We start from the raw sequence: 117,993 nt of genomic DNA on the forward strand, positions 1-117,993 counted from the left end.
GCCTGTAGTCCCAGCTACTCGGAGAGCCTGAGGCAGGAGAATGGCGTGAACCTGGGAGGCGGAGCTTGCAGTGAGCCGAGATTGCGCCACTGCTTTCCAGCCTGGGCGACAGAGCAAGACTCCGTCTCAAAAAATAAAAAAATAATAATAATAAATAAATAAATAAAAATACAAAAAATTAGCTGGGCATGGTGGCGGGCACCTATAATCCCAGCTACTGGTAAGGCTAGACAGGAGAATTGCTTGAACCTGGGAGGCGGAGGTTGCAGTGAGCCAAGATCATACCATCGCACTCCAGCCTGGGCGACAGAGCCAGAGTCAGTCTCAAAAAAAAGAGAGCTGGCCACACCTATAATCCAAACATTTTGTGAGGCCAAGGCAGGAGAATTGCTTCAGGCCAAGAGTTGAACACCTAGTCAACATAGCCAGACCTCTCTCTAGATAGATAGCTAGATAGATATAGATAGATAGATAGATGATAGATGATAGATAGATAGATAGATAGATAGATAGATAATTGATAGATGATAGATAGATAATTGATAGATGATAGGTAGATAGATAGATAGATGATAGATAGATAGATAGATGATAGATAGATAGATGATTAGATAGATAGATAGATAGATAGATAGATAGATAGATAGATAGATAGGTGATAGATAATCTGGCCGGGCGCGGTGGCTCACGCCTGTAATCCCAGCACTTTGGGAGGCTGAGGCGGGCAGATCACGAGGACAAGAGATTGAGACCATCCTGGCTAACAAGGTGAAACCCTGTCTCAACTAAAAATACAAAAAATTAGGCGGCTGTGGTGGCACGCGCCTGTAGTCCCAGCTATTCAGGAGGCTGAGACAGAATTGCTTGAACCCGAGAGGCGGAGGTTGCAGCAAGCCGAGATCACGCCACTGCACTCCAGCCTGGGTGACAGAGCGAGACTCCGTCTCAAATAAATAATCAAGAACAGTATAAGGCGCTGTATGGTGGCTCATGCCTGTGATCCCAGCACTTTGGGAGGCCAAGGTGGGAGGATCCCTTTTTTTTTTTTTTTTTTTTGAGACGGAGTCTTGCTCTGTCGCCCAGGCTGGAGTGCAGTGGCGCAATCTCGGCTCACTGCAAGCTCCGCCTCCCGGGTTCACGCCATTCTCCTGCCTCAGCCTCTCCGAGTAGCTGGGACTACAGGCGCCCGCCACCACGCCCGGCTAATTTTTTGTATTTTTTTTAGTAGAGACAGGGTTTCACCATGGTCTCGATCTCCTGACCTCGTGATCCGCCCGCCTCGGCCTCCCAAAGTGCTGGGATTACAAGCGTGAGCCACCGCGCCCGGCCCAGGGGAGGATCCCTTGAGATCAGCCTAGGCAACAGAGCAAGACCCTGTCTCTATTTAAAAAAATTAAAAACTGGCCGGGCACAGTGGCTCACGCCTGTAATCCCAGCACTTTGGGAGGCCAAGGCAGGCAGATCAGGAGGTCAGGAGTTCGAGACCAGCCTGGGCAACGTGGTGAAACCCCGTCTCTACTGAAAATACAAAAAGTAGCTAGGTGTGGTGGCAGGCACCTGTAATCCCACCTACTTGGGAGGCTGAGGCAGGAGAATTGCTTGAACCCAGGAGGCGGAGGTTGCAATGAGCAAAGATCGCGCCATTGCACTCAGCCTGGGCGACAGGGCAAGACTCCATCTCAAAATAAATAAATAAATAAATAAATAAATAAATAAATTAAATTAAAAACTGTATGGGGATATAGACTTACTCTGGTTTTATTTTTTCTTTTCTTTTTTTTTTTTTTTTTTTTGAGACGGAGTCTCGCTCTGTTGCCCAGGCTGGAGTACAGTGGCCTGGTTTCTGTTCACTGCAACCTCCGCCTCCCGGGTTCAAGCGATTCTCTTGCCTCAGCCTCTTGAATACCTGGAATTACAGGTGCCTGCCACTACCCCCGGCTAATTTTTTGTACTTTTAGTAGAGACAGGGTTTCACCATTTTGGCCAGGCTGGTCTCGAACTCCTGACCTCGTGATCCACCAGCCTCTGCCTCCCAAAGCACTGAGACTACAGGAGTGAGCCACTGTGCCCAGCCTACTCTGGTTTTAGTGCATTCAAGAGGAACAAAAAAGGAAAAAAATCACTGATAAATATATCTCTTTCTGGTTAGAGTGGATGTTTGGAAATTATATATATATATCTAAAATATAATATATTATATATATACACACACACATACATACATGCACACACATATATGCCTTTTTGATTATAGGGTAGTATACCAAAACTCAGAAATATTATGGAATTAACAGAATTTAGTAAGGTAGATAAGTAGTAGGTAGAAATATATTAATTTTATCTTCCAGCAGAAGCACTGTGAAAAATTAGAGAACAAGAGAGCATTCCATTCAAAATAATGACAATAAGGCCGGGCATGGTGGCTCACACCTGTAATCCCAGCACTTTGGGAGGCCGAGGCAGGAGGATCACCTGAGGTCAGGTTTGAGATCAGCCTCGCCAACATGGTGACACCCCATCTCTACTGAAAATACAAAAATTAGCCAGGTGTGGTAGTGTAAGCCTGTAATTCCAGCTACTCGGGAGATTGAAGCAGGAGAATTACTTGAATCCAGGAGGCAGAGATTGCAGTGAGCCAAGATCCTGCCACTGCTTTCCAGCCTGGGCAACAGAGTGCGGCTCCATCTCAAAAAAAAAAAAAAAAGACAATAGCAATAAACATTAAGAAATAAGTGTAATAGGAATGGCACACACAAAGAAGGAATGGCACAGAGCCTGTATGCAGAAGACCACAAACCCTTATTTGATGACGTAAGCCAAGATCCAAAGAAAATGATAGATTCTCAGATGGGAAAGCTAAAAAAACAAGAAAAATCAATTATCTCGAGATAAATATAACGCAATTTCAATTAGAGTCCCAAGTTTTCATTGTGTGTGTGTGTGAATTGGGTAAATTTATCATAAATGTATAGGAACGAGTAAGTGTCACTAGTTGTTTAAATAAATACTGGATTTGGGCCAGGCATGGTGGCTCACACCTCTAATCCTAGCACTTTGGGAGGACGAGGCAGGCAGATCACGTCACAAGGTCAGGAGATCGAGACCACCTGGCCAACATAGTGAAAACTCGTCTCTACTAAAAATACAAAAAATTAGCTGGGCATGGTGGCACACGCCTGTAGTTCCAGCTACTCTGGAGGCTGAGGCAGGAGAGTTGCTTGAACCCGGGAGGTGGAGGTTGCAGTGAACCGAGATCCTGTCACTGCACTCCAGCCTGGCGACAAAGTGAGACTCCGTCTCTCTCTCTCTCTCTCTCTCTCAGCCAAGGCCGGTGGATCACCTGAGGTCAGGAGTTCAAGACAGCCTGGCCAACATGGCGAAATCCCATCTCTACTAGAAATACAAAAATTAGCGGCCGGGCGAGGTGGCTCACGCTTGTAATCCCAGCACTTTGGGAGGCCGAGGCGGGCGGATCACGAGGTCAGGAGATCGAGACCATGGTGAAACCCCGTCTCCACTAAAAATACAAAAAAAATTAGCCAGGCGTGGTGGTGGGCGCCTGTAGTCCCAGCTACTCGGAGAGGCTGAGGCAGGAGAATGGCGTGAACCTGGGAGGCGGAGAGCTTGCAGTGAGCCGAGATCGCGCCACTGCACTCCAGCCTGGGTGAAAGAGCGAGACTCCGTCTCAAAAAAAAAAAAAAAAAAAAAAATTAGCCTGGCAGTGGTGGCCCATGCCTGTAATCCCAGCTACTAAGGGGGCTGAGGCAGGAGGATCTCTTAACCAGGGAGAAGGAGGTTGCAGTGAGCAGAGATTGTGCCACTGCACTCCAGCCTGGGCAACAGAGCAAGACTCTGTCTCAAAAAAAATAAAAAAATACTAGAAGCCAGGCACGGTGGCTCATGCCTGTAATCCCGGCACTTTGGGAGGCCAAGGTGGGTGAATCACTTTCAGCTCAGGAGTTCCAGACCAGTCTGGGCAACATGGCAAAACCCCGTCTATACTAAAAATACAAAAATTAGCCAGGCGTGGTGGTGCATGCCTGTAATCCCAGCTACTCAAGAGGCTGAGGCAGGAGAATCCCTTGAACCCGGGAGGCAGAGGCTGCAGTGAGCTGAGATCATGCCACTACACTCCAGCCTGGACGACACAGCGAGAGACTGTCTCAATAAATAAAATAAATAATATAAAATAACATAAATAATAAAATTTTAAATAATAAGTAAATAATAAGCAACAGAATGGAGAGGGGGTCCTATTTGCCTTGCCAGATTTTAGAGAACTTAGTATAGGCCAGGCAGGTGCAGTGGCTTACGCCTGTAATCCCAGCACTTTGGGAGGCCAAGGCAGTGGATCACATGAGGTCAGGAGTTCAAGACCAGTCTGACCAATATGGTGAAACCCCATCTCTACTAAAAATACAAAATTAGCCAGGCGTGGTGGCACATGCCTGTAATCCCAGCTACTTGGGAGGCTGAGGCAGGAGAATCACTTGAACTCGAGAGGTGAAGGTTGCAGTGAGCTGAGATCGCGCTACTGTACTCCAGCCTGGGCAACAAGAGTGAGAATCCATCAAAAAAAAAAGAAGAGAAAAGAAACGAGGAAAAAAAAAAGAAAACTTACCATATAACTACTGGAATGAGGTCGATGTGACATATGGAGTGGTAGACAAACCAAGGAAGGCAAGTAACAAATACAGGAGATGTTCTCATACAGGAGAATTATTATATGGCCAAAATTAGCATTTCAATTTAATTGGAACACATTAGATATATTTGTTCTTTTGTTCTTTTTGTTATCTTTTTTTTTTTTTTTTTTTTGAGACAGAGTTTCGCTCTCACTGCCCAGGCTGGAGTGCAATGATGCGATCTTGGCTCACCGCAACCTCCGCCTCCTGGGTTGAAGCAATTCTCCTGCCTCAGCCTCCCGAGTAGCTGGGATTACAGGCATATGCCAGCCACACCCGGCTAATTTTTTTTTTTTGCATTTTTAGTAGAGACACGGTTTCTCCATGTTGGTCAGGCTGGTTTCAAACCCCTGACCTTAGGTGATCCACCCACCTCGGCCTCCCAAAGTGCTGGGATTACAGGCGTGAGCCACCACGCCCGGCCCCTATCTCTTTTTTTTTTTTTTTTTTTTTTTTTTTTCTTTTTTGAGATGGATTCTGGCTCTCTCGCCCAGGCTGGAGTGCAATGGTGTGATCTTGGCTCACTGCAACATCCACCTCCCGGGTTCAAGCGATTCTCCTGCCTCAGCCTTCCAAGTAGCTGGGATTACAGGCGCCTGCCACCACGTCTGGCTAATTTTTTGTATTTTTAGTAGAGACAGGGTTTCACTGTGTTCCCCAGGCTGGTCTCGAACTCCTGAGCTCAGGCAATCCACCCGCCTCGGCCTCCCAAAGTGCTAGGATTACAGGCATGAGCCACCGCACCCAGCCCCTATCTCTTTTAAAAATATATTTTTTGCCCAACACACATTTCCAAGTTGCCCTGGGGGAAAAAAATAAATGAAGCTGGCACAACTGAAAAAAATAAAACTGGGACCTTGGCCAGGCACAATGGCTCAGGCCTATAATCCCAGCACTTTGGGAAGCTGAGGTGGGAGGATCATTTGAGCCCAGGAGTTTGAGACCAGCCTGAGCAGCATAGTAGGACCCTATCTCTATCAAAAATTTAGACTGGGCGTGGTGGCTCACGCCTGTAATCTCAGCACTTTGGGAGGCCGAGGTGGGCGGATCATTTGAGGTCAGGAGTTCGACACCAGTCTGGCTAACAGGGTGAAAACCCTTCTCTACTAAAAATACAAAAGTTAGCCAGGCGTAGTGGCGTGCACCTGTAATCCCAGCTACTCGGGTAGCTGAGGCATGAGAATCACATGAACCTGGAAAGTAGAGGTTGCAGTGAGCCGAGATTGCACCACTGCACTCCAGCCTGGGTAAGGAAATGAGACTCTGTCTCCAAAAAAAAAAAAAGATACTACAAAGTCAAGAGACAAACAATAGATAGGAACAATGATGCAGAAAGCTCATATCAAAATTATCAAGGAGGCCCGGTGAGGTGGCTCACGCCTGTAATCCCAACACTTTGGGAAGCCAAGGCAGGTGGATTACCTGAGGTCAGGTGTTTGAGACCAGCCTGGCCAACATGGCACAACCCTGTCTCTACCAAAAATACAAAAATTAACCGGGTGTGCTGGCAGGCGCCTGTAATCTCTGCTACTCGAGAGGCTGAGGTGGCAGAATTGCTTGAACCCGGGTGGTGGAGGTTGCAGTGAGCCGAGATTAAACCACTGCGCTCCAGCCTGGGCGGCAGAGCAAGAGTCCATCTCAAAAATAAAGAAGTGCATAAATAAATAATTAAGTTCATAAAGAAATAAAATTTAAAATGAATTAGCGCTCTGCCAGGGGAAGTACTCACATATGATATTTACTGAGTGGGAAAAGTAAGACGCATGAAAGTGTGTATGGTATGGCCCAATTTTGGTATAACAATGACCAAAACCCAGTGATCCTTTTCTATATGATGAGGGGTGTGTGTGTGTGTGTGTGTGTGTGTGTGCATGCATGTGTGTATATTATGCATTCATGATAAAATTGTGTATAGATGGATGCATGTGTAATAAAGCTATTTTTTAAAACAAATACTAAGACCAATTCATTGCAAAAAGAGAAAAGGCCCCGATAAGAAAATAAAAATTAGCTATAAGCCCCTCCCCTCCCCCATATACCACAAGAAACATCATATATTTTTTTCTATCCTTATGTGTGTGTGTTTACTTATTTATTTATTTATTTATTTGAGACGGAGTTTCGCTCTTGTTGCCTAGGCTGGAGTGCAATGGCACAACCTCAGCTCACTGCACCCTCTGCCTCCTGGGTTCAAACGATTCTCCTGCCTCAGCCTCCCAAGTAGCTGGGACTACAGGCATCTGCCACCAGGCCCGGCTAATTTTTTGTGTTTTTAGTAGAGACGGGGTTTCACCACGTTTGCCAGGCTAGTCTCGAACTCCTGACCTCAGGTAATCCTCCCACCTCAGCCTCCCAAAGCGCTGGGATTACAGGCATGAGCCACCACGCCCTGCCTGTGTGTTTACTTTGCACAAAATTAGGATCTTATAGTTCATATTGCTTTTTTTTTTTTTTTTTTTTTTTGAGACAGAGTTTTGCTCTTGTTGCCCAGGATGGAGTGCAATGGCACACTCTCGGCTCACTGCAACCTCCACCTCCCGGGTTCAAGCGATTTTCCTACCTCAGCCTCCTGAGTAGCTGGGATTACAGGCAGGCACCACCACGCCCGGCTAATTTTGTATTTTTTTTTTAGTAGAGACGGGGTTTCACCATGTTGGCCAGGCTGGTCTTGAACTCCCGACTTCAGGTGATCTGCCCGCCTCAGCTTCCCAAAGTGCTGGGATTACAGGCGTGAGCCACCGCGCCCAGCTCATATTGCTTTGACATTCATGTTTCTTCTAGTCAACTTTTCTCATCTGTCTCTGAGCATTTGCTGATGCTCTTTTCTCTCCAAATCACCCCTCTTTTAAGCTCCCGTTAAAATGCTACCTCCTCTGAGAAAGCTTCCCTTTAACGTGCCTGACAGACAGCAGTTGACGGCTCTGAATTTTATCATCACAGGCTCTCTCCCTTTCCTCGAAGCATGTTTAGGTCTACCTTGTATGAGAGTTTCTCGTGTGCTCCTCATCTCTCCTGTTAAACTGGGGAGCTCCTTGGGGGCAAGATCTCTGCCTCTTTCATAACTGTGTCCTCACGGTGCCTAGAATGCACACAGTAGGCACTTCGTAAGCATCACTGTACAAAAGGGATGTAGGCTTCCTGCCTCTCTTGTATGGAGTCATCTCAAGATAGTGCGCACTAAATTAGTCAAGGCGAAGTGGGTAGATGCTCGGACACTGGAAGGAAGAGATCAAAGCTGGGGAGCGGCATCCAAGGCCTGGGGGATCCCCTTGGGACCACCCAGATCCACCCTCCACTCCTTCCCTGGGCTCTTCCAACTGCTCAGAAAGGAACAACCCACACACAGGGCTCTGTGTATGATATATATTTATATATATAATTGCTCTCATTTTATTTTACTTAATCCTCTTTTTACAGTAGATCTGACACAGGCATTAAATAACTGCAGAGAGAGACCATGGTAGGGCGGGTGCAGGAAAACATGGGGGCCCGAAGGGAAGAAACACAGATCCAGCTAGAGAAAAAGGGAAGGGTCCACCTGTGGGTGGAGTGTGGAGGCTGCAGCAGTAAAAAAAGAAAAAGGAGGTTAGAGAGGATGAGGAAGTGAAGGGATGCTGGAGGACAAAGGGTTAAAATGCCTCTACAGCTACAGAATATTCAGAGCAGGAGGCAGGAGGCCCCTCATTTGACATTCTATGGGCATTATGGGTTTTTTTGTTTTTGATTTTGTTTTTTTTAAAGGCAAAGGGGTCTGAAGAGATGGAGCCAAGACATTCAGAGGCTAGATTTGGAATTTTCAGGCCGGCATGCGGAGGAAAGGGAAGGAGTTAGTGATTAGTTGATAACTTGCTAAGAGAAGCCAGAGAGAGGATGGTGGGGGCAGATCTGGGCTCAGGGTAAGGAGATGGAATAGTCCCAAAGCCAGCCGATGTTTCCAAGGTGGCCACTGGGGACGGAGCCAGAATGGCCACCCCTCCCCCAGAGCTCCCTGGGAAGTGGAACTTGAAGGATATTCTGGGAAGGCGAATGGGGGAAGGGAGCCATCCATAAAAACAAAGTGGATATTCAGCCTAGGTCAACCCCGCCCCTCTGGGTAGCAGCTATTTGGGTGATAGAAGGGCCTAGGAGGAAACTGAAGGCCAGGCACAGTGGCTCACGCCTGTAATCCCAACACTTTGGGAGACTGAGGCAGGTGGATCACCTGAGGTCGGGAGTTCGAGACCAGCATGACCAACAAGGAGAAACCCCCATCTCTACTAAAAAATGCAAAAAAAAAAAAAAAAAGAAAGAAAGAAAGAAAGAAAGAAATTAGCCGGGCGTGGTGGCGCATGCCTGTAATCCCAGCTACTCGGGAGCCTGAGGGGGGAGAATCGCTTGAACCTGGGACGCGGAGGTTGCGGTGAGCTGAGATTGCGCCATTGCACTCCAGCCTGGGCAACAAGAGCGAAACTCCATCTCAAAAAAAAAAAAAAAAAGAAAGAAAGAAAAACTGCTGAAGTCGGGGGCTGCTAGACGATTTTCAGGAAGGGTCAACACAGGCCTCGCTTCCAGTCCCTCATTTCCCAGCTCACAGAGTCACCAGAGGGTGAGAAGCAGAATGTGCCAGCAAAGAGGCAAAAGGCCACAGAACCACCTTGTCCTCAATTACAAAGGGGTGCATTTCAGAGGAGGGAATAGGGATGGAGAGGAGGAGAAGACCTGCCCAGGAGCCAGATAAGTTCAAAGTCACCAAAATGGGGATTGTGTAGACAGGGAGAAAGTGTGAGAGATCAAGAGACAGTGGCTAGAGCTTAGGAATGGAAGGAGGGAGTGCCACATTCATCTCTGGAAGCAAAGGGGTGAAATGAGATGCATGTGCACGTTTGTGTGTGTGGGGGGCGGTGTAGGTGGGTGGGTGGGTCAGTGGGCACTTCCTATAACTCTCAGGGGATATGCAGGCAGGAGAGTGGATAGCTCTCACAGCTAAACCAGAACTAGAAAGGCTCCTAACTCCTCTGTGGCCATCTTAGCCCAGCTCCCTCTCTGACTGATCTGAGGTTGGGAGAAGTTGGTGGGAAAGGTGAGTAACAGGGAACCGCAATGGACTTCAGGCTGGGTTGAGAAGTCAAGGAAAAGGGTGTGAGGCTCAGACAAGTCATAGCTCTGTTATCAAAAATACCTTTGGGGTGGGTGAGGGAGGGATCAGGCAGGGTCAGGGACATTCCAGGAGCATCCACAGGAGAGAGATGGGGTGGGAGGAAGGGGCCTCAGGTTTTGTTGATGCGGAGTTTGAAGGCCACGCGGCCAGCGAACTTGTCTCGCTCATCATCTGTGGCGATGTTGGCGGCGTTGATGCGACATTCTACATTCACCTCCACATTGGGGGTCACATTCAGGAACTTCACGGCCACCAGGGGCTGTGTGTAGTTCACCTGGGCCGGAGGAGCAGTGCAGGGTCTAGGCCTGGGGCAATGCGGCCTCCTTCCCTAGCTCACCACCCGCACCCGCCATCAGCCTGGGCCTCCCTTGGGACTTACGTGGAACTTTTTGCCATAGTAGGGGAAGTACATGAGGTCGATGTTGCCGTTGGCAGGGAACATGACGAAGTTTCCAAGATTCTCAGCATCTTCATCTCGCTGTGGGGGTGCAGGAAGATAGGGGGCGAGCCAGTTAGGGATGGCAGGCACCCAGGAGCTCACCAGACTTCCATTTGTTCTTTTGTTCTTCCTTCGCCCTCAATTATTCCTGTCTCAAGTCTGCCTCCCTGGAGCTGTGAGTCTGTGTGTGTGTCTGCATGTGCGTGTGTAGATGAGGGGATGGTCTGTCTCTGTCATCATTCTAGGAACTCCTGAAGGCTGCTAATGGCGCGAAAGCCTCCTACTCCACTCCTACCCCAAGTTCTTACCCCATCCTCAGGAATCAGTTTCTGGAGCAGAGCCAAGAAAGAACAGATACATGATTAAGGGTTGAATAGGAAGCAAGGAAGGGGATGTGGAGGGAGCAGCAAGTTTCTAGAAAGGACAGACCGGGTGGGAAGGGGGGAACAGGGTCCCAAGGACAACGAAGTGGTGGCAGATGGTGCTAACAGATCAGCAGCTACCAGACACCTAGAAGGAACTGACGGGTGGGGGCCATATGGGAGACAGAGCAAAAGATACGGACAATCTGGGAATGAAGGAGAAGGTGGAAGCGTTAGGGAGAGAAGCCAGAGGCCAGGGCGTTGGTGGAGGAGGGCGTGTGTCTGGCCCCTAGGAGAGCAGGCCTCTGCATCCTAGAGAGAAGCAAGAGGAGTGTGAGGCCCTCGGAGTTCAAGCTACAGTGGAGCCCAAAAGCCCACTCTTACCCCCTTGTTTGTATGGTGATGGGGCCTCTAGGAGCAAAGAAGATAGGGAGAGACAGGTGAATTACACGGAAACCATGAAGGACACTCAGGTGAGCTGGCGGACAAGGCCCAATGAACTCACCTTCCCAGCACAGGTAACATTCATGCTCTGGTTTGCTCCTGCATAGAAGTTGATGACCTGGAGTGAGGGTGGAAGGTGAAGAGAGTCAGAGGAAGTTGTCAAAGATGGGCATCCAGACCAAGCTAAGCCGGGGACTGTAGTCCTAACTACTAGGGAGGTTGAGGCGGGAGGATAGCTTAATTCCAGGAGTTCAAGGCCAGCCTGGGCAACATAGCGAGACCCTGTCTATCCTGTCTAAAAAAAAAAAAAAAAAAGGCATCCAGCCTTCTAGCTGCAGAGCTTAGCCTCCAAGGGCCCCACCTCTCTTTTCCTCTCAGCTACACAAACATCCAAGTCTCTCTCATGCCCATTAGCCCCAGTGAAAGGATGCAACTGTCTGCAGGTGGTGTCCCCAGATCCTTCCTCCGTTCACCGTGGGGACCAAGGTCATAGGTACCCGGTTCATCTTGATGAAGACACAGGGCTGCCCAGTGCTGTAACCATAGTGGGTGGGGTCCCCGATGCCGGAGCAGTTGCCTAGCTGGGTCCGGTTGAATTGGCAGGCACGTTTGGGGTAGTTGAGGACTCCATTATCTGGCTGTTCGTAATAGCGCCCAGGGCGGCAGACATCATTCTTTTGGGCTTGGATAGAGTCGTTGTAAGCTAAAGAGGTGGGAGGGAGAGAGTCAGGGGCCAGATGTTCCACTTCCAAGGTCCCCAGTCCCCTGCCCGAAGTCTTGAACTGACACATAACCAGGCCCACACTCACGCTCCAAGAACTTGTTGAGCTTCTGAACATGCTGGTCCCAGCTTTCAGTGTCACTGACATTGACAATGACATCAAGGTTCTCAGTCTTGGGGCGAATCATCAAGCCTACAGCCGACAAAGGCAGAAGTTGGGAGTATCTATAAGATGAGGGGCTGCACACAGAGGGAAGAAAATGGACACAGGGAACACCAGGGTGGGGACAGCAGTGAATATCTGAGATCGTCTTCATGGGAGGGTGATCTGTGGTTGTCTGCCACATGACCAAATCACACAGCTCCCAACTGCAGGAAATGGGAAGGTGGACAGATTTCAAGAAGAACTTCCCAGCACGTGGGGATTGGGTCATCAGAATCAAACTCCTGGAAGGAACTATGAGTTCCTTCTGGAGGTTTGGGGGCACAAGAGCAGTTAGAGTAGCGGGCAGGGGGAGCCTCCACACTCACCCGGTGTGGCCAGTCGGTCCTGGTACTTGGGGGTATGGTCGGAGACAGTCTGCAGCATCACCCACATGGTGAGGGTGAACATGGCGGTGAGGAACCCATAAAAAACGAGGTAGAAGAGGAGGATAAAGGCTAGGGAGGAGGAAACAGGGTCAGCAGGGCCCAAGGTTCCCACCATAACCTCACCTATCCCCACGCACCCCTCTACCCACTCTGAAGTTCTGCACTGGGACTGATCACAGAGCCACAGGGATGTCTTAGAGCCTTCCTCTGGGAGCAAAATGAGACAAGCTGGAAACAGGCGGTTGTGTCTGGCTTCTAGCCATGACTCCCAGCCCCCTCCTTGTCCTAGGGCACAGTGAAGCCCGACCTTGTGGAGGTCTGTTATTTTGCCTCCAATTCCATTTCCAACTTCTCAACCATGCATAGTCCTGACAAGGCACACATCTGTTACCTCTGCATTTGTACTCATGCTCAAAGCTGTGCTAGCACGGTGACTTTTTAAGCGGGTACTGGCCACCATTCACAAGCAAACCCTCATACCACCCCGCAGAGCCTGGACCCTCAGATTTGAATAGGAAAATCTCTCTCCTGGTGCCCTTCAGAAGCCAAACTTTGAACACAGTTCCTGAAATGAAAGACCTAACACTCTAGCCTAGCTACAAATCTCTCAGAGACAGCTTGTTAGAAACTTCAACAGCCACCCCACCCTCAGTTCACACCCAGCACCCTGGGCAGAGGCAGGGAGGAAAGGCAGAATCTCCCACAGCCTTCCCTTAGTGGGATCTCTCCATGGCTCCCCCGCCTGACGTGAGGGCCCAAGGGCCAGCTGTTCCCACCACCCTGGACTCCCAATCCTTCCATCTCAGAGGACACTTCTTCCATGAAGTCCTCTGGCTCTCCCAAGCATTGCTGGATTCTTCCCATCCCAGGGGCTGGAGTTGGAGTTCCCTGAGGGAATGGATTGCATGGGACCCACCTCGTGTAGGCTGCTGAATGGGTGCCCAGTGTGGAAAGATTGTAAATCGTGTCACACAGTGTCCTCTGTCCCCTGTGTCTCAACGTCCCAGGTTGACTATCCCTCCTGGAAAAATTCCACCCCTCACCTGCACCGGTCACCAGACCCCCCCACCACCGCCACCCCCGGCCACTACAACTCCCTGAGTCCTGCCATGGTCAGTCTGGGGAGGCTCCCTAGTCATCCGACTGTCACAGACACCTGGCTGGCTGATGCACGCAAATCACCACAGTGACCACTCCTCCCTCCACCACCGACATGGGAGCAAAACCAGCAGCCTCGGAAAAACTCATACTATCAGCAGCCCCCCAACCCACAAAGCAGTCCCAGAAGGCTCCCAAGGCCAGGCGGTGGGATACAGACAACTTCCGCCGTGAAGAACCCCCCTAACACACCCCCCCAAGACCCGCCCCCTCATGAACGTTCCCAGGGTCCAGGGGGTGGGCACAAGCTAAAAATAGACGGGGCTGCGGAGCTAGTGAGAGCGGGAGGGAGGGAAGGGGCGCTCTTTGGAGGTGGGGGGCGCCCGTGTGGAGCGGACAGGCCCCGAGAGGGAGTGTGAACGCCGCAGCGCGGACACGCAGGCAGAGCTGGCGACCCCCCGCCCGAGGGGGCTCCGCGGGGGGCGGGAAGGCGGCTGTGACCTACTTTCTCCGCCTCCGCACGGCCAGCCGGGGAGATTAGACTGGCGATTCGGCCCCCTCCCAGCCCAGAGCCCGGCAGGGAGGCTGGACGCCGGGGACCCGGGAGGGGAGCTGGGGCCGCTTCGGCGGGACCCTGCGCCCCCGAGGCGTCGCCCAGCGGCTTCCCCCCGCCCCTTGCGTGCCGGCCCTGCGTACCCCAGCTGGTCCCGGTGCGGCCCATAAACTGATGCGTCCTCGGGTTCCACACGAACTCCTTCCACTCCTCAACCACCTGCCCGCAGCTCTTCTTCTCTTTCTGGATGACCATCTTGGCGGCGCGGGGCGAGTCCGGGGGCCGGGCGGGGGGTTGCGGAGAAGCGGGGGCGCCGCGCGCTGAAGCCCTCTACACACCCAAAAGCGCGGGGAGCGAAGGCGGCGGGGGCAAAGGAGACCCCCCTCAGATATGCAGCTGCTGGAGATTCCGGGGTGCACGGCCACGCGCTGCGGGGTGCAGGCAGCGTGGCGGAAGATGCACCGATCCTAGGCCCCCAACTGCGATGAAAAGGGGTGCTGTCAGAGCAGGGGAGAATAACAAGAGGAAGGGGTATGAATGCAGCTTCACTCCCCCCCCAATCGTCTAGAAACAAAACGAAAAGGGGTGCAAAAACAGACGGCTACAAAAACCGAGCAGAACGCAGGAAAAAAGCGGGGTACAAAAAGGCAGAGAAAGGTGGGGGAGGCGGCCGCCCCGAAATCCAAGATGCAAAGAAGCTGTGGAACGAAGCTCAAGGCTCCCTCCGCCAAGCGGAGACCACTGCACCAGTGGTGGCTCAGCCGCGGGGGTGGGGCGGGGACGCGCAGTTGGGGGACAGCCAGGGATGGGGGGCCCCCCAGGCGGAGGCTCCGCTCCTCAGCAGTGCGGGGCCCGCGGTCGCCGAGCGCGGTCTTTATACTCTGCGGCTCTGGGGGTGCCCGCCCCCTTCCCACCCCCAGAAGCTCCGCCTCCTCGCCACTGGCCCAGGCGACCTCATACATATGTAAATATGGAGAGGTTGGGCCCGCCCCCCTGACTCCTCTTAGGGACCTGGTTGTCTCTCCATTACCCCCACCCCAGGTACTAGACTGGGACAGGGTGGGAGGAAGAGATAGAGGGCGTGTCCGGGCGGAGTACAGGGAAAGATAACCCCAGAGAAACGCAACGACAGAGAGAGAGGCTGATACATGCTCAAAGGTGGGGGCCCCAGGCAGGGAGTTAGAAAGAGACTAAGATACAGATGCAGCGGAAGAGTCCGGGAGCAGACGGGGCAGAATGTCAGAGGAATAAAGAGCTAGAGATCAAGAAAGAGAGCGAAGAGACCAGCCGGGAGGCTGGCCGAGCCAGGAGGGAAGCTAGGACAGGCCACGCAGAGATGGAGAAAGGCCACCCCCAGAGGGACGTTCCCCTGTTGGGAGCCGCTACCAGTTCCCCAGACGCCTCCTTCTCCAATCTCACAGCCCCTGTCCACACCACCTGGCTCTGTCCACGTGCAGAGGCTTCCCCATCTTCCCATCACGTCTCCCTGAAGCCCTCTCAACACCACATTCCCAGTCCCCAGCCCTGCCCTGAGACCCCAGCCCTGCAGCCAGGTCTACTTCGGTTCTCTGCCTCCCGGCACCCGCACCCCCACGTCTGAACTCACCTCCTTATGTGTCTACTTGGGTCAACAAACATTTATCGAGCACCTCTATAGACTGTGTGCTGTAGCCCTGGGGAGGCCAGAGAGGTGACACTGAAGGCACAGCTCTCATGGGGGCTCACAGTCTAGGGCGGGAGTATACTTGCTCTAAATACCACATGTTAAGAATCATTCTCTCAAGCCGGGCACGGTGGCTTATGCCTGTAATCCCAGCACTTTGGGAGGCCGAGGCGGGCAGATAACGAGGTCAGGAGTTCGAGACTAGCCTTGCCCACATGGTGAAACCCCGTCTCTACTTAAAAATGCAAAATTAGGCCGGGCGCGGTGGCTCACGCCAGTAATCCCAGCACTTTGGGAGGCCGAGGCGGGTGGATCACGAGGTCAGGAGATCGAGACCATCCTGGCTAATACGGTGAAACCCCGTCCCTACTAAAAATACAATACACCAGCTGGGCGTGGTGGCGGGCGCCTGTAGTCCCAGCTACTTGGGAGGCTGAGGCAGGAGAATGGCGTGAACCCGGGAGGCGGAGCTTGCAGTGAGCTGAGATCGCGTCACTGCACTCCAGCCTGGGCAACTGAGCTTCCGTCTCAATTTAAAAAAAAAAAAAATTAGCTGGGCGTGGTGGTGGGTGCCTGTAGTCCCAGCTACTCAGTAGGCTGAGGCAGGAGAATTGCTTGAACCCGGGAGGCAGAGCTTGCAGTGAGCTGAGATCGCGCCATTGCACTCCAGCCTGGGCAATAGAGTGAGACTTCGTCTCAAAAAAAAAAAAAAAAAAGAAAAATCATTATCTCAACCAGGCCCGGTGGCTCATGCCTGTAATCCCAGGTCTATGGGAGGCCGAGGCCGGTGGATCACCTGAGCAAAGGAGTTACAGACCAGATGTCAGGAGTTCAAGACCAGCCTGGCCAACATGGTGAAACTGCATCTCTACTAAAACTACAAAAATTAGCCGGGTGCGGTGGTGGGAGCCTGTAATTCCAGCTACTCAGGAGGCTGAGGCAGGAGAATTGCTTGAACCTGGGAGGTGGAGGTTGCACTGAGCTGAGATTGTGTCATTGCACTCCAGCCTGGACAAGAGCAAAACTCCATCTCAAAAAAATGGTATGTATTGAATGAATGAATGGGAGTTGGGGCTGGCCTCTGAAGGGTAGGTAGTCTTCCAGGACAAAGGAATGAAATGCACAGAGGTGTGAAGTCAGGAGTAAGCACAGTCTACCCCAGGAGTGGATGGCTTGGCTCCAGGAGAGGACTAGTCAGAGACTAGTGGGAAAGGAGGTTGGGGACACAGCATGGGTGTAGATTGCGGAATATCCTGCAGGTTAGACTGAAGAATCAGGACTCTATCATGAAGGCTAATAAGAAGCCACTGAAGAACTTTCAGCTGAGGAGTGGCCTAATTAAAGCTGTATTTTGAGAAAATTAGTCCCGAGTCTGCTGCAGAATAGACGGAAGCGGGGCCAGCTGCATAATTGTCAGGATCCAGTGCAAAATGGAAATGCAGGGACCCTTGTTCAAAACCTAGGGAAAAAAGTGCCTTTAGAGGCACTAAAATATAAACTTTTTTTTTTTTTTTTTTTGGAGACAGAGTCTCACTGTGTCACCCAGGCTAAAGTGCAGTGGCATGATCTCTGCTCACTGCAGCCTCTGCCTCCAGGATTCAAGCGATTCCTCCCTCAGTCTCCCGGGTAGCTGGGACTACCACCACACCTGGCTAATTTTTGTATTTTTTTGTAGAGATGGGATTTCACCATGTTGGCCAGGCTAGTTTTGACCTCCTGACCTCAAATGATCCACCTACCTTGGCCTCCCAAAGTGCTGGGATTACAGGTGTGAACAACCGCACCCGGCCTAAACTATTTTCCTTTCATCCATAGTTCTTTCAGCTTCTCGTGGTTTTTTGTTTTAGAGACAGGGTCTTGCCATGTCACCCAGACTGGAGTGCAGTGACGTGATCTTGGCTCACCGCAACCTCCACTTCCCAGGTTCAAGCAATTCTTCTGTCTCAGCCTCCTGAGTAGCTGGGATTACAGGCACGGGCCACCACGCCCGGCTAATTTATATATATATATATATATATATATATATATATATATTTTTTTTTTTTTTTTTTTTTTTTTTTTTTTTTGAGACGGAGTCTCGCTCTGTCACCCAGGCTGGAGTGCAGTGGAGCAATCTCGGCTCACTGCAAGCTCCGCCTCCCGGGTTCAAGCCATTCTCCTGCCTCAGCCTCTCCGAGTAGCTGGGACTACAGGCGCCCACCACCACGCCCGGCTAATTTTTTGTATTTTTAGTAGAGACGGGGTTTCACGGTGGTCTCGATCTCCTGACCTCGTGATCCGCCCGCCTCGGCCTCCCAAAGTGCTGGGATTACAAGCGTGAGCCACCGCGCCCGGCCTAATTTTTATATTTTTACTAGAGACAGGGTTTTGCCATGTTGGCCAGGCTGGTGTGGAACTCCTGGACTCCTGGACTCAAGGGATCCACCCACATCAGCCTCCCAAAGTGCTGAAATTACAAGTGTGAGCCACCGTACCCAGCATATCCATGAACAACCTTCCAGTCTCAGCCTCCAGGTAGCTGGGGCTGCAGGCACACTTCACCACGCCTGGCTTTCTCATGGTGTTTTTTTCTTTGATATTTAATGTTTAAATTTTTTTTTTCTTTTTTTGAGACGGAGTCTCACTCTGTCGCCCAGGCTGGAGTGCAATGGCGTGATCTTGGCTCGCTGCAACCTCCACCTCCCGGGTTCAAGTAATTCTCCTGCCTCAGCCTCCTGAGTAGCTGGGATTACAGGCATGCACAACCACGCCTGGCTAATTTTTGTATTTTTAGTAGAGATGGGAGTTCACCATGTTGGTCAGTCTGGTCTCGAACTCCTGACCTCCATGATCCACCCACCTCGGCCTCCCAAAATGCTGGGATTACAGGCATGAGCCACCGCACCCAGTCTTTCTTTTTTAGAGATGGGGGCGTCTCTTAAAAGAAAAGATGGGGGTCTCTATGTTGACGAGGCTGGTCTCAAACTCCTGGCCTCAAGCAATCCTGCCATCTTGGCCTTCCAAAGTGCTAGGATTACAGGTGTGAGCCCCACCTAACATTTTTCTATCTTCAGCTTCCTGATAAGGAAGGAAGGACTGAAAGGAAAAGGAACTATGGGTTGCCTCAGCCTTCCCTTTCCTTCTATGTCACTGTTGCCAGCATAAGTGGCCAAAACAGGGACATGACTAAAAAAAGATCTGATAAGATATGGTGATCATCCATGCCTCCTACAATGCCATTGCTTCCTTTCCGTGTTCATAGCCAACTTCTGCTTCCAGTGAAGAGTGTGGTCTCTTAGCTGTCAGCACTCCCACTTGTTCATATTCATTTTTTTTTTTTTTTGAGATAGTCTCTTGCTCTGTCACCTAGGCTGGAGTGCAGTGGCGTGATCATAGCGATCCAATCCTCCCAGCTTAGGCTCCTAAGTAGCTGGGAGTAGAGGTGGCTACTAGTCTCACCTGGCTAAATGCCTGTCTACTAGTCCGCCTGGCTAATTTTTAAAGAAGTTTTTCGTAGAGATGGAGTCTCGCCATATTGCCAAGGCTTGTCTTGAACTCCTGGGCTCAAGGGATCCTCCCGCCTGGGTCTCTCAAAGTGCTGGGATTACAGGCAGGAGCCATTGTTGTTGAGGTTCCTTGCAGAGGGAGCCTTTCCATGTTCACGTCCAATTCAGCAGCTGGCCGTGCTCAGCCTCACGTATTCAGTTGTAGACATAACATGCTTACCTTATACTCATCTGGAGTCTGGCTGAACTCCCACACATTGTAGGTTCCCCAGAATTCTGTGCCCATGGTGCATCTGGAACGCTGTGTGATTGGGACGTAGCTCCTCTGCTCACACGCATGCGCCAATGCTCCACTGGACGTTACTTACAAAGCACAAATTCAAAGATAGAACTATGAAGAATTTCAAGACAGCGATGGCATTCAGCTCCATGAATGTTTGGGGGGGAAAAAAAAGCAACAGCAGAGTTTTAAACCAAACAACTATGAGCATGGGCCTCGTGCCACTGTGCAGGTCGCACGTCAGGAGTCTGGCCTTGGGCTGGATGGAATGGGTTTGAGGACGTGGATGGCAGTTTGGATGTGAGGTGTTGAGAACTTGGGCTAAGGATTTAAGGTGAGTTGAAAGGAGAAGAAAAACCTCTCCAAGGAAAACCGGCAAGATTTGAAGAAAGATTAAAAGAGGTGGAGATAATGATTCTTTTTTTTTTTTCTTGAGACAGAATCTCGCTCTGTTGCCCAGGCTGGAGCACAATGACATGATCTTGGCTTACTGCAACCTCCACCTCCTGGGTTCAAGCAATTCTCCTGCCTCAGCCTCCTGAGTAGCTGGGATTACAGGCTCCCACCACTGCACACGGCTAATTTTTGTAGTTTTAGTAGAGACGCAGTTTCACCATGTTGGCCAGGCTGATTTTAACTCTTGACCTCAGGTGATCCACCCACCTTGGCCTCCCCAAGTGCTGGAAATGTAGACATGAGCCACCATGCCTGGCCCACTCAGTGCATATCTAATAAGCATTTGCTTAGAGCCAGGTGCTATTACTATTCTGGTCCCTGTGTTCCTGGGGCTGCCACTCCAGTAGACAATTAACAAAAGCAAACAAATATAATGTTTATATTATTATTTTTATTATTTTGAGATAGAGTCTTGTTCTATCGCCCAGGCTGGAGGGCATTGGTACAATCTTGGCTCACTGCAACCTCATCTCCCAGGTTCAAGCAATTTTCCTGCCTCAGCCCCTTGAGTAACTGGGATTACAGGCATGCACCACCACACCTAGCTAATTTTTGTATTTTAGTAGAGACCAGTTTCACCATGTTGACCAGGCTGGTCTCCAACTCATGACCTCAAGTGATCTGCCTGCCTCGGCCTCCCAAAGTGCTGGGATCACAGGCATGAGCCACCGCACCAAACTTAATAATGTTAATATTATGCAGGAAAAAGAACAGGCTAAGGTACCAGAGAGTGCCTGGATGGTCAGGAATGGCCTTACTGAGAAGGCAACTTTTTATTTATTTATTTTTTTTTTTTTTTTTTTTTTGAGACGGAGTCTTGCTGTGTCACCCAGGCTGGAGTGCAGTGGCGCGATCTCGGCTCACTGCAAGCTCCGCCTCCCGGGTTCAGGCCATTCTCCTGCCTCAGCCTCCCGAGGAGCTGGGACTACAGGCGCCCGCCAACACGCCCGGCTAATTTTTTGTATTTTTAGTAGAGACAGGGTTTCACCGTGTTAGCCAGGATGGTCTCGATCTCCTGACCTCGTGATCCGCCCGCCTCGGCCTCCCACAGTGCTGGGATTACAGGCTTGAGCCACCGCGCCCGGCCCTATTTATTTTTTCAGACAGAGTCTCTGTCGTCCAGGCTGGAGTGCAATGGCGTGATCTCGGCTCACTCTAACCTTCGCCTCCTGGGTTCAAGTGCTTCTCCAGCCTCAGCCTCCCAAGTGGCTGGGATCACAGGCGTGCACCACCACGCCCAGCTAATTTTTGTATTTTAGTAGAGACGGCTTTTCACCATGTTGGTCAGGCTGGTCTCGAACTCCTGACCTCAGGTGATCCACCCGCCTCGGCCTCCCATAGTGCTGGGATTACAGGCATAAGCCACCGCACCCAGCCACAACTTTTTTTTTTTGAGACAGTCTCTGTCTGTTGCCCAGGCTGGAGTACGGTGGTGCAACTGTGGCTTACTGCAGCCTTGAACTCCTGTGAGGGAAATGACTGTTCATGTAAGACTCACACACCCGAAAGGAGGTCTGAGGAGAGGTAAGGGAAGAGATTTCCGGGAAGAAGGAAGTGAAAGTGCAAAGGCTGGGCTTTAGTGAGCAAAGACAAGATGAATACAGCAAGAGATTCAAGAGCTAGGCAGGGGCCAGACCATAAAGGGTCCTTGTAGACCCTAGAGAATGGTTGGATATTTTTGACCTCATATCCTATCTAGTGGATGTGGTTTGGATTTTAATCCAACCACCATGAAAACAATTCTGTGGTTTCAGGAAGGAGAGTGACATAATCACATTTAATGAAAATTGGCCAGGCCCGGGGACTCATGCCTATAATACTAGCACTTTGGGAGGGCCAGGCCAGCAGATCGTCTGAGGTCAGGAGTTCAAGACTAGACTGGCCAACATGGCGAAACCCCATCTCTACTAAAAATAGAAAAATTATCACTGCTGTAATCCCAGCACTTTGGGAGGCCTAGTCAGGCAGATCACTTGAGGTTAGGAGTTCCAGACCAGCCTGGCCAACATGTGAAACCCTGTTTCTACTAAAAATACAAAACTAGCTGGGCAGCCGGGTACGGTTGCTCACATCTATGATCCCAGCACTTTGGAAGGCCGAGGGGGAGGATCATGTGGTCAGGAGTTCAAGACCAGCCTGACCAACACAGTGAAACCCCATCTCTACTAAAAATACAAAACATTAGCCAGGCATGGGTGGGCACTTGTAATCCCACCTACTTGGGAGGCTAAGACAGGAGAATCACTTGAACCCAGGAGGCAGAGGTTGCAGTGAGCTGAGATTGCACCCTTATACTCCAGCCTTGGCAACACTGCGAGACTGTCTCAAAAAGAAAAAAGACCAGGCGCGGTGGCTCATGCCTGTAATCCCAGCACTTTGGGAAGCCGAGGAGGGTGGATCACCTGAGGTCAGGAGTTCGAGACCAGCCTGACCAACATGGAGAAACCCTGTCTCTACTAAAAGTACAAAACTAGCCGGGCGTAGTGGCATGTGCCTGTAATCCCAGCTACTAGGGAGGCTGAGACAGGAGAATCACTTGAACCCGGGAGGCGGAGGTTGCAGTGAGCCAAGATTGTGCCATTGCACTCCAGCCTGGGCAACAAGAGTGAAACTCTGTCTGAAAGAAAAAAAAGGGCTAGGCGCAGTGGCTCACACCTGTAATCCCAGCACTTTGGGAGGCTGAGGCGGGCAGATCACGAGGTCAGGAGATCGAGACCACAGTGAAACCCCATCACTACTAAAAATACAAAAAATTAGCCGGGCGCAGTGGTGAGCGCCTGTAGTCCCAGCTACTCCGGAGGCTGAGGCAGGAAACCCGGGAGGCAGAGCTTGCAGTGAGCCAAGATCGTGCCACTGCACTCTAGCCTGGGCGACAGAACGAGACCTCGTCTCAAAAAAAAAAAAAAAAAAAAAAAAATTAGGCCGGGCGCAGTGGCTCACACCTGTAATCCCAGCACACTGGGAGGCTGAGGCAGGTGGATCACCTGAGGTCGGGAGTTCAAGACCAGCCTGACCAACGTGGAGAAACCTCGTCTCTACTAAAAATACAAAATTAGCCAGGGTGGTGGCGCATGCCTGTAATTCTAGCTACTCGGGAGGCTGAGGCAGGAGAATCACTTGAACCCGGGAGGCGGAGGTTGCAGTGAGCCGAGATCGCACCATTGCACTCCAGCCTGGGTGACAGAGCAAGACTCCGTCTCAAAAAAAAGAAAAGAAAACTCTTGTGTGTGTTTTATGTCTTCAACTAGACTGTAAGCACTCTAAGCTCTTTGAGAACAGGCCTTTGTCTTAGACTATTTATACTTTCTTCAAACTCAAGAAACCCATAGAGCTACCAAAGATAGCGCCTGGTTGAATTGGGCATGAACATGGAAAGGCTCCTTCTGCAAGGAACCTCAGAAGCGACTTGCTCTTTCCTTCCTCAGGCAAGCAGCACTGACGTGGTCCAGCCTCTATTTGGAAAGATGAGACCTCGTCCAATCCTCAAGACGTGAAGCTTAGCAAACATAGCCAGGGGTGGCCTCCGGATTCCTGGCTCAGCCTCTGCCCTTGTACCCCACGTTCACTTGGAAAGAAATAAATGTCTTCTGCGCACTGCAGGGGGTTTATGGAGTAAGAATGAGATACCTGTTACTCCCTTTTCTTGCTGTCTTCTGCAAGTTTGGAGGACGGAACTGAGGCGGGGGGAGGGGCTCCAGCATTAAGCGCAACATTGGTGTTTTGAGAGAAACAAGCCGAGAAAGGTAAGATCTGAAAAATCTCGGGGAAAAGAGCTGTTACAAACCTCTAGTCTTTTCCTGGAGCCCACCTTTCCCACCAGCATCTTCCGAAAGGAACCAGGGCCTGAGAGCCTTTACACCCCCTCTCTCATATCTAGACCTTGTCCTGATGTGTCTGGAATAGGTGGGTTTTTGGTCTCACTAACTTCAAGAATGAAGCTTAAAAGGCGGTGTGTTCGGAGTTTGTTCCTTCTGATGTTCGGATGTGTTCGGAGTTTCTTCCTTCTGGTGGGTGCGTGGTCTCGCTGGCTCAGGAGCGAGGCTGCAGATCTTCACGGTGAGTGTTACAGCTCTTAAGGCGGCGCGTCTGGTGAGAATTACAACTCATAAAGAAAGTGTGAACCCAAAGAGTCAGCAGCAGCAAGATTTATTGCAAAGAGCAAAAGCACAAAGCTTCCACAGTTTGGAACGGGACCTGAACAAGTTGCCACTGCGGGCTGGAGCAGCCTTTTTTTATTCTTATCTGGCCCCACCCACATCCTGCTGATTGGTCCATTTTACAGAGAGTCGATTGGTCCATTTTACAGAGAGCTGATTGGTCTGTTTTGACAGGGTGCTGATTGGTGCGTTTACAATCCCTGAGCTAAACGCAAAAGTTCTCCACGTCCCCACTAGGTTAGCTGGATACAGGGTGTCAACACTAAGGTTCTCCAAGTCTCCACCAGAGTAGCTAGATACAGAGTGTCGATTGGTGCATTCACAAACCCTGAGCTAGACACAGGGTGCTGATTGGTGTGTTTACAAACCTTGAGCTAGATACAGAGTGCCGACTGGTGTATTTACAATCCCTTAGCTAGACATGAAGGTTCTCCAAGTCCCCACCAGAGTAGCTAGATACAGAGTGTCAATTGGTGCATTCACAAACCCTGAGCTAGACACAGGGTGCTGATTGGTGTGTTTACAAACTTTGAGCTAGACACAGTGCCGATTGGTGTATTTACCATCCCTTAGCTAGACATAAAGGTTCTCCAAGTCCCCACCAGACTCAGGAGCCTATCTGGCTTCACCCAGTGGATCCCACACCGGGGCTGCAGGTGGAGCTGCCTGCCAGTCCTGCGCCGTGTGCCCGCACTCCTCAGCCCTTGGGACTGGGCGCCGTGGAGCAGGGGGCGGCGCTCGTTGGGGAGGCTCGGGCCGCACAGGAGCCCACGGAGTCGGGGGAGGCTCAGGCATGGTGGCCTGCAGGTCCCGAGCCCTGCCCCGCGGGAAGGCAGCTAAGGCCCAGCGAGAAATTGAGCACAGTAGCTGCTGGCCCTGGTGCTAAGCCCCTCACTGCCCAGGGCCTGCGGGGCCGGCCGGCCGCTCCGAGTGCCACGCCCACCCGGAATCGCGCTGGCCCGCAAGCACCGCGCGCAGCCCCGGTTCCCGCCCGCGCCTCTCCCTCCACACCTCCTCGCAAGCTGAGGGAGCCGGCTCCGGCCTTGGCCAGCCCAGAAAGGTTCCCACAGTGCAGCAGCGGGCTGAAGGCTCCTCAAGCGCGGCCAGAGTGGGCGCCAAGGCCGAGGAGGCACCGAGAGCGAGCGAGGGCTGTGAGGCCTGCCAGCACGCTGTCACCTCTCACTGAGGTCTGTACCCGTCGATCTCCTTCCCCTCAGTCCATGCAATTCCAGGGATTTAGCTGTCTGGGTTCCCAACAAAATGGGTGTTTGCAAAGACAAGAACAAGAAAAGAGAAGACTTCTGTAACACGGATATGTGGGGAGAGGAGAATGGAACAGTGCTGTTAATGCGGACAGAGTCTCAGTTTTACAATGATGAAAAGAGTTCTGGAAATGGATGGTGGTGATGGTTGCACAACATCGTGAGTGGAGTTAATGCCACTGAAATGTACACTTAAAAATGGTTAAGATGACAGGAGGCTGAGACGGGAGAATTGCTTGAACCTGGGACACAGAGGTTGCAGTGAGCCAAGATCGTGCCACTGCAATCCAGCCTGGGCAACAGAGCAAGACTCCATCTCGAAAAAAAAAAAAAAAGGGTTAAGATGGTCCAGGCGCGGTAGCTCACACCTGTAATCCCAGCACTTTGGGAGGCCAAGGTGGGAGAATCATTCAAGCCCAGGAGTTCCAGACCAGTGGGACCCCCGTCTATACAAAAAATTTAAAAATTAGGCTGGGTGTGGTGGCTCACACCTGTAATCCCAGCACTTTGGGAGGCCTAGGTGGGTGGATCACTTGAGGTCTGGAGTTCGAGACCAGCCTGGCCAACATGGTGAAACTCCATCTCTACTAAAAATACAAAAATTAGCTGGGCACAGTGGCTCACGCCTGTAATCACAGCACTTTGGGAGGCCGAGGTGGGCAGATCACCTGAGGTCAGGAGTTGGAGACCAGCCTGGCCAACATGGTGAAATCCCATCTCCACGAAAAATACAAAAATTATCAGGCCTGTAATCCCAGCTACTTGGGAGGCTGAGACAGGAGAATTGCTTGAACCCAGGAGGCAGAGATTGCGGTGAGCAGTGATCGCACCACTGCACTCTAGCCTGGGCAACAGAGCAAGACTCAGTCTCAAAAAAAAAAAAAAAAAAAAAATTAGCCAGGCATAGTGGTGCATGCCTGTAGTCCCAGCTACTGGGGAGGCTGAGGTGAGAGGGTTACTTGAGCCCAGGAACTCAAGGCTACAGTGAGCCATAGTTGCACCAATGTACTCCAGCCTGGGCAACAGAATGAGATCCTGTCTCAAAAACAAAAAAAGGGTTCAGATGGTAAATTTTATGTTGTGAATATTTTACCACAATCGAAAGAAGGAAGGAAGGGAAGGAAAGAAAGAAAAAGAAAATAAGAGAAGAGGCCAGGAATGGTGGCTCGTGCCTGTAATCCCAGCACTTTGGGAGGCTGAGTGGGGAGGATTCCAAGAGTGGGGCCAAGAGTTTGAGAACAGCCTGAGGAACATAGCAAGACCGAATCTCTACAAAAAATTTAAAAATAAGCTGGGTGCAGTGGCTTGCTCCTGTGGTCCCAGCCATGATTGCACCGCTGTACTACAGTTGGTAACACAGCAAGGCTCTGTCTCTAAAAAAAAAAAAATAGAAGAAAAGGAAGAAAGCAAGCCAGATGTGGTGGCTCACGCCTGTAATCCCAGCACTTTGGGAGGCCAAGGTGGGTGGATCACTTGAGGCCAGAAGTTTGAGACCAGCCTGGCCAACATGGTAAAACCCCATCTCTACTAAAAATACAAAAAATTAGTCAGGTGTGGTGGTGCATGTCTGTAATCCCAGCTACTCGGGAAGCTGAGGCAGGAGAATCACTTGAACCCAGGAGCTGGAGATTGCAGTGAGCTGAAATCGTGCCACTGCACTTCAGCCTGGGCAACAGAACCAGATGCTGTCTCAAAAAAAAAAAAAAAAAGGCTGGACATGGTGGCTCACGCCTGTAATCCTAGCACTTTGGGAGACCGAGGCAGGCAGATCACAAGGTCAGAAGATTGAGACCATCCTGGCTAACACAGTGAAACCCTGTCTCTACTAAAAATACAAAAAATTAGCTGGGCGTGGTGGCGGGCATCTGTAATCCCAGCTACTTGGGAGGCTGAGCCAGGAGAATCTCTTAAACCCGGGAGACAGAAGTTGCAGTGAGCTGAGATCACGCCACTGCATTCCAGCCTGGGTGACACAGCAAGACTCTCTGTCAAAAAAAAAAAAAAAAAACAGAAGAAGAAGAAAAATAAGAATAGATAAGAAAATAAAGTTTATTCACTGACGAGATCAAGCTCCAACTCCTCAGCAGGACACACAAGGCCACATAGCCCAAGGAGCCCCCATCTGCCCTTACTCCATCTCAGCCTGCCCATGGTTCATCCACATCACACGCCCTCCCAGATCTTTCATACCCAGCAGGCTGAGACTAATATGTCAGGAACTATGTGTGAGATTAATAAGAACAACATTTCTCATATATATTGAGAAATATATATATATATCATATATTGAGCACTTTCTGTATGCCAAACACTATGCTAGACATTAAAATGTCTACATGATTTCATCAAATCTTCACAGCAACCTTCTAAGATAAACTTTCCATTTTGTAGATGGGGAAACAGAGTAATAGAGGTTTAGTCGTTTATTCAACTTCACACATCTAACAACTCGTTTCTTTTGTTTTTTCATTTTTTTGTTTTCTTGTTCCAGAGTCTTACTCTGTTGCCCAGGCTGGGGTGCAGTGGTGCAGTCTCAGCTCACTGCAACTTCCGCCTCCCTGGTTCAAGCGATTCTCCTTCCTCAGCCTCCCCAGTAGCTGGGATTACGGGAGCCCGCCACCACGCCCAGCTAATTTTTTGTATTTTTAGTAGAGATGGGGTTTCACCATGCTGGCCAGGCCGGTCTTAAACTCCTGACTTCAGGTCATCCGTTCACCTTAGCCTCCCAAAGTGCTGGGATTACAGGCATGAGCCACCGCGTCCAGCCATAACTCATTTCTTTGATGGTCCTTAGTAGAACTAGCAACCAGGTTTCTTGGCATCTCAGATACCTCTGCTAAAGCATTTCACATGTCTATCTCTCTCTCAAGACCCTGGTTCTGGCCCGGGTCCGGTGGCTCACGCCTGTAATCCTAGCACTTTGGGAGGCTGAGGTGGGTGGATCACCTGAGGTCAGGAGTTTGAGACCAGCCTGGCCAACATGGTGAAACTTTATCTCTACTAAAAATACAAAAATTAGCCAGATATGGTGGTGCATGCCTGTAATCCCAGTTACTCAAGAGGCTGAGGCAGGAGAATCACTTGAACCCAGGAAGCGGAAGTTGCAGTGAGCCAAGATCACGCCATTGCACTCCAGCCTGGGCAATAGAGGGAGACTCTGTCTCAAAAGAAAAAACGAAAAAGGCTGGGCACGGTGGCTCACGCCTGTAATCCCAGCACTTTGGGAGGCTGAGACAGGCAGATTACCTGAGGTCAGGAGTTCGAGACCAGCCTGGCCAACATGGCGAAACCCCGTCTCTACTAAAAATAACAAAAATTAGCCAGGTGTGGTGGCACATGCCTGTAGTCTCAGCTACTTGGGAAGCTGAGGCAGGAGAACTGCTTGAGCCTGGGAGACGGAGGTTTCAGTGAGCTGAGATCATGCCACTGCACTCCAGCCTGGCTGAAAGAGCGAGACTCTGTCTCAAAAGAAAAAAAAAAAAAAGGCCAGGCACAGTGGCTCACGCCCGTAATCCCAGCACTTTGGGAGGCCGAAGCGGGTGGATCACGAGGTCAGGAGATGGAGACCATCCTGGCTAACATGGTGAAACCCCGTCTCTACTAAAAAAACAAAAAATTAGCCGGGCATGGTGGCGGATGCCTGTAGTCCCAGCTACTCAGAAGGCTGAGGCAGGAGAATGGCGTGAACCCAGGAGGCAGAGCTTTCCGTGAGCCGAGATCGTGCCACTGCACTCCAGCCTGGGCGAAAAAGCGAGACTCCGTCTCAAGAGAAAAAAATACCCTGGTTCTCCAGGGCCAGTACCAAGTTTTATTCGTCTTGCTTCCTTTTACCTCGTTGCACTGCTGAGAGCAAGATAGGTCATCAGCAGCTGTACTGGAGCCACCCGCGCAAATTCGGCCAGGGTTCTCGCTCTTGTCGCGTCTGTTCAAACCGGCACGATCTGATCCGGAAATATGGCCTCAATATGTGCCGCCAGTGTTTCCGTCAGTACGCGAAGGATATCGGTTTCATTAAGTTGGACTAAATGATCTTCCTTCAAAGGATTATCCAAGGCATCTACTCAATGAAAAACCATGATAGTTCTTTGTACATAAAATAACCATTTGAAAAAAAAAAAAGTTTTATTCGTCTTTAGAGTCCCTGTGGTGGGCTACACAGTATTTGACCAATGTATCAGCAGCCAATACATGTTAATTGAACGAAAATTGGGGGGGGTGCAGCAAGAAGCGGGGGAGAGAAAGAGAGAGGCAGTGGGTAGGATGGAGTGAGTGGGTAGATCAGGCCCAGAGGCTTCAGGGTGTGCTGCCAAGCTCTGAAAAGTTTTTGGGGGTGTGGGGAAGGCAGGGGACACTGGGCAGGCATCATAGGTGCCCTTGGCGGGGGCCTGACAAAGTCGATGTCAAAGCGAAGTCAGTCTTAATGAAAGAGTGTAGACAGCTCTGGATGGTAATCAGGAATCCTGGAATCTAGGGCAGGCTGGGGAAAGAGAGGTTGGGGGCACAGTGTCCTGGAGAGGGTGGGGTGGAGGGAGGAGAGAAAAGCCAGCTCCAAGGAGATTCCAGGGACAAAAAGTCAGGATGTTGGCACTCGGAACAAACCCCTTGGTGGGTGCCCAGGTGCATCCGGGCTCTTTAACCCCCCTCCCTGCTGGCTCGCACTCCACAGGCCTCCACAGGATGACTTCTTTTTATTATTCAGGTCTCTGCTCAAATGACTTCCCTGACCATCCAGCTAGTGTTGCCCCTCCCCTCCCCCTCCTATTATATTACAGGATTTTATTACCTTTATTGCTCTAACCGCTATCTGAAATAATCCTGCTTATTTATTTGTGTTCTTGTTTGTGTCTGCTTCCTCTCTACTATAAGTTCCATTAGAACGGGGATGGTGTTTGTCCTCCTTTTTTTCTTTCTTCGAGACGGAGTCTCGCTCTGTCGCCCAGGCTGGAGTGCAGTGGTGCGATCTCCGCTCACTGCAAGCTCCGCCTCCCGGGTTTACGCCATTCTCCTGCCTCAGCCTCCGGAGTAGCTGGGACTACAGGCGCCCGCCACCACACCCGGCTAATTTTTAGTAGACACAGGGTTTCACCGTGTTAGCCAGGATGGTCTCGATCTCCTGACTTCGTGATCCACCTGCCTCACCCTCCCAAAGTGCTGGGATTACAGGCGTGAGCCACCGCACCTGGCCTGTGTTTGTCCTTTTCACCAATGAATACTCAGTATCTAGAACAGTGCCTGGTACACAGCAGGTGTTCAGGTGGCCTAGGTTAACCCTGAACGTCAACAAGGGGCCAGAGTTAAATGTGGATGCCCTCTCCATGCTGAAGACTTCGCTACAAACACTGCTGGCTGGGTGGAGGCAGTTGTAGATCCTGAGAGGATCTATAGGGTCAAGATTAGGAGAGGTACAAGGGGCTTGGGATTTGTGTCTTCTACCCTAGAGACTCCCCAGGGCCTCCTTACCCTGGGGTCATTTAGGTCCTGGCTGATCTCTGCAGAAGGGGACAGCAGCTCCAGTGAGTGACTCAGCCTGCTGCCTGGGTTACTGGTGAAAAGACTCTTGTAAGAAACTAGGAGGCTTGGACACTGGGATTCTCATGGGGTCTGGAGATGGAGGATGCTTTAACCTAATGGTTCTTTATAAGTTTTTTCTTTTCTTTTTTTTTTTTTTTTTTTTTTGAGACAGAGTCTCACTCTGTCACCCGGGTTGGAGTGCAGTGGCGCAATCTCGGCTCACTGTAACCTCCACCTCCCGAGTTCAAGCAATTCTCCTGCCTCAGCCTCCCGAGTAGCTGGGATTACAGGCGCCCGCCATCACGCCCAGCTAATTTTTGTATTTTTAGTAGAGACGGGATTTCACTGTGTTGGCCAGGTTGGTCTCAAACTCCTTACTTCAGGTGATCTGCCCGCCCCGGCCTCCCAAAGTGCTGGGATTAAAGGTGTGAGCCGGCCGGGCGCGGTGGCTCAAGCCTGTAATCCCAGCACTTTGGGAGGCCGAGGCAGGCGGATCACGAGGTCAGGAGATCAAGACCATCCTGGCTAACACGGTGAAACCCTGTCTCTACCAAAAATACAAAAAATTAGCCGGGCGTGTTGGCGGGCCCCTGTAGTCCCAGCTACTCGGGAGGCTGAGGCAGGAGAATGGCGTGAACCCGGGAGGCGGAGCTTGCAGTGAGCCGAGATCGTGCCACTGCACTCCAGCCTGGGAGACAGAGCAAGACTCCGTCTCAAAAAAAAAAATAAAAAAAATAAAAAAATAAAGGTGTGAGCCACCGCGCCTGGGTAACCTAATGGTTCTTGAGAGGAACGAGGATGGAGGGCTTGAGCCCCAGAGCTCCTTAGTAGGCTGGGAGCTTTGGGCTAGGACACAAGGGTTCCTAAGAGGGCTGAAGACTGGGAGCTGGGGGGTAGGGTCTAGGGGCTTGGACACGAGGGTTCCCCAGGGAGGGATGCTGGGCACCAGCATTCTCTAGAGGTCTGTGGTTGAGAGCTGGGTCACCGTATTCTTTGAGGGCAGAGATATTCCTGAATCTGTCTGTTTTTCCCAGCTGGGACTAGCACAAGCCAGTTCTTGCTTAATGGAGTAGAGACGAATTCGTCTGGGAACGCAGCAAGTGGACCAAGACTAGGAGAGAGAGAGAGGCGAGATTCTCCCTCTGCTCTCTTCCTTTTCTTTCTCCCTGCCTCCACCCCTTTTTCCAGAACCCCTACCCACATCTCTCTATGACCCTCTCACGCCCCCTGCTGCCCCTTCCTTGGGCAGCAATGGCCAGTCCAAGGACCAGATGACTGAGATGTCAAAATCCCATCTCTTCCCTTCCTCCTGATCTCTCTGGACCAGCCACAGAGACAGGAAACTGGAGTCTCAAAGGGAGTAGCTTCTGCGGAACGAGGTGGGTCCTGGCTTCCAGAAAGTGACCTGTATCCAGAGTATGTCTGTCTGTCGGGGTTTTTGCTGGGATCTCAGCCTAAGAAGTCCTCATTTCCAGCTGGACGCGATGGCTCATGCCTGTAATCCCAGCACTTTGGGAGGCCGAGGCAGGAGGATCACCTGAGGTCAGGAGTTCTAGACCAGCCTGGCCAACATGGTGAAACCCCGTCTCTACTAAAAATACAAAAAATTAGCCGGGGGTGGTGGTACACGCCTGTAATCCCAGCAACTCGGGAGGCTGAGGCAAAAGAATCGCTTGAACCCGGGAGGCAGAGGTTGCAGTGAGCCGAGATCACGCCATCGCACTCCAGCCTGGGCAACAAGAGCGTGAAACTCCATCTCAAAAAAAAAAAAAAAAAAAAAAAGAAGTCCTCATTTCCTTAGAGAACCTCTCCTTGACGCTCAGACTAAGTTACGGCCTCCTAGTCTCCATGTTTTCTTTTTTTCTTTTTCTTTTTTTTTCTTTTTTGAGACGGACTCTCGCTTTGTCGCCCAGGTTGGAGTGCAGTGGCGCGATCTCGGCTCACTGCAAGCTCTGCCTCCCGGGTTCATGCCATTCTCCTGCCTCAGCCTCCCGAGCAGCTGGGACTACAGGCGCCCGCCACCACGCCCAGCTAATTTTTTTGTATTTTTTTTTTTTTTTTTTTTTTTTGAGACGGAGTCTTGCTCTTTCACCCAGGCCAGAGTGCAGTGGTGCGATCTCGGCTCACTGCAAGCTCTGCCTCCCGGGTTCACGCCATTCTCCTGCCTCAGCCTCCCGAGTAGCTGGGACTACAGGCGCCCGCCACTGCGCCCGGCTAATTTTTTGTATTTTTTAGTAGAGACGGGGTTTCACTGTGTTAGCCAGGATGGTCTCGATCTCCTGACCTCGTGATCCGCCCGCCTCGGCCTCCCAAAGTGCAGGGATTACAGGCGTGAGCCACCGCGCCCGGCCTTTTTTTGTATTTTTAGTAGAGACAGGGTTTCGCCGTGTTAGCCAGGATGGTCTCGATCTCCTGACCTCATGATCCACCTGCCTCGGCCTCCCAAAGTGCTGGGATTATAGGCGTGAGCCACCATGCCCGGCCAGTCTGCATGTTTTCACAACTCTCCGATTCTTCTTTATCAGTGCTTCCAACTATCCACTTATTAGTTAGCCTTTGATGGATGTCTGCTTCCCTATGGGACTGTGGGCACCAAGAGGGTAGGAACCAGAGTGTTTTTGCTCATCAAGACAACTCAATACTTGGCACAGTGCCTGGTACATTGCTAGTGCACAGTGAATATTTGTTGAATAAATGAATAATCAGTAACTTTCAAAGGGGGTTCTTAGGTGGAGCTTTAATGGGAAGCGTCAGTGCCATTGCCTGGGCTCTGGGGGCAGCTGTGAGTCCAGATCTCATAGCTTCTGTTCAGGGCCCGGTCCACATCCAGCCTCTGACCTTGTGCCCAAAGGCCATTCAGGCAAAAAGAGGTGGAAGAGTCTTCTCCTAGAGGGAGGTAGTGCAAAGGTGGCATTAGAGCATTAAGGTGGCTCGGATCCAGAATCTTCTCCCCACTTTTCCACTCCTCCAACCTGAGTGTGCAAAAGCACTACCTCCCACTGCCCCTGTATCTTCTTCTTGTGGCCTATTCTTCTTCCCTCCCGGAGGTTTCCTTCCCCTCAAAATGTGCCACCTCCCTTGAGCTGTTTCCAACGTTGTGCTCATGAACTTGAACATCATTCTCTCTTACCTGGTAAAGCCCCCAGGAAGAGACGCCCTTGAGGCTTGGCCCAGAGGTTAAGGAGGGGAGCCAGGCCTAAGGGAGGCAGGGCAAGGACCTCCATCTTCGGCCCTTGGCTCAAGACCACCCTGGACATACTCAGCTTCAGCTGAAGTGGGAATCCCAAGACCAGGGGCAGATCCAGCCCTGGCCCCGACCCAGAAGACAACACCACCTTCTGCAGAGTGTGTGGGAAAGGGACGGCAGAGAGGGAGGGAAGAATGAGCCGGGCCTACTGCCTGTGGCCTCACCCCTAGCTGCCTTAATTCTGCCTCTTCGCTATGCCTCCACCTACTGGCCATTCTCACCACTTAAATCCTGTCCCAGTTTTTTTTGGCTTGATCTTTTTTGAAACCACACCTGCCCCAAGTAAATATGCAGTCTAAGTCAAAACTGTTTGCTTGCTGTGGGCAGCTTCAAGATATGTCCCTCGCCCCTACCACCCACCTGAGTGCCATCCATAAGCCTTATTTTTATTTTTATTTTTTTGAGACAGGGTCTCACTGTGGCCCAGGTCAGAGTGCAGTGGCACGTCATAGCTCACTGCAGCTTCAAACTCCTGGGCTCAAGTGAACCTCCTGCCTCAGGCTCCTAAGTAGCTAGACACGTGCTACCATGCCTGGCTAATTTTTTTTTTTTTTTTTTTTTTTTTTTTTTTTTTTTAAGACAGAGGTCTCTGCTATGTTGCCCAGGCTGGTGTCAAACTCCTGGCCTCAAGTGATCCTCTGGTCTTGGCCTCCAGCACCTGGGATTACAGGCATGCACCACCATGCCTGGCTAATTATTAATGAAAAACAATTTTGTGGAGCCAGAGTCTTGCTATGTTCCCTGGGCTGGAAGTCTTCCTAATATTGACATTTTGGACTCCCCTCTTCCCTCATTGCTCCAGGCTCCACTGAATACAGGCAGCGCCCCATTGTCCCACTTTACTTGATCTTGGAGGTGGAGACTGAGCCAAGATGGGTTCTCCGGTGTCCCAAGAGCAAGGAGGTGGCCTGAGCCTGCCGCCTGCTTGAGTCCCAGGTCCAAAGAGAAGGCCCAGGGCTCTGCATGAGGCTGGGGAATGTCTGTGGGGAGAAATGATTATCCTGAGGCCTCAAAGCTGGGGCCTCAAGGAGGAAAGGGGCCAGTGATAGAGGGAGACAGAGGCAGGCCGAGCTGGCCAGGGTCGGAAAAATAGACTCCGAGGAAATCTACCTCGGAGACTGAATTCTGCATGAGTCCCTGGAGGGAGAAATATCCCGGGATTTGATTCTACATCACAGCTTCTGAGGCTAGTGGGGGCAGATGCTGAGATCTTGGCCTGTTTGTCCAGCCAGGAATCCCGGCGCAGGCAGCCATCCAGGGCAGGAACCAGCTGGAGTGTGACAGAGATAAGATATGGGAATGTAGAAATCAGGGCATCAGAGCCCCAGTCCCGACCTCCCTGCCCTCAGTTTACTCCCCTCTGAGCATTTGGCCTCCCGGTTGCAGCTTTCAACCCTTCCCCTCTCCCTAAAAGTGTGGACTTAGATTCCCATGGCCAGCCACCCAGCAGTGCTTTACCAAGCCTTGGCTAGAGTTCCACCCCTGGGGTGTAGTTACCGGCAACCGAAGGTTGGAAGCGGGGAAGAGCAGCCCCCCAAGCGCAATCCTCATGATGGGATGGCGTTTGCTGGTCAGGGGCCCAGAGACCTGTCTCAGGCGCAGCACCTCCTCCCTATCCACTTTCAGCAGCACAGAGTCCCCCTCCATCTTGACTTCCACCTGCAGGAAGGTGGGAAGCAGAATCAGAGGCCCCTGGGATCTGTTTCTGCCACCTTCCTGTGAGGCAGCCTAGTACTATAGTGGAAAGAACACGCCTTAAAGAAGCAGCTAGCATCCTTGGCCTTGGGTCACTCAGCTCTTGTCACTTATGTACTGACTGAGCCTTAGAATTCCCATCAGAAAAGACAGGACCAAGAATAGCTACTTTGTGGGGGTTCATGTGGATTAAATGAGATGACAGTGGCAAAGGGATGCCCAATAACTTGGTTTCATTCCCTTTCCTCAGACCAGCTCCAGACATCCCTCCCCTGAGGACCAGAGCTAGCTTACCTGGTGCCATCTCCCATCATCCAGCTGTGGTCCAGCACCCACCGTAAGCTGGGCCCAGTGATTGTGCAGTTGAATCTCAGGCCTGCCATCCCGAAGTCCCAGCATAAACCAGTCATCCTTAGGGTTGGTATCCCCATAAAAAATCACTCCCTCTGGGTCCCAGGTTCGAACCTCAAAGGAGGAGGAGGTTCTGGAAGGACGCAGAAGGAAAAGATTGTGTATGTCATGTGCCCTTTGAGAGCCAGTGTGGGTTTGGAGGAGATGGTGTTCACAGATAAGGAAAGGAAGACAGGGAAAAGAGAAGAGCTGATGGAGAGAGGGCAGAGCCAGGGGACTGGGTCAAGGGCTAGGCCAACCCCATACTTTGTGATCTTGGTGAGGTCAAAGGTCATGACAGCGACAGGCTCTTGTCCTGGGCCATTGCTGAGGTGGACAGCCGGAGGGTCCTGGGCCCTCTATCAGAAAGAGAAAACAAACAAAGCTGAGTAGGGACATGTCAGAGACAGACAGAGGGAGAGGCCCTGCTATGGGGCCAGAGGAGGAGAGAAGGGAAGACTGCATGAGCTGAGTGCCCTGTCCCGCTCCTGCACCTGGGTGGGGAGAACAGTTCTCAGGGCCCATCCCTGGCGGGTGTGACGCAGTAGTAGCAACAGCAGCAACAGCAGCCGGCGCGAGGGGGCCAGTGGGCCTCTGCTCTCCATAATCAGCCACTGTCCACTCGGCGGCTCAGACAACTCTTGGGAGAATGTGTAGAGGCAGGCAGCCTTGCGTGTGGGCGGTGGAGGGTTAAAGGTTGCCCGGGGAGGAGGGGGTAAAGGAAACAGGGGCACTGACCCTTGACCCCTGCCCAGGGGCCCAGTCACAAGACTCAGCTATAACCCCTCTGGGGATCAATGGGGTGAAGGACAGAGTCCCCTCCACTATCATCCTCCACTGCCAAGAAAGTTTCTGAACTGGGAGAGGATATTCCATCTCCCTTCTCCTCCTCTAGGGCCTGATCTAGGTCCTCCAAGATTTCTGTCCACTCGGGGAGCCTGCATTCACAGGCCTGAGGTCTAAAAACAGTCCTGACCTGCGTCCCAAGTAGCATCCTGTATCAGGACTAGAAATGAGATAATGGAATCCTAAATTTCTAGCTGAGTGACCTTGGGCAAGTCACTTCACCTTTGTGCTTCAGTGTCCTTGTCTGTAAAATGAGGAAAATAATACTTTACGGGGTGAATGTGAAAGAGGGTTCATTGAGAAAATGCAGGCACAATGCCCGGCATCTGGTCTGAACTCCTCCCCCAGTCTTTTCCCAGGCCTCTGAGGCCTGTCTCCCAAGAAGGTATTGTCTGTGTGCACGGTAGAAATTCATCACCCACTCCCTGACCCATTTTATTTTATTTTATTTTATTTTATTTTATTTTAGACAGAGTCTTGCTCTGTCACCCAGGCTGGAGTCCAGTGGCGTGATCTCGGCTCACTGCTGCCTCTGCCTCTCGAGTTCAAGCAATCCTCCTGTCTCAGCCTCCTTAGTAGTTGGGACTACAGGTGCACGCACCACCACGCCCAGCTAATTTTTTTGTATTTTTAGTAGAGACAGGGATTTCACCACGTTGGCCAGGCTGGTCTCGAACCTCTGACCTCAAATGATCCGCCCACCTCAGCCTCCCAAAGTACCTGGATTACAGGCATTAGCCACAAGGCCCGACCCTCCCTGACGCATTTTATTTTATTTATTTATTTTGAGATGGAGTTTCGCTTTTGTTGCCCAGGCTGGAGTGCAATGGCACGATCTTGGCTCACTGTAACCTCCACCTCCCAGGTTCAAGTGATTCTCCTGTCTCAGCCTCCTGAGTAGCTGGGAGTAAAGGCATGCACCACCACCTCTGTCTAATTTTTGTATTTTTAGTAGAGACGGGGTTTCACCATGTTGGTCAGGCTGGTCTCAAACTCCTGATCTCAGGTGATCCGCCTGCCTCTGCCTCCCAAAATGCTGGGATTACAGGTGTGAGCCACTGTGCCCACCCCGTGACCCATTTTAAAACGCAAATGATAGACGGGGCTTGGTGGCTCACATCTGTAATCCCAGCACTTTAGAAGGCTGAGGCGGGCAGATCACTTGAGGTCAGGAGTTCCAGACCAGCCTGGCCAACATAGTGAAACCCCGTGTCTACTAAAAATACAAAAATTAGCCAGGTATGGTTGCCCATGCCTGTAATCCCAGCTACTCCGAGGGTGAGGCAGGAGAATCGCTTGAACCCAGGAGGGAGAGGTTGCAGTGAGCCGAGATCGCGCCACTGCACTCCAGCCTGAGTGACAGAGTGAGAATCCGTTAAAAAAAAAAAAAAAAAGAGAGAAAGAAAGAAAAAAGAAAAAAGAAATTAGCCGGGCATGCCGGTGCGCGACTGTAGTCCCAGCTACTCCGGAGGCTGAGGCAAGAGGATCGCTTGAACTCGGGAGGTGGAGGCTGCAGTGAGCAGAGATCATGCCACTGCACCCCAGCCTGGGCGACAAAGCAATACTCCATCTCCAAAAATAAATAAATATAAAAATAAAACATTTAAAAAATGCAAATGCCCCCGAGAGGTAACACTTCATGCTACTCAAGAGCTGCAGGAAACAGCTTTCAGAGCTGACGGTCTTAAGGCTTACCCAGGGTCTGGACCGGTGAGTGAGCCTGAGGCTAAAGCAGGTTATCACTGCATATGTCAATTTAAAAAGCACTGCGGGGGAGCCTTTGAACGGCGGGGTAACTCGACCCAGGTTGGGACACTCACACAACCGCAAGGAAGCCGCCGCACTCCAACCTTGAACTCTACCCAGGGGCCCAGTCACAAGATCCAGCTGTCGGGGGTGGGACTTGGGGGACGCGGCTGTGCCTGTTCTCCAAGCCGATTGGCTGACGGTTGTGCCCCCTGCTGCGACAGAATTCGAGAGGGTGGGGCTTTGCCCGGACAGAGGACCGCCTCGCTGGCCTACTCTCTCCGCCCTCACGGCGCCGGAATCCCAGCTCCACTTACCAGGCCGCGGCTACCCCGCCGCCCCCGCCACTCCCGCCACCCCGCTCTCCCAGGCTCTTCAGGATCCAAGTCTGTAGGCCTTTTAAGGGGTCTAGTTGCCCTTTGCGGGGCCCTGGGACTTTGGTCCCAGACAGCGGGGATCCGGATGGCTTCCGTGCGGATCCGAGAGGCCAAGGAGGGAGACTGTGGAGATATCCTGAGGCTGATTCGGGTGATGACTGCGGGCCGGAAACCCGGGGGTCAGAGTAGCGCGGCCAGAGTGGGAGCGCAGGAAGCGGGGGCAGGGGGGGAGGCTTGCCTTGGGATCCTGCTCGGGGAGCAGCGGGGCCCTTCTGCTCTAATCTAGCTTCCGTACCCACGCCTTAGGAGCTAGCCGAGTTCGAAAAACTCTCACATCAGGTGAAGATCAGTGAAGAAGGTGGGAGCTCAGCGCCCAGGTTCTGGCTGAGGCTGGGGAGGAAATGAGGGATGGGTTCCCCAGGCGACAGCTCCAGGCTGGGCATACACTCAAGTCCTCTATCTCTTTGTCACAACTCCAATCTCGGCAGCCCTGAGAGCAGATGGCTTTGGAGAGAATCCTTTCTATCACTGTTTGGTAGCAGAGATTCTTCCAGCGCCCGGGGAGCTACTGGGTAAGAGCACCTGGCCCTTAGAAGTCCACCTCTCCAGCCGGCCTCAGAGGTCTCCCCACAGGCTCCCAGAAGCCTTACTCCCATTTTCTCTCTCTCAGGGCCCTGCGTGGTGGGCTATGGGATATACTGTTTCATCTACAGTACATGGAAGGGACGCACCATTTATCTGGAGGATATCTATGTGATGCCGGAATATCGGGGTACTGGGGAGAAGCTGAGGCTGGGGTGGGAGGAAAGCACCCCACAGACCCCACCATCATCCCCTGTCCCCAGATCCCAGCCTGTGTCCTTTTCTGATCTCCTTCAGCTCAAACAATAGCTATTTTTTGTCTCTTTCTCTCCACAACAGGTCAAGGGATTGGTTCCAAAATAATCAAAAAGGTGGCTGAGGTGAGAAGAGGGGTAGGGGCAACAAGTGAGGACCTGAAGAAGCAAGGGTATATGGAGCGGGGGCACCTGGGTTGAATGAGGGAGTGAGAAAGCCCTTTCCTTTTCTGACCCCAGAAAAGTTAGTGATGTCTTCTCCCACAGGTGGCCTTGGATAAGGGCTGCTCCCAATTCCGCCTGGCCGTCCTGGACTGGAACCAGAGGGCCATGGACTTGTACAAGGCCCTAGGAGCCCAAGATCTGACGGAAGCTGAGGGCTGGCACTTCTTCTGCTTTGAAGGAGAGGCAACGAGAAAGTTGGCAGGAAAGTGACGCCATCCCTAGGGGGATCTCTCTCTTGAGTTTCTCCTTCCCCACCAGCTCAAGCACTCTTCAGAGACTACGTTCACAGACACTGATGCTGAGGCCTCCCTGGAGGAAGGAGGGTTGGGAGTGCCTATCCTCAAGTACTGGAAGAGCAGAATTGAGGGAGAGACCTTTCTTCTTTGTTGAGGGTGAAAAATAAATAAGAATTACATGTCCTGATGTGATGTTGGGTCTTTTCTTTTTTCTTTTTTTTTTTTTCTTTTTTTGAGGCACAGTCTCTGTCTCCCAGGCTGGAGTACAGTGGCGTGAACTCAGCTCACTGCAACCTCTGCCTCACAGGTTCAAGCAATTCCTCTGCCTCAGCCTCCTGAGTAGCTGGGACTACAGGTGTGCACCACCATGCCTGGCTAATTTCTGTATTTTTAGTAGAGACGATGTTTCACCATGCCGCCCAGGCTGGTCTCCAACTCCTGATCTCGTGATCCGCCCGCCTCGGCCTCCCAAAGTGCTGGGATTACTGGTGTGAGCCACCGTGCCCAGTCCAAGTCTTTTTTTTTTTTTTTTTTTTGGGATAAAGTGTTGCTGTTGTCCCCAGGCTGGAGTGCAAGGAGTGCAATGGTTCGATCTTGGCTCACTGCAACATCTGCCTCCCGGTTTCAAGCGATTCTCCCGCCTCAGCCTCCCAAGTAGCTGGGATTACAGGCGCCTGCTACCACATGCGGCTAATTTTTGTATTTTTAGTAGAGACGGGGTTTCACCATGTTGGCCAGGCTGGTCTCAGACTCCCAATCTTAGGTGATCCACCCGCCTCAGCCTCCCAAAGTGCTGGGATTACAGGTGTCAGCCGCCGCGCCCAGCCCACAGTCTTTCTTTTCTTTTCTTTTCTTTTTTTTTTTTTTTTTGAGACAGAGTATTGCTCTGTCACCCAGGCTGGAGTGCAGTGGCGTGATATCGGCTCACTGCAAGCTTTGCCTCTCGGGTTCTCACCATTCTCCTGCCTCAGCCTCCTGAGTAGCTGGGACTACAGGCCCCCACCACCACACCCGGCTAATTTTTTGTATTTTTAGTAGAGACGCGGTTTAACCGTGTTAGCCAGGATGGTCTCAATCTCCTGACCTCGTGATCCGCCCACCTCGGCCTCCCAAAGTGCTGAGATTACAGGCGTGAGCCACCGCACCTGGCCTGACAGTCTTTATTTTCAATCTGGTGTGCCCTACAAAAGCTCACACCTGGCCGGGCTCAGTGGCTCATGTCTGTGATCCCAGCACTTTGGGAGGCCGAGGCAGGTGGATCATCTGAGGTCAGGAGTTCAAGAGCAGCCTGACCAACATGGCAAAACTCCGTCTCTACTAAAAATACAAAATTAGCCAGGAGTGGTGGCAGGCGCCTGTAATCCCAGCTACTCAAGAGGCTGAGGCAGGAGAATCACTTGAACCTGGGAGACGGAGCTTGCAGTGAGTCAAGATCATGCCTCTGCATTCCAGCCTGGGCAACAAGAGCAAAACTCCATCTCCAAAAAAAAAAAAAAAAGCTCACACCTGTAATCCCAGCATTTTGGATTTTGGGAGGCTAGCAAATTGCTTGAGCCCAGGAGTTCAAGAGCAGCCTGGCCAACATAGCAAAGTCTCATCTCTACAAAAAATACAAAAAAAGCCAGCACGTAATGGCATGCTCCTCTAGGCCCAGCTACTGGGGAGGCTGAGGCACGAGAATTGCGTGATCCCAGGAAGTAGAGGTTGCAGTGAGCCGAGATCGTGCCACTGCACTCCAGCCTGAGTGACAGAGCCATACCCAGTCTCAAAAAAAAAAAAAAAAAATCTCAACACTTTGAGGGGTTGAGGGTGGAGGATCACTTGAGCCCAGGAGTTCAAGACCAGCCTAGGCAACATGGGCAAGACGACATCGCTACAAAATTAGTCCAGGTGCAGTGGTTCACCCTTATAATCCCAGCACTCTGGAAGGCAGGCAGATCACTTGAGGTCAGGAATTGGAGACCAGCCTGGCCAACATGGTGAAACCCCATCTCTACTAAAAATACAAAAATTAGCTGGGTGTGGTGGCACCCATGTAATTCCAGCTACTTGGGAAGTTGAGGCATGAGAATCGCTTGAACCCCGGTGGCAGAGGTGGCAGTGAGCTGAGATTGTGCCAACACACTCCAGCCTGGGTGACAGATGGAGACTCTGTCTCAAAAAAAAAGAAAATGGCCGGGCGTGTGGGCGCACGCCTGTAATCCTAGCACTTTGGGAGGCCGAGGCGGGTGGATCACTGGAGGTCAGGAGTTTGAGACCAGCCTGGCCAACATGGTGAAACCCTGTTTCTACTAAAAATACAAAAATTAGCTGGTCTTGGTGGTGCAAGCCTGTAATCCCAGCTACTCAGGAGGCTGAGGCAGGAGAATCACTTGAACCTAGGAGGTGGAGGTTGCAGTGAGCCGAGTTGCACTACTGCACTCTGGGCGACAGAGCAAGACTCTGTCTAAAACAAACAAACAAACAAACAAACCCAAAGAAAACAAAAACTAAATAAATAAAATTTGCCCAAGTCAGTAGCAAATGCCTGTAGTCCCAACTACTCAGGAGGCTGAGGTGGGAGGATCACCTGAACCCTAAAGGTCGAGGCTGAAGTGAGTCATGTTTGCGCCACTGCACTCCAGCCTGAGTGACAGAGTGAGACCTTGTCTCAAAACAAAAAAAATAATAGTTTGGGCACAGTGGCTCACGCCTGTAATCCCAGCATTTTGGAAAACCAAGGTGGGTAGATCAATAGAGTCCAAGAGTTCAAGACTAACCTGGGCAACAGGGCAAAACCCAGTCTCTGCAAAAAATACAAAAACGTTAGCTGAGCGTGGTGGCAAATGCCTGTAGTCCCAGCTACTGGGGGGCTGAGATGGGAGGATGGCTTGAGCCTGAGAGGTTGGGGCTACAGTGAACTGAGAACCTGTCAATGCACTCTAGCCTGGGTGACAGAGCAAAGCCCTGTCTCAAAAAACAAACTTTAATCACTAATGCAGAAGATAAAAGAGTATAAACTAGGAAACTTAATACTTCCAATTTTTTTGTTTGTTTGTTTGAGATGGAGTTTCGCTCTTGTTGCCCAGGCTGGAGTGCAATGGCACGATCTTACTTACTGCAACCTCCACCTCCTGGGTCCAAGCAATTCTCCTGCCTCAGCCTCCCGAGTAGCTGGGATTACAGGCACGCGCCACCACGCCTGGCTAATTTTGTATTTTTAGTAGAGATGAGGTTTCTCCATGTTGGTCAGGCTGGTCTCCAATTCCGAGCTCAGGTGATCTGCCCACCTCGGCCTCCAAAAGTGCTGGGATTACAGGCGTGAGCTACCGTGCCCGGCCAGTACTTCCAAAATTTATCTTGCCCCCATCTTGTTTCGTCTTTGGTTTTCAGAGTTTACGTTTTTGTTTTGTTTTTTTTTTTTTGAGACGGAGTCTCGCTCTGTTGCCCAGGCTGGAGTGTAGTGGCGCGATCTCGGCTCACTGCAAGCTCCGCCTCTCGGGTTCATGCGATTCTCCTCCCTCAGCCTCCGGAGTAGCTGGGACCACAGGCGCCCGCCACCACACCCAGCTAATTTTTTGTATTTTTTTTTTTTTTAGTAGAGACGGAGTTTCATCGTGTTAGCCAGGATGGTCTCAATCTCCTGACCTCATGCTCTGACCACCTCGGCCTCCCAAAGTAATGGGATTACAGGCGTGAGCCACCGTGCCCAGCCCAGGGTTTACATTTTTAATGTTATCACCCTCACCTTGGTCCTAGATCTTACTAATATTCATAGAATATCTTTGCACTCCAGTATCACTCCATTTTCACAACCACCCCCATGTCTACATCCTTGGGCTCCAGCCCATTCATCACTTCATTAGCCTTCTATAAAATGATCCTGGCCAGGCCAGGTGCAGTGGCTCAGGCCTGTAATCCCAGCACTTTGGGAGGCCAAGGTGGGCAGATCACCTGATGTCAGGAGTTCAAGACCAGCCTGGTCAACATGGTGAAACCCTGTCTCTACTAAAAATACAAAAATTAGCTGGGCATGGTGGTGGGCGCCTGTAATCCCAGCTACTTGGGAGGCTGAGGCAGGAGAATCGCTTGAACCCGGGAGATGGAGGTTGCAGTGAGCCAAGATTGAGCCATTGCACTCCAGCCTGGTCGACAGAGTAAGACTCCCTCTTACAAAAGAAAAAAAAAAAAAAAAAAACAGAAACAAAAAAACAGTGATCCTATTAGGTGTTGGGGCTGATTGGAGTGGGGTGAAAAGGGCCTGGGTTCTGTCCATTCTAAGGGAAACAGAGTGGAGGGTATTTAGGCTAATGGCTTTTTAAAGGGAGAATAAAGAAAACTTGGGCTGGGCATGGTGGCTCACACCTCTAATCCCAGCACTTTGGGAGGCCAAGGCAGGTGGATCATTTGAGGTCAGGAGTTTGAGACCAGCCTGACCAACACGGTGAAACCCTGTCTCTCCTAAATGCAAAAAAAAAAAAAATTAGCCAGGCATGGTGGTGCATGCCTGTAATCCCAGCTACTTGGGAGGCTGAGGCAGGAGAATCGCTTGAACCCAGGAGGCAGAGGTTGCAGTGAGCCAAGATTGCGCCACTGCACTCCAGCCTGGGCAACAGAGCAAAACTCCATCTAAAAAAAAAAACTAAAATGTCTGTCAAATCTGTCCATATCTCTATCCTTACTTGCAAAGTTCTCACTCTTTGAAAATTGCCACAACCTCCTTACTGGTCTCCCAACCTCCTTCTGTAATTTCTCCCCAAATTCCATGGGATTTTTTTTTTCACAGATATACATTATGTACTTTCTTTCTTTTATTTTATTTTATTATTTAAATTTAATTTATTTCTTTATTTTGAGACCAGTTTATGCAGCTGGCTTTTCTTCTCTTTTCTTTTCTTTTTTTTTTTTTTGAGACAGAATCTCGCTCTTTTGCCCAGGCCGGAGTGCAGTGGTGCTATCTCAGCTCACTGCAAGCTCCACCTCCCGGGTTCACGCCATTCTCCTGCCTCAGCCTCCCGAGTAGCTAGGACTACAGGCACCCGCCACCACGCCCGGCTAATTTTTTGTATTTTTAGTAGAGACAGGGTTTCACCATGTTAGCCAGGATGGTCTCGATCTCCTGACCTCGTGATCCACCCGCCTCGGCCTCCCAAAGTGCTGGGATTACAGACATGAGCCACCGCGCCTGGCCTCTTTTTTTTTTTTTGAAATGGAGTCTCGCTTTGTTGCCCAGGCTGGAGTGTAGTGGCATGATCTTGGCTCACTGCAACCTCTGCCTCCCAGTTCAAATGATTCTCCTGCCTCAGCCTCTTGAGTAGCTGGGATTACAGGCGCGTACCACCACGCCCAGCTAATTTTTGTATTTTTTTAGTAGAGACGAGTTTTCACCATGTTGGCCAGGCTGGTCTCAAACTCCTGACCTCAGATGATCTGCCCGCCTCGGCCTCCCAAAGTGCTGGGATTACAGGTGCAAGCCACCGTGTCAAGCCCATAATTTTTGTATTTTTAGTAGAGATGGAGTTTCTCCATGTTGGCCAGGCTGGTCTTGAAATCCTGGCCTCAAGCGATCCTCCATCCACATAAATGATAATACATTTGCCCACATGGCGATCAAGTCCACAACCTTGGTGTTAGCACCTGGTTCTAACCAACTGAGCTAACTGGCTATTGCAAATCTTGATTGTTTTTTGTTTTTTTGTGACAGGGTCTTGCTCTGTTGCCCAGGCCAAGGGCAGTGGTGCGATCATGGCTCACTGCAGCCTTGACCTCCTGGACTCAAGTGATTCTCCCACCTCAGCCTTTCAAGTATCTGGGATCACAGTCAGGTGCTATCAAGCCTGGCTAATGAAAACAAAATTTTTGGCTGGGCACGGTGGCACATGCCTGTAATTCTAGCACTCTGGGAGGCCGAGGCAGGTGCATTACCTGAGGTCAGGAGTTCGCGACCAGCCTGACTGCCATGGTGACACCCTGTCTCTACTAAATACAAAAAAATTAGCCGGCTGTGGTGGCACATGCCTGTAATCCAAGCTACTTGGGAAATTGAGACAGGAGAATCGCTTGTACCTGGGAGGCAGAGGTTGCAGAGAGCCGAGATCGCAGCATTGCACTCCATCCTGGGTAACAAGAGCAAAACTCCATCCCTCAAAAAAACAAAAAAAAAATTATTAATCTGGGCACCATAGCTCACACCTGTAATCCCAGCACTTTGGAAGGCTGAGGCGGGTGGATCACTTGAGGTCAGGACCTCAAGTCTCGAACTCAAGTGATCTGCCTGCTTCAGCCTCCCAAAGTGCCAGGATTACAGGCGTGAGCCACCACACCTGGCCTTGGAAAATTTTGTTGAATAATTATTACTATTGATTTTAGATGATTTTATCCTTTCCAGATAATTATTTCTGTTTTCACTTTCTGGAATTCTGGTTATTCAGATGTTGTATCCCATGGAATAATCCTTTAATTTTCTTATATTTTATTTTCCTTTCTTCTATCGCCTTTATTTATTTTTATTTTTTATTTTTTATTTTTTTTGAGACGGAGTCTCGCTCTATCACCCAGGCTGGAGTGCAGTGGCGCGATCTCGGCTCACTGCAAGCTCCGCCTCCCGGGTTCACGCCATTCTCCTGCCTCAGCCTCTCCGAGTAGCTGGGACTACAGGCGCCCGCCACCACGCCCGGCTAATTTTTTTTGTATTTTTAGTAGAGACGGGGTTTCACCGTGGTCTCGATCTCCTGACCTCGTGATCCGCCCGCCTCGGCCTCCCAAAGTGCTGGGATTACAAGCGTGAGCCACCGCTCCCGGCCTGTTATTTTTTATTTTTATTTTTTGAGATGGAGTCTCGCTCTGTCACCTACGCTGGAGTGCAGTGGCACAGTCTTGGCTCACTGCAACCTCCACCTCCTGGTTGCAAGCAATTCTCCTGCCTCAGTCTCCCGAGTAGCTGGGACTACAAGCACGTGCCACCATGCCCGGCTAATTTTTGTATATTTAGTAGAGATGGAATTTCACCAGACTGGTCTTGAACTCCTGACCTCAGGTGACCTCAGGTGATCCACCCGCCTCAGCCTCCCAAAGTGCTGGGATTACAGGCATGAGCCCTGTGCCTGGCCATGGTTGCAATATTAATAATTATTATAAATATTAATAATTTTTCCAGTGTCTTTCTTCTGCCATCACACTATGAAGTCAGAGACTTCCAAGGCTGTTTGTCCCCACCATTAAATACAAAAATTTAAAAATTAGCCAGATGTGGTGGCTAAGCTCAAAGGGCAAAAAAAAAATAAAAATAAAACTTAGTAAATTCATCACCTTATTTTCTAAACCTTTATCTCCTATGTTATCTCTACCATAATTGGCATTGCCATTTACTCTAATCCAAGAAGTGGATGGAACATAGGACAACTCCCAGAATGTGAAGTTTTCCCGCTACTACCCTTATGTCATGACAATTTTTCCTATTTTGAATTTCCCCAGCATTATTTATTATTATATTACTATTTTTTGAGACAGAGTGTGGCTCTTTTTGCCCAGGCTGGAGTGCAATGGCACAATCTCGGCTCACTGCAACCTCTGCCTCCCAGGTTTAAGCAATTCTCTTGCCTCAGCCTCCCGAGTAGCTGGGTTTACAGGCATGCACCACCATGCCCAGCTAATTTTTGTATTTTTAGTAGAGACAGGGTTTCTCCATGTTGGTCAGGCTGGTCTCAGACTCCCAATCTTAGGTGATCCGCCCGCCTCGGCCTCCCAAAGTGCTGGGATTACACGCGTGAGCCACCGCGCCGGGCCACTATTATTATTATTATTTGTTGTTGTTGTTGTTGAGACGGAGTCTCGCTCTGTCGCCACAGCTGGAGTGCAGCAGCGCGATCTCCGCTCACTGCAACATCCGCCTCCTGGGTTCACACCATTCTCCTGCCTCAGTCTCACGAGAAGCTGGGACTACAGGCGCCCGCCACCACACCCAGCTAATTTTTTTTTTTTTTTTGTATTATTAGTTGAGATGGGGTTTCACCGTGTTAGCCAGGATGGTCTCGATCTCCTGACCTCGTGATCCGCCCATCTCGGCCTCCAAAAGTGCTGAGATTACAGGCGTGAGCCACCGCGCCCTGCCATTATTATTATTTTTTAAGACGAAGTTTCACTCATTGCCCAGGCTGGAGTGTGGCGGCATGATATCCGCTCACTACAACCTCCACCTTCCTAGGTTCAAGCGATTCTCCTGTCTCAGCCTCCCGAGTAGCTGGGACTCCTTCCGAGTAGCTGGAACTACCACGGCTAATTTTTTGTATTTTAGTAGAGACGAGGTTTCACCATGTTGGCCAGAATGGTCTCCATCTCCTGACTTCGTGATCCGCCCGCCCGTGATCTCGGCCTCCCAAAGTGCTGGGATTACAGGCCTGAGCCACCGCGCCCGTCCTAATTTTTGTATTTTTAGTAGAAACAGGGTTTCGCCCTGTTGAGGCCGGTCTCGAACTTTTGGGCTCAAATGATCCACCCGCCTGAACCTTCTAAAGTGCTGGGATTACAGGAGTGAGCCACAGCGCCCGGCTGAAACTATTCTTAAAGCTTTCTTTCTTTCTTTTTTTTTTTTTTTTTTTGAGACGGAGTCTTGCTCTGTCGCCCAGGCTGGAGTGCAATGGCGCGATCTCGGCTCACTACAACTTCTGCCTCCCACGTTCAAGGGAGTCTCTTGCCTCAGCCTCTCGAGTATCTGGGATCACAGGCGCGTGCCACCACACCTGGCTAATTTTTGTATTTTATTAGATGCGGGGTGTTTTTCACGATTTTGGCTACGCTGGTCTCGAACTCCTGACCTCAGGTGATCCGAAGACCTCAGGTGATCCACCCGCCTCAGCCTCCCATAGCGCTGGGATTACAGGCGTGAGGCACTGCACCCCGCCAAAACTTTCATTGTATCACAATCTCTTCAAGGCAAGAGCCATAACTCTTAAATCTACTACAGCACAGTTACAAATTCTTAAAATATCGGCGATGCCCACGAGCAGCGGGTAAAGCTCAGCGCGTGCGCACCAAGCACCTTTATCCTTGCGGCGACTCCTCTTCTTTTTTTTTTTTTTTTTTTGGAGCGTGCGCACCAAGAAAGACAAAGGTGGGGAAAGTGACCAAGCAGTCGTTCAGGCGCATGCCCATCCCTAACTTGTCCAAGCCCGGTGGAGCCAGCGGCGGCGGAGTGGGTGTGGCCTGAGCGCTGTGTGACTGTGCGGCCGCCGCCCAATCGGACTGAGCGAGCCCGGCCCCTCCCTCCCCCTGATTGGTTGGTTCTCAGTGTTGTGGGGCGGGGAAAGGAAGAGACGGGGCGGCTGGGCGGTGGAGTGGTGAAGAAAGAAGGCTAATCTTGTTCTGCGCAATCGCGAGCAAGCGACCAGGAGGGGGCGTGAGAGAGTGAAAGGGAATGTGGAAACCCCGATGCGCTGGCTAGCGCTAGCTGGGGCTCTAACCTTGACGCCTGCGCCGTGGCCCTCGGGGTCCCGCGCGCAGCGGGCGGGTGCCCGGTGCGCCTGCGCAGTAGGCGGCGGTGGCAGGGGGAGGTGGAGGCTGTGGAGCGGCAGCGGCAGCAGCGGGTCCCGGGACTGAGGCAGCAGCGGGGGCGGCGGCGGGCGGAAGCTGAGGTGACGAAGGCAGCGGCGGCGGCGGCCGTTTCCCTCACAGTGGCGGAGACCAAGGCGGCGGCGGCGGACGGGGAGCGGCCCGGCCCCGGCCCCCTGCTCGTTGGCTGTGGCAGGGCCGCCGTGGGGCCGGCCCGGCTCCCGCCCCCCGCGGCTCCCCCTCCGGCTCCTCCTCCGGGGAGACGCCGGGGGCCTGGCCCGGCCCGCACTCAGACTGCTGCTGCAGCCGCCGCCGGGGGAGTCGGAGGCGGTGGCGGCGCCATGGGCGGCCTGGCCTCTGGGGGGGATGTGGAGCCGGGACTGCCCGTCGAGGTGCGCGGCTCCAACGGGGCCTTCTACAAGGTGAGACGGCGCGCCGACTGGGGACGCCGGTCCTTACCCCCCTCCCCTGGCCGGAGCAGGAACGCGTGGGGCGGGATCGAGCTGCTGGAGCTGAGTCCTGGCCCTTAGAATCTTGGACCCTTGCTCCAACCCGCAGCCTTCCCTGGGAGACCGCTTGGAGTGAACCCTGTTCCTCTTATTTTTGACCCCTCCAATGCACCTGCACCTGCTTCTACCCCCATCTCAGGGAGAATGAACTTCAGGCCATTATTGTCCCTGGCTTGGCGCTCCCCGCTCCCCAGGAGAGACCCCTTTACCCAGCTTCTAATTGACTGTGTCCGTTGTCTGGTGGAAGACATACCTTAGACCTTAATCACATCTTCCCCACGGTCCAAGCACATGGAGAATTGTCTTTCTTCCACACGGTCCCTTTGGGAAGGCCCTCTGTCCCGTATCAGATCCTTTCATCTTCCTCAGAGAGGCCTCTGCCTGCTGGCTCTGGAACACTCACCCCACTTTCATCTTATATTCTGGTTCCCAAGTCAAGGAGAAATGGTCAGATCCGTTTACGACTTTCGGCATCTTTGACCTCAGGAACCCTGGGTTGGATCAGTCAAGTTGCTTCCCAGCCAGCCATAAGGTGGCATCTTTTGCAAGTCTCTCACCCCACCACACCTTGATCTCAAGGCCCACGAGCCTACCATTCTACTAAGGAATGGATTTGAGGTCTCACTTAGACCTCAGATACCTTCAGGTCATTCATATAGTTTCTTCGTCTTGAGGCATGTGAGCTTCATAGTCATAATCTCTAAAAGGATCTCTAAAAGGAAGCTTATGAGGTTCCCTTCTGTTTATTTTAAGATTTCCACTTCTTGAAGACTCTTGGCCAACTATCCCAGTTCGGGAATCTGACAACCTGTTTTGGAAGAAGGGATCATCTTTCAAAGACCCTTCCTTATTTCACCTCCCCCTTTGCCCAGGATTTGGTTCCTTAGAACTCCTTATAATACCACCTTCCTTATCTGCTCTGAATCCATCTTCTAGGACATTTTTTTCCCATTTAGATTAAGCCAGAGAGAGCCCTTTCTTGCCTCCCAAGAGTTTTTCTTTGACTGTTGGTATTCTGAACCTCTTTTGGATTTGATGCCTGGAATTGTCCTAGAGACTCTCCTGATTTCTGTCTCATTCTTTGATTTCACCTGGGGAGCTGGAGAAGAGATACCTTCCCATGGCATTACTTGTTAAGAGTGGATCCCCCTTCCCCCTTTCCTTCAGTTCCCCTCAGGCCTTTTTCCCCCACAGCAGTCCTCTCTAGTTTCTCATGCCCTTGGAAATATCTTTGACTCCTTCCCTAAATCATATTTTTCTATAACTGCAGAGGGTCTTGTAATTTCCCTAGGGTGGTTTCTGCCTCTACTTCAGTTGCTAAGTTCATTGTAGTCTTTTTTTTTTTTTTGAGACGGAATCTCGCCCTATTGCCCAGGCTGGAGTGCAGTGGTGCGATCTTGGCTCACTGCAAGCTCCGCCTCCCTGGTTCACGCCATTCTCCTGCTTCAGCCTCCGGAGTAGCTGGGACTACAGGTGCCCACCACCATGCCCGGCTATTTTGTTGTATTTTTAGTAGAGACGGGGTTTCACCGTGTTAGCCAGGATGGTCTCAATCTCCTGACCTCGTGATCCACCTGCCTCGGCCTCCCAAAGTGCCGGGATTACAGGCGTGAGCCACCGCGCCCGGCCATTGTAGTCATTTTTTATTCACTCTTCATACTTACCCATTTTTGCCTTACTTCCCTCATCAGATTTATTTCTGTGCGGTGACTGTGGGTACCCATGTCTAACTTACCTTCTCAATTCAAGTTTTTAGCTTTTTCTCCTAATATTTCTGTATTCCTGTGTAATCCCCAGGAATCACCTTATTCCCGGTCTAGCTGAAGGAAGCTCCCTGCTGATCTCTTTTTGTCATTTTCTGCATACTTGCCTAACTCTTGGGACTTCTTCTTCTAGCCTGCCTCCATAGCATTCTGTTTTCTTTGGCAAAAGTCTCTAATTCCTTTCTGCTTTTGATAGAGCACATTTGTCTCTCATATCCTTTTCCCCAAACTTGCATTACCTTTGTTGAAATAGCTTCCTAAAGTGGCCCTCCCTGTTTACCTTGGTATCTTTTCCTTCATCTGGGTCCTTACCACGGTACCTCAAATTCTGAGTTCCAAGAAAAGTGATTGTTAAGTTGAGTCCAAGATCAAGATATGATGTTTGCTTTGTTCTAGGAAGCATAGGGGCCCTACACAGCTGGGAAAGATTGGTATCCAGTTCAAATGAACTGTATGAGGTGGCTGGGAAAGGACACGTTTTCTGTTCCACATATAAGTGTCCAGCAGAAAGTCTCTCTGAATCTTTTCCCTTTCTCCTGTGCGATGTGCTGTGGCAATGATAGACTTGAATAGGTGGGGACCAGGATTCTGTGATTCAGAGAGTAGAGTTTGGGGTTGAGCTGAAAGCCAGGTAATGTGGTAATGTGGATCTGGGCAGGTTAGCATTTTCTGCCCTGTTCCTGAGTTAAAAACCACAAATCCCTAAATTCAGGCTAATCTTCCACTCTCAGTACCCTATAGATACTTATCCGTTTTGACCTTGCTGCTGATTTAATATTCATGACTCAGCAAACTTGGGATGGGTCAGGGAGTATTTACACTGCTTCTGGAATTGTACATTTGGGAAGGTCCCTTTGTCCCTTTCTCCTCTCTCACCTCTCTCAAAATTGGGCCCTGTTGTCAGTTTTCTTTTCTTTCTTTTTTTTTTTTTTTAATTTGAGACAGGGTCTCCGTCTGTCATCCAGGCTGGAGTACAGTGGCGTGATGTCGTCTCACTGCAGCCTCCGCCTCCCAGGTTCAAGTGATTCTTGTGCCTCAGCCTCCCGAGTAGCTGGGATTACAGGTGTGCAACACCATGCCTGGCTAATTTTTGTATTTTCAGTAGAGACGGGGTTTTGCCATGTTGGCCAGGCTGGTTTCTGACTCCAGACTTCAAGTGATTCACTTGCCTTGGCCTCCCAAGGTGCTGGGATTACAGGCGTGAGCCACCACGCCCTCTCGTCAGTTTTCTTAAAGGATAAAATAATAGATGTGGGATCTAAGTTATTTTGTAGCTATCCCAACATTAAGTTGGTCAGAACTTACTCTTTTTTTCTGTTTTTTTTTTTTTTCATGTCAGACTGGCATCTGTAACAAGGGTTGAGGGAGGCATACCTCACACGTGAGCTTGAAACCTCAGTCATCATGCTTAAGACGTACAAAATGATCTAATGTATTTTATTCTTTAAGTTGTACTCTCCCAAATGAAGTATTCACCTTCCAGGGTGCAATCTTCCTACTCCAAACCTCACCTGGCTATCCTAATCCCCATTCCTGTCTTAATCAACGTAGCATCCTCAGCTTCAGTACTTGGTTTTTACTCAGACTGTTCCTGCTCTTCTAGAACCCCCTCCTTTGCTTTGGGAGTCTAGAACTAGAAGACGGTGAGGGTGAGGACCAATTTTATATCTTCTAATTTGAGGAAACCAAAGTACCTAGGAACCTGGGGCTCTCTCTTCCTCTGCTGGCTTGGCGCCAGGCTCCAGAAGCCAAAGCCAGGTAATGCTGTGGCCACTGAATCAAGTCATCCTCTGGATCTAGGTGGCTCCCTAATACATTCCACCCACCTGCTCTTGCCTTCCCCTGCTTATTTTCACAATGAGCGTAGACTGAGCAGAACTTGGGGCTCACTTTCCACCACTGATACCCTTGGAGAAAAAAACTAGTATGGGATGAATGGGTGGAATTTAGGAGCAGAGACAGGATTGGAATATGAAGTTGGGGACAGAGCTAGTTTTGGAGACTAATTGAAGGAAAAAGACCCTGAAGTATAAGGGTTGAGTGAGATTTGGTTGAACTACTTGAGTGATGTGAGAGATTACTCCATTCTGAGCTTTGCATTTCTGCCTTGGAAGTCATGGTAGCTGGGAAAACTAGGGTAATATTGCTACTCACCCTGGGGCCAAGCCTAACATGGTGGAGGAGAATTGGATTACACCATAGGCATAGCCATTGTGAATATATCTAGGAGTAGAAATCTCTTCACAAAAGCAGTAGGTTAGTGATTCTCATCTCTGTCTCTTTTCCACTTCTTTCTGTCAGCGTAACTCCTGCCTTGATAAACTACTTCTAAGGCTTGGAGTAGACATTTTGGGTAAAGAATTGGATAAAGTCAGCTGAAGAGGCTGGTCGGAATAATTCTAGAAATCCAGACGACCCTGCAGCCTCTGCCTCCTGGCTTCAAGTGATTCTCATACCTCAGCCACCCTGAATAGCTGAGGTTACAGCCATGTGCCACCACGCCTGGCTAATTTATATATATGTGTGTGTGTGTGTGTGTGTATGTATATGTATATGTGTATATATACATATATATGTATGTGTATATACATGTATATGTATACATGTATATATACATATATATGTATGTGTATATACATGTATATGTATACATGTATATATAGTAGCAATGGGGTTTTGCCACATTGGCCAGACTGGTCTCGAACTCCTGGCCTCAGCTGATCTACTGACCTTGGCCTCCCAGTGTTGGGATTACAGGGAAAAGAAGAGGGAATTGATAAAATATTAGTGGTTGTGGGAGGGGCGAGGACACTTGAGCAGGAGCTAAGGGAAGACCCAAAAAGGGAAGAGAGACCCAGGCAAGTAGAAGTAAAAGTGCCTCAGAAGACTTGAATGGAGAACAGTAGGAGTTGGCATTAAACCTGAATGAATATGCTCATAACTCAGGTTCTTTTTTAAAAAGGAAAAAATCTGAATGAAGAGTAGAAAAATCATTTCTGGAGAAGAGAATGTCAGAGAAAGAAAAAGCATGGGTAAAAAAGAGGCCAGGAAGTACCAGTAGTAATTAAAGCCTTGGGCAGTAGTAAGGCTCTAAGAAAGCACGTTCAGTCAAGAATGATCTTGACTGACTGCAGCCTCTGTAGCAAGACATATCCCTAAAGATGAGAAAGGTGGCTTGTATGAAGAGTGAAATGCAGGCTTAGATTTTCCCATTGTAAGGAAATAGCAATCTGGTGTTTGTGATTGATTAGTTCTGTGAGGTGGGAGCTGTGCATTTGCCAAGGGCATTTTTGGTGTTTTCTCTCCTTAGCTTAGCCTTTGTCCCTGGCAGCAAAGCTCATGAATAGTTCTTGTGTATTAGCCTTTTGAAACCTCTAATTCTTTTATTTTTGTTTATTTATTTTGTTTTTTGAGTCAGGGTCTTGCTGTGTTGCCCAAGCTGTGGAGTGCAGTGGTGCAATCACAGCTCACTACAGCCTCGACCTCCATGGCTCAAGTGATCCTCCCACCTCAGCCTCCTAAATAGCTGGGACTACAGGCACAAGCCATCATACCCTGCTAATTTTTAAATTTTTTGCAGAGATGAGGTCTCCCTGTGTTGTCCAGGCTCTCTAATTTTTTTAAAAAAACATCTTTACTGAGCTGAAATTGACATACAACAAAGTAGACATACTTAAAGTGTGCCATTTGTTAAGTTTTGACATGTATATAACTGAAACCATCACTTCAATCAAAGGAATGAACATTTCTGTCACTCCCAAAAGTCCTCCATCAACTACCAATCTTCTGTCATTGTACATTAAATTGCCCTTCCTGATTTTCGATAGAAATGAAAAGGCAGTTCAATTCAGCTAAGAAAGGATAGTCTTTTCTGTTCTTCCTTTTTTTTTTTTTTTTTTTTTTTTTTTGAGGCACAGTTTTGCCCTGTTGTCTAGGCTGCAGTGTGATGGCATAATCTTGACTGACTGCAGCCTCTAACTCCTGGCTTCAAGTGATTTTCATGCCTCAGCCACCCTGAATAACTGAGGTTACAGCCATGTGCCACCACGCCTGGCTAATTTATATATTATTATTATTATTATTATTTTTTTAGTAGCGATGGGGTTTTGCCATATTGGCCAGACTAGTCTCGAACTCATGGCCTCAGCTGATCTGCCAGCCTTGGCCTCCCAATGTTGGGATTACAGGCGTGAGCTACCATCCCCGGCCAGAAAGGATAGTCTTTTCAACAAACAGTGCTGGAACAAGATATCTATAGGTAAAAAATGGGCTGGGCACAGTGGTCACGCCTGTAATTCCAACATTCTTGGAGGCTAAGGTGGGTGCATTGCTTGAGTCCAGGAGTTCAAGACCAGCCTGGGCAACATAGCGAAACCCCATCTCTATTAAAAAAAAATTAATTTAAAAATATATTAAAAATAAAAAAAAGAGGCCCGGTGCGATGGTTCATACTTGTAATCCCAGCACTTTGGGAGGCTGAGGTGGGTGGATCACCAGAGGTCGGGAGTTCGAGACCAGTCTGACCAACATGAAGAAACCCTGTCTCTATTAAAAATACAAAATTAGCCGGGGTGGTGGCACATGCCTGTAATCCCAGCTACTTGGGAGGCTGAGGCAGAATTGCTTGAACCTGGGAGGTGGAGGTTGCGGTGAGCCAAGGTTGCACCATTGCACTCCAGCCTGGGCAACAAGAGCGAAACTCTGTCTCAAAAAAATAAATAAAAATTAAAAAATTAAAAAAATTGATCAATACCTCACCTTATATATAAAATTTAATTCAAAATGGATCATAGGCTGGGCACAGGGGCTCACATCTTTAATTCCAGCTTTGGGAGGCCGAGGCAGATGTATCACCTGAGGTCAGGAGTTCGAGACCAGCCTGGCCAAGATGGTGAAACCCCATCTCTACTAAAAATATAAAAAATTAGCCTGGTGTGGTGGCGGTTGCCTGTAATCTCAGCTACTCAAGAGGCTGAGGCAGGAGAATTGCTTGAACCCGGGGGATGGAAGTTGCAGTGGGCCAAGATTGCGCCATTGCACTCCAGCCTGGGTGACAGAGCGAGACTGTCTAAAAATAAAAGATTATAGATGTAAATGTAAAACAAAAAACTAAAAGTTTAAGAAGAAGACATAAGACAAAACCTTTGTGGCCTTGGATTAGGCAAATATTTCTTTTTTTTTTTTTTGAGATGGAGTTTTGCTCTTGTTGCCCAGGCTGGAGTGCAATGGCATGATCTTGGCTCACTGCAACCTCTGACTCTCAGGTTCAAGTGATTCTCTTTCCTCAGCCTCCCAAATAGCTGGGATTACAGGCATACACCACCACACCTGGCTAATTTTTGTATTTTTAGTAGAGACGGGGTTTCACCATGTTGGCAGGCTGGTCTCGAACTCCTGACCTCAGGTGATCTCCCTGCCTCGTCCTCACAAAGTGCTGGGATTATAGGCGTGAGCCACTGTGCCTGGCCTGGGCAAAGATTTCTTAGATATGAAACCAAAAGCACAGTTGATAAAATAATAAATTCATAAGCTAGACCTTTTTCAAAATTAGAAATCCCTAATTGTATGTGAAAAATAGGGAGAAGGTAGAAAAATTGGGAGTGTAGGGGTGAATGCATGGCTTTGGCCTCCTTAGTGAGGACACATACCACAGGAGATGGATCAGCTGTTCAGTCATCCCTGTTGCTCTTGTCCTAATATCAAGATTGGAGTCTTCCATAAATTTTATTATCCTTTATAAATTATCAGTGTCATTCTCGATTCAATTCTAGTATTAAAAAACTGATGTTTTTTAAGTCTTAGTTTTTCCTTCTGTAAATTGTGTTCATCACAATTTTGAACTTGTCTGGTGTTCTGATTATTGTCTTAAGACCCATGCATCAGGGCAGCGAGTCTGCTCAGATCTCTTGCTGTATTGCGGAGGTAGGCCCTTCTCTCTCTTGACAGATCCTCATGTCCTCTAGGTGTTCCAGGACAGCCTCACACTCTCATGGGATATTCTTAGCCTTGCTGAATGTTGTTGGTATTTTAATTGAACTCTGGCAGGCTGCTTAGCACAACAGGAGGCAGACAGATAGGGAGGCCCCTGTGGGAGCCTGAGTAGATCACTGGTTTCCAGGCTGTTCTGATGCAGGTGGTACATACACCTCTCCATGACAATATCATTTCCTTTCTCTGTCTGACTGCCCATATTCTTTACCCAGTGCAGCCTTTCAGGCTCTCTCATTACACCACTTGTGTCCCTATCTAAAACTCAAGTTTAAGATTTTGCGGTGTCTCTATTCCCTTGATGGCTAAGGTGGAAGTAAAAGGTCATTTTATATTTTTTGCTTTTTTCTAAAATCCATTCTAGGGCTTTGTGAAGGATGTCCATGAAGACTCTGTCACCATCTTCTTTGAAAACAAGTAAGACCTTGGGAATAGAGAATCCAGCATACTAGGTCCTAGAAGGAGAGTGGAGAAGAGGGGGCAGCTGAGTCCTATGAGGCATGTAATAGGTGGGGAGAGCTGAGGGTTTGGGTGGGAACTCATATGGATCCCAGGAGAGGAAAGCGCTGAGAATTTGGTGAGGGTGGGGGCATTTGACCCAGTATTTAGAGTCTAGAAAGAGATGGAAGACACTACTATGGAGCAGGGCCTGGGGTTTATCCTCTAATTATCCAGATAGGTGGAAATCGCCCAGCTGAGGCAATAACCCTTTTGTAAAGAAATGGGCAACCATATCAGTCAGAGTAGCTTTTTCATATTATTTCTCTTATAGCTGGCAGAGTGAGAGACAAATTCCTTTTGGGGATGTCCGGCTACCACCTCCAGCTGACTATAATAAGGAGATCACAGAAGGGGATGAAGTGGAGGTAAGGGCTGTAGAGTACACCCTTTCTAAAAGTCACTTTTTCTCAGGATTCTAGGCTTTTCTCTGGTTGGTTCATGTTCCTTCCTCCCCAACTAAGCCATATCCAGCCATGTAGCCTATGGAAATGTAAAATGCAACAGTTCCCCTTTTATCACTGTTGTGATCAGCCAAACTCTCAGGGACATCCCCAGTTTCAGGCGATGTGCCTTCCATTTATGGTAACAGCATCTAAAATCCAATGCCCTCTGATTTTTGTTGTTGTTGTTGTTGTTTTTTGAGATGGAGTCTTGCTCTCTTGCCCAGGCTGGAGTGCAGTGGCGCAATCTCGGCTAACTGCAACCTCCGCCTCTTGGGTTCAAGCAATTCTTCCACCTCAGCCTTCCAAGTAGCTGGGATTACAAGCACCTGCCATCATGCCCGGGTAATTTTTGCATTTTTGTAAAGACGAGGTTTCACCATGTTGGCCAGGCTAGTCTTGAATTTCTGACCTCAGGTGATCCACCCGCCTCAGCCTCCCAAAGTGCTGGGATTACAGGCGTGAGTCACCATGCCCTGCCATCCTCTGATTTTTAATTAGTTCCTTCCTCTGGTTTCTTGTATCCTTGGTTTAAGATACATCCCAGGCTGGACGCAGTGGCTCACACCTGAAATCCCAGCACTTTGAGAGGCCGAGGGGGGCAGATCACCTGAGGTCAGGAGTTCAAGACCAGCCTGGCCAACATGGTGAAACCCCATCTCTACTAAAAATACAAAAAATTAGCTGGGCGTGGTGGCGGGCGCCTGTAATCCCAGCTACTTGGGAGGCCGAGGCAGGAGAATCACTTGAACCCGGGAAGTGGAGGTTGCAGTGAGCTGAGATTGCACCATTGCACTCCAGCCTGAGCACCAAGAGCGAAACTCTGTCTCAAAAAAAAAAAAAAAAAAGGATGCATCCCAAATATCTTCTTTTTTTTTTTCTTTTCGAGACAAAGTCTCACTCTGTTGCCCAAGCTGGAGTGCAGTGGCACGGTCTCAGCTCACTGCAACCTCCACCTCCTGGTTCAAGCAATTCTCCTGCCTCAGCCTCCTGTGTAGCTTGGAGTACAGGCATGTGCCACCACACCTGGCTAATTTTTGTATTTTTAGTAGAGGTGGGGTTTTACCATGTTGGCCAGGCTGGTCTTGAACTCCTGACTTCAGGTGATCAGCCCACCTCAGCCAAAGTGCTGGGATTATGGGCATAAGCCACCACGCTTGGCCTCTTTTTTTTTTTGGTGGAAATGAGGTCTCAATATGTTGCCCAGATCGTTCTTGAACTCTTGTGCTCAAGAGATCCTCCCACCTTGCCCTCCCAAAGTGCTGGGATTATAAGCGTGAGCCACTGTGCCCAGCAGCCCCAAATATCTTAATGGTTGTTCTATTGTTTATGTTGCCCAAGCTGATCTTGAACTCCTGGGCATAAGCAATCCTTTTGCCTCAGCCTCCCAAAGCTTTGAGATTACAGGTGTGAGCCCCACCGTGCCCGGCCTCCTCATCCCTTTCTTGATGCTTTTGGGTGGTCTTCAATATCTCTTTAATTCTCTACTTTTCTTTAGGTTTATTCTCGAGCCAATGAACAGGAACCTTGTGGCTGGTGGCTGGCCCGGGTGCGGATGATGAAGGGAGATGTGAGTGACTGGGAATGCCTTTGGAGAACTACTGAAACAAATATTTTATTCATAGAAAGTTGCTCAGGTCATCCACAACTTCTCCTTTTTTACCATGTGCCAGTTCTATGTCATTGAATATGCTGCCTGTGATGCCACCTACAATGAAATTGTTACCCTGGAGCGACTTCGGCCAGTTAATCCCAATCCCCTTGCAACCAAAGGCAGCTTCTTCAAGGTTACCATGGCTGTGCCCGAGGATCTGAGAGAAGCGTGAGTGTTAAGGATGGTGGGAATGAGGGCCCTCTTGACAGCCCTAATCTCTGGCTTTATTTCTCCCAGGCATCACTCCCACTTTGCAGTTTTCTCTGTTGTTCCCCTGGCCCTCTAGAGCCCTTCTTGCTAAGAAGACACTTAGTTTCTTTATTTTCCCATCCTTATTTAACTGTGGAACTGTGGTCCCTCTTCTTTTCTTTTTTTTTTTGAGACAGAATTTTGTTTTTGTTGCCCAGGCTGGAGTGCAATGGCACAATCTCGGCTCACCGCAACCTCCACCTCCTAGGTTCAAGCGATTCTCCTGCCTCAGCCTCCCGAGTAGCTGGGATTACAGGCATGCACCACCACACTCGGCTAATTTTGTATTTTTAGTAGAGACAGGGTTTCTCCATGTTGGTCAGGCTGGTCTCGAACTCCTGACCTCAAGTGATCCTCCCGCCTCGGCCTCCCAAAGTGCTGGGATTACAGGCGTGAGCCACCACACGCGGCCAAGTCCCTCTTCTTTTCTTATTTACTCAGCCCTGTTCCTCTGAAAAAATTTTTTTTTTTTTTAATAGAGACAGGGTCTCACTATGTTGCCCATTCTAGTCTTGAACTCCTGACCTCAAGTGATCATCCTGCCCAGCCTCCCAAAGTGCTAGGATTACAGGTGCAAACCACCATGCCCAGCCTCCCCTGAACTCTTCACTGTACTCTCTGCATTCTGCCCTCTGAGTACTTTTTTCCTCTGCAGCTGCTCCAATGAAAACGTCCATAAAGAGTTCAAGAAAGCCCTGGGAGCCAACTGCATCTTTCTCAACATCACAAACAGTGAGCTCTTCATTCTGGTGAGTTTATTCTGCCTGAATTTCACATAAGCCTTTTGAACATTTTTTCTTTTTCCCCTTTTAACCCCTTTGCAGAAAGAGAAGGGCTTAAATGTGCTGATATTTATTTGTCAAGAGGACTTTATTGCTCCTGACTCCTACAGGCCCAGGTAGCCCTACCTTTTTTTTTTCTTTTTTTTGAGACAAATTCTCACTCTTGTCGCCCAGACTGGAGAACAATGGCACGATCTCGGCTCACTGCAACCTCCACCTCCCGGGTTCAAGCAATTCTTCTGCCTCAGCCTCCTGAGTAGCTGGGATTACAGGTGTGCGTCACCACTCCCGGCTAATTTTTTTTTTTTTTTGAGACAGAATCTCACTCTGTCGCCCAGGCTGGAGTGCAGTGGCGTGATCTCAGCTCACCGCAACCTCCACCTCCCAGATTGAAGCGATTCTTCTGCCTCAGCCTCCCGAGTAGCTGGGATTACAGGCGCCTGCCATCGCGCCCAGCTAATTTTTTTTTGTATTTTTAGTAGAGACAGGGTTTCACCATGTTGGCAAGGCTGGTCCTGAACTCCTGATCTCCTGATCCACCCGCCTCGGCCTCCCAAAGTTCTGGGATTACAGACGTGAGCCACCGCGCCTGACATGCCTGGCTAATTTTTGTATTTTTAGTAGAAACAGGGTTTCACCATATTGGTCAGGCTGATCTTGAACTCCTGACGTCGTGATCCGCCCGCCTTGGCCTCCCAAAGTGCTGGGATTACAGGCGTGAGCCACTGTGCCCGGCCTCTGACTTTTTTTTTTTTTTTTTTGAGACGGAGTCTTTCTCTGTCCCCCAGGCTGGAGTGCGGTGGCGCGATCTCGGCTCACCGCAACCTCCACCTCCTGGGTTCACGCCATTCTCCTGCCTCAGCCTCCCAAGTAGCTGGGACCACAGGCGCCCGCCAGCACGCCCGGCTAATTTTTTTGTATTTTTTAGTAGAGACGGGGTTTCACCGTGTTAGCCAGGATGGTCTCGATCTCCTGACCTCGTGATCCACCCGCCTCGGCCTCCCAAAGTGCTGGGATTACAGGCGTGAGCCACTGCGCCCGGCCTCTGACCTTTTTTTTTTAACCTGATAATCATGTTGCCATCTGGGTTAGAGACCCTCTCTTGATATTTGGATTTTCAGAAATAGAGTATGTAGCTCTCACCTTATGCTTGCTCCTTGCTTTCTCTCTAAACCATTTTCCTTTAGTACCCCTATAGTCAGCCTTTGTGGGACTGACAATGAGTCTCCTCCTTCCTAGCTTCTTTTCTTTATTTTTTTTTATTTTTTTATTTTTGAAGACAGAGTATCGTTCTGTCACCAGGCTAGAGTGCAGTGGTGCAGCCTCAGCTCACTGCAACCTCTGACTCCCGGGTTCAAGCGATTCTCCTGCCTCAGCCTCCGGAATAGCTGGGATTATAGGCATGCGCCACCACGCCCAGCTAATTTTTGTATTTTTAGTAGAGACAGGGTCTCACCATGTTGGCCAGGATGGTCTCGATCTCATGACCTCGTGATCCTCCTGCCTTGGCCTCCCAAAGTCCTGGGATTGCAGGCATGAGCCACCGCGCCCAGCCTCCTAGCTTCATTTCTTAACCCTTTTCCCGGGACTTAGGCATCCTGATTTCTAGTCCCTGGCTCTCCCTTAGTGTTTATTCCAAGCCAGTTTTAATGACTTTCCCACTGGTTTCCTCCCAGTCAACCACAGAAGCCCCTGTGAAGCGAGCATCTCTGCTGGGTGATATGCATTTCCGAAGCCTGCGCACCAAACTGCTACTTATGTCCCGCAATGAAGAAGCTACCAAGCACCTAGAGGTAACTTTTAGCTCCTTTTCCTCCTGCTGAAGGGTACTGTCTTCCTCCCTTCCTACCCTGCCCTCCACCCATGCTCTTGTGTTTACAGAACAAAGACTAAGGTTTTTTCTGGTCAATTAAACCTGGGTCAGCTATTTTATCTCAGACTCCTCCAGATGGCAGAGCTCTATCATGGTATAGTGCAATTATTTTAAAATTTCTTTTAGCCAATTTTTTTTTTTTTTTTTTGGAGACAGAGTCTCACTCTGTCGCCTAGGCTGGAGTGCAATGACACAATCTTGGCTCACTGCAACCCCCGCCTCCTGTGTTTAAGTGATTCTCGTGCCTCAGGCTTCTGAGTAGCTGGGATTACAGGCATGCGCCATCACATCCGGCTAAATTTTGTATTATTAGTGAGATTGGGTTTTGCCATGTTGCCCAAGCTGGCCTCGAACTCCTGGCCTCATGTGATCCACCCACCTCAGCCTCCCAAAGTGCTGGGATTACAGGCGTGAGCCACCACACCTGGCTGAATGGTTTTGTTTTTTTTTGAGACAGAGTCTCACTTTGTCACCCAGGCTGTAGTGCAATGGCATAGTCTCAGCTGACTGCAACATCCACCTTCTGGGTTCGAGCGATTCTCCCGCCTCAGCCTCCTGAGTAGCTGGGACTACAGGCGTGCACCACCACACCCTGCTAACTTTTGTATTTTTAGTAGTGATGGGGTTTCACCATGTTGGACAGGCTGGTCTGAAACTCCTGACCTCATGATACACCTGCCTCGGCCTCCCAAAGTGCTGGGATTACAGACATGAGCCACTGCGCCCGGCCTTGGTCTTGAACTTCTAGGCTCAAGAGATCCATCTGCCTGTACTTCCCAAAGTGCTAGGATTACAGGTGTGAGCCACCACACGCAGCCTAGACTAGAATATTTCTTTTTTAGGGTGGGCACGGTGGCTCACGCCTGTAATCGCAGCACTTTAGCACTTTGGGAGGCTGAGGCAGGCGGATCAATCTGAGGTTGGGAGTCGAGACTGGTGAAACCCCATCTTTACTAAAAAGACAAAAATCAGCTGGGCGTGGTGGCACACGCCTGTAATTTCAGCTACTCGTGAGACTGAGGCAGGAGAATCACTTGAACCTGGGAAGTAGAGGTTGCAGTGAGCCAAGATTGCGCCATTGCACTCCAGCCTGGGCGACAAGAGTGAAACTCTGTCTCAAAAAAAAAGAATATGACCGGGCGTGGTGGCCCACGCCTGTAATCCCAGCACTTTGGGAGGCTGAGGCAGGCGGATCACCTGAGGTCGGGAGTTCAAGACCAGGCTGGCCAACGTGGGTGAAACCCAATCTCTACTAAAAATACAAAAATTAGCCAGGCGTGGTGGCAGGCACCTGTTGTCCCAGCTACTTGGGAGGCTGAGGCAGGAGAATTGCTTGAACCTGGGAGGCGGAGGTTGCAGTGAGCCGAGATCACAGCATTGTACTCCAGCCTGGGCAACAACAGTGAAACTCCATCTCAAAGAAAAAAAGGATATTTCTTGTTTTTTTTGTTTGTTTTTTGAGATAGCGTCTCTGTTGCCCAGACTAGAGTGCAGTGGCGCTATCTTGGCTTACTGCAACCTCCACCTCCCAGATTGAAGCGATTCTCCTGCCCCAGCCTCCCGAGTAGCTGGGATTACAGGTGTGTGCCATCACACCTGGCTAATTTTTATCTTTTTTAGTAGAGATGGGGTTTCTTTTTTTTTTTTTTTTTTTTTTGAGACGGAGTCTCGCTCTGTCGCCCAGGCTGGAGTGCAGTGGCGCGATCTCGGCTCACTGCAAGCTCCGCCTCCCGGGTTCACGCCATTCTCCTGCCTCAGCCTCTCCAAGTAGCTGGGACTACAGGCGCCCGCCACCACGCCCGGCTAATTTTTTGTATTTTTAGTAGAGACGGGGTTTCACCGTGGTCTCGATCTCCTGACCTCGTGATCCGCCCGCCTCGTCCTCCCAAAGTGCTGGGATTACAAGCGTGAGCCACCGCGCCCGGCCGAGATGGGGTTTCACCATGTTGGCCAGGCTGATCTCAAACTATGGACCTCAGGTGATCCGCCTGCCTCGACTTCCCAAAATGTTGGGATTACAGGTGTCAGCCGCCACACCTGGCCTGACTAGAGTATTTCTATGAGATCTTTTTGAATTCTGACATCGTATAATTGTCAGATTCCCTTTCGTTGGTATTATACTATTCTAAGCGAGTAGGGTGTGTGTGTTTGAATACTCATTTCCATTTATCAAGTGAATTGATCTTTTTGGGAGGCTTTTTTCTGTGCCTGTGCAATTTCTGGGTCATGATAATCTTTGACTTCTTCAGGGATCCTGCTCAGGGCACTGGCAGGTAAAAATTCGCCATTACCTTCAGATGATACAAACTTTATTTTTTGTTTTTGTTTTTTGTTTTGAGACGGAGTCTCAGTCTGTTGTCCAGGCTGGAGTGTATGTAGTGTTGCGATCTCAGCTCACTGCAGTCTCTACCCCCCCGAGCTCAAGTGATCCTCTCACCTCAGCCTTTAGGTGGGTGGGATTACAGGTGCACGCCACCATACCTGGCTAATTTTTTTTTTTGGAGACAGTTTCCCTCTGTCACCCAGGCTGGAGTGCAATGGCACAATCTCCGCTCCCTGCAACCTCCCGCTCCTGGGTTCAAGCGATTCTTGTGCCTTGGCCTCCCAGGTAGCTGGGATAACAGGCGCGCCCCCCCCACGTCCGGATAATTTTTGCTTTTTTAGTGTTTCACCATGTTGCCCAGGCTGGTTTTGAACTCCTGACCGCAGGTGATCCACCTGCCTTGGCCTCCCAAAGTATTGGGATTACAGGCATGAGCCACTATACCCGGCCCTAATTTCAGTATTTTTAGTAGAGACGGAGTTTCACCATGTTGGCTAGGCTGGTCGCGAACCCCTGGCCTCAAGGGATCCACTTGCCTTGGCCTCCCAAAGTGCTGGGATTATAGCCATTGCACCCGGCCTAATTTTTTTTTTTTAATTTTTTGAGACGGAGTCTCATTCTGTCGTCCAGGCTGGAGTGCAGTAGTGCGATGTCAGCTCACTGCAACTTGTGTAGTTGGCACAGAGTGAGCAGAGGGAGACCGATACAAAATTCGGTCAGAGAGTAGGTCATGTAAGACACGTACGGGAGGCTGAGGAGGGGGGTTTATTGTGCGTATACTGAGAAGCCATTGAGTTAACAGTGCCTTCTGGTTTTTGTTTTTTGTTTTTTGGTTTTTTTTTGAGACGGAGTCTCACTCTGTCACCCAGGCTGGAGTGCAGTGGCGCGACCTCGGCTCACTGCAAGCTCCACCTCCCGAGTTCACGCCATTCTCCTGCCTCAGCCTCACAAGAAGCTGGGACTACAGGCACCTGCCACCACGCCCGGCTGATTTTTTTGTATTTTTTTTTTGGTAGAGATGGGGTTTCACAATGTTAGCCAGGATGGTCTTGATCTCCTGACCTCGTGATCCACCTGCCTTGGCCTCCCAAAGTGCTGGGATTACAGGCGAGAGCCACTGTGCCCGGCCGAAAGTGCCTTCTGTTTTAAACTCCTGTTTCAATGACAGATTGAAAGGGGGGCAAGAGTGGAAGCAGGAATCCAGAGCACAGTAGTCCAGGTGAGAAACTTGAACTGGAGTGCTAAAGGAAGAGAGAGAGAGTAGTTTTATTTAGGATAAATTTTACGAGTAAAACCAGTAGGACTGACAGGCTCTGTGATACTGAGAGATACATATTTGGTCTCCTGACCAGGCTCCTGGCATTCAACTTCTAAAATCCTTGGACTCTCCAATGATGTGTGTTTTGTGTGCTGATGAGTTGATTCATGGCTAGCCCCTCTAGGTGGCTTCATGATTAGAGGCCTCACCCCCACCAACTTCCTAGGAAGGGAAAGGGGCTGAAGGTTAAGGCAATCACTGATGGTCATTGATTTAATCAGTCATGCCTAGTAGTGAAGCCTCTGTAAAAACCCGAAAGGGGCCGGGCACGGTGGCTCACGCCTGTAATCCCAGCACTTTGGGAAGCTGAGGCAGGTGGATTGCCTGAGGTTAGGAGTTTGGACCAGTCTGGCCAGCATGGTGAAACCCCTTCTCTACTAAAAATACAAAAAAAGGGAGGCAGAAGTTGCAATGAGCAGAGATCACGCCACTGCACTCTAGCCTGGGTGACAGACCCCATCTCAAAAAAAAGAAAAAAAGAAAACCCAGCTGTTCTGCAAGCTTATCTAGAAGACGCTTATAAGTCATTGTAGATCTCTTCCCCTCCCCTCCTAATGTAGTGATTTTGAACACTCAACTTAGTTTATTTTTCCAACTTTCTCTTCTTGCCTGGTATAAATCCTTGGTATAATTCAGTCCTATCCAGCTTGGAAGTGGGAAGTAGTGTGTTTCACTCTGGGAACGTCTCCTGTCAGGTATTGTTTCTATTTGCTGATTACAACATGGGATTCACTCCTGTCTTCCTGCCCCTGAACCCAGGGGTTCCTCTAAGGACTGATTGAGAAATGAAGTGAAAGCCTGGTGTTTTAGAGGCATGTTTTCTGTTTTTCTTAACCCCTCAGTTTTTTGTTTTTTTTTTTTTTTGAGACGGAGTTTTGCTCTGTCACCAGGCTGGAGTGCAGTGGCATGACCTCGGCTCGCTGTAACCTCCGACTCCCTGGTTCAAGCAATTCTCCTGCCTCAGCCTCCCAAGTAGCTGGGATTATAGGCGCGCCCCACCAAGTCCAGCTAATTTTTGTAATTTTAATAGAGACGGGGTTTCACTATGTTGGCCAGGATGGTCTCGATCTCCTGACCTCGTGATCCACCTGCCTCAGCCTCCCAAAGTGCTGGGATTACAGGCGTGAGCCACCGCGCACAGCCTACCCCTCACTTTTTACTTAAGTTGTTGAGTTTTATTTGGGGATGAGTTGATATTTGTTTGTTTAAGGTAAGAGTTCCTTACATTTGCATGTACCTTGTGAGAAGTACTTTCACACCAGCCTTGTCTAATCCTCTTGCTAGTCTTGAGAATAAGATAAGTTGGATATAATCACTTAGCAGATGACACAAGAGGCAGAGTATGTTTTGTTTAAGATCACACAGACAGATACTCTTAGGGACAGATACTGTTAGGGCCAAATCCAGAACTTTGGTGTGTCCCAGTCCAAACTCTTTACCTTTCCTCCCCCACAAACCACTGGTATTTGGAAGGAGTGGAATTAAAAGTTCCTGACCTTGGCCAGGCGTGATGGCTCACGCGGGTAATCCCAGCACTTTGGGAGGCTGAGGCGGGCGGATCACCTGAGGCCAGGAGTTTGAGACCAGCCTGGCCAACATGGTGAAACGCTGTCTCTACTAAAAATACAAAAATTAGGCAGGCATAGTGGTGGACACCTGTAGTCGCAGCTACTCAGGAGGCTAAGGCATGAGAATCACTTGAACTTGAGAGGCGGAGGTTGCAGTGAGCCGAGATCGCACCACTGCACTCCCGCCTGGGCAACAGAGCGAGACGCCATCTCAAAGAAAAAAAGTTCCTGACCTTTCTACACAGGTCCTCGTGGTCAGCGGACTCCAGAGTGGTTCTAGCTTTCTATTAATATCACACAGTTTTCCTTATTTAAGTTATGCAAAGGGTCATGTGCCTGGGACTTTGAGATTCTACCACCGTGATTCCTACAGTGACTTTTCCTTTCAGACAAGCAAGCAGTTGGCAGCAGCCTTCCAAGAGGAGTTCACAGTGCGAGAGGACCTGATGGGACTGGCAATTGGGACTCACGGTGCCAACATCCAGCAGGCCCGAAAAGTACCTGGGGTGACCGCCATTGAGTTGGGTGAAGAGACCTGCACTTTCCGCATCTATGGGGAGGTCAGCAAAGGATGTCTTTCTTCTGGGTCTCTTAGGGGATACAGGGAAGAGAGGCCGAAGTAGAAAATAAGCCTCAAGCTGGGCACAGTGGCTCACACCTGTAATCTCAGCACCATTGGAGGTCAAAGTGGGAGGATCACTTGAGCCTAGGAGTTTGAGACCAGCCTGTGCAATATAGTGAGACCCAATCTCTACAAAAATTTAAAAATTAGCTGGAAGTGGTGGTGCGTACCTGTAGTCCCAGGTACTTGGGAGGCTGAAATGGGAAGATAGAGGGGAGGATCACTTGAGCCTGGGAGTTTGAGACCAACCCGGGCAACATAGAGAGACCCTGTCTTTACCCCCCAAAAAAACCAAAAACCAAAAAACGTTAACTGAGCGTGGTGGCATGCATCTGTGGCCCCAGCTACTTGGCTACTTGGGAGGCTGAGGCAGGAGGATCACTTGAGCCTGGAAAGTCAGAGCTGCAGTACACCATGATGGTGCCACTGAACCAACCTGGGCAAACATAGTCAATAGAGTGAGACCAAAAAATTAAAAAAATAGACCAGATTTCTGTTGCCCAAGCTGGTCGTTAACTCCTAGCCTCAAGCAATCCTCCCTTCTTAGCCTCCCAAACTGTTGAGATTATGGGTATGAGCCACTGTGCCTGGCCAAGGTCCTCTGTTTTTTTTGTTTTTAAGTTATTTATTTGTTTAATTTATTTTTTTATGAGATGGAGTCTAACTCACTCTGTTGCCCGGGCTGGAGTGCAGTGGCACAATCTCAGCTTATTGCAACCTCTGCCTCCTGGGTTCAAGAAATTCTCCTGCCTCAGCCTCCTGAGTAGCTGGGATTAGAGACATGAGCCACCATTTTTTGTATTTTTAGTATTTTTGTATTTTGTATTTTAGTATTTTGATTTTTGTATTTTTAGTAGAGAGGGCATTTCACCATATCGCCCAGGCTAGTCTTGAACTCTTGACCTCAATTTATCCACCTGCCTCCAGCCTCCCAAAGTGCTAGGATTACAGGCGTGAGCCACCACACCCAGCTGGTCTTCTGTTTTAGTAACAACTCCCCGCTGTTCTTCCTTTAGACTCCCGAGGCTTGCCGACAGGCCCGAAGCTACCTTGAGTTTTCAGAGGACTCAGTGCAAGTGCCCAGGAACCTGGTTGGTGAGTTGGTGGTGTGTATATACAGTTAGAGGTCAGAATCAAGATTCTCTACGGTGATTCTGAGCTTGTATCCAGGATTGGCACCTCCCTGTGGACTCCCAGTTTCACAAGGACAGAGAAACAGTCTGTAATGGGAGTGATAAAAATGAAAGAATAAATTTCTAGGGATTGTTAACATTTTGTCTGTAAAAACACATCAGAAACCTAGAAGCAGGAGAATGAAGTAAATGGAATCCATATAAAGAAAATGAGGCTAGAAGACGGTGTATCAGCTTTATTCTTATTTCCTTAAAAAAAAAAAAAAAAGGCTTAATTCCTCATTTACCTATTCCAGGCAAAGTGATTGGAAAGAACGGGAAAGTGATCCAGGAGATTGTGGATAAATCTGGTGTGGTGAGGGTTCGAGTGGAAGGTGATAATGACAAGAAGAACCCCAGGGAGGAGGTATGGGTACGGGGCAAGTGGGCATAGAGATTGGTTTCCAGAAGTAAATGGGATTGTCCTCTGAGGGCTGGGATTGTTCTTTGAGAGGGTGGAGTACGGAAACTTGTTTAATACTAGTAGATTTAGAGCCCAGAAAGATCCCACTGGGCAGGCTCCCCTAGGAGACTGGGTGGTGTTAATCCTTCCATTTCATTTTCCTTTCTGATCCATCGTTTCTGCTCTCTGTTCTCCAGGGAATGGTTCCCTTCATTTTTGTTGGCACCCGAGAGAACATCAGCAATGCCCAGGCTTTGCTGGAGTATCACCTCTCCTACCTGCAGGTACCCAGGCCGGGAGAGAAAAGAGCTGGGTGTGGAAAGGGAACTAAGACTGCTGTGGGGGTCAACTCAGGAATTTTGGTTCTGTTTGTCTCTCCGTGGAGAACAGAAAACATTTGTGGAAATTGGGGCTATAGGGTTGGGTCCCAGAATTTTCCTTGTTTAGCCAGTGTCTTCCTTTTCCTTGCATTCCTGAGAGATTAGATATAGAGGGACAGTCAGGGTGGAGAAGCATGAAGAAAGGCACTGATCTTATTTCTCCTTCCCCTCCTTCCATCTTTTACCCAACCAGGAGGTAGAGCAGCTTCGCTTGGAGAGGCTGCAAATTGATGAGCAGCTTCGGCAGATTGGGCTGGGCTTTCGCCCTCCTGGGAGTGGGCGGGGCAGCGGTGGCAGCGACAAGGCTGGATATAGCACCGATGAGAGCTCCTCCTCCTCCCTCCATGCGACTCGAACATATGGGGGCAGCTATGGGGGCCGTGGCCGTGGCCGGAGGACAGGCGGTCCTGCCTATGGTGAGACAGCTATGGGAACAGGAGGCAAGGAGTGGCAGGGCTTGTGGGGAGAGGCAGAGGCCTGGATGGAAGTTTGGGGAAATCTGGAATGGAGATGATGAAGAAGTGATTGATTGGCTGGGGGACTTGTGAGTGAGAGGGAGAATTCTTCCAGTTTGGGGGATGTGATGGATCCTGGGGTGGGATGAATGGCCGTGAATAAATCCCACTGTGTTCTTCAGGCCCCAGCTCAGATGTGTCTACAGCTTCAGAGACTGAGTCAGAGAAGAGAGAGGAGCCCAACCGAGCTGGGCCTGGCGACAGGGATCCCCCAACCCGAGGGGAAGAAAGCCGGAGGCGGCCGATTGGGGGCCGGGGTAGGGGACCCCCACCTGCCCCCCGGCCCACTTCGAGATATAATTCTTCATCTATTAGCTCAGGTACCAGACAGCTGGGTTCATGAATATGGGCCAAAAGGAAAGATGATGGGCACCTGACTGCCAACTCCTCTTCTTCCTCTGACCAGTGCTGAAGGATCCAGACAGTAATCCCTACAGCCTATTGGACACGTCTGAACCAGAGCCCCCGGTTGATTCAGAACCTGGGGAACCCCCCCCAGCAAGTGCCAGGCGCCGCCGCTCCCGCCGCCGCCGCACTGATGAAGACAGGACCGTCATGGATGGAGGCCTGGAATCAGATGGGCCCAACATGACAGAGAATGGCCTGGGTGAGGGTGTGCCTGGGGTCTAGAAAGTTAGAGATGGGTAGGAATCGAGGGTGGGAGGTTGGATGTGTGACTCTGTTTTTTTCCTACCCTACAGAAGATGAATCAAGACCTCAACGTCGTAATCGCAGCCGCCGCCGCCGTAACCGTGGTAATCGGACTGATGGTTCTATCAGTGGAGACCGCCAGCCAGGTCAGCCAACTCTGGACACCAGAATCCTTCCTCAGAGCTGAGAGAATGGAATGCTTCCTCCCCTGTGAAAATCAGGGGTTCGGGTTCAGTGGGTGTCTTGGGCTGGCTACCAGAATTCCATCTGAAAGTCTTAATCTCCTGCCTTCCCCAGTGACTGTGGCTGACTATATCTCACGAGCAGAGTCTCAGAGCCGCCAGCGGCCACCCCTGGAACGCACTAAACCCTCAGAGGACTCTCTTTCAGGACAGAAGGTAGGCAGGCAAGATGTGGTTTACCCCATCCCTTTTTTGTTGTTACTCTGGGGCAGGGGGCACAAAAAAATTTCACAAAGAAATCTCCTACTGAGGCCGGGCGCGGTGGCTCACGCTTGTAATCCCAGCACTTTGGGAGGCCGAGGCGGGCGGATCACAAGGTCAGGAGATCGAGACCACGGTGAAACCCCGTCTCTACTAAAAATACAAAAAAAAATTAGCCGTGCGTGGTGGCGGGCGCCTGTAGTCCCAGCTACTCGGAGAGGCTGAGACAGGAGAATGGCGTGAACCCGGGAGGCGGAGCTTGCAGTGAGCCGAGACTGCGCCACTGCACTCCAGCCTGGGTGACAGAGCGAGACTCCGTCTCAAAAAAAAAAAAAAAAAGAAATCTCCTACTGAATTGCAGAGGCAGCTGTGTCTGATGGAGTTTAGACCAGTGTAAACTTTGAATAGGATATAAAGGAAAGTGTGGTTCACATTTTCTGGATACCAAGTAAGAGAGACTGGATCATGAGATCAGGGAACCAACCTCTGGATCACCAAATGCCAGGAGGGCTTGGATGGTAGGGAATGTCTCCCACCTGAATTTCTACTCACCGCTTCTTGCTTTTCTGTTTTCTTTCCCACTTTCCCCTCAGGGTGACTCTGTCAGCAAGCTTCCTAAGGGCCCCTCGGAGAATGGGGAGCTTTCCGCCCCCTTGGAGTTGGGTAGTATGGTGAATGGGGTTTCATAAAACCTCCAGCCTGCACCCCTCCCTTCTCCATCTCGCTTGCTGCCCAACACCATGGCCCTCACAGGCCCAACTGACCTGCGCTGGAGCTGCTCTTATCTAGGGGGGAGGGGGGTGGCACAGCAGCTTGGGTACCCCCCAACCTCCAGGAGCTAGTGGAGGGGTGTGTAACAGGGTCATACCCCCTCCCTCTTGTCCACCCTACCCCCAGGGTAAGGGGAGCCTCTCTCCTTCCCCATCAGACTGGATGTGCCTTTATCCTCTAATGCCCCAATCTCTCTCTGAACACCCCCATTCTCCACCTGTTGGTGGGGGGTGCTCCTTGACCCACCCAGATTTGACCGTTCAGGGGGCCTCCCCTGCTATCCCTCCTCCCATCCTGTACCCCCCATTTCTGGGGCCTCATCACTGTGGAAGACGGGGATAGTAAGAGATAAGTGGGTGGGAGGCACGGGGAAGGTTTTGGAGTAGAACCAGGGGTGTGTATGAAGGGGGGTGACAAGGTCCCCCGGGGGAGGGGACCAACCTTGTCTGGTGGATGAGAAGGCGTATTTATTTTTCACTGTACAGTATTTAAAAAGAGAATAAAAAAATCCAAATGGCTGTCTGGCTCCTGTGCCTTCTTTGTCCCCAGTTTGGTCCATTTGTTTCTCTAGGACTGACCTGCCCTGGCCCCTGACTCTTGTTTTCTGTTCCTCCACACCTGACTTCTCTTCATTGTCTCTTGTCCCAAAGATGGTCTTACTTCTGGGAATTCCTGACATTCCTAAACTCCCCAGGCCCAGGTTCTCCCTCCTGGTTCAGAGGAGGGGGGCTTGTGCCTTGTTGCGTCTCCCCTCCCCCAAGTTTGCTGGTGGAGGGAGTTGGGCCACTCCTATACCCTGAGTCACAGCACAGGCTAGGCAGGGCTGCTCAGAGCTGGAGCTGTTCCGTAGAAGCTGAGAGCCAAGGCAGGCTGCTTAATCCGATTACCTGAGGCCTGGGGCTTGGGCTGGGCCGTTGGGCAGAGTGGGGAGCAGGGTTCCCTCACAGCAGCCTCTGGAGCCCGGGGTCCAGCCTTCTTGGTGGTGTTCTGATCTGGCTCCAGGCTTTTTCTCTGGCATGCGCATCACAGACCTCTTAACTTGGGTAGTTGTCCTGGGTTTCCTGGCTCCCCCCTCATGACTTGGAGGACTGAAGATAAAACTTGCCATAATTCAATAGCAGTGGAGAAATATACAGGCTTAGGGACTGGAGTTGGGAGGGCTTAAGTTTTCTCACTTGGGAAAGGGGTTGAATCACGGCCCAAGCACCTGCTGGAATGACTCAGGAAACAAAAATGATCTCCCTCCTCGGCCTTTCTTGCCCCAGGGGCAGGTCTGGGATTTGAGGAGCAACAGGCACCAGGAAAGGGGTTGGGGTGGTGGTCCGGGATGCTCCCAAGCTCCTCTCAGCATAACTCGGGCCCTGAGGGCACTTGATCCCCCTGTGCTTGATCCCATTGTAGAAAGAATTGGCTTTAAATTGCCTGTGCTTCAGGGAGGGGAAGCAATCAGCAACGGGCTGGAAGGCCTGACATCAGGTCTTGGTTGGGGGGGCGTGGCACCCTGAGGGTGTTGGGGGCTGGGACAAACAGGACACCTGGGTTTACCTACGGGCTGCGGATGTTGGCGCCCTTAAGGAGGTGCAGTCTTCTGGGAGGGACAGGGGCGGAGTCAGTCTTTAAAAGCTGTTCCCAGGTCTGGCCCGCCTGCCACAAACGCTGAGCCCAGGTGGGAGAGGTCTGGGGTATCCGCGCCTGGCAGCTGTCGGAACTCCGGAGACCACAAAGGGGTTTATGGTTTACCCCCTCCACGGAAGGTCGGTCTGATCGCAGCTGCGGGTCGGGGAGAGGGACTGGGGGTCCCCCAGTCAGTAGGCCTCAGAGCACCTCTTCAGTGCCGGGGCACCAGACAGCGGATTTTGCATTCGACTCTCCCCAAAGTGTGCCGAACTGGTTGGAAGCAAAGGCTCCAGTTTAAGCTCTGGGCTTGGGGATAAAATACACTTTTTAAGGACCCAAGTTCCTCGGCAACGACTCCAGACTGGGAAGACCTTTCCATTTTCAGGATCGACGCTTCACGTTGAGGGGAGGGCATTCAGGACGCCCTCTTAAGGCTTCTCCCAACCCATGGCGCTACCAGGCTCCTCACAGGACCAGGCCTGGAGTCTGGAGCCTCCGGCTCCCACGGCTGCTGCCTCCTCATCTTCGGGACCCCAGGAGCCGGAGGGCGCTGGGAGCCCCGCGGCCCCCGGGGCGCTGCCCCTGGAGAAGGTGAAGCGGCCGATGAACGCGTTCATGGTGTGGAGCTCCGCTCAGCGCCGCCAGATGGCGCAGCAGAACCCCAAGATGCACAACTCCGAGATCTCCAAGCGCCTGGGTGCGCAGTGGAAGCTGCTGGACGAGGACGAGAAGCGGCCCTTCGTGGAGGAGGCCAAGCGGCTCCGCGCCCGACACCTGCGCGACTACCCCGACTACAAGTACCGGCCCCGGCGCAAGGCCAAGAGCTCGGGCGCCGGACCTTCCCGCTGCGGACAGGGAAGAGGCAACCTGGCCAGCGGCGACCCGCTCTGGGGGCCAGGGTACGCGACCACCCAACCGAGCAGAGGCTTTGGGTACAGACCCCCCAACTACTCGACAGCCTACCTGCCCGGCAGCCATGGGTGAGTGCCTGGGAAGTGGGCCGAAGACGGAGGCCCATGCGCCCCTCTCCTGGAGCCTTGGTGGGGGCGGATGCTGGAGGACGGGAGCCCACCCAAGCAGAAGCCACTCGCGGCCAAAGTGTGGCGGGCGCAGGCCCAGTACCTCCGGCGCCTGTGTAGGGTGGGGCGGGTCAGGGTTCTCCCAGAGGGCGTTTCCATCTCAGTCTGAAGGTGGCGGCCCTGTAGGGTCAGGTGACTGACCCCTGGATGCGATTGTGTCCTAGTTAGATGCCCCGTTTCCCCCCTGCTTCTGGCCTGTGTGTGACCCAGCTTCCTCTCCCAGCCCCCAGGGCAAGGAGAGGCCAAGCTCATTCTGCCCCTTCCTGGCCTGACTCCCCAAGAGGAAAACAGCACGCAAGCCCGCTCCCGAGCGTGCCCCAACAGGGCCGCGGGCTCTCCATCCGGGGGTCAGCTTCCATGCCTGCTGCGCCCAGCGGGCTGGTAGCCAGGGCTGGGGGGGTGGCTTGCACGCTCTACCCTGCCTGCCCAGAACTGGCCAGACTCACCTCCAACCCAGGGAAGTGCCTTCTAACCTCTTGTTTCTCTCTGCAGCTCTTCCCACTGCAAACTGGAAGCCCCCACACCGTGCTCCCTCCCTCAGAGTGACCCTAGGCTCCAGGGGGAGCTGCTGCCCACCTATACCCATTACCTGCCCCCTGCCTCTCCCACTCCATACAACCCTCCCCTTTCTGGTGCCCCCATGCCCCTAACCCACCTCTAACCCTCATGGACGCAGACCTCACCGGACGGGCCTCATCCTCCTTTTTTAATCCAGCAGCATCCCCTACCCCAGGCTGTCAACCCTTTCTCCTCTTGGACTACAGTTCAGAGGCAGCCTGCAGTCCTCCCATGATAGCCAGGGAGAGCCGCACAACATACAGTTATATTTTTGGTAGTATTAAACAGTTTTGTATTACTCAACTGAGTCTCCAGTCTTTATTGTCCCATCTGTTCCCCTCACTGCAGCAGGAACCAGCCCCATCTCCACTCCCTTCCGCCTAGACCTGCCAGAGCAGGAACCTCCTCACCCCACCCTGGGGCCCTGCCTGAGTCATTCTCCATCCCCCTTCCCCCACCGCAGCACTGGGGTCCAGGAGACAGTCCCAGCCGGGCTGAGGGAGGGAGACAGCCACAGCCTCCCAGTCCTCTCCACTCTGCCGTCCAGGCTCGGTCTCCTAGGGCCAGAAGGGAAGCAGGGAGGCTGGAGGACAGGGTAAAACACTTGCCCAGGATAGTGTTAAACAGCTGGAAATTGCTGCTAGAGGAGGAGGCTTGGCTGAATGAGTTAATAGTACATGTACAGGGCTTACAAAAGCACTCAAATGTCAAAATTTTGGCTTGGGAGACTCTACCCCCATCCTCTCCTTTTCTAAGGATCTGGATCCGTCAACCATTTGTTTCCACTAAAAGAAAACCCTGGCTCAGAAAGTCTGCAAGTGCAGAGGAATGGAGGATGAGTAAGTCACACCAGCAGGCTGGCTCAGATGGGGAGAACCCTGAGGTTGGGTGAATGAGTGGAAATGGAATGACTCCAGTAGCTGGCTCTACTGTGCCTTTTTCTGCTTGTAGGGAGGCTTTGCATTCCAGTAGAAGAGCAGCTGGGCAGCGATGAGGCCGTTGCAGAGAGAGGAGACCACAAAGGTCCCAGCCATCAGGGGATCTCCGGTTTCCTGGTTGCAAGAGACAGAGCCAGGGTTACCCTTCAGCATAGCTCAAGAAAGGTTCCCCTATGGACAAAGGTTCCTGACGGGGCAGCTTTGGCCCTTAGCTGGGAGAAGTAAGATGAGGTTTTAGTGCCTTCTAGAAGGAAGATGTTGCACTCACCTGAATGGAAGTGAAGATTCGGGCCAGGGAGCCCCCAAACAGCAGGAAGGCTGTGATGGCTGAGAGCTGGCCTGTGTGCCCATTGTGGTAGTTGGTGGCTGCCTGGAGAAGCTAGGGGAGGAGTTGCGACCTTTGGCTCTGTCACCTGAGCTCTTCCCACGCTCCCCCAAGTCCAACACCCCCACACTTTGATCTTCCACTCCACCCTGCCCCCCCAACATCTTGTCCCTTGCTCCTGGTACCCACCCTCCCCACCACCACAGCAGGCACATTGGAGGCCTGGAGCAGGGTGACTACAGTCAAGGGCGTCAGAGGTGAGAGAAGCACCAGAAGGACCAGGCCGTAGCAAGCGAGGAAAGCGACACCTAGGGGTGGGGAGACAGGAGGCCTTGTCAATCTCCCCACATCATTTGGCTTTCCCAGGCCTGAGTTCCCAGCAGGGTTCCCAGGAACCACATAGCCTGCTCTTGGGTAAGTCCCCAGCACCTTTCATAGTCTGTCCTCTGTAGTGCATGACCAGGAAGCAGATGGTGATCGTCTGGAGCATCAGGAATAAGGCTTCACCCCAAGAGCTGCAGAGTCAAGAGTTGGGAGGAAGAAAGGCGGGCCTAGAAAGAGGCAGGGAAAGCCTCCATAGCCCATCCATCCAGGGACACCATGCTCTGATCACGCTTCTCTACAGCCCCCACACGGGATTGGCCCATTCTGAATCGTGGCCATTCTTGGGATGCTCACCCCTTCTCAAGATCACCTCCACTGGTGATGATTAGGTTTCTAAAAGGGCTTAAAACTTTCCTAGCCCCTCGTGCCTTTTTTTTTTTTTAAGACAGAGTTTCGCTCTTGTTGCCCAGGCTGGAGTGCAGTGGTGCAATCTTGGCTCACTGCAACCTCCGCCTCCCAGGTTCAAGTGATTCTCCTGCCTCAGCCTCCCAAGTAGCTGGGATTACAGGTGCCCATCACCACACCCAGCTAATTTTGTATTTTTAGTAGAGACAGGGTTTCACCATGTTGGCCAGTTCGAACTCCTGACCTCAGGTGATCCACCCGCCTCGGCCTCCCAAAATGCTGGGGTTACAGGCGCAAGCCACTGGGCCCGGCCACTTTCCTGCCTTGTAACCTCCTTCACCTTAATCCCCAGTAGAGTTGTGGGTATTACCCTTGGGGTGGAAGGGTGGGCCCCTCACCTGAACGGGAAGCTGTTAGTGATGCTGTAGACCATGGTCCCAGTCAATGCCACTAGCTCCAGCATTACAGACTGGAGACTCAACCCTTCGGCACTCTTGGCTCCCAGGATTTTAAACACCTGGGGCAGCTTTACTAGGGGAAAGACGAGAAAAGTAGGACTGAGAACTCTCCATTCTTTGGGATGCAACACAACAGCTACAGAACGAACGCCCACACAGTTGACGGCCTCTCAGCACCTCCACCCTAACCCAACAGCAGGAAAGAAAGATAAGAGACATACCTAGAAGTGAGCCAGCCACAATGCCCAGCCCCAGGCCTTTGCTGAAGAGAATCTTGAGGCAGGGGACTGAGGAGAGAAAAAAGGGTAAGCAGACAGGAGATGTCTGAAACCCAGGCCAGGGCTTGAAGCTCCTGTGGGCTCTCCCCGAGCCCCCTTACCCACACCAGGGTCTTGCATCGTCTTGCGGGGAGGAGGGGCGGAGGGCAGGGAGAAAGTCCTGGTCCTTCCTGCTCCAAACCACCACACTTTTTTTTTTTTGAGACAGAGTCTTGCTCTGTCACCCAGGCTGGAGTGCAGTGGCCCAATCTCAGCCCACTGCAGCCTCTGCCTCTTGGGTTCAAGCAACTCTCTTGTCTCAGCCTCCCAAGTAGCTAGGATTACAGGCACGCACCACCATGCCCAGCTAATTTTTGTGTTTTTAGTAGAGACAGGGTTTCACCATGTTGGCCAGGCTGGTCTCGAACTCCTGACCTCAGATGATCCACCTGCCTCAGCCTCCTAAAGTGCTGGGATTATAGGCTCGAGCTACCGCGCCGGGCCCCAGACTATTACTTTCCAAAACAGCTTTTCTCCAATGCCTACCACCCCCACATCCAATCTTCCATTCCTTATAAATTAACATCCAAACTTGGCTTGACCTCCACGGCTCTCCACTGCTTCCCGGTATAAAGCTGAGAAATGCCCAAGAGCTCTCTGATGCTTTATTTCCCTTCTCTGGGCCAATGGGTGCCCCATTTCACATGTCTTCTCTCTCCAAAGACAAGTCTTCATACCAATTTTTTTTTTTCTTTTTTTAATTTTGAGACGGAGTTTCGCTCTTGTTGCCCAGGCTGGAGTGCAATGGCACGATCTCGGCTCACTGTAACCTCTGCCTCCCGGGTTTAAGCGATTCTCCTGCCTCAGCCTCCCGAGTAGCTGGGATTACAGGCGCCTGCCACAACACCCGGCTAATTTTTTGTATTTTTAGTAGAGGTGGGGTTTCACCCTGTTGGCCAGGCTGGTCTCCAACGCCTGACCTCAGGTGATCCATCTGCCTCGGCCTCCCAAAGTGCTGGGATTACAGGCTTGAGCCACCGTGCCCGCCCCATACCACTCTTTCTTGAACACTCTGACTGTCCCTGGCCCCTACTCAGGGACTAAACCTTACCTTTTCGGGGCTTGCTTTTATGCCCTGGCCATCCACAACTTCTCTAGCCTTGAACCCTTCCCCTCAAGGAGCTTGGTCTAGTGGGAGTCTGACTCTCACGGGTCATGAATGCGCCTAAAACAAGGTGCCCCACGAGCTCAAGAGAGGTACCATGAACTGACAGGGGCAGACTGACGCTTCCCAAATGGTCTGACGGTGGGCCTTGTGGAGCTGTCTCGCAATCAGAAAAAGGAAGGGAGGCAAATTATTCTGAAATCAGACTATGAGCAAACCTGGAGGCTGGAAAGAAAGCAATCGGGGTGGCGGAGCCTTTGGGGGTGCAATGAAGGCCCGATTCATCAGGGGCTTTGAATTAAGTTTAACCCTGCTAGCGAGCTAATAAAGGTTGGCATGATTTGACTTAATTTTTATTTTGTTTTATAAAAGTTGAGACTTTTCGTTTTTCATTGTCGCTACAGCACAAACTCCACAAAGAAGTAATTCCACCCAGTGACTTCCCCACTGGCACTAATATGGTGTCCTCCCTCTAAGGAGCCCGAGACACTTCCGCCCTTCTCAGAAGTGACTTCCGTCCAGCTCGGCGTGGCGGCAGTCACTGCCGTCACTTAGTCGCTGATCAAGATGTAATGGACTAAGGGCCCACGGTCACTAGAGTAGGACTTGGATCGGACGCTGAATAAAACTCACCGTGAAGCAAGTCCCACTGAACGAAAAGTTGGTCGTAGCATTTCTCAGGTAAAAGAATCGGCACGAGCAGCCGTTTAAGCGGTCCATCCGCCTCGGCCGCCATATTGCAAAGCTAGCTTCCGCCAATCTCTCCAGACCGCCATTGACTTTCGTTGCGCGTGCGCGCTGCGGACACTCCGCCTCCCGTTCCTTTCCCGCGGCGAAGCTGGCCCGCCCCCTGCTCCCCGCTCTTTCTGACGCTACCCACCCCCGCTCTAGTGGCGTAAAATAAGTCTCAGTCAGGGACCACGTTTTGGACGCGCCCCGCTGTTGGAATTCTAAAGTTTACCGAAGCTGCACGCCTGCGCAGTTAGACCTCCCACGCCTTTGTTGACGCTTCCAGTTTGGAAGCCAGATTTACACCCCTGCCTTTCTCCGCTCTTCCTGCTGGGCGCCATCTTGTCTTCTCCTAGCACACTTTGTATTGTTCGAAGTTGAGAAAGAAGGAGCCCGAGTCTCCGAGGTGGCGTTGGGTGGGGGCGCTACTAGCTCCCGTTCTCTCAGCGACTCTAGAGGTTAGGGCGCCGGTGGGAGCAGGAGAGTCTGCACCGGGCAGGCCTCCTTAGGTGCCTGGTTGCGCGCAGGGCCCTGTGCTTGTCTCGCCTCCGGTCGGCTCAGGCCTCGGAGCATGAGTGCGCCGGCAACTGCTGGGCCCGGGACAGTGAAGCAGAGGAGGAGGTCGGGGAGGCGAGCCCAGGTCGGGAAGGGCAGCCCCTGAATCACCCCTGGGGCCCAGAGCCCCAAGAGTCTCCGGGGAGCCGAGGCCTGGCGAGGCAGTCCCGGGGTTTTCCCCCTCCCCGCTGGCCCGAGGGCGCACCACGTGCTGGGCAGAGACTTCGGCGAGGCCGAGTGTACTCTGCAGCGCTGCTTGGGAAAGGGCACCTTGGACTACCTGGTGGGGGCGTTGTGCTTCGTTACCGACCGCCGGGACGCCAACCCACGGTGCCCACCCGTGCGTCATTCCGCTGTGGATCAGCCCTTTGGCGGCCCCCCTCCGAAGTCTGCAAGGTCACACGGATGTCTGCAGGCTGAGGTGGGGCTTGCTGGGGCCCTGCCAGGTGAGGGCTGCCCTTGTGGGGCAGTCTCTGGGCCTTGGAGGCCGGAAGCCTCCTGGGGCTCCTACGGCTGGGGGGGTGCTGCTCATCCTGGCTCCCAGGGATTGAGCCACAGCCAACTGTAACGGGCGGGACTGGCGCTCACTGGTGGTGCAGGCTGTGGCCATCTGGGAGGCCCTTTCTAGAATCTGGACCTTGGCTGTCCTGAGAGTGACACTCCTCACCTCAAGTACTGGGGACATGAAGTTAGGCTTGGCGGGTGGCCCTGTCTGGGGGGCATGCTGTTCCCAGGAGCCCCCAGTGGAGGTCAGAGTACCCACTGCTCCTGCTTGATTCAACCCCTTGCAGGTGGGATAGGAGCATCCCAGGTGCTGCGAGGGTTTAATCGGGCTCTTCTGCTGGCCCTGAATACGGTGGACAGGACAGGACATTCTCATTGCCCAGGAGCCACTGGCGCTGCCTTTGGGAATGAAATTCCACAGCCTCCCACTCATTGCTTTGGCTGTTTGCTGCATCTGAAACTGTACGAGGGTCAGGAAAAAGGCTGCGGGGATGAATGGCTCTACCGGCTTGCCAGGGATGGGGAACTGGAGCAGCCAGTGGCCCCAAGAGGAGGAAGGAAGGGAGGCACGGCAGACCCAACCAGCTGTGCCAGGCTTTGGGGGGTGAGCCCATGAGGCATCGTCACACACTGACATTTTCATCCCTCCTCAGCAGCTGCTTCCGGCTCCCTGAGACCCAGCCATGGAAGGCACAGAAAGGCATGTGACAAGAAACTCATGGCTTTTAATCCTGGCAGGACAAGGAAAACCCCGTCAAAGATTTGCATAAATTTTACTGCTCTCCTGCTGGGGGGGCAGTTCGTCACATTTAATAAAACTCCCTCCCTCCTCCCAACTGCATTATCTCATATTTATTTATTTGAGACAGTCTGGCTCTGTCGCCCAGGCTGGAGTGCAGTGGCGCGATCTTGGCTTACTGCAACCTCCGCCTCCTGGGTTCAAGCAATTCTGCCTCAGCCTCCCGAGTAGCTGGGATTACAGGCCAGCCGGGGCTATGCCACCACACCTGGCTAATTTTTTTGTATTTTTAGTAGAGACGGGGTTTCACCATGTTGGCCAGGCTGGTCTCAAACTCCTGACCTCCAGTGATCCACCTGCCTCAGCCTCCCAAAGTGCTGGGATTACAGGCACGAGCCATCATGCCCGGCTTTCTTTTTGTTCTTCAAGAAAGGGAAGGAAAATAACATTGTCTTTGAGCCAGCTGCATGTCGAGGAAATAAGGGTACCCCCCCACCACACCCCAACCCCCTCAGTGCCCTGGGGTTTGAAGCAAATGCTCAGAGGGCCTGGTAGGCGGATGGGCGTCTCCGGATGATGCAGAAGGCAATAAGCACCAGGGCGAGGAGGCCAAGAAGGATCAGGCCGATGGTGAGAGGCAGCAAGATGGACCGGTCACTGGGGCAGGAGAAACCTGGTGGAAGGATAGGGCAGGTAGGTATTTGCAGTGACATGCTGGTTGGGATAAAGGTGGGAGGAGGGAATGGGGGGATGCTGGGGAGTAGGAGATTGGTGAGGAGCTCACCGCAGTGACTCAGCAGTGATAAAAGGGGGAAACTGGCAGAGTCTTGTAGAGGATGGAAGGACAGTTGCCCTGTAGCCATGAGAAGCTGGGAGAGCGAGATTTGGGTTAAGAAGAGAGATGAGTGGCTTATGTGAAGGGGTGGCCCAGGGGGCCGGTGTGGGTCCTCTGTAAGCACAGCACCGGTCCCCTGGGCCCCGCTTTTCCTTCTCTACACTTTGTCTCTGTGTCTTATTCCTTTTCTCAAGTCTTTCGTCCCACCTAACGAGAAGCACCCACAGGTGTGGAGGGGCAGGCCACCCCTTCACTTATGGGCCTGGGGAAGGGGTTTTCAGTGCAGTGGGAGGATTCTAGGAGGGAAGGAGTAGGTAGGTCTTACTTTGCCCAAAGACCCCTGTGTGGGGCAGCTGAGCAGCCTGGAGCCTCAGGGAGAGCAGATCGAGGTGGACAGCTGGTGAAAGAAGGATGCTCGAGTTGCTGCAGCTGAAGCTCTGGCCCAGGGGTGCTTGGAGATCTCGAAGGGATGCATTCTGAGCCGAGAATGTCCGCTCTGGAGGAGTGAGGAAGGGTCAGATCCTATCCACCTCCCTGGCCCCAGCTTAGTCCTTTCAGGAACCCTGGCGTCTAGTGGTAGCAATGAGAAAGGGAAGGAGGTTACTTACGTGCTGCGTGGGGGAAGGACACATTGTACTCCACCGCCATGTAGCTCAGGTAGACAACCTTCTGCTGGAGGTCCTGTGGGGCGAACAGGAAGGCGCAGGTGGTATCCCTCTCCACAGAGGAAGGAGTAGGGTGTGGGATTGGGAGGGGTGGGGTGCCGGGAGGCTGAGTGAGGGGTGAGACTGAAGTCATGGCTATACCTGCATGAATCCAAAGCTGAGGTGTCCATAGGGGAATGAGAGAAGCAGGTGGGGATGGGCACCCTCACAGCTTCCCTGGACCTTGGTTTTGTTTGGGTTCAGTACAGAGATGCCCCAGGCCTGCGGAAGTTAAAGATCAGAAGGTCACAAGATTGCATGCGATGCCAGCCAAGGTTCCCTGTCCCCTCTTCTTCCCTCTGAGCCTATAGCCAGTCCTGCCTCCCTCCCCTCTCGTACCCCAGTTTTAGCTTTACCTCTCCTCCACCCTGGGTTGTGTACATGACTCGAATCTGAATCTGGGCTTGGAGGTGGACACAGGGCTGGGAACCATTGGTCCACGTGTAGTCTCCAATGGTCTCCTTGGAGGCTGGGCTAGGACTTGGAGAGGGTGGAGGTGGTCCTGGGTGGGCAGAACTGGTGAATCCTGGGCTGGTGGCAGTGCTGTTGCTTGTTGGATGAACCGTGGCATTTCCATGACTAGTGGTGGCAGGACTGTGAGTGGCAGTTGAGGGTCCCTGGCTGGTGGCAGTGCTATTGCTTGTTGGATGAACTGTGCCATTTCCATGGCTGGTGGTGGTGGGGTTGTGAGTGGCAGTTGTGGGTCCGTGGCTGGTGGTGCCTGTGGTGGTTGTCCTGTGAGTGGTGGTTTTGTGGCTCTTGGTAGTCTTGTGGCTGGTTGTTCCAGTGCTCTCTGTAGCTGTGGGTGTCACCGTGAAAGATGGCAGCAAAGTGGCCGATTTTTTGTGAGGACAGTCATTCCCTGTCCCCTGGGCTTTTGGCAGGCAGAGAGGAGATGGTTAGCAACCCAGGGGCAGGCTCCCTCCCAGGGGCCCCCTCCCCGCAGCCTCCTTCCTCCTTACCTGCCAGTAGCCCCAGCAGGGCCCCTGAGAAAAGCACAGCCAGCCTCATGGCTGAACCGCCTCACCCAAAGTCCAGCTAGGCTGTCTGCACCAGTTGCTCAACCCTGCTCCCTTAGCCCTCTCTTGGAAAGGAGGAAATGAAAGTCTCACTTCCTGTACTGGAGATGATCCCACCCACAGCCTGACTCAGGGGCCTCAGCTCTAGCCACCTCTCTCTTAGTCATTAGTTTTTGTAATTAAGTTAGGGGACTGTTGGCCCTGCTTCATCAGGGCAAAGTCAGCAGTGTCACATGGGTGCAAACGGAGTCCTAGGGCAGTTGATCCATAGGGATCCATGTGTCAAACTCAGCAAAACTTGCTTGGCAGTTGTGGCAGGTGGCTATGAGAACAGCTGAGGTACAGGCCCCTCCTTCAGTGGTGGGGAAATCGGTGTTTCCACTCCCCTTTCCCCCGGACTTCTGGGCTGACCCCTGTACTACTTCCTCTCGGCTGAGGCACGTGAGGGGCTTGTGACCATCCACACCCAGCCCTTTACAGAGGGGCAGCACTCCAGTCAGCATCATCGTTCTCAGAGCTGAGAACATGGCTTTTCACGGTCTGGGAACCCAGATGGTGACAAGAAAGCAACACAGCCGAAACCATCTGCTGGCGAAGAGGGGAGCAGAGATGCACCCAGTAGCAGGTGGGAGAGGGAAGGGGAGGTAAGAAATGAGAAGCCCAAACAGGCAGTTTCCAAGTCATTTTATTCAGAATTTTGTGTTTGTTTCCTGAATCAATAAATACTATACAAAACAATGTAAAAATGGCTACCATTTTCTCTCCCCTGCTTCCCCCCACCTGGGGACAACCCCCTGGGCAACCTCACTCGGGTTTTAGGGGTTCTCCCTCCAGATTTGGTCCAGCAAATGAGGCTGAGTGACATAGTCCCTTGAATCACTTTCAAAGGAGCACAGCTGAGGTGAGGAGAGCCTCTGGGATCTGGAGGTTACTAGGTTAGGGATATGGATTAGTGTTTTTTTTTTCTTTCTTTTGGGAGAAGAGCCGGCGCCTGGGGCAAGAGCCTACCCCAAAGAAAAGGGTGTCTAAAATGTTCACGGTTCCTTCTTTTGCCTCAAAAAGTGACATTTATTCAAAGAAAAAAAATGACAAGATGTCCATCCCTTGGCTCCCTTCCCTCCCCCCTCCTGCTGCTCCTCAGCCCCCAGATTGAGCCCTGGCTGGGGCTGGGTGGCAGGACAGCCCCTCAGATGAGGTCAGCAACATTGAGGGGCATTTCCTCAATGGAGGTGTTGTAGAAGGTCTCAATGTCTCGAAGAGTCCTCTTGTCTTCTTCTGTCACCATGTTAATAGCCACACCTTTACGGCCAAACCGCCCACCTCGACCGATTCTGGAAAACAAGGAAGGGGATGAGGAATATCAGGAGCTTTAAGCCCAGGGAGGGCCAGGCATGAAGGGGTGGGGGAGTGTTCCAGATCTACACTTACCTGTGGATATAGTTTTCCCTGTTGGTGGGAAGGTCATAGTTGATGACTAAAGAAACCTGCTGCACATCAATGCCTCTGGCCTACGTCAAGAAAGACAACTCTTCAGCGTGTGCACGGAGGACACTATCCCGGAGGGAAGACACTTAGGCATCCATGTGGGCAGCCAAGGAAGGCAGAGGAAATAAACATCCCAGTTCCCCAAAGGCCTTAGGCATGCCAGATTCTATTCCAAGCTGCTACTTTCCTGAGAGGCACTGATGTCCCCTTGGAGAGGGAATCACCTTGGATCCTCCCTTCTGCCTTTCCTATCAGTTCCCTCTACTCACCAGCAGGTCAGTAGTAATCAAAACTCTGCTAGAGCCAGAACGAAATTCCCTCATGATCACGTCTCGTTCCTTTTGGTCCATATCTCCATGCTAGAAGAGAAAACAAACATGCAGCAGACCAGGTAGGCACATGGGTTCCAGGAACCCTGGCTTCAAGTAGGACACTTCTGACGGGCAGACCCACAACGGGTTGGCAGCGGGCAAACACACCATGGCGGATACAGTGAAATCTCGAGCATGCATCTTCTCGGTGAGCCAGTCCACCTTCCTCCGGGTGTTGATGAAGATGACTGCCTGGGTGATGGTCAGGGTTTCATACAAGTCACATAGTGTGTCCAGCTTCCACTCCTGGAGGTTGGCGGACAAAAATCAGTCAGGGGCTATACCCAACAACTCACTACCAGGCCCGCCTCCTGCACTGGGCCCCACCTCTCGTTCCACGTTGATGTAGAATTGGCGGATACCCTCCAGGGTCAACTCTTCCTTCTTGACAAGAATCCGAATGGGGTCCCTCATGAACTTCTTGGTCACCTCAAGCACATCAGAAGGCATTGTGGCTGACAGCAAAACTACCTAGTGGAAAAAAAGGCCAGTCTTAGAGCAGTGGTTCCTTCCCGAGGCCTGCTGCCTTCCCTAGCCACAGCTAAAACTGAAGCAGATGCATAAAAGGGCTCAAGACAAGAATCCAGAATTTGGTTCCCCTGGCACTTGCTATTTTTTAAGAATCATTAGCTATTCAAGCAAGACTGCCCTCACCTGGGTGTTGCTGTTGAGCTTTTGGAATATGTCATAGATCTGGTCTTTGAATCCACGGCTTAACATTTCGTCGGCTTCATCCAGTACAAACATCTTGATGTATTTGGGAGCTAGAGAAGAAAAAAAAAAGCCAATATATAGCATGTTAGGGAAATGTGGGAGAGATATATCCAACTTCGCTGATAAAAAACAGAGAGGGGCCAAGTAGTCTGCTCTCAGAGTACAAAGACTGATCAGTTGCCCAGGACCTTCCCGCCAGGCAGACAACAGCCCTGGGAAGTAGGACACTGCCTGGGCTGCGCTGGCAGGGAAGCCAGAGGCTCAGATGACACGCATGGGCTCCATCACAGAGCAGCTCTTCCCCAGAAGGAAACCAGCATTCCTGGGAATGACTTTGGCTTACGCTGAAAGACTGGAAAGCGTGCACAAGAGCAAAGTGACCCAGGGGACTGGAGAACTGCATTACTCACACAGATATCTCCGGTTAAGCATATCAAACACACGGCCAGGGGTACCCACGATGATGTGGGGAGCTTCCATCTGCAGTTTCTGCACCTCAGCACGCACGTTGGTGCCCCCGATACAGGCATGACAGGAGGCACCCATGTAGTCTCCTAGTGCCATGACCACCTTCTGTATCTGAGCAGAGAAAGATGGGTGCTCATATATTAGCTACAACTGTGCCAGGCACCATTCTTAAATGTTTTTCATGTACTTATTCCTAACCAACTTTGGGGCATGCACTATTATCAAACTCACATTCAGCTGAGAAACAGGCAGAGGCTAAAATCCACTTAAGATCGTGCTGTCAATAGGTGGCAAAGACAGGATTTCAACTCAGTCTGGTTCCTGAGTGTACAGTGATTCACAATAAGGCCGCTCAGATAATTAATTCAGTTTCTTGCTCTAGATATTTAGAACCCTTAACTTTCTGAAAGCTAATTTGACCAACTGCCTCATCACGCAGCAACCAGTTTTTTTGTTTTTTTTGAGACAGAGCTTTGGCTCGTTGCCCAGGCTGGAGTGCAATGGCACAATCTCAGCTCACTGCAACCTCCGCCTCCTGGGTTAAATTCTCCTGTCTGAGCTTCCCGAGTAGCTGGGATAAAAGGCACACGCCACCATGCCTGGCTAATTTTTGTATTTTTAGTAGAGGCGGGGTTTCACTATGTTGGCCAGGCTGGTCTCCAACTCCTGATCTCAAGTGATCTGCCTGCCTTGGCCTCCCAAAGTGTTGAGATTATAGGAGTGAGCCACTGCTCCCAGCCAGCAACCGGTTTTATAGAACAGGTGATGCATATCCACATCCTATTGCACTCCTGCCATAGGACCCAAGCTATGAGGCATGTTCACTCTGAGAAAGCTGAGAGCCAAGTGCCTTAGAATGGAGCTCTGCTGTAACTTCTTACATTACCCACACCCAGAATCATCACTGCCCCCGCCACAGAACATTTAAAAACATGCTGAGATCAGTGTTGCAGCATGACCCAGGAAAAAGTCCAGCATTAGAATTGTGTATGCCCCAGGCATGAAACAGCTCTGGCCATTAAGCAAGAGTGAAAAAAGGACTGTCCGTCTGCTCTGACTACTGTAAGATCACCCCCACCACTAAGGTGTCTCTTAGCCCATAGTGAAGGTGCTTATTCAGAACACAGCCAAACTTGCCCAGCCAGCCAGGCCTCACCCAGCAGCCTTCCCATTTGACTCAGGAAACGGATGGAGGAAGCCATGGCTACGTGTGGGTAAGAAATAGCTTCTAATTAACCCAGCAGGTCTCGAGAGTGTTAGGGCACCCATCTCTTCCTCCCAAGGTGGTGATCAGAGAAGACTTCTCTGGTCCTTGGATTATACTCATCATTCCTAAATCAGCCCTTAAAGAGGGAATAGAAGCCACTCTTACCTGCTGAGCCAATTCTCGAGTGGGTGCTAGGACCAAGGCCTGGGTGGCTTTTAGATCTAATTCAATCTGCTGCAGAATCGATATGGCAAATGTGGCCGTTTTCCCAGTCCCAGATTGGGCTTGAGCAATCACATCATAACCTAAACAAATCAATTAGGAGTTAAATGTAGTAAAGAGCATACCCTTTGGGATATTCAAGTCCTAGGTTAATTAGGTCAAATATGCAACCAATGAACCAAGCATTTCATGGCTCACAAACTACCTTCCCAATCAACAGTTACACAATGGGAACCAGCTCAGAAACAAGGACCAGTTATTAACTCATCTAGTACTGCACACAAAGCTGGACTAGAAACATGGCTGTAGATGCAAGTATAAGCTGGCTACAATACTACCTCTTTAAAAGAAACGTATGTGTCCAAGGCATGAACCAGACATGGACACAGATCAGAAGCCAAGCTGGGATGAACAAGGAGTTGCTTTGTCCCTGGCTGATATGAGATGGGCATCACCAACCAGATGCCACTCTACCCAGGTCAGGGACAGTCCAGAATGTCTTCTGGGACTGAGAGGTCTCACCCTTGATACAAGGTAGAATGGCTCGCTGCTGGATGGCAGAGGGCTTCTCAAAACCATAGGCGTAGATACCACGGAGAAGGGACTCCGAGAGGTTCATGTCATCAAAGCTGTCAACAATCTCATTCCAGTTACTCTAGGGGATGCAAATAAATTAAAGCTTGAGTCATGGAAAAGGTGGAGCTGAGCTGTAGTCTCAGAGCAAACAGAATCTGGTGCCTACTAACCAAAGCCTCAGAGCTTACAACCCCTCCTCCCTTTAGGGAAACCAGCTGCTTCTAGATGGTCTGGGAAATCAATCAAGAGGCCACTCTATACAACTGTTAGGCTGAAAGTTGTAACGGGGGAGGACAGAATTCCATTTCTCCAGTCTCACCTCGATGACGCCTTCGGGCTCCATCCCATCGGGGCCATTGTCTCTGGATCTGTTGGTTTAAAGCACAAGTTTTCTCCCCTGCCCGACCGAAGCACTCAAAAATCCTGACAGCCGGGCTCTGTCAGGAGTGGCCTGCATGATGCATCAACCTGCTCTCCCAGATCCATCTCCCACCAGCTCCCAAAAGGTACCCAAAAGAGGAATTTCTATAAAACTGAGCCCTTTGCCCCATGCAGGCAGCGGCTCAGGCCAGGCCACCCCCGACATAAGGGGGTGACCCTTTCTGAAAACAGGCTGGCAGGCGTGCCGCCGCGCTCACGGTGCCCAGAGGTGGTGCTTGCCGCCGGGTCCACGTGGGCCCGACCCAGCCGCTTAAAGCCCAAGCGCGTGCACCTCCCACCGCAGCATCAGCGCGCCGGAAGTCCCGCCCTTCACCTCCCAGATCGGAGGGTAGGACATCCCCTTCCCCCCACGTCATCCTGCCCGCGCCCTCCCCCACTCCCTCCAGCCGAAGCCCCCCCTCGCGTTGCCCGGATGTGGGAGGCCGCGGGCGGTGGCGGCCTCGCGCACAATGAGCCCAAGCCGAGCTAGCAAAGGGGGAGATTGCACAACACTTAGAAGCGAAGCAGACTGGGGGAGGGGAACGCCTCAGGCCACCATGTGCTCGCTCCCTCGACCACCCGGCGGCGTCTCCCACCCCTGCATGGAACAATCCACATCCCGCCCGCCCCCGTCGCGAAGTAGCGTCGCCCTCCCATACCTCAGGCCGCTCACCCCCGAAGGAAGGTGGACCTGCCCATCCGCAGTTTGCCAATAGCCCTGCTTGTGCGGCAAAATGGACCCGCCCGCCCGGCGCCGGGTGGGCTCCTGGTGCCTCACGCGGCCGCTCCTCGGGGTTAGGCTCAGTCCTGGCCGTCAAGAAAACCAGCACACTGAACGGCCGGTTTCTTCTCCCCGACCCGTGTTTTAGCCGCGACGAAGTGACTGGATCTAAGGACCAGGCACCCCCGCCTCTCGCGAGTAGTACCGTCAGAATCCTCCGGAACCCCGCGCTCCGTCCCTCCCCCGGCACAGGGAGGCAACCGGACCTGCCGGCTCTGGGCCACACATAGTGGCGGCCGCCTCCACCTTTCTTTCCCACGCCAGGTCGCGACCCCGTCTCACCACTCAGCGCCGGGGCTTCGCGCACGGCGGCGCCTCAGGTCGAGGCCTCGTAACAAACCTCGCACGCCTGACCCTAGCCGGGCTGTCCCTGCCCTCCGCCTCGACCTGGTGGTCGCGTCGGCCGTGGATCTTCCCCCTCGCCCCTCCAGGCCGGACCCTCCCCCCAGCCCGGCTCGGTTTCTCCCGCAACCCTGGTGGGCCTCTCAGCTACCCCCAGCGGGCCCGTCGGAAGAGGGCGGCAAAATAAGCAGCCACAATCTCTAGCAAATGCCTTTCTTACCGGGAATCCTGGCTCGCAGACATGATCCTTAGAAACTAGGGCGGAGTGCCCGCCTACCGACAACTTATAGAGCTCCCGACTCCGCCCCGGCCATCGCATTGGTTTGGCCGCCCCGGCCCCGCCTGCCGGCGCTCAGCAACTTGGCGTGACGTTAGTGCCTGGTCGCTCGGGCCCGCAGCCACCATTGGATAACTCGAGTGCCTATCAAGGTGAAGGCCCGCCCCACAGCCTCATTGGCTGGAGGGCCCGCCTTTCTCGCCGGTACGGAAGTGACATAGAGGAGTCAGGCCTCGAGGCCTGGCAGCCATCTTGGGGCCCTGCACTCTCACACGTGCGGAGGCGACAGTGCCTTGGTCATGTGGCTCCGTAGGCCCTATCACGCAAGGGGGGCGAGGTCTCAGCCTCCAGAGGCTTCCGGGCTCTGAGGGTTATCACTTCCCTTTACTTCTGCTCCAGGTCTCCACTGGACTCAAATGTTATTTGTTTTCCCCTGTAGCAGAGATGGATTCGACACTGCCTGGACGTGTGCCAGGGATGAAGGAACCAACAGCGATATCGCAGGGATGGGAGGATTCCCCTGGCTGGAGGGTGGAGGGATGGAAGAAAACTGTAAAGGGCTTAGGGGTACTGTCATGAATCCTGGTTGGTCCCCTCCCCAGTCTCTTGTGTCCAGTTACCCAGCTTCCCTCTCGGATGCCCTTATTCTTGAGGCTTATCTACTTTCCCTCCTTCCTGCCCTCTGCTCCCATCTGGGGGATTTGGGTGATGAAGACAAGGTGTTGGCAGTGCCTGAGCCAGGGATGGAAAGCTGAACCCTTTAGTCTCAAGAGCCTGGCTGGGAGGTCTGAGCTAAGCATATCCACTAATTTGAGGCCCCTTAAGGAAGACCACCACTTACGTATCAACAAAGGATCCTTTATTGACCAGAGCAGGACCGTGGCATTTATATATATATATATAAAAAAAAGTTTGAAGATGTGGCAGGCAGTGATCCTATTGCCCGCCCACCACCCCCAGCACTGATTTCCTGCTCCCTGCACGGGGAAGGGGGAGGATGACTGCTCCACCCAGGCCACACTCCCCTGCAAACAGAGGAAGAAAGGGGCTTTTCTGTAGCCACCCTCTGCACATCAGAAATCAACAGGTATTCTCTCAAAGAAAAAAAAAATACAGAAATTGAAACATTTAAATATGAAAAACCAAAGGGAAGTGAGTGGGAAGAGGCAAGAGAGGAAAGGAACTGGAGTTTCTTGGGAAGGGACTCCCATGTCCCCCTTCCCATTAATGGGCTTGGGGTCTGGGGTACGAGGCTCACACAGTGAGTTTGCAGTGACACAGCTCCTTGTAGATCTGCCGACGAAGTTTGGGCATGTCCTGCTGGGTGAAGCTGAATGGCTGAGACAGGGCCAGATGCTTGCAGTACTGGGTGTTAACAAAGCAGGCCATGAGAAACCCCCCGTGTCAGGACCTGTGCTACACATTTCATATGAGATGTGTCTCCATCTTTCAGAGAACATCCCCAAAGGGAGCCAGGGTCCCATAGCCTGGGGTTCAAAAACAGTCTGACTCTAAAGCTAGTGTTCTTACTTGGTACATGATACAATGTTTTAGATGGAGAAAATACACTGAGTTGGAGGTTAGCAGGGAGCTCTACGAAGGCCAGAGGCCCAAGACCAGAGACCCAGTCCCAATGTGGGATGGAGAAGCCCAGAAGAGAAGCAGTGAAGCCAGTGTTTTGGTGTTCTAAAACAGATTCCTTCCTGCTCCACAACTGACTATGAGCCAAATGAGGGGATGCACAACAGCCTCCCAACCCTTTCACCCAACTGACTTCAGAGCTAGAGGAGGTGGCCCCGTCATCTGCTTACCTGCAACACAAAAGCACCACAGTCACTGTCATTATTCTGTCTGGCCACATTCTAGAGAAGAGAAAGAAAGCAGGCCCTTCACATGGAGACTCCCAGGGGTAGGACTTCAATTTCTGCCTTCTACCACTATCCCCACCAACACCCCATACCCCTCCCTCAGGAAACTCACCATTTTGAAGTAACCTTTCCAGCCCTGGTGGAAATCCAGTCGGTCTTTCTTTACCGCCTCTGCCTGTAGATACTTGGCAATATGCTATGTGGATGGGGAAAAAGAGAAAGTGATGCCCTAAGTTTCTCAACTGAACACAGTATGGTGGGTACAGTGGTGGCAGACACCATGCCCAGGTCGCCCCTCAAAGACCCAAAGCCCACTCTTCTTCCTGCAATGCCTTGCCACTGCACCTCCCACATTTTGCCCATCTCTCTCCTACCCCCTCAAACCTTAGGGCAGCGGCGGTTTAGGGTACGCTGCGAGTCAAAATAGGTGATGGTGCGTCGCCTCACATCAACAGAGATGAGGGACCAATGCACCTCCAGGTGGATGGGGATTAGCAGTAGCTCCTTATTGAAGATGTCCACCTAAAGAGATAGTGCCACAGGTCAGGTACAACACACAGAAGTCTTGCCTTTTGCCATGAAGGTTCTAGAGAGGAACAGAGACACAGGTAAGGGAACCAAGTGAAAGAACAGAAGACCCAAGCCCTAGATTGTGGGCAAGCTCAGAATCTCCATGTTTCAGCTCTTCGGGGTAAGGAAGGAAGGTCGGACAATGGAGGTGACATCAGAACGAACACTTGAGAACCCATGATGGGCAGGTGCTTTTCACACTTTAAAGGGAGAAGCACTTAGCAGCTAAGAACCCAGGCCTAGGATTCTGGAGCCTGCCAGAATTCAAATACAGCTCCTCCATTTACTGGCTTATGACTGTGGGCAACCTACTTAATAACCTTCTATACCGCAGTTTCCCTATCTGTCAGAGAGCGTAAATAGTAGTACCTACACCTCATCCATTTGATATGAGGATTAAACTAGTGACTACCCATCATACACTTAGAACAAGACACAGCATAAAGTAAACACTCAGTTAATGCTCATAACAATCCTACCGGGAAGTTCTCACATTCAACCTAACATGAGGAAATTGCAGCTTGGAAAGTCGTGACTTGCACAAGGTCATAAAAGAAAGAAATGGCAGAAGTGGGACTCAAACTCAGTATGAAGAAGGCCAACATGTTTTTCACTGTATGTCACCACCCTTTCCTCTACTGGAAGAAGATCCCTGAGGGTGTAAGCTCTTGAATTTGAGGACTGAAATTAAGCAATGCTGGAGCCAGTCATCCTGCCTAGTTATAGAAATTTCCTGGCCTTTGAATGGGAGGGCAGGGAAACCAGAAGAGAAAAGAACTCTTGATTTTCCTCCCCCAACCTGTTCCTCTCCCACTTTTCCCGTTACATAGGCCAAAAACCTAGGCATCATCCTCCATTTCTTTTTCTTCATTTCCCACATCCAACCTGTGGAGGAAAAAACAAATCTTTTTTTTTTTTTGAGATGGAGTCTCGCTGTCGCCCAGGCTGGAGTGCAGTGGCACGATATCACCTCACTGCAAGCTCCACCTCCCAGGTTCACACCATTCTCCTGCCTCAGCCTCCCAAGTAGCTTGGACTACAGACACGCGCCACCTCGCCCGGCTAATTTTTTGTATTTTTAGTAGAGACGGGGTTTCACCGTGTTAGCCAGGATGGTCTTGATCTCCTGACCTCGTGATCCGCCTGCCTCAGCCTCCCAAAGTGCTGGGATTACAGGCGTGAGCCACCGCGCCCGGCAAAAAAACAAATCTTTCCTACTATACTCTCACAACACAAAATACTTCTGTAACCTGTGGTCACTAAGAAGTGTGTGGGGCTTTCTCTCCACCAACAACCAAGCAAGCAATTTTGCAGTGGACACAGCTGGGTATCCCCCAATTCAATTCCAACACTATCTACCTGGAGATAATGTGTCACAGGTTTTAGGGCTCAGTCTCACAAGGCTGCCCCCAATTCTGATGCCAGTCCTAAGCCCCAGGTTGTTTTATCTGTTTCTCACCAACTGGTTAGATCAGCGTTCCCATGACCCCCTCCTTGAATTTGATTAATTTGCTAGAGCAGCTCACAGAACTCATGGAAACACATTTACCAGTTTATTACAAAGGGTAATACAAAGAGTACAGATGAAAAGATGCACAGGGAAAGGTAGTGGGGAGAGGCCCGGAGGCCATCCTGTGGGAGCCTCCACCCTTCAGCTGTCTAGAATGTCTCCAAACTCCTCCTCTCGGGTTTTTTCTTTTTTGAGACAGAGGCTCACTCTGTCACCCAGGGTGGAGTGCAGTGGCGCGATCTCGGCCCACTGCAACCTCTGCCTCCCGGATTCAAGCAATTCTCCTGCCTCAGCCTCCCGGAGACTACAGGCGCACGCCACCACGCCCAGCTAATTTTCATATTTTTAGTAGAGATGGGGTTTCACCATGTTGGCCAGGTTGGTCTCAATCTCTTGACCTTGTGATCCGCCCGCCTCGGCCTCCCAAAGTGCTGGGATTGCAGGCGTGAGCCACCGTGCCCAGCCCCTTTCAGGTTTTTACGGAGGCTTCACTACTAGGCATGACTGATTAAATCACTGATCTTCAGTGACTGCCTTAACCTTTGGCCCCTTTCCCCTCCCAGGAAGTTGGTGGGGGTGAGGCTGAAAGTTCCAACCCTCTAATCATGAAGCCACCTAGAGGGGCTGGCCATGAATCAACTCATCAGCACACAAAAACACACATCACTGGAGATTCCAAAGATTTTGGAAGTTGAATGCCAGGAGCCTGGTCAGGAGACCAAATATGTATCTCTCAGTATCACAGAGCCTGTCAGTCCTACTGGTTTTACTCGTAAAATTTATCCTAAATAAAACTACTCTCTCTCTCTTCCTTTAGCACTCCAGTTCAAGTTTCTCACCTGGACTACTGTGCTCTGTTTCTGCTTCCATTCTTGCCCCCCTTTCAATCTATCATTGAAATAGGAGTTTAAAACAGAAGGCACTTCTCAGCCGGCTTAAAACTCAATGGCTTCTCAGTATACGCGCAATAAAACCCCCCTCCTCAGCCTACCGTACATGTCTTACATGATGATCTACTCTCTGACCGAATTTTGTATCAATCTCCCTTTGCTCACTCTGCGCCAACTACAAAGGTCACCCCCACAAGCCCTCTGTTCCTCAGCCATGGTTTTTCACTATGGGTCTTGTGTACTTGCTATTCCCAGATCTGCACATGGCTGGCTGCTCATCTTTCAAGTCTCAGCTATGAGAGGCCTTCCTAGATCACCCAAAGTACCCACTTTCCACGCTATGACATTACTGTGGTTTTTTGTTTTTTTTTTTTTTTTTTTTTTTTTTTGAGACGGAGTTTTGCTCGTTGCCCAGGCTGGAGTGCAATGGCGGGGTCTCGGCTCACTGCAACCTCTGCCTCCCAGGTTCATGCGATTCTCCTGCCTCAGCCTCCCGGAATAGCTGGGCTTACAGGCCACCTGCCATCACACAGGGCTAATTTTTGTATTTTTAATAGAGATAGGGTTTCTCAATGTTGGCCAGGCTAGTCTCGAACTCCTGACCTCAGGTGATCCGCCCGCGTTGGCCTCCCAAAGTGTTGGGGATTACAGCCGTGAGCCACTGCGCCCAGCCTCACATTACTCTGTTTTGATCTGCCCACAGCACTTATCACTAGCTGCAATTTAACTTTATTCTCAGTCCACAAGGGCAGGTTTTCCTTATTTAATACTGTATCCTTAGTGCCTACACACACACGAGACGTTTAATCTTTGAAAGACTGAATGAACACCATCAGGGAAAGGGCTCAGAGAAAACAAGACTCTCATTCTTTACAGGCAAGGCGTTACACAAGTAGATGTGAATTCAAAACTCACGTTTTTGGTCCACCTTTTCACCCCATCATAACCCTTGGTACGCAGTTTATCATAGAAGAAACTATTGAAGAAATGCACCTGTGCCAATGACACAAAAATGCTCAATGGAATTAAAAGACCTCAGATTCTCCCACTAAGTCTCCCCTCCTCAGTCCACTGACAGTAAAAACAAACTCTGGGTTTTTGTTTTGGTTTTTTTTTTGGTAGAGACAGGGTCTCACTATGTTGCCCAGGTTGGTCTCAAACTCCTGGCCTCAATCTGTCTGTCTGCCTGCCTCGGCCTTCCAGAGCATTGAGATTATAGGTATGAGTCAACAAACCAGGCTTTTTTTTTTTTTTTTTGAGGCAGGGCCTTGCTCTGTTGCCCAGGCTGGAGTGCAGTGGCATGATTTCAACTCACTGCAACCTCCGCCTCCTGGGTTCAAGCGATTCTCCCGCCTCAGCCTCCCGAGTAGCTGGGACTACAGGTACCCACCATGCCCAGCTAACTTTTTGGTATTTTTATATTTTTAGTAGAGCCAGGGTTTCACCATGTTGGCCAGGCTGGTCTCGAACTCCTGACCTCAGGTGATCCACTCGCCTTGGCCTCCTAAAGTGCTGGGATTACAGGAATGAGTCACCGCACCCAGCCAAAGTTGTTTTTTTTTTTTTTTTTGAGACAGAATTCCACTCTTATTGCCCAGGCGGGAGTGCAATGGCGTGGATCTCGACTCACCGCAACCTCCATCTCCCGGGTTCAAGCAGTTCTCCTCCCTCAGCCTCCTGAGTAACTGGGATTACAGGCATGCACCACCACGCCCAGCTAATTTTGTATTTTTAGTAGAGATGGGATTTCTCCATGTTGGTCAGGCTGGTCTTGAACTCCCGACCTCAGGTGATCCACCCACCTCGGCCTCCCAAAGTGCTGGGATTACAGGCATGAGCCACCATGCCCGGCAGCCTTTTTTTTTTTTTTTTTTTTTTTAAACCTTGTTTTACAATAGGAACCCATCCCAATCCTTGGGGCTGGCGATAGCGAAAAACACTAACTACTGGCAGAAAGGAAAACAACCGATAAATCCAGGGTCAAGATTACAGATTTGAAATTAATACACTACCACTACCACCTCTCTCCCTGAAACAGAGAACCTCTCTATGTAAAATGAAAGAGATGAAAGGAGCTTAAAAAGCTGCTTAAAACTGCAGAAGTTCTTCTGGGTACTGACCTATCTGGTTGGGCCTACCTTTTCAGGGACTGTGTCCATGACCAGGTCTCCATACATGTTCATCACCTGGGGAGAAGATGGGAGGCAGCTTGCCATGGAGGGTGCGGCATGGGTACAGAGCTCCCCCATGCAGAGGGCCCCAGACACCCTGCTCCCTGAATCCCCTCTCAGGCCTGTTTCTCTACCCTTTCTCACCTGGTCATTGAGCCAGTTCTGTCCATACAAGGTCCCCAAGTCATCCATGGTCAGCACATGCCGCTTATAGGCCACTCGGAAGCCCCTCACCATGGCATTGCCTGGCATCCGCTGGTATGACTGGATCAGCTGCAACACCAGGCCCTTCCTGAGTAGGCCAAGGGTGGAGTCACACAAAAGATGATGCAGCTGGGGCACACTGAAATACCTACTACTCCCTGGAATACAAATTCTAACTGACCCCCTTTTTTCTGGCTCATGATGGGTCCTTCTGAGGACCTGCCAAAGGCCCGCTCCCCAGAAAGATAAACATGACTACTCAGGTAGAACATTTCAGGGTCCCAGGTAAAGACTCTCCCATCAGCTTCCAAGGACTTGGCACCTGCCTGCAGAGTCCTCCCCTTCAGCTCTAGCTTCCTCCTCCCCAACTACAGCCCTATGGGAGAAAAGGCAGCAGTATTCTCTCCACATCCCCGAGGCCCCAGCCCTCCTTTGAAGGAGGGCTTTCAAGCCTCACCTGGAAGGGGTGGAAAACTCCTGCTGGAAAATGTCCTCCAGCTTCTCTACTACCTCATCAGTGCTGAGGGGTATGAGGCTGCCATACGTTTGAAGGAATTCATCCAAGATGCCTAGTGGAAAGGGAGAGAGGAGGGGGTGAGGCCTCCAGACTCTACTCTAGGAGTTGGCGGAGGGAGAGAGGCTAGTTGCTCAAGGGCGCCTTACTCTGTACGCAGGTCACATGCTCCTCTCGCAGGGGGCTGTGCTGGCCGGCTTTCTCCCCAGGCCTCTCTGCCTCTTCTGCCATGCCCAAATCTGAGCCCTGAAAAAGCTCCTGGGCCACATGGTCCCCGATGCTGCACACATTGCTGATGAGGATGCTGGCATCAGGGGGTGCCAAGCTGCGCTCCCCTTCTGGCCCAGATGGTCCCCCAAAACCGTTGGGCAGAGTACATGAAAGGAGGCCTATAGGGCAGGGGAAATGGAATGGGCATGAGAGACTGGCCTGGGGGAAAGGACAATGGGATGCACACGGGTGACTCATGCATGCAAATAAGACCGCAAGAAGGATACACTGAAGCAGAATCCACCAATGTCAATCCTACCCCAAGAAACGGGGACCCCATAAGCATGAGATAAACACGTCCAAGAGATTCTACAGGGACGGAGAGAGAGCTCCTACTCACAGACAGGAAGAGAGAAAAAGGATTAGCATTTAGAAATGAAAACTTCAGGGATATTTGTCACCACTATATGCCAAACACCTAGCATAGTACCCAGCATATTGTAAAGGCTCAATGAATACTTGAATATGTAATAAAGACCTAGAGAGCCTGAAATTGTTTGGCTGGAATTCTCCGAAAGGGAAATATTCTTTCACAACTGTAAGATGATATACTCCACTACTGGGAGAGATCCCATCCCACCACTATGGGAATGGTACCCTCTGGAGATGTAGACACAGGGGTTCTTATACTGAGAGGCCAACAAGGGATTTCGCGTGGACAGGATTTTTCTAAACCACATCTCCCTTTCTCATCTGCGCTCAAGACCACAGGATACCTACTTAGGGAATCTGTTTCCTAGCTCTGCCTGGGAAACTGCCAGGCTCACTCCCAGGCTTACTTTCTGCTCAAAGTGGGGCTTAATGAAGACATTTCGCAGCTCTTCTGGAGCCGTCACTCTGCCATCCTACTTTCCTTAAGCCCAACTCTCACCATGGCAACAGGCTCCTGGTGCTCCAGGCTCTTATCCCTCCCTAACCCCTCCCCTGCAACCCCACGCCCCTTTCCCACCTTACCCGAGTCAGGGTCCAGAGGAGACTTTGGAGTCCACCTGAGTCCATCTTCCTCCATGGGGGGCCCAGAGGGCACTGGTGGAGACCGTCTCACCCCATCCTCAGCCATGAGAGCACCTAGCAGACCCAGCCGGGGTGGAGGTGGCCCCCGGGGGGAGTCAAAACGACAACAGGGGGATGGCACCTGTGGCGTCGCACCCCCTTCCTGGGGTGAAAGATGGTTCTTGGGGTGTGCGAGGCCCCGCCGCCGGCCCCGGTGGCGCCCCCAAAGCTTCCAGTGGAATGTCAGCGAGGTGCTTTTTGAGTAGAGCAGCATCCGGAAGGCTCTCATGGCTCGACGGCGGCGCTGTGAGCAGGTTTTTCGATGAGTGGGGCGGGAAGGGCGGGGCCGCTGGGAGGTTCCCAGCTGACTCCATCTGGGGGGCAGCCTCCAAGCTGCCACTTCCTCCTCTTCATCTTCATCCTCCTCCTCCTCCTCTTCTTCCTCCTCCTCTTCACTTGCTGAAGCATCAAAAGAGGGTCGGGGGACAGGGAGGCGTCTGGCTGGCACTGTGGTCCCTGACCCAGGATCTGGCCCAAACCCTCCACCTGACTTGAGTCGGGGTTTGGGAGGTGGGGGCCAACGAAGACGCTCCCGTCTGGGACTTGAGTAAGCTGGGGGTATGCCGGGTCCAGGAGGCTCAGGCCCCCAGGACCCGGTCCCTTGTATAGTCTCTTTCATCTTCCAGTACCCTGAAAAACAAAGATCAGGGTATCAAAATCTAAGCATGACCCCACCGCAGATCCTGCCTCTCTTCCTGGCCATGCCTCCTCTGGATTCAGATGCAAATAAAGAAAAGAGGAAAAAACGCAAAACTCGTAACTTAAGATCCTCCCAGTTAACGCGGTCCACAAGGGGCCCTTTAGGGTCTGTGCCATCATCTCTCCCCAGTCCAGAGACAAGGGAAAATGGCTAAGCAGCAGGCCTCAGAGATCTTATTTCTAAGATCCCCAGGCCAAACCCAATAGCACTGCCAGGTTCTGCGTCTTTATTTTAATACCACCAGGGCTGTCCTTTGAGGGCCCAACAAGGGTAATTTCTTTCCTCAGGGACATGATAACCGTGGTACTTGAGGAGAATGCAACTTGCACGTGGAAACTATGGGCTGGAGTGGGAGACAGTTCTCTAACACCCTGGATGAACAGGGAGCATGGGAAGGCTGCGGTCATCTCAGGTGCAGATGCCAGGGATATGGCTCGGGGGCAGAGGCTAATAAACGGGGAAGGACTTCGAAGGAAACTTAAAGAGAACCGAATCAAGGCGCTGAGACAGAACGGAGCGCACGAGCCAGGCCGGCCCAGCCCCCACCTACTTCATCCTCGGGGACCAGAATGCAACCCGGCACCAGTCTGGTCCCACGAGCTTGGATGGCTCGGCGCACACGGGCCTTAAGAAGCCCCTTTGCGGGCCTCTGGGCCCCGGTTCGGTGGGAGCGAGGCCCAGGAATGGGAGAGGCCAAGGCAGGGCTGGGGGAAGGGGAGGGGGCGTCCTCACCGGGAGCAGGGAAGCCGGGCGGACGGGCCCGAGGGCGGGCGTCTCCGGCCTCAAGCTTCCCGGCTCATCTCTCTGGCGACGGCGGCGGCCCCGCCACTCCTGCTGTCTTTAGGCGCAGCCGTCTCAATTCAGGATTCCAACGCTTCTGGGCCGCGTGCCGCGCCGCCGAGCACCCCGCCGCGCCGCCTCTGGCTCTGCTTCAGCTTCTACCTCCACCTCCGCCACCGCCACCGCCACCGCCAGCGCCACCGCCGCCGCCACTCCTCCCCCCCTCCTCCTTCCCCTCCCGCGAGCCCCGGGCCCACCGGCAGCGGCGGCGCACGATTAGTACGTCACACCCGGCGAAGAGCGCCGGCGCGGCCACCAAGCGCGCAGTCCCGCCTACCCGAGGACGCCGGCGCCACGGGACCGGCCCGCCCAGAGCGCTACGCGAGGCTGCGCCTGCGCACATCTGCCGCCCGGCCGCGCCTGCGCACATCTGCCGCCCGGCCGCGCGTGGCGACCCCGCCACTTTCTCTTTTGCGCCGTGCTCGTCTTCTCCGCGCTCGTGAGCCTGACCCTAGCGGCGTCCCCAGTACCTTGATCCGGCGGGGGGCGCGTCACAGGAGAGCCAGGAGGGCGGGAGATCCTCTAAGAGGACCCGGCTGAGGCGAGGCAGTGGGGGAAATGGAGCCGGGGTATCATTCATTCTCTTTTATTTAACTTTAAGCAGGGCTTGATCAGAAAGAAGAGCTCAGAGGAGTGAGGCAACACCAACACCAGGGCGTACGATACATCCGAGGCTCCCCCGACACAAGTTCCAGCCCGGAAGGGCTTGGAATGGCCTGCCACGCCGGGGCAATGGAGCGCGTGAAAGCCAAACCTTGGGACCCTTAGAGTAATTTGACTGCGAAGGCACCGTCGTCGTCGTCGGGCACCCCCTGTAGACGGGCGCATAATAGATACATCTCTGGAGATAGTGATGGAAACTGGGGTCCGATAGATGGAGAGAAGGACGTAGGATAAGACTTCTTGTGGGGTGAGGAGGCAGAGGGCACCTGGAGAGAGGTGTGGCATGGAGAACCAGGGGTTTTCCCTAGCAGAGGGCGGCTTCGTGGACTTCGGCCAACCGGCGGGTGCTTCCCTCGAGCGGCCGCTAGATGGTGGTGCTGTTCTGGATGCTTCCAGTAGGCCCCGACCAGGTCTGGACAATGCCTGGCACCCGTCCCCCGCCCCTCATCTACACACACGCAAGAATTCGGAGCTCCATGGGGGACAGAAGCAAGATATCCGTAAAATCAAAGTCTAGGGGGTAGGAATGAAAAGGGAAAAGTGAGGAACGGGGAGCCAAACCCAGGAAGACGCCTCTGTTCCTGCACATTCCCTCTCCTTTGTATACTCAGCTCTTGGCTGTCTCCAGTATGTACCCACCCTGGTCTTCCAAGCTGGGAGCCACTTTTAATAACACAATCACAGTTTCACAAACCCCAGGAAGGTTCCATGTGGAGAGAGGTTAAGTTTCGCCCTTGCCCGGGGAATTATGACACTCAGAATATCCCCTTGGTGTAAATGGAAGACACCTGAGAAAAGAGAGAAAGTAGATTGGCAGTGAAGCACAGCCATCCAGATGCCATTTCCCCTGCCTTCTCCAGCTCCACCGTTCCTCTGCCTCCTGTAAGAACCCGGCATTCTGCACTTCACTCCTCAGACCCGCCTCTGTTTAGGTTTCCAACCTCCCTCTTAGCGGTAGCTCCCTGCACTGCTACCCCAGGTCAGAGATGTCCTGCTTTCGGTTGCCCACACGGCTCTCACCTGCGCTATAGCAGCTGTTGTAGGCCCGGTCCGGGTGGGAGGGCATACTTCTTATACATCGGAATAGAGTCTCCTGCCTTCCTTGGCCTTCTCGAGACACCACCTGACCCATGGTGAAAGTCACGTCTTGAAACAGGACCTGGCAGGGAAGGGAGATGTTGAAGAAAACAGGATGGCCTGGCTCAGTTCTGGGAGGCCCCAGGAGCGCTAACAAGGGAAGAAAGAAGGGTCTGCTAGGTTTGGTATGAATAGAGGGGTCAGGAACGCTCAGTAACGGGCCAAAGAGGCCCTCTGTGAAGCTCAGAGTGTCGCTGGGGTTACCTGGCTATACAGCAGATAAACTCCAGCATCCCGGATTCGGACACCATATCCTTGGGCCTGTAGGCCTCTCCCACGCCTAAGAGCTGGTTGCCACATCACCTCTGTCACATCGGAGTCATCTGGAGGTGAGAAGTGTGTCGCTCAGGACTTCTTGGCACTCTCAGATGCTTTTTGGTTCTTCCCCTTTCACTTATAAGGACCCCTTGAGCCCAAGTGCCAGCCCCAGAGTTCCTGGTTATTGCACCTCCCCAAAGCCATTATTTAAAATAGTGCTCACCCTTGGAGGTGGCGTTAATGGGAACCAGGTGCAGGATGGAGTGCTGCTCTGAGGAGAGAAAGAGGGAATCTCAGCCACGTCCACTTTCCCCCATTGTGCTGTTGGCAGCCTCCACCCTCACCCTGACTCGGGCTTACAATCCCCATGCTGCTTGATCACCTCCCACCCCTGCTGCACCCTGGAAGCCTCACTCTTCTGTTTTTGGGTGAGCACTGCTCTCCTTTTCCGGGATCTCTCCCCATTCTCCCAGGCTTCCAGGGCATCGGAGCTCTGCTCATGGAAAGAGGGTCAAGGTTAGGTTAAGATGCAAGGGTCCCAGCCAGCCTTCCTTCCCAGCCCTCCCCTGCCCCCGAAATGCCTCAAATCTCTCATGCACCTTTTCCCAGCTCCCTGAGTGTTGGTGCTGGCTGCCCTCCAGAATTTGTTAGGTATGAGAAGCATTAACCTTTAACAATTTCCTTTCCTGGAATGGCCGCGCCCCTGCGCCCCTGACTTCCAAACCGGAGACCCTCTCTTGCACCCCCTTGAAACTTTGCAGACCAGGAGGCCCAGCGACCCCGCATGCCAACCATCCTCTCCCAGACACCCTCCTCCCCTCACTCACCTGCTTCGGGAGACTCTGCCAGGGATACCCTTCCCCCTTCTGGGAGGGCCCTCCTGTCCTCTGCAGCCGGCTCACCTCTCTCCTGAGGCTCTGCAGCTCTGTTTGTTGGGTCAGCAGAGCCATGGCACAAGCCACAGCCCCCAGAGCTGCCCCCCAACTCAGCCACAGGGCAACTGAGAGTGCTGGCTCTCTGACCGGGCCCCCCATGTTGCCTGGAGGCCCTTTGGGGGCTAGCGAGAAAGGAGATGAGGCTGGCATGAGCTGGGGACCCTGCCAACAGCTGTGGTTTCAAGAGTGGGGTAGCAAGGAGGTGGCAGGGCGGGTAGGGGTACGGGCAGTGGGGCAGAAGGGAAGAAGGTTGTTACGCAAGGACAAATAAAAAGGAACTTGAGAATAAAAAGGAGGGAGGAGGAAAGCAAGCTAAGGGTACTGTTAATGTTCCTGGCAGTCCATTGTGGGGCCAGTGTTACCTTGAGACCCTCCACCCTCCCTCAGCCTCAGGAGAATTAGGTTCCAGTCCCTCTAGGAAGGACAGGGCTGCCAGTGACACCCAGGAGGAACAGCCAGTGCGCAGGAACCCTGGGGCGGCCCCAGGGTTGGGGGAGGGAAGGTTGGCTGGCTAGAGGGCATGGTGCCAGGAGCAGGATGGGGGGCCAAGCTGGGCAGTGTCCAGGGTCAGGGCGAGGGTGGAAGACCCTCTGGCTCAGGCACAGCAGAGATCGCTGGGGCAGTTCACTAGGGGTGACTGAAGGTGGGAAAGGAGGGGTGGGCTCGGTGGGGAGGAGAACCAGGGGCACGGAAGCAAGAAACTGGCTGAGTTCTGGGGTTAAGGCTGGGCCGGGTGTGTTGGAATAAGGCCTGCACTACTCCCTGTGCTGAACTTGGCAAGCAGGACTTCCTGTTTCCCGAGAAAAGCTCTTACATAAGGCTCTGGACGAAGAGACAAAGCAGCAGCCTCAAGCCCCCCGGCCACTGCAGGATTCCTCCCCGGCACACAGGATTCCGGGTTCCCGTGTGCCTGCTGACTCTGAGCCCCTCCTCCAGGCTGGCTCCTGCCTACCCCACCTCCCAGCCAGGGCCTGTGCCAGCACCTGCTGAATGTCCTGAGGCCACCAAGAGGAAGGGCCCCTGCTCCTCCCAGCCAGGGAGGGATTCCCCCGCAGGAGGAAGTCCGTCCGCCTCCTAGGGAAAGGAGGCCGCTCCTGCTGTACCTTGGGCAGAGAATTGATTTTCTCCTGGGCAGTGTCCCTTTCTACCTCTGCTCCCACCTGGGGGTTGGAGGCATGGAGGTCCCCGCCCCCAAGCCTGAACACCATCCTGGAATTCCAGCTGTGCCGCTCCGCAACGCCCCGCTTCCCGTGGCCCCCGGCTACCCTGGGAGTGTCCCCTGAGCCCCAATAAAGAGAGAGACTATGACTTATTCTATTTAATATCCATTTATCAACATTTTGTCACAATAATAATAAAAATAATATCTGTTTTAAAAATCCGCAGGGAATTCTCAAGGGAGGAGCTTGTCTTGCTTCTCGCCCCTCACATTTGGGAACTCCTGGCCTAGGCCCAGTCTCTTTGGCTTGCTGCCGCCAGGTCCAGCCCCTCTTAGTGCCTGAAGTGGGGTCTTCTGGACCCATCTTGCCCACAGAGTACAGTGAACACAATGCCCTGGGGGTCTGTGGCCAGGGGAGAGTCGAGATCATTGGGGGCCTCAAAGGGTCAGGGATTGGGGAGCTAGTGAGGTGGAGAGTGGGCGGTGGGGGGCGTTGTAAGATAAGAGTGGGAATACTGTATTTATGTGGGATGGAAAACACGTGAACAGGCCCAGGCAGCCTCTAGAGGGAGGGGCAGGTCTGGAGCAAAGAGCAGCTGAGGGTGGGGCAGAGGGGACTGGGTGCCCAGAGAGCTGCCGAGGGGAGCCGGCAGCCTGGGACGACAGCGGGGAGACCAGGGCCCCTCAGTGAACCTGGAAGAGTCCGAAGTAGGTGAGGAAAGGGGCAGCCTTCAGATGGGCCCAGGGGAGGGTGCGGATCCGCAGGGAGGACCCTGGCCGCAGGGCCAACAGCCCAGACACCTGGCAGAGGCGGAGCTGGGGCCCGAGGGAACTCGCCGCAGTGGCTGAGAATTCCTCCAGGCAGCGCAGGGCCAGCACGCCATCCACCAGCAAGTCCAGCTTCAGGTAGACAGCCTTCCCCTCATCAAAGTGCACCTGGGGTGGGGACAACAGGCCGAGTCCAGGCCTCTGCCGGCCCTCGCCTCAATTTCCAATTTCCTCAGCGACGCAGGCATCCCATCCGACCCAAACCCCAACTCACCCTCCCAGCCCTGTAGCTTGTCCCCCACTCTCCTGGCAAACCCTTAGCCGCTCCCTTACTGTGTTACCCATGCAGCCAGGTGGGGCTTACCTGACAGTACAGGTAGTAGAGCCCAGCCCGGGTGACTATAAACTCCCCGATCTGGCGGTTGTAGCGCAGAGGGCTGGAGCTGTTGATTCTGGCTTCCTCCCAGCCACTCACTGTCCCGTCCACACCTGAACACGGATGCTCAGAGATAAGGAAACGTCTCTCTACAGGACTCCCCCATACTCCCCAGGGATCCACTGAGCATATGAACATTCAGCGCCCGCTTTGCCCAGAAGACACATAGATCACCCCGGGCAAGGGAGGACCCATCCCCTATGAGGCCCATAGTTGACTAAGAAGTTATGTGAAAAAATCTAATATATATGGCCAGAGACATCCAGGGCAGATTGTCACCTGCAGTCACTTTTGGGGAGAAGAGTAGAACTGAAGGAGAAGCATGAGGGGATTTAACGTTTTACTTCATGGATATCTATATTATTTGCTTCTTTTATATTGAGGATGTAAGCATACATTATCTGAATTAGTACAACTAAAAATAACACCCAATTGTCCATCAACAAAATGTCTATCCATATAATGGAATATTATTTGGCCATAAAAAGAGTGAAGTACTGATACACGCTATGGCACAGATGCGCCTTGAAAACATCATGCTCAGCCAGGTGCAGTGGCTCACGCTGGTAATCCCAGCATTTTGAGAGGCCGAGGTGGGCGGATCACCTGAGGTCGAGAGTTCGAGACCAGCCTGGCCAACAAGGTGAAACCCCGTCTCTACTAAAAACACAAAAACTAGCAGGGCATGGTGGCAGGCACCTGTAATCCTAGCTACTTGGGAGGCTGAGGCAGGAGAATTGCTTAAACCCAGGAGGGGAAGGTTGCAGTGAGCCAAGATCGTGCCACTGCACTCCAGCCTGGGCAACAGAGCTAGACTCTGTCTCCAAAAAAAAAAAAAAAAAAAAAAAAGTAACGCTCACTGGGCATTTTTATTTCCACCAATGGGTTCCCACAACCTGTGCTCTTTAGAGTCTCCAGCACTGAAGTCTCCTTCCCTTCCTTACCCTGCCAACCGCACCATCTGAACAGCAACAGCCCCTCAAACTCATCTCGACCAACACTGAGCTGACTCCCCTCATCCCACTCTTGCTTTACTGTCTGTTTTCCACATTTGACTTCTGCCACCAGGGGGATACTCAAGCCTCTCCTTTACCTACATCATTCATCGATCACCAGTTCCTATCAATCCTGCCTCCTAAATAGCTCTCTCCCCTCTCTCCCCCATCTGGTGCCTCCGTCTGGTTTTCACAGCATTCCCTGTTTCCATTCTGGCTTCCTCCAGCTTATTCCCTACACAAAGCCACAGAATGAGTCTCTAAGATGCAGATGTAAGCCCGCCTCGCCTCACCTTCCTCCTTCCGATGGCTCACCTCAGAATAGTTCCCACATGCCACCATGTGGCCTGGCTTCTGTCTCCAGCCTCATCCCCATCTTGCTCCTCTTGCACTTTCTGCTTCTGCCACGCTGAATTTAGAGTCCCCCAGCCTCATCATGCTCTGGGCAAACCCGGGGCTTTTGCCCCAGGGGCTGCTTCTGCTTGCACCCACCATCCTTGACCCCTTGCCTGTCTTGTCTTACACTCCTGCTTCAAGGCCCAGTGGCGTCTTGCAATGTAGGGAGGGAATACCTGACTCCACAGCCATGTCTGTCTTCTCCTGTGTTGCCAGGTATCTTTGGCCACTTTTATTATTGTTTTTGTCATATTCCACTGTAATTACAATTTTCTTTTTTTTTGAGATGGAGTCTCACTCTGTTGCCCAGGCTGGAGTGCAGTGGCACAATCACAGCTCACTGCAGCCTCTGCCTCCTGGGTTCAAGTGATTCTCCTGCCTCAGCCTCCTGAGTAGCTGGGATTACAGGCACGTGCCACCAAAGCTGGCTAATTTTTTTTTTTTTTTTGTATGTTTAGTAGAGACACCATGTTGGCCAGGCTGTGACCTCAAGTGATCCACCTGCCTTGGCCTCCCAAAGTGCTGGGATTATAGGTGTGAGCCACCGCACCCAGCCTGTAATTACAAATCTATATGCCTGTTTCCTCTCCTAGACAGTGAGTCCTTAAGAATCGGTCTGAGGCTGGGCGCAGTGGTTCACACCTGTAACCCCAGCACTTTGGGAGGCGAAGGCGGGTGGATCAGGAGGTCAGGAGATCGAGACCATCCTGGCTAACATGGTGAAACCCCGTCTCTACTGAAACATAAAAAAAAAAATTAGCCAGGCGTGGTGGCAGGTGCCTGTAGTCCCAGCTACTCAGGAGACTGAGGCAGGAGAATCGCTTGAACCTGGGAAGGTTGCAGTGAGCCGAGATGGCAACACTGCACTCCAGCTGGGGCAATAAGAGCAAAACTCCACCTCAAAAAAAAAATGAGTCTGACCGGCTGGGCGCGGTGGCTCATGCCTGTAATTCCAGCACTTTGGGAGGCTGAGGTGGGTGGATCGTGAGGTCAGGAGATCGAGACTATCCTGGCTAACATGGTGAAACCCCGTCTCTACTAAAAAATAAAAAGAAATTAGCTGGGCGTGGTGGCAGGCGCCTGTAGTCCCAGCTACTTGGGAGGCTGAGGCAGGAGAATGGCATGAACCCAGGAAGCGGAGCTTGCAGTAAGCTGAGATCGCGCCACTGCACTCCAGCCTGGGCGACGGGGTGAGACTCCATCTCAAAAAAAAAAAGGGGGGGTCTGGATATTAGTTGCTGTGGGCACCTAGCCTGGCCCCTAGCAAACAGTAGGTCTTCAATGCCTGTTGAGTCAATGAATGAATGAATGTCTGGATAATTGCCTAAATAAGTGGTCTATACAGAGGGAAGGAAGGCTGACCTGGGCATGAAAAGTAGGGAGGGCATGGCCGGGCGCGGTGGCTCACGCTTGTAATCCCAGCACTCTGGGAGGCCGAGGCGGGCGGATCACGAGGTCAGGAGATCGAGACCACGGTGAAACCCTGTCTCTACTAAAAATACAAAAAAAATTAGCCGGGCGTGGTGGCGGGCGCCTGTAGTCCCAGCTACTTGGAGAGGCTGAGGCAGGAGAATGGCGTGAACCCGGGAGGTGGAGCTTGCAGTGAGCCGAGATCGCGCCACTGCACTCCAGCCTGGGTGACAGAGCGAGACTGCGTCTCAAAAAAAAAAAAAAAAAAAAAAAAAGAGAAAAGTAGGGAGGGCAGAGAAGAGAGGGCATTCCTAGCTATGAAGCCAGCCTGAGCAAAGGCTGCTTGTAGCCAAAGGGTATGGTGTGCCCAGGACCACGGAGGGCTTGCCTGGTATCATTTATCTCCAGCCACAAACCTCACCTGGACATTCCGTCCTGCCTGGCAATCTTACATTCCCCCACGAAGCTTGCTTTCGTAATCAGCAAGATGAGATTTTGTACCATTTCTCCTCAAATCTCCTGTCTCTGTCTCCCTAGTTGTCCAGAGGACCTAGAAGTCACATCGAGCAAAGGCTCCCTCATCTCCCCTCAGCAAATCTACAAACCCACCTGTTCTCTTGTTCTCCTTTGACCCTCTGGTAATGGTGGGAGATGTGTCCTCTCTTCTTTCTGGAAACTTCCCTCTCCCCTTTTTGGATGTGGCCCCTGCATGGACCCCTCACCCCTGCACCAGCCACCTCGCCTTTCATGCAGACCATGTCCTGTACACGGGCACATTCTAGCTGGGTTCAAATCTTGGCTCCACCACTTAGTATCTCATGGCCTCAGACAAGTTGTGTAACCTCCATCTGTAAAATGGAGGTAATTAGAGTATCTTCCTTTCAGGGCTGTTGTGAGGATTAGATAAGACCAAACAAAGTGCCAGACACAGTGCCTATCTCAAGAAAGCCTTCAGTACATGTTCAGATGAAAATAGTATTGTTGGCCGGGCGCGGTGGCTCACGCCTGTAATCCCAGCACTTTGGGAGGCCGAGGCGGGCGGATCACGAGGTCAGGAGATCGAGACCATGGTGAAACCCTGTCTCTACTAAAAATACAAAAAATTGGCCGGCCAAGGTGGTGGGCGCCTGTAGTCCCAGCTACTCGGGAGGCTGAGGCAGGAGAATGGCGTGAACCTCGGGGGGCGGAGCCTGCAGTGAGCCGAGATCGCGCCATTGCACTCCAGCCTGGGCAACAGCAAGACTCTGTCTCAAAAAAAAAAAAAAAAAAAGAAAATAGTATTGTTCACAGAAGTAAACTTTTCCTTGCTTGTCCTTGGTCCACACACCCCTCCACCTACTGGCCTATTTCTCTGCTCCTTGTTACAGAGAAACTTCTAAAAAGGGTTGTCCTAGGCCGGGTACGGTGGCTCACACTTGTAAACTCAGCACTTTGGGAGGCCGAGGCGGGTGGAACACCTGAGGTCAGGAGTTTGAGACCAGCCTGACCAACATGGAGAAACCCTGTCTCTACTAAAAATACAAAATTAGCCGGGCGTGGTGGTGCATGCCTGTAATCTCAGCTACTCGGGAGGCTAAGAGGCAGGAGAATTGCTTGAACCCGGGAGGTGGAGGTTGCAGTCAGCCAAGATCGTGCCATTGCACTGGGTCCAGCCTGGGTGACAAGAGTGAAACTCCATCTCAAAAAAAAAAAAAAGAAAAAAGGTTGTCCCTGCCTCCAGTTCCTTATTTCTCATTTTCTTCTCAACCCAATGCACACTGCCTTCCTGTTCTAACTATGCCACTGAAACCACCCTCTTTAAGGTCAGCAGGACTTTCACGTTACCAAACCCAGCCATCATTTCTCTGTTCTCATCTCATGTGATCTCTCAGCTGCATTCAACACAGACAGCCACATCCTCCTTGAAACAGTGGTTTCTCTGAATCCAGGATGCCACCCTCCCTGGGTTTCTTCCTCTCTCTCCAGCTTCTTCTCAGTCTCTCCTGGTTTTCCCCTCAGCTCCACTTCAAGATGCCCAAGAGCCTCAGGGCTTCATTCGTGGGGCCCTTCTTTCTCCTGGCATCTCACCCAATCCTGTGGCTTTAAATGCCATTGATAAGCCGGGCACAGGGGCTCACGCCTGTAATCCCAGCACTTTGGGAGGCTGAGGCTGGCGGATCACCTGAGATCAGGAGTTCAAGACCAGCCTGGCCAACATGGTGAAACCCTGTCTCTACTAAAAAATACAAAAATGAGCTGGGTGTGGTGGTGCCCGCCTATAATCTCAGCTACTTGGGAGGCTGAGACAGGAGAATCGTTTGGACCCAGGAGGCAGAGGTTGCAGTGAGCCAAGATCGCACCACTGCACTCCAGCCTGGGCGACAGAACGAGACTCTGTCTCAAAAAAAAAAAAAAAAAAAAAAAAAAAAAAAGCCATCCGTATGGCCATGACTCCTGGCTTTATCCGTCCTGACCTAGCCTGAGCTAGTCGACAATGTCCAGCCATGCATTTGTGAAATTTACTTTATTGTCATTTATCCACTTGTTTATTTTAGACATCTCAACGTTAATAATTATCTTACATACTTCCCAACCTATTTATTCGCTGGTCAACCCCTTCTTAGGAAATAGCATCATTCTTCCCAGAGATACTCAGGTTAAAAATCTAGAAGCCGGCTGGGTGCAGTGGCTCACACCTGTAATCCCAGCACTTTGGGAGGCTGAGGCGGGCAGATCACTGGAGGTCAAGAGTTTGAGACCAGCCTGGAAAACATGGCAAAACCCCGTCTCTACTAAAAATACAAAAATTAGCCAGGCGTGGTGGCACACACCTGTAATCTCAGCTACTTGGGAGGCGAGACAGGAGAATCTCTTGAACCTGGGAGGCAGAGGTTGCAGTGAGCCGAGATCGCACCACTGCACTCCAGCCTGGGCGACACAGTGAGACTCTGTCTTAAAAAAAAATAAAAAATCTAGAAGTCATCTGTGATTCCTCCCTTTCTTTTATTCTTCACCTCCAACCCATAAGTCAGTAATATCTTCAGGACGCAGGCTGAACCCGTCCACTTCTCACCATCTCTGCTGTGAACCCTCGGCTGAGCACCCCTCATGCCTCCCTGCCTCTCACAGCGGAAGGACATTCTGGGTGAGGGGATGGTATGTGCAAAGTCCAGAAGAGGCACACGGGGAGCAGGGGTGTCAGCCCACCAAGCATGAAGACAGCATAAGAGTGCAGGGAAATTAGGTTGAGGCCAGACCACGAAGAGACTGGAAGCCATGTAGACAGCCAATACCATAACAAAAGTGAAGTTTAGGGGCTCAGCATGGCAGCACAGGTCGGATGGAGTGGAGGGGTAGGGAGGATGTGGAGTGGGGAAGGAGCAACAGGCTGGGTTTGAGGTTCTGAGGTCACGGTGCTGAGGTAGAGGGTGGGGTAGAAACGGAAAAGATGAGCAGACACTAGCAGCATTTTGAGAAAAGGTCATCAGGACGTGGAATATGGAGGAGACAGAAGAAAAAAGAATGAAAAGTGCTTCTTGGAGAAGAATGAGGGCTGAAGGAGGGAGCTGGGACAGTGATTTGCTGGGGGAGCTGGGCAGAGTTCTGGGGAAGGGTAGGGGTCTTTCATGGGGTCCCATGCCTGGGTCACAGAGAGAACCAAGACCTTCATGAACTGGCTTCTGTGGTTCTGAGACTGATGGCAGGGAAGGGAGTGGGAGGTCAAAGGTTTTGAGGGGCCCTTTTCCCAGGAGGCCAGTGCTGTGGGGGGATTGGGGTCTCACCTGCCTGCGCTCCGTCCTGTCCAGGTCGTGGATGAACTGTAAAGTGTAGGAAAGGGCTGATGAGACCTGCCCTGCCCCTCTGCCACCTGCCCCTCTCCTCCCGGGTATGGCTCACCCATCACCCACCTTCATAATGGGCTGCGATCGCTCTTCGAGCCCGTGTTTTTCGGCCTTTAGGTGCTGAGGATCAAGGAAAGACAGATGAGCAAAGCGGGCCCTAGTGGGGGTGCCAGAGCCACTCTCCCAGCCCCGTTCCCCTCTCAGGGACCCTGGCATCCTTATTCTTGTCCAGACTCCTGGCCTTAGAATCTCAGGCCTCATCTTCCTCGGTAAGTAGAGTGACTATAATTTGTCATCCACACTGGGATACTTCTGAGAGCAAAACGGGAAGCTGCTACCAATCACACTGAGATAACAGGTGGGGGCCAGGACAATTGCATGCCGACTTGGACACGTGGTCGTCCGGCCACCCCATCATCCCATTCCGAAGTCTCTTTGCCTACTGAGGTCCAGGCCTCTGACTCCCAGGCCTAGTCTCCATCAGGATCCCAGTAGTTCTTCTAACTCATGGCCATCCCACCTTCCTGTTTGGGGTAGGGTCTGAAGGAGCACATCCATGTGACAGAAGGAGCTTCAGAGGAGGGCGAGAATCCCTAGGTTTGAGTCTTGGCTGGTTAGCTGCATGACTCTGAGCCTCCTTTCACCCTCCATGCCTCAGTTTCTCCCTGTGGATAATGGTTTTTGCTCTGCCCGCTTCCTGAGGTTGGGATAGAGGGATGCTCACCACTTCTGCGAGGCCGAACTAGTCGGTTCAGGAAAGGCACAGGATCCTGGCTTTCTTCTGTCTGGGGATTCAGTTCCTAGGGGAATTAGGGCAGCGTTCAACCACGGACTCCCAGAGGTATAAAGTGAGACAGACGGGGCCTGTCAGGAGAGCCACCAGCCAGCAATAGACACAGAAGTCTTAGGGACAGATTAAACCCCTCAGCCAACTACAGCTGGGGCCCCGGGCAAAGGCGAGGCTGGGGGTCCGGCTCCAGTCCTCACCCTTTCCTCTAGACCAGCTACACTTTCCCACCCATGCGCAACCAACGCAGACCCTGCCCTCAATTGGCACATTGCACACACGCCCACACCCAGTCACCACGCACAGAAGATACGCACCCTGTACACAACCGCACCCCTCTTCCACGCAGACTCACATATCTTATACAACCACGTCACCCCCAACCAATAAACACCTCAGACTCAGGCGGCACAACCCCAGCACAAACCCCTCACACAGAGTTGTCACCACGCACACACAACCCTGCAGACGCACACCCATGCACGCACTGTGTTCACACATACCCTGCACACACCTCGTGTATGGCTGGCACAGCTGCACACACCTGCAGCCTCGGCTATGCACACTTCCCATGCCCCAGCAGCCTGCAGACCGCGCCCACGCCCACTCACCGACGGGTCCTGGTCCTCCTCTGCCACCAGCTCCTCCTGGGCAGGCTCCTGCTGGGAAGGAGGCAGCGTCACCCCGTGCCGCTCCACCTGACATCTCACCCTCCACCCATCCTCCCTTCCCCTTGCCTTCAGCCCAGCCGGCCCCCAGCGGCCCCTCTGCAGTCTCAGCTCCTGAAGTGCCCAAGAAGGGGTGCGCAGCGGGGCCTCACCTGAGCGGACAGCGATGCCCGGCTCCCCAAGCTGACCACGGCCAGCAGGAGGCCGAGGCAGGCCAGCGCCAGGCCCAGGCCCAGCGCGAGCGGGACCAGCAGGGCGGTGCCCGGCTCCCCCCGGCGCCCCCTCCGCCTCTGGCTCCGACGGGCGGCCATGGGGGCGGGGGGCTGTGCCTGCCTCACCGCCCCCCCATCCCTGGACCCGAGGGATCGGGGGAGGGGGAGCCGGCGGGCGGATCGGGCTGGGGAGAGGGAGGGGCAAGGGAAACGGGGCGGGAGGGGGCGCTGGGGACAGGAAGCCGGACGCTGTGTGTGATTAAACTCTGAGCCTCTCGCCGGGCGCTGTGCGCGCAGCGGACGGAGTGGGCGCCCACCCGACCTCCGAGCGCCCAGCCCGGGCGTGCACCACCAGGGCGAGATCCGTTGTGTGCGGCCGCGGCAGCGACGGGGCTGTGCGTGTGCGGGCACCTCCTGCGGGGAGATGGGGAACTCAGGAAGGCCTGTTGGTTCAGATTCTTCTGTGTCCCTGTGTCTTCAGAGATAAGGACGCTCCTTTCTTCCAGGTGCAGGGAGGGCGCCTCTCACAGGAGGCTATTATTTGCTTCTTCAGGAAAAGGGCAGGGAGTTCCAGGTTGTATGACCTGGTTCAGGGAAGAAGGGCAGGAGAAGGTAAGAAAGATCCTTCGGCTTCTGCGGTTTTCTCAAATTCCTTCAGCTTAAAACACTCACTATGCCTAGGTGCATCGTTTAGGGTAGCACGTTCTGAAGCCCATCATTACCAATGATTCCCAAGCATCTGAGGAGGACCAGCAGCATGCAAAAGAAAGACCAAAATTGGTCCGGCACGGT

General features: G+C 51.8%; 12 protein-coding genes, 2 long non-coding RNA genes, 3 other non-coding genes and 1 pseudogene across 40 annotated transcripts; 6 read left to right on the forward strand and 12 right to left on the reverse strand.

The window, feature by feature from the left end:
• Window positions 1–8,034: 8,034 nt before the first annotated feature.
• On the reverse strand, window positions 8,035–14,886 carry ATP1B2 (ATPase Na+/K+ transporting subunit beta 2). The gene is made up of 7 exons (XM_055257517.2): window positions 14,174–14,886; window positions 12,320–12,448; window positions 11,877–11,981; window positions 11,565–11,770; window positions 11,129–11,185; window positions 10,202–10,300; window positions 8,035–10,096 (listed from the first exon to the last, which is right to left on the reverse strand). The coding sequence occupies exons 1-7, from the start codon at window positions 14,283–14,285 to the stop codon at window positions 9,932–9,934; spliced, it is 873 nt and encodes a 290-aa protein (XP_055113492.1). The 5' UTR covers window positions 14,286–14,886; the 3' UTR covers window positions 8,035–9,931.
• A 10,445-nt stretch (window positions 14,887–25,331) lies between these two features.
• LOC129469677 (small ribosomal subunit protein uS14-like) lies at window positions 25,332–29,358 on the forward strand. Its single transcript, XM_055256459.1, has 2 exons — window positions 25,332–25,387; window positions 29,133–29,358. Exons 1-2 carry the CDS (start codon window positions 25,332–25,334, stop codon window positions 29,356–29,358), a joined length of 282 nt encoding a protein of 93 aa, XP_055112434.1.
• Window positions 29,359–33,561: 4,203 nt separating this feature from the next.
• Window positions 33,562–38,962, reverse strand: SHBG (sex hormone binding globulin). 6 transcript variants are annotated; one of them, XM_055258097.2, is made up of 9 exons: window positions 38,718–38,962; window positions 36,671–36,844; window positions 36,444–36,535; window positions 36,081–36,270; window positions 35,589–35,750; window positions 35,202–35,361; window positions 34,935–35,071; window positions 33,975–34,182; window positions 33,568–33,730 (listed from the first exon to the last, which is right to left on the reverse strand). In XM_055258097.2, the coding sequence occupies exons 2-9, from the start codon at window positions 36,779–36,781 to the stop codon at window positions 33,582–33,584; spliced, it is 1,209 nt and encodes a 402-aa protein (XP_055114072.1). In that variant the 5' UTR covers window positions 36,782–36,844; window positions 38,718–38,962; the 3' UTR covers window positions 33,568–33,581. The 6 variants fall into 6 exon arrangements, with proteins under 6 accessions (XP_063485600.1, XP_063485601.1, XP_063485603.1 ...); XM_063629530.1 differs by lacking the exon at window positions 38,718–38,962 and having other exon boundaries at window positions 33,562–33,730; window positions 35,202–35,307; window positions 36,671–36,998; XM_055258098.1 differs by lacking the exon at window positions 36,671–36,844 and having other exon boundaries at window positions 38,843–38,882.
• A 34-nt stretch (window positions 38,963–38,996) lies between these two features.
• Window positions 38,997–40,629, forward strand: SAT2 (spermidine/spermine N1-acetyltransferase family member 2). Of its 4 annotated transcripts, none has more exons than XM_055258104.2 (6): window positions 38,997–39,296; window positions 39,452–39,503; window positions 39,634–39,717; window positions 39,816–39,917; window positions 40,067–40,107; window positions 40,249–40,629. In XM_055258104.2, the coding sequence occupies exons 1-6, from the start codon at window positions 39,231–39,233 to the stop codon at window positions 40,414–40,416; spliced, it is 513 nt and encodes a 170-aa protein (XP_055114079.1). In that variant the 5' UTR covers window positions 38,997–39,230; the 3' UTR covers window positions 40,417–40,629. The 4 variants fall into 4 exon arrangements, with proteins under 4 accessions (XP_055114079.1, XP_055114076.1, XP_055114078.1 ...); XM_055258101.2 differs by having other exon boundaries at window positions 39,003–39,296; window positions 40,067–40,154; XM_055258103.2 differs by lacking the exon at window positions 39,816–39,917 and having other exon boundaries at window positions 39,007–39,296.
• A 9,311-nt stretch (window positions 40,630–49,940) lies between these two features.
• FXR2 (FMR1 autosomal homolog 2) lies at window positions 49,941–74,410 on the forward strand. Its single transcript, XM_055258110.2, has 17 exons — window positions 49,941–50,389; window positions 58,592–58,644; window positions 59,000–59,093; window positions 60,667–60,738; window positions 60,842–60,990; window positions 61,727–61,820; window positions 63,530–63,646; window positions 69,325–69,495; window positions 70,574–70,652; window positions 70,987–71,096; window positions 71,330–71,416; window positions 71,706–71,928; window positions 72,150–72,347; window positions 72,434–72,634; window positions 72,729–72,824; window positions 72,976–73,076; window positions 73,715–74,410. The coding sequence occupies exons 1-17, from the start codon at window positions 50,309–50,311 to the stop codon at window positions 73,808–73,810; spliced, it is 2,022 nt and encodes a 673-aa protein (XP_055114085.1). The 5' UTR covers window positions 49,941–50,308; the 3' UTR covers window positions 73,811–74,410.
• On the reverse strand, window positions 53,573–53,666 carry LOC129470878 (uncharacterized; annotated as a pseudogene).
• Window positions 74,411–75,538: 1,128 nt separating the features above from the next.
• On the forward strand, window positions 75,539–77,449 carry SOX15 (SRY-box transcription factor 15). The gene is made up of 2 exons (XM_055258129.1): window positions 75,539–76,489; window positions 77,081–77,449. Exons 1-2 carry the CDS (start codon window positions 75,957–75,959, stop codon window positions 77,247–77,249), a joined length of 702 nt encoding a protein of 233 aa, XP_055114104.1. The 5' UTR covers window positions 75,539–75,956; the 3' UTR covers window positions 77,250–77,449.
• On the reverse strand, window positions 77,435–82,488 carry MPDU1 (mannose-P-dolichol utilization defect 1). Of its 4 annotated transcripts, XM_055258121.2 has the most exons (7): window positions 81,652–82,488; window positions 79,818–79,883; window positions 79,537–79,669; window positions 78,839–78,924; window positions 78,599–78,717; window positions 78,353–78,463; window positions 77,435–78,198 (listed from the first exon to the last, which is right to left on the reverse strand). In XM_055258121.2, exons 1-7 carry the CDS (start codon window positions 81,752–81,754, stop codon window positions 78,073–78,075), a joined length of 744 nt encoding a protein of 247 aa, XP_055114096.1. In that variant the 5' UTR covers window positions 81,755–82,488; the 3' UTR covers window positions 77,435–78,072. The 4 variants fall into 4 exon arrangements, with proteins under 4 accessions (XP_055114096.1, XP_055114097.1, XP_063485606.1 ...); XM_055258122.2 differs by lacking the exon at window positions 78,599–78,717 and having other exon boundaries at window positions 78,778–78,924; window positions 81,652–81,982; XM_063629536.1 differs by lacking the exon at window positions 78,839–78,924 and having other exon boundaries at window positions 81,652–81,832.
• Window positions 82,071–83,638, forward strand: LOC134735271 (uncharacterized). Its single transcript, XR_010118265.1, has 2 exons — window positions 82,071–82,205; window positions 83,460–83,638. It is a non-coding gene; the product is annotated as an uncharacterized lncRNA (long non-coding RNA).
• On the reverse strand, window positions 83,512–86,684 carry CD68 (CD68 molecule). 3 transcript variants are annotated; one of them, XM_055258118.2, is made up of 6 exons: window positions 86,047–86,684; window positions 85,441–85,877; window positions 85,187–85,306; window positions 84,989–85,061; window positions 84,706–84,876; window positions 83,512–84,218 (listed from the first exon to the last, which is right to left on the reverse strand). In XM_055258118.2, exons 1-6 carry the CDS (start codon window positions 86,093–86,095, stop codon window positions 84,085–84,087), a joined length of 984 nt encoding a protein of 327 aa, XP_055114093.2. In that variant the 5' UTR covers window positions 86,096–86,684; the 3' UTR covers window positions 83,512–84,084. The 3 variants fall into 3 exon arrangements, with proteins under 3 accessions (XP_055114093.2, XP_055114092.2, XP_055114091.2); XM_055258117.2 differs by having other exon boundaries at window positions 85,441–85,883; XM_055258116.2 differs by having other exon boundaries at window positions 85,441–85,958.
• Window positions 86,685–86,770: 86 nt separating this feature from the next.
• Window positions 86,771–93,213, reverse strand: EIF4A1 (eukaryotic translation initiation factor 4A1). Of its 2 annotated transcripts, none has more exons than XM_055258114.2 (11): window positions 92,910–93,213; window positions 91,466–91,514; window positions 91,093–91,225; window positions 90,514–90,653; window positions 89,084–89,252; window positions 88,614–88,723; window positions 88,287–88,430; window positions 88,068–88,205; window positions 87,858–87,947; window positions 87,532–87,611; window positions 86,771–87,434 (listed from the first exon to the last, which is right to left on the reverse strand). In XM_055258114.2, the coding sequence occupies exons 1-11, from the start codon at window positions 92,930–92,932 to the stop codon at window positions 87,290–87,292; spliced, it is 1,221 nt and encodes a 406-aa protein (XP_055114089.1). In that variant the 5' UTR covers window positions 92,933–93,213; the 3' UTR covers window positions 86,771–87,289. The 2 variants fall into 2 exon arrangements, with proteins under 2 accessions (XP_055114089.1, XP_055114090.1); XM_055258115.2 differs by having other exon boundaries at window positions 87,532–87,549; window positions 92,910–93,028.
• On the reverse strand, window positions 87,683–87,819 carry LOC129470842 (small nucleolar RNA SNORA67). Its single transcript, XR_008653362.1, has one exon. It is a non-coding gene; the product is annotated as a small nucleolar RNA SNORA67 (small nucleolar RNA).
• On the reverse strand, window positions 88,825–88,966 carry LOC129470882 (small nucleolar RNA SNORD10). The gene has a single exon (XR_008653399.1). It is a non-coding gene; the product is annotated as a small nucleolar RNA SNORD10 (small nucleolar RNA).
• Window positions 90,924–91,058, reverse strand: LOC129470848 (small nucleolar RNA SNORA48). Its single transcript, XR_008653368.1, has one exon. It is a non-coding gene; the product is annotated as a small nucleolar RNA SNORA48 (small nucleolar RNA).
• Window positions 93,214–93,803: 590 nt separating the features above from the next.
• Window positions 93,804–103,784, reverse strand: SENP3 (SUMO specific peptidase 3). Of its 2 annotated transcripts, XM_055258111.2 has the most exons (11): window positions 103,449–103,784; window positions 101,918–102,646; window positions 100,843–101,082; window positions 100,637–100,748; window positions 100,120–100,267; window positions 99,943–99,990; window positions 98,720–98,797; window positions 95,219–95,356; window positions 94,947–95,030; window positions 94,778–94,828; window positions 93,804–94,331 (listed from the first exon to the last, which is right to left on the reverse strand). In XM_055258111.2, the coding sequence occupies exons 2-11, from the start codon at window positions 102,633–102,635 to the stop codon at window positions 94,221–94,223; spliced, it is 1,728 nt and encodes a 575-aa protein (XP_055114086.1). In that variant the 5' UTR covers window positions 102,636–102,646; window positions 103,449–103,784; the 3' UTR covers window positions 93,804–94,220. The 2 variants fall into 2 exon arrangements, with proteins under 2 accessions (XP_055114086.1, XP_055114087.1); XM_055258112.2 differs by lacking the exon at window positions 99,943–99,990 and having other exon boundaries at window positions 103,449–103,733.
• A 117-nt stretch (window positions 103,785–103,901) lies between these two features.
• On the forward strand, window positions 103,902–107,866 carry LOC134735170 (uncharacterized). Of its 2 annotated transcripts, none has more exons than XR_010117959.1 (2): window positions 103,902–103,995; window positions 104,161–107,866. It is a non-coding gene; the product is annotated as an uncharacterized lncRNA (long non-coding RNA). The 2 variants fall into 2 exon arrangements; XR_010117960.1 differs by having other exon boundaries at window positions 103,904–104,022.
• Window positions 104,127–107,503, reverse strand: TNFSF13 (TNF superfamily member 13). 5 transcript variants are annotated; one of them, XM_055258126.2, is made up of 7 exons: window positions 106,912–107,503; window positions 106,442–106,671; window positions 106,029–106,107; window positions 105,838–105,885; window positions 105,561–105,679; window positions 105,240–105,378; window positions 104,127–105,007 (listed from the first exon to the last, which is right to left on the reverse strand). In XM_055258126.2, exons 2-7 carry the CDS (start codon window positions 106,646–106,648, stop codon window positions 104,898–104,900), a joined length of 702 nt encoding a protein of 233 aa, XP_055114101.1. In that variant the 5' UTR covers window positions 106,649–106,671; window positions 106,912–107,503; the 3' UTR covers window positions 104,127–104,897. The 5 variants fall into 5 exon arrangements, with proteins under 5 accessions (XP_055114101.1, XP_055114099.1, XP_055114103.1 ...); XM_055258124.2 differs by having other exon boundaries at window positions 106,442–107,503; XM_055258128.2 differs by lacking the exon at window positions 106,029–106,107 and having other exon boundaries at window positions 105,838–105,880; window positions 106,442–107,503.
• TNFSF12 (TNF superfamily member 12) lies at window positions 107,853–117,640 on the reverse strand. Of its 4 annotated transcripts, none has more exons than XM_063628355.1 (8): window positions 117,142–117,640; window positions 116,933–116,983; window positions 116,259–116,334; window positions 115,601–115,654; window positions 115,475–115,510; window positions 114,524–114,640; window positions 108,841–108,965; window positions 107,853–108,644 (listed from the first exon to the last, which is right to left on the reverse strand). In XM_063628355.1, the coding sequence occupies exons 1-8, from the start codon at window positions 117,298–117,300 to the stop codon at window positions 108,393–108,395; spliced, it is 870 nt and encodes a 289-aa protein (XP_063484425.1). In that variant the 5' UTR covers window positions 117,301–117,640; the 3' UTR covers window positions 107,853–108,392. The 4 variants fall into 4 exon arrangements, with proteins under 4 accessions (XP_063484425.1, XP_063484424.1, XP_055114105.1 ...); XM_063628354.1 differs by having other exon boundaries at window positions 116,933–116,980; window positions 117,142–117,417; XM_055258130.2 differs by lacking the exon at window positions 114,524–114,640 and having other exon boundaries at window positions 117,142–117,623.
• Between the last annotated feature and the right edge of the window lie 353 nt (window positions 117,641–117,993).

The sequence above is a fragment of the Symphalangus syndactylus genome, chromosome 20 (genome assembly GCF_028878055.3).
Source record: "Symphalangus syndactylus isolate Jambi chromosome 20, NHGRI_mSymSyn1-v2.1_pri, whole genome shotgun sequence".
In the NCBI taxonomy this organism is placed as follows: domain Eukaryota; kingdom Metazoa; phylum Chordata; class Mammalia; order Primates; family Hylobatidae; genus Symphalangus; species Symphalangus syndactylus.

Bases quoted from the DNA above. Each gene is read 5' to 3' on its own strand.
- LOC129469677 (XM_055256459.1), top strand. From the start codon at position 25,332: ATGGGTGTTTGCAAAGACAAGAACAAGAAAAGAGAAGACTTCTGTAAC. The intron at 25,388-29,132 runs GTGGGGAGAGGA...CTCCAGGGCCAG, and splicing joins GACTTCTGTAACACGGATAT to TACCAAGTTTTATTCGTCTT.
- SAT2 (XM_055258104.2), top strand. From the start codon at position 39,231: ATGGCTTCCGTGCGGATCCGAGAGGCCAAGGAGGGAGACTGTGGAGAT. The intron at 39,504-39,633 runs GTGGGAGCTCAG...CAATCTCGGCAG, and splicing joins GGTGAAGATCAGTGAAGAAG to CCCTGAGAGCAGATGGCTTT. The intron at 39,718-39,815 runs GTAAGAGCACCT...TCTCTCTCTCAG, and splicing joins AGCGCCCGGGGAGCTACTGG to GGCCCTGCGTGGTGGGCTAT.
- MPDU1 (XM_063629536.1), bottom strand. From the start codon at position 81,754: ATGGCGGCCGAGGCGGATGGACCGCTTAAACGGCTGCTCGTGCCGATT. The intron at 79,670-79,817 runs GTATGTCTCTTA...TCTTTCCCCTAG, and splicing joins TGTGGCTGGCTCACTTCTAG to TAAAGCTGCCCCAGGTGTTT. The intron at 78,718-79,536 runs GTGAGGGGCCCA...CCCCACCCCTAG, and splicing joins ACTAACAGCTTCCCGTTCAG to GTGTCGCTTTCCTCGCTTGC.
- ATP1B2 (XM_055257517.2), bottom strand. From the start codon at position 14,285: ATGGTCATCCAGAAAGAGAAGAAGAGCTGCGGGCAGGTGGTTGAGGAG. The intron at 12,449-14,173 runs GTACGCAGGGCC...CCTCCTCCCTAG, and splicing joins CCGCACCGGGACCAGCTGGG to CCTTTATCCTCCTCTTCTAC. The intron at 11,186-11,564 runs GTACCTATGACC...CCCTCACTCCAG, and splicing joins TCTTCATCAAGATGAACCGG to GTCATCAACTTCTATGCAGG.
- FXR2 (XM_055258110.2), top strand. From the start codon at position 50,309: ATGGGCGGCCTGGCCTCTGGGGGGGATGTGGAGCCGGGACTGCCCGTC. The intron at 63,647-69,324 runs GTAACTTTTAGC...TTTTCCTTTCAG, and splicing joins AAGCTACCAAGCACCTAGAG to ACAAGCAAGCAGTTGGCAGC. The intron at 70,653-70,986 runs GTGAGTTGGTGG...TACCTATTCCAG, and splicing joins AGTGCCCAGGAACCTGGTTG to GCAAAGTGATTGGAAAGAAC.
- TNFSF13 (XM_055258124.2), bottom strand. From the start codon at position 106,699: ATGCCAGCCTCATCTCCTTTCTCGCTAGCCCCCAAAGGGCCTCCAGGC. The intron at 105,680-105,837 runs GTGAGCACTATT...TCTCACCTCCAG, and splicing joins CATTAACGCCACCTCCAAGG to ATGACTCCGATGTGACAGAG. The intron at 105,008-105,239 runs GTGAGAGCCGTG...CTCTTTTCTCAG, and splicing joins CAACAGCTGCTATAGCGCAG to GTGTCTTCCATTTACACCAA.
- SHBG (XM_055258097.2), bottom strand. From the start codon at position 36,781: ATGGAGAGCAGAGGCCCACTGGCCCCCTCGCGCCGGCTGCTGTTGCTG. The intron at 36,271-36,443 runs GTATGGGGTTGG...GCGTCCTTCCAG, and splicing joins GACCTCACCAAGATCACAAA to AACCTCCTCCTCCTTTGAGG. The intron at 34,183-34,934 runs GTAAAGTGGGAC...CACACTCTGCAG, and splicing joins GTCTCCACCTCCAAGATCAA to AAGGTGGTGTTGTCTTCTGG.
- CD68 (XM_055258116.2), bottom strand. From the start codon at position 86,095: ATGAGGCTGGCTGTGCTTTTCTCAGGGGCCCTGCTGGGGCTACTGGCA. The intron at 85,307-85,440 runs GTAAAGCTAAAA...TAACTTCCGCAG, and splicing joins CAACCCAGGGTGGAGGAGAG to GCCTGGGGCATCTCTGTACT. The intron at 84,219-84,705 runs GTAAGACCTACC...TCCTTCCACCAG, and splicing joins CACAGGGGTCTTTGGGCAAA to GTTTCTCCTGCCCCAGTGAC.
- SOX15 (XM_055258129.1), top strand. From the start codon at position 75,957: ATGGCGCTACCAGGCTCCTCACAGGACCAGGCCTGGAGTCTGGAGCCT. The intron at 76,490-77,080 runs GTGAGTGCCTGG...TTCTCTCTGCAG, and splicing joins TACCTGCCCGGCAGCCATGG to CTCTTCCCACTGCAAACTGG.
- TNFSF12 (XM_063628355.1), bottom strand. From the start codon at position 117,300: ATGGCCGCCCGTCGGAGCCAGAGGCGGAGGGGGCGCCGGGGGGAGCCG. The intron at 115,655-116,258 runs GTGAGCATCCCT...CTTGATCCTCAG, and splicing joins AGTTCGGCCTCGCAGAAGTG to CACCTAAAGGCCGAAAAACA. The intron at 114,641-115,474 runs GTGAGACCCCAA...TTTTTAAGACAG, and splicing joins ACAGGACGGAGCGCAGGCAG to AGTCTCACTGTGTCGCCCAG.
- EIF4A1 (XM_055258114.2), bottom strand. From the start codon at position 92,932: ATGTCTGCGAGCCAGGATTCCCG. The intron at 91,515-92,909 runs GTAAGAAAGGCA...TTAAACCAACAG, and splicing joins TCTGCGAGCCAGGATTCCCG to ATCCAGAGACAATGGCCCCG. The intron at 87,612-87,857 runs GTGAGTAGAGGG...TTCTTGACGTAG, and splicing joins TGATTACTACTGACCTGCTG to GCCAGAGGCATTGATGTGCA.
- SENP3 (XM_055258111.2), bottom strand. From the start codon at position 102,635: ATGAAAGAGACTATACAAGGGACCGGGTCCTGGGGGCCTGAGCCTCCT. The intron at 100,268-100,636 runs GTGAGGCTTGAA...TGGCCTACTCAG, and splicing joins GAGTTTTCCACCCCTTCCAG to GAAGGGCCTGGTGTTGCAGC. The intron at 99,991-100,119 runs GTGAGAAAGGGT...TCTTCTCCCCAG, and splicing joins AGAACTGGCTCAATGACCAG to GTGATGAACATGTATGGAGA.